This window comes from Ochotona princeps, chromosome 24 (genome assembly GCF_030435755.1).
Source record: "Ochotona princeps isolate mOchPri1 chromosome 24, mOchPri1.hap1, whole genome shotgun sequence".
Lineage (NCBI taxonomy): Eukaryota > Metazoa > Chordata > Mammalia > Lagomorpha > Ochotonidae > Ochotona > Ochotona princeps.
Window position 1 is genome coordinate 36,245,951 of NC_080855.1, and position 128,303 is coordinate 36,374,253.

The following is a 128,303-nucleotide window of genomic DNA, read 5'->3' on the forward strand; positions in this document are numbered from 1 at the left end:
CATTATACACATTTTTTCCTCCTGGCGAGCGATTTTTTTCCTTCTTTTCTTAAGATTTATTTACCTGTTTACTTGAAAGGAAGAGTGACAGGACTCTCATCTGTTAGTTTGCTCCACAGATGGCCACAGTGGCCAGGGATGGGCTACACCAAATCCGGGATCCTGGAGCTCCATCTGGGTCCTACATGCATGTCAGAGGCCTAAGCACTTGGGCTGTCTGTCATGCACTCCTTTCCCAGGCATATTAGCAGGGCTGGATTGGAAGCAGAGCAGCTGGGACTGTGAGCATTTCACTCTGGGGTGTTGTCACAGGGAAGAGTTAACCTGCTGTGCCACAATGAAAGACACAACTTTCATCTCAGTGTCCATTGACTGCTGATTGTTGGTTCCAGGGGGTCAATGGTGTGAGTCTCTGGTTGTTCCTGAGCTTTCTTCTGCTTCAGCAGAAAGGAGACAGTGCCCTTAGTAGTTCATGTGGGAGTAGGAGTCGAAGATAGCAAACAGAGCCTAGCAGCAGTGTCCCAGTGTACCTGGCTTTCACAAATTGACCTGTCTGTTTAGTTAGGTTTTGACTTGTATTATCGCTGCAGAGTCAAGATGGCTGACAGTGTTAGACTGATGTAACAGAGGGTCCTAAAAGCTAGGGACAGGAGTAGTCTGAAGTTAACCCGAGAGGAAAAGAACCATGGGGAACACTGTGGGAGACTCCCCAGCCCTGCCAGGACTGAGAAAAGTGACACACGGCAGCAAAACACACAGGAAATACTGGGATCAGCAACCTGAGAAGGACAAAGAGGGAGCCCTGAGATGCAGAGACTCGAGTGAAATCGGGCGAGCAAAATTCAGGGAGCGAACCTTGGTGGGTCGCTAACACAGGGAAGTGCCCGCCCTTAGCAGGAGGAACTCAGGACAAAAGGTGCCTAAAGTGTTGCCTCTGATCTGAGCAAGCTTGGTTTGGGGAAGGCGCGAATCTGGGTAGATGGGCCAGAGAGGGCAACTAGGCACAGAAAAAAAAGAGTCTGATGCTGGCAACTGGAGCTCCCTAGCACTGGGTGGCGCCAGTCCCAGGGGCATGAGAACTCCACAGAACAGACACTCAAAAGCTACCATAAATATCGCCTGGTGTTGAAAACCAACAAGACTGCACACTAAAGAAGTAGGGGGAGGGGAATCCAGGCACCACAAAAAAGAAAAAAAAATCTAGGTCAGCAAGACCTCAGGCCACCCACTACTAGGTGGCAGCAGAGAACATGAGTGTGAAGCTAGCAATACCTTATATCACATAGACATGGGGCGAGGTCACAGGGAAATTAATGAGTCAGAGGAAGGAGCCAGTGCCATCCCAAAAAGTCACCAAAAGGCCTGGCCAATCACAGAGATCGCAGATGAAGAAATTGAAGACGTATCAGATAAGGAGTTCAGAAAAATAATTATGAAGCTCTTCAGAGACAATGAAAAACGATGGGAGGAACTTAAGAAATCCAAAAATCACATAATCACAGAAACAAAATTAGTCAAAAAGGAGGTCATTGACCTTAAGCAGAGTTGAGAGCTTATCCAACGGAATCATTGCAGCAGAAGACAGGACATCTGAATTGGAAGATTCCCAGAATGAAAGCAGGCAGATTATTAACCAACTGGAGATAGAATTGAACAAGGTTAGCAAGGCAATCCAGGAGGTGAATGACAACATCAACATCAAAATTATAGGCCTTCCAGAAGGAGTGGAAAGGGAGACAGGCATACAACCGGTGCTATACAGGAGAACTTCCAAAACACTTGGAAAATGAACTCAGTCCAAATCCAGGAAGGCCAGAGAACGCCCCACAGACTTGACCCCAAGAGATCTTCACCCAGACACGTCGTAATCAAGGCTCCCCTCCAATGAATACAAAGAAAGAATGCTGAAGCTAGCATGAAGCAAAGACAAGCTTACATTTAGAGGCAGGTCCATCAGAATCACTGCTGACTTTTCAGAACAGATGCTCCAAGCAAGAAGGGAATGGAATAAAGGCTTTCAAATCCTGAAACAGAGCAACTGTCAACCAAGAATAATGTACCCAGCAAAGATCTCGTTTGTACTCGAGAATGAAATTAGATACTTCCATAACAAGGAGAAACTAGAAGAATATGCCAGCAAAAAAACAGCTCTACAAAATCTCCTCAGAAATGTGCTACTGCCACAGAAAAGGGAAACAAACCATAAGCAAGAATGGCAAATGGGAAGACCTCCCCAATAAGCCCACACAAGGAAAGACAATTAGATACCAATAACCTGAAAAACACACGCACATGACAGGACAAAATCACAGTCTCTCAATATTAACCCTTAACACAAATGGCCTAAATTCACCAATCAAAAGACATAGACTAACAGATTGGATCAACAAATAGGACCCAACTATCTGCTGCTTACACGAGGTGTATCTAACCAGAAAAGATGCTAAGAAACTGAAAGTGAAGAGATGGAAAAAGATTTTTTTTAATTCATTGATTACATTGTATTAGGTGATACAGTTTTGTTGGAACTGGGAATCACCCCTCCCCTCCCCCCCGCCCTCCCCCCATGTGAAATATTCCACCTTCTTGCATATCCACTGATCAAGTACAGTTGAGATTCCCTCTTTGCAAGCATAAACTAAACATAGAGTCCAACATCTTATAGTCCAGTCTAGTTCCTCAGCTTCCTGGGGAGACCCTGACCGGTCCGAGGGCAGAACCATCAGATTATCAACCCGATCAATTAAAGGCTCCAACATACCCTCAGCAATAATTAACTTCGTTGTGTAACTAAAAGTTACAGTATTGAGTAACCAATATGTTAAAAACAATTGCAATTTCTTAACCATCTTCTGTGATCACCTCATTGTCAATCCAGTTTTAGTTTATACACAACATATAACATAATATACATAAAGTAACATGTTTTACATAACCATGTGCCTCGAACTGTTACAACACATGATATGACGACACATTTGAGTTTCTCACCACAGAAAGCAAAAGTATATGGGACATCCCTGGCTATTTCCCAGGCCCATGTGCTACCGCCTCCCTCCAGGTAAGCCCGCCATGAGGGAATCTCCAGACCCGGGCTAGAGGGCTAGTTCTGCCCCTTGGCCATAAGCTAGAGGTGGGGCGAGTGGGGGAGGGACTGGAACCTTGCTGGCCTGGGGATGGCTGGATGCCCCCCAGGGCTAGGGGCAGCCCTGGGGGAGTGGCCCAGCCAGGCCAGACCAGAGAAGGAGGACCCAGCATGCCAAGACCACCTCCGCAAGGCAGTGAGGGATCCTTGGCTATTTCCCAGGCCCAAGTGCTACCGCCTCCCTCCAGGTAAGCCCGCCATGAGGGAATCTCTGGACCCGTTCTAGAGGGCTAGCTCTGCCCCTTGGCCATAAGCTAGAGGTGGGGCGAGTGGGGGAGAGACCGAAACCTTGCTGGCCTGGGGATGGCTGGCTGCCCCCCAGGGCCAGTGGCTGCCCTGGGGGAGCGGCCCAGCCAGGCCGGACCCGAGGACGAGGACCCAGCATGCCAAGACCACCTCCGCAAGGCAGTGAGGGGGTCCCTGGCTTTGGGCAGCCAGTGCACCAAATGGTGCCAGGCTCTGCCTCCTGGCTGCCTGGCAGCGAGCTACGGAGTTTTTACAATCAGAAAAAGCTGCCCAGGGACACTCTTGAATAAGGCCAGCCTTTGGTAGTTCATAGATAAATTTCTGGTGATTCCCAGCAATAGTAAACATAAACACTAGGGCAAGAGTGGGACTGAGACATGAAGGTTTGAATGAGAGTACCCATAAGAACTATTAGAACCAGATTGAGTTACCAACCAAACCAAGACCCAGAAGCTCGAGTGGCCTAGTAGGGAAATAGTGGGCATCTTCCTCCTAGGTAACTACCCCTCTGATGAACACAAAACCAAGATAGGGGTGGGATTGCTAAACAGAAACGCATATGCCAGTATTTATCTGGGCTGGGTAGGGGGCTGGTCGGGTTGAGTTGGGCTTCAAAATGCATCAATAATTTTCAGAGTTTAATGAGAGGTGGGACAGACTGAACAAGACTGCAATCATGTATTTATGTCAGTCTGATTGCTCCCAAATAATCTCTTTCCACTAGTAGAATTCATCACGTGCTCATGAAGCAGACGATGGCATCATTTTTCCCAAAAGACTTCTGTGTTTCCTTATAATTAAGCATGTGTTGGTTATTCAGAGGCGCATTATTTCATCAGGGTGCTATACTCTGTTGTTGATGTTGTTGTTGTTGTTGTGATTGATGTGGCTGTTATGAACTGATGTCAATCCAGAAAACAGTAATATTATTTCAGCCCCAAACAGCCTGTATCTCATGCAATAAGACATTGTGAAGTAACCAATGAACCAACAATTGATATGAGTCAGATTGCTTATGATCTACATTAAGAAATGTAAAACCTAATAAACTTACAAGACCCTATGATACTTGGAAATGGGGAGGGAGAGCAGAGAAATCTTACACCACCCCAGTAGATGTGAGGAAGACGGGAGAAGGATAACCCAGCAGGATCATAACTGGTAACTCATAGACAGACTCGAGTCAGTATTAGACAATAGCAAAACTACAAAGACATGTTAGGAGCAATCCTAACAACCTCTTAACAGGAGGTCATACGCATAGAGCAGGGGGGGACCCCAGAGTGGAGCAGGGGGACAGGAGGAGGCCTGTATCCCAACCCTGAAGACTCCCGGAGCCTCACCAAGGACTTTCAGTACGACCACCGAGGACTACATCCCTACTGCCAAGGAGACCACAGGGGAAACAGAGTGCCTTCGGAGGCCAGAAACTCTGAGGTCACCCATCCCCATTTGGACCTACAATGTGGGATGGAAGAACCCCATTTCCTGCCTTCCAGGATCCAGGGTCATCAGAACGACAACCAGGATCCCTGGGCGGTCCGCAGAAACAGAAGAACAGTAAACTTCCTTCGTTACTAGGGAGGGGAGCTTTCTCTGGCCCTTGCCTGCTTCCAACTTTGGGTCCCCACCCTCTTTTGTAAGGACCATCAGGATTGCTCCAGAAACCCCTCATAACAAACAAACATATGAACAAACAAACTAGAATAGATAGAGAACAACTAGGAATGCTTAGAAACAGACAGGAAGCGGCCAGCCGGGATGCACTTATAACTCACTGGGTGGGACACAAAGATCAGTTACTCTTCTCTGGGGTGTTGAGGATTTCTCTGCACACCCCTCCCAAAAATGTTCACCTAAACTGTTGACATTGGTCCTGTTAAAGTTATAGAGTTAGACTACCCGAAAAACAACCAGGTTTAGCAAAATCATACCTCAATGCTATAAAATGCTAAATACTAACATTGAAATAGACAAGAGACAGCTGAGTTGCCATCTATAGCCATTTTAAGGTATATGGAACATGGTTGAATATAAACCAAAATTGAAATGTCTATGAGGAAGTCACAGGTTTCGGTCGAGAACCTGCATTTCCCTAGTAACATATTGGTTAATCAATACCACGTCATTTAATGCCATGATGTTGTAAATGGTTGTAAATATTATGTTTGGTTTTTTACTTGATTGGGATGATACTCTGTTGGTTCTACCTTCAGACTAGAGATGGTCTCACCAAGAAGCCATTGAACTTACCAGGACAATAAGATGCTTGATTTTATGATTGGTCAAAACCTCCAATGAAAGAATCTCAACATAATTTGAACTATGGAAAAATGCAGAAGGTGGAGCAATCGCCGTGGAGGGGGGGAGGGTTTGGGGAGGGGTGGGGGGAATTCCAGTGCATAAAAAAAAATGTATCACATAATGCAATGAAATTAATAAATAAATTAATAAAAAAAATTTAAAAAGTATATGGGACATCTTCTAAAGGGAAACAAATGTGAACCCCTCAAAATGGCTTAAAATCTTTATCCTATATTGGCACTAATGTTTAGGGAAAGAAAACAGATTATAAAGATAAAAGGAAGTTTCTTGTAAAAGCCCTCTGTTTGTAGATCGGCTGAACTGCCTTGATCCCTTTCACTGCCCTTTAACAGGCACATGGTAAACAAACTATTTGTACCTTCATGATTGCCATCAGTTCCAAGACATTATTAAGCCATTTCTTAAGGAAAACATTACTTTTCCTAGGGCAAATTCCAGGACAAAGTGAGCACATAACAGGATGTTTGGAGACATTGTGGACTCAATTGTACTATTGTATACTTTCAGCTGTGTGTCATAGCCTTACATCACTAAAGATGTTTTTATCATACCGTGATTGATCAATTTGAGGTGTGATTCCAGTTACAAGAGTCACTTCACATTAGAAGAGAAACAAAAACAATACCTTCAGGAGAATCCTATGAAACATCAGAGAGGTGATTGAGTGTCCATACAATGGGGTGAGGCAGCAATGAGGTGACCAGAGACATTTTGCCGGGCCTTGCCACACAGCCAGAAACTCTTCGCAGCCATGCTAACTGAGGAGCAGTGCTCATCATACACCCATGCCATCTGACTGAAATGCATGGCTCCCCACATACATCCTTGTTTAGTGTGGGTGCTAAACATGCTTGATTTCATCATTCTGGGCTCAATGGGCATTGGATGAGAATTGACCAAACAGGGTTTCCAGGAGATCTGCTAGGACAGCTGATGGCGAATGAAGTTAATGAGCCAGGTGGAGTAGTTTTGGCACTGGAAGACCTCTGCTGCTCCTTCAAGAAGTTACCATTCACCAACACACTGAGTTTCCCTAGATGTCACAAGCACATTGAAACATATGTGCTGCCAGAACAGTTGCTTTCAACGGTAGCTAAAAATGGCTTGGCTGCAAAACTTCTCTCTGGAAGTGGAGTACTTAGAGTATGGAGTGATGATCTACATCCTTGAGTTCATCATAATGGGCTTTGCACGAGAAGTGCCAAAACTGGCTTGCACAATGCATTACAGATTCAGAAACAGATTCAGGAACAGAAACAGATAGAGAAGATGCTGGCGGATGTGTCTGTTTCCTAGCCTCCGGCTCTATCCAGTCATGTGCTTGGGGTTGGGAGGGGCTGTGTGAAGACTGGGGTCCTGAACTGTTACTATGACTAGGCAAACAGGCTCTTCCATGAATGGTCTTACTTGACCCATCATGAGCCTCCTCGAGCTAAGCATTTGCCATCTTTAGAAGCTTTGCCTCTTTTTACTCTTTGCCTTTATACCCAAAATGTTTTTATTGGGATCAGGATGGAAAGGTGTGGAGGTACCTAGATGGATAAAAGGAGTTGCCTGGGCACCCATTTTAGATGGGTTTGGTTCTTGTGTTGATTATCTAATAAATTCCATATTCTCTTAAATAAAAAAAAAGTAATGCTGATGGAATATGAATTTAAGAATTAAGCAGATTAGTTTTGGCATTGGAAGAAGTGTTCTACATGTGGAAGTTGTCTACGTATCACATGCACATTCTGATATTTATTCTGCCAGAGCATTTGCTTTCAATGGTGCTTCAAAATGGCTTGGGCGCTGAACTTCTCTCTGGATTTGGAGTTCCTAGCACATTGAGTGAGTTGTACATTCTTGTTTTGTGTGGGTGTTCAACATGCTTGATTTCATCATACTGGGCAGAATGGGCATTGAATGAGAAGTGTTCATACAGGGTTTCCTGGAGGTCTGCTAGAAAAGCAGTAGAAATGTGCAATAAATGACCCAAGTGGAGTAGTTTTGGCACTGGAATACCTGTGGCAGGACAATGTGACCCTAGAAATTCAGTGAGCACAGGATTACCGTTGATGGGATAATATTTGCATGAGAACAACCGAATGGCTACCTTTTGTATACCTGATTGTATATCATTTGTATAAGAGCAGTTGAGTGGACAGCATGTGTATGAAAACACTTGGTGGAATATACAAGACAAAAGGAGTTCCAAACAAGAGTACAGAAACAGTTCATGGGTTTTGTTGCTAAGCTCAATACCTCCACCCTTATCCTATATGACCCTCAGTGTATAAAGTCCGGTGCCACTAATAAACTTCAGCTTTGACCCTCAGTCAGGGTCCATGCGTGTTTTTATCTGCTCCATGCACCAAGTTCATCGCTGCGGGACAGCGGCAAATACCTGTGCTGCTCCTTCGGGAATTTGTCATTAAGAAGCAAACTCAGTTTCTTAGGTGTCGCATGCACATTCAGGCATATGTGCTGCCAGAACAGATGTTTTCAGTGGTTGCAGAAAATGGCTTGGGCGCTGTACTTCTCTCTGGATGTGAGTTGTTAGCTCATTGAGTCAGGATGTACATCCTTGTTTAGTGTGGGTGCTCAGCATGCTTGATTTCATCATCCTGGGCTCAAGGTGCATTGGCCGAGAAATGACCAGTCTTTCCCAGATATCTGCTAGTAACACTGATGAAATGATAAATTAATGAGTCAAAGGCAAGATTTTTTGCACTGGAAGATTGTGTTGCTCCTTCTGAAACTTGCCATTCAGAAGCACACTCAGTTCCCTAAGTGTCACATGCACATGCAGCCATATGTTCTGCCAGAGTAGTTGTGCTCAATGGTAGCTGAAAATGGTTTGGGCACTGAACTTCTTTTTGGACATGGAGTACTTGGCTCATTGAGTGAGGATTTACATCCTTGCTTATGGTGGTTGCTGAACAGGCTTGATTTCATCACACTGGGCTCAAAGTGCATTGGCCGAGGAGTGACAAAAAGGGTTTCTGAGAGATCTGCTGGTAACACCGATGAAATGTGAAGTTAATGACCCAAGTGGAAGAATTTTGACACTGGAAGACCCATGCTTCTTCTGGAAGTTGCCATTCAGAAGCACATTCAGGGGTTTAAACTTCCAGCAGCTTCCTGGCTGCTGGTGGGCCTCAGGACGGGCCGACTTACTCAGATCCCGACTCCAGCCACCATGTTCACGTGGTGAGCTGTTCCTGGGCCTGCCTGTGTTCAGGCGCTGCTCCCTTCAGGGTGAGTACACTGAGGGGTTAATTCTCATTGACTGGGTAGTTCTGGGGCCCACCCACCACCCTCATTGGGTGGTGAATGAGATTGGGGTGGGGCTTGACCTTGGGTCTGGAGGTTTAAACTTCCAGCAGCTTTCCAGCTGCTGGTGGGCCTCAGGATGGGGTGTCTTGCTCAGATCCCGACTCCAGCCACCATGTGCACATGGTGAGATGTTTCCAGGCTGCCAGTGCACCATTTGGCACCAGGCTCTGTCTGCTGGCCATCTGGCTGGGGAGCTCTGGGATTTTGGTTCTTTCAATCGCTGCTTAGGTAGCTCCAGTTTGATCCCACTGTGTTTCTGGGATCTGAGTCAATCCTAAAGATTCCCAATGACAGTAACTCTTCCTTTGAAGAACATGTTTTTTGTTTTGTTTTGTTTTATTTTTTTGAAGATTTTTTTTATTGTTATTGGAAAACCGGATATACAGAGAGGAGGAGAGACAGAGAGGAAGATCTTCCATCCAATGATTCACTCCCCAAGTGAGCCGCAATGGGCCGGTGCCACCCCGATCCAATGACGGGAACCAGGAACCTCTTCCAGGTCTCCCACGCGGGTGCAGGGTCCCAAAGCTTTGGGCCGTCCTCGACTGCTTTCCCAGGCCACAAGCAGGGAGCTGGATTGGAAGTGGAGCTGCTGGGATTAGAACCGGCGCCCATATGGGACCCCGGGGCTTTCAAGGCGAGGACTTAAACACTCGGCCACACCGCTGGGCCCAAGAACTTGTAATCACTGAACAATGCTGACCACTGAACACCAGTTCATGCAAAAGCTAAGAGTTGGGGCTTGTCTAGCAGGATATCCTATTACCTGACATGATGATGGATTAGCAAACTGGTCACATTAGGCAGGGCTATAACTTTAATTAGCACTCGAGAACCATATCCTGGGTAGATTCTGTGGGGGATGTGTCAGCCACATCCTGTGGAAATTCTAACCCCACTGGTTAGCTCAAGAGTTTGGGTGGTGATGGACTAAGCCAGGTGTGACCAAGGAGCCTGCCACCAATCACAGGTAAAGGAACCCGCAACAGTCTGGACTGGTCAAGGTAGCAGCACCCAAATGTGCATCCTGAATAGGGTGTAGGGTGGGCTGGGCTGCAATGTTCACCAGCTCATACAAGGCCAAATGGAAGGCCAGACTGCTCTGGGCACTGGCCTAAAACCCATTGGCATGTGTGAGAACTGGGTCTGGGAGGGGATCAAGTGGAGAAACTTGGGAAATTTCCCTTGGCAAGTCATAGCTCCCACTGGTGAACATGTGGTCCAGACCTGGGGGTCGGACAAGCTGGGCAAAGTAGCTCCAACATTTGGCTAATATGTAAATTGGTAATGGAACAGGATGTACTGGGCAGGACTGAGCAAACCTTAGCCTACAAGTAAAACTAGAAACCAGGATGGAGCACAAGTCATGCCAAGCTAGGCTCTTGCACCTACTGGTCTACGTGAATCAAGGACGCTAAGCCACAGTGTTTAAGGCAGGGGAAAGGACAAGTGAGGAACTGAGCCAAGCTGAGTCAGAGCAACCACTGGCATGTGCGTGATCTATGGCTGGGAACAGGCCTGTTTGGGGAGCTGAGGGGACACCCTAACTGGGTTGAGGTTCCCACCCAGGGGCGCATGGGCTGGAATAGGGGCTGCGTTCTAACCATTAAACAGTTATAGTCTCCCTTGGCACTAATGTGGACTGGGGCTGGATGCACCAAGCCAGGCCAGACCCCAACACCGTCTGGTGTCCTGGAGGGCCAGGGTAAATGTGGGACGTACTAGGCTAGGTCTCAACCCCTACTGAGCCAGATGTGAGCCGTATGTGGGTATGGACGAGCCATGACTGGGCTGAAACATCCAACAGCAAGAACCAGAATGGGTTGAAAGCCACCCAAGAAAAGCCACTGTTCCTGCTAGGACAGGAGGTGAACTGAGTAGTGCTGGCTTATGGACCCACTGGTTTGCGCACTGGTTCTGGCACTGGGAGGGGTTCTGATGGAGGAGCCTGGGCAACTCCTCTGGCAGGACACAGTCCCTGCAAGTAAGCGCAAGAAGCATGACAGGAAACAGCCCAGAATAGGCCATGGAAAGTTTCCCACTGACATGCACATGGCATGGGTTGGGGCAGAGCAGGCTGAATCAGTTCATGTGCATCTATGTCCCCTCTTAAGTCCATCAGCAATTGCTTCATGCAGCTGGGTGCACCTGTGTTTGGTGTGTAGAAGTTTATAATGGTAATTATTTCCTGCTGTAAGGTTCCCTTCAGCAAAATGAAGTGTCCATCTCTGTCTCTTTTGATGTTTGTCACGTTGACGTCATCTGAGATTAGAACAGCTCCTCCAGCCTTTTTTTTCTTGTCTATTGGCATGAAATATCTTTTTCCATCCCTTCACTTTCAGTTTCTTAGCATCTTTTTTGGTTAGATGTATCTCTTGTAGGCAACATATGGTTGGGTTCTGTTTGTTGATCCATTCCGTCAATCTATGTCTTGTGATTGGTGAATTTAGGGCGTTTGTGTTTAGGGATTATATTGAGAGGTTGTGATTTTGAGCTGCCAGGAGCATGTGCAAGCGTGTAAGTGTGTATTTGTGTCTATTAGTATCTTTGATTGGTTGACTTTCCTCGTATGGATTTTAGTGGGGAGATCTTCCCATTTGCCATCTTTGATTTTGGGTCTCATTTTTTCTTTCTGGATTTAGCACCTTCCTAAGGAGATTTTCTAGAGCTGGCTTCATGCTGGCATATTCTTTGAGTTTCTCTTTACTGTGGAAGAATTTAATTTCATTCTCAAATACAAATGAAATTTTCGCTGGGTACATTATTCTTCATTGGTAGTTGTTTTGTTTCAGGATTCGATCGGTGTTACCCAATTCTCTCCTTGCTTGGAGTGTTTCTTCTGAGAGACTGGCCGTGATTTTTGTTTGCCTTCCTCTGAATGTAATCTTATCTTTTCTTCTTACTTGTCTTAGAATAGTTTCCACTCCGCAACTGGCCGCGATGTCTTGTGCTGAGCTCATCTGAAGCCAGGAGCCAGGAGCTTCTTCTGGGTCATTTATCTGGTGTACTTGGGATATATCCTCAAGTGCTTTTGCATGAGCTGTGTCACATTATAAACATTTAATTATTTGTAAGCTTGTGTAGAATTTTGTAGTTTTGTCCTGTAATTTGCCTTTTGGAACAGGAGCCTAGATGTGAACCAAGATGTGAAGTGAGAAACATCCTGAATCTAAAGTCTACAGTGACCACAGATTGCTGCGATGTATCACTTAGCTCTGGTGACAGCAATTTGATATTTTTGAAGCCAGTGAAGGTAAGAATTGTTACCATGTCAGTTTCCACATGTCTATCAGTGCTCTGTCAGAAGAAGTAGGTAAAATTGCAGTATGTTTCTCATATAACAATTCATATTAATAAGAGAAAAACTAAAAAAAATAATCTTTTAGTTAAATGTCAATTTTTTTAAAGAGATTTATTTATTTTATTACAAAGTCAGATATACAGAGAGGAGGAGAGACAGAGAGGAAGATATTCCGTCTGATGATTTACTCTCCAAGTGAGCCGCAACGGCTGGTGTTGTGCCGATCTGAAGTCGGGAACCAGGAACCTCTTCCAGGTCTCCCACACAGGTGCAGGGTCCCAAGGCATTGGGCCATCCTCCACCACTTTCCCAGGCCACAAGCAGGGAGCTGGATGGGAAGTGGAGCTGCTGGGACCAGAACCAGTGCCCATATGGGATCCCGGGGCATTCAAGGTGAGGACTTTAGCCACTAGGCCATGCCGCTGAGCCCCAGTTAAGTATCAATTTAAAATGTGCTTTTGCCTTAGCTTATAACTAGTTTTGCAACGTTGGATGCATCAGTTAACTTTTCTGTAGTTTAGTTTAATTGTCTATGAGGTAGAGATAATAGCATTACCTGTTTTGTGGGGTCTGTTAAACTGATTAAGGCAAACAGTATGTAGAGTGATACATTTTACTTATGGTGCCTGAGATAGAGTTTGCATGTGTCTCTCTGTCTGTCTCATATTTTCTTCACAGTAGTATAAGCTGCCACCCGTAACACTGGCATCTCATATTCATACACAGGTTCTACTCTCATCTTCTCTGTTTACAATCCAGGTCCCTATTGGCGTGAGAATGCAGCAGAAGACGGTCCTTTCACAGAGAATGAGAGACATCATGCTAAACAAAAGTAAAGGATGTTAGTAGAAGGTTTTGTTTTCCAAGTTTAGCGATACCAGCTACTGCTATACTCCTGGAGTATTCTCCTCAGCCAAAGTCAGAAGTTTTAAGCTCTTACCTCCAATCAGATTGAAATTTTAGGATTTTTTCCCCTAAAATATCTATTCCCAGGTATTTGCTAGCCTACTACATACTTGAATTTCAAGAACATTTTTGCAAGTATATTTCAAAATTAAGCCTCAGCTAATTCAAGTATTTATTAGTGTATCTACATAAGACATTCCTCTCAGATCTTCTGTGACTTTACCACTCCCTTTCCATTGCAGGGTAATGTAACCATTCTCCTGTTGAAAAAAAAAAAAATTTAGAAGACACCCAAAATTTTCTTTCTCTCTTTCCCAAACATTTATTTTATTGAGGACGCATTATCAGGCTTGCAACCATGTTCCAGCTGCCAACGTCTTTGATTTACATTTTTAAAAATAATTTTACTTAGTTGATTAGGGTACAAAGGATATAGGGCTACAGGAAAGCGAGTAAGACCCTTGTTTCCACAATAATACCATCACTTCCCCACCCTCTGCTTCGGGGGTCAGAGGAGAAACAAAGGGAGAACCCTTACCAAGCATCCCACCCATCCCAGGTCCCCGATGTGAGGCACGCTCTGAGGGTCCTTCTTACGCAGTTTTGATAGCGCAACAGTACTGAATTGCTGCCAATCTTGGTGTTCCAAACATGATGAAATCTTTTCAGAATCCACTGGCTGACATAATCTCTTCATGGTTGGGGTACTGAGATCAGCAGTTCAGTTGGGGGAATCTCCAAAGAAACTTCACCCGAGAGTATCTCAGTCCTGATTCTTGTGTGTGCTTGCCAGTGCAGGGTCTGGCGTAGTCCATCGCGCCAATCAGCTTATGCACATGCTGGTCAATTCTTTTTCTTCTTCTTCATTCATTATGCATTTCAATAAATTTCTAATGTTCTCCACTGTGTCCTTCATTTCAAAAGATTTTGCTTGGTTTTGTTTCAGTGTTGCTGTTTCCTGTGTGATGTATTACTTAAATTTATTGAACTCATGTATGTGTTTCTCATTATTGCCAGAAAGCTATAACAATTTATCTGAATTCTGTGTCCCCCTTACCTTGATGTCTTTTTCAGTTCTAAAGTTGGCAAAGGCTTGTGCTTCTTTGCAGGGAACATTAATAATATTCATTTTGCCTCTGTCTCATTTGCTCCTGAGCACCTTTGCCTGCATAGACTTTCTCCCACTCCCAGTTTGAGAAATTTGCAGAATTACACATATGCCAGCTGTCTTACATCTCTGGATTTTTGATGATGCTCGTTTTAGCAGAACATGCTGGACTTCAGTTCTTAGAGCCACCTGGACCTATGTTAGGTGGAACTGGTGGCATGTCAGTTTGGTACTTTTTTCTCCATCTGACCAGTGCAATGTGCTCAGCTAAAAGTGAGTTTGCTCTTGGTTTTGTGCCTATGCAGCTTTCTGTAGGGGTTCCAGGTTCACAGCCTTTGCCTTAGTAAAAACAAAAACAAACAAAAAAACACCTGATGTGGCACTGTTGTGGCTCTTGGTTTGCTGTCCATTAGGTCTAGTTCCACTCAGTTATTTTGAGGGGTGGAATCTGTAGGATTCTATGTGGGAAAGGCTTTTAGGCTTTTTTTTTTCCTGTAGGACCAATTCAATGTACTGAGCTGGAAGTGAATTAATTCCCAATTTAGTGCATGCACACTTGACTTGTCTCTCCAGTCCCACATCTTTTGTGTCGGTACACAAAATGGCATCTGGTGTGGCACTGTTGGATGTAGTCTGTAAAATGCTCAGTTTTCCTTCAACATCCACTCTGTCTCTGCTCATTTTTGAATTACACAAATCAGCAGAACATGCAGTTCGATGCCTGGTTCAGCTCCTGGGTTCCCAGTGTACTCTGCTTGCCACCTGGCTGCAGGTAGAGCTCTGATTACCTCTTGCTGACTGCCACTTAGGTGTCTAGTCATTGCAAAATCACTCTGTTATCTTCACTGCTTTCCAGTGTTTGTGAGAGTCCAGGTGCCCCTCTGCCAAAGGCCAGTTCTTTTCTGTTTCCTGGAATGTGCCCTCTGCTTCATCCTGGCTAATGGTTCTCCATCAGTTTCACCATGTACATTTCAACAACTGAGAAATGCTTGATAATGGATCATACTGGTTTTGGTAAGTTTTTGCCAATGTTAACTGGTATGCATAATTTAATACATTGTGACAGGCAGTTAATGCTTTCATACTTCTGAAAAAATTACTGACATTTTGGCAGATGAAAATAATCAGGTTGAAAATCCCTCAATATCTGTATTAATTTCTTAAACAAGAATTGAATAGTTCTATCTTATCTGAAACCATTGTGTTGATATTACATTTCTGCTTTAGTCTTGTAATGTGATCTCATGTTTGTGTACTTTAAGTGTTAATCACACTTGAATTCAGAGTAAAAACCAATCTTTCATGGCATACCCTCTTTTGATACATGTTACGTGTAAGTTGATCTACCTGCTATTGAGAAGACGGATTATTGAAATATATTTCTGTCTTAGCCGGTAACTAGTTGTGTCTCCTTGGATGCATCAGTTAATGTTTCTGTGGCTAAGTTTAATTACCTATGTAATGTTGATTATTAAAAATCCCTACCTCATGGGGTTCAATTGATGAGTACAGACAGTACATAAATTGAAATTGTATTTATATGTGACTGAAGGTGCTGAAGATGAGCAAGAGAGAGAGGAATGGTGGGAGGGAAGCAAAGAGAGTGATAATGAGAAAGAGGGAGGGAGAGAGGGATGAATGGAGGGAGGGATGAAAGGAGGGAGGGAGGAAGAGAGAAAGAGATTGTTTAAATACCTGCAATCTTAGTTGAGAAATCAAAAATCAATCTAGGACTTGGAACCCTGAGCCTGGAAGTCTGTACTTTTGACCTCAAGCTTCTCCATTTCTTTGCTGATGCCAAATCTTTTTCTCAGTAGCCCTTGATGCTAGTCTGAGTGGAATGTATGGCCCACAACATCAGGAGAATAAGGAGTGGGTGTGTATTTTTGAACCCTAGAGAGATCCGAGGCAGACAGTCCTAAAGAGTGGTTGTTTATGAAAGAAGGAGTACTTTGGTTCTTTTAGGTCAATCCAGGTCATTTTCATTGGGATACATGAACAAAGAGATGCAGGCCTAAGGAGTGTGAGGGAGAGAAGTAACAGGACTTAGCTTGATTAAGTATACATTTTTTAAATGTTCATTTTTGATGATGCTTGCAAGTTGATCAGGGTGGGGAGGAGCAAGGGTTAGGGGAAAGTCGGTGAGACCATTTCTTTCCAAATTTCTTTTTCTTCTTCTTCCTGTATCTGGGAAAATGGGTATGTAGGGATCTCACTATCCAGACTCCCAACCATATCAGGACCCAGCAATGGGGAATAGCTACCCTATATCAACCCAAATTCTCTAATATGGTGCATGTTCCAAGGGTTCTTCTTAAGTGGTTTTGGTAGTAATGAAATGCTGTCAGTCTCTGCTCTAAGGCTGTTGAAATCCTTACAATGTCTGTTGTCTGACCTAGTCAACCTGACAGTCTCCATTCGCCCTTACATCTGCTGTCATCAGTTGGTTGGAATAGTTGTGTGAACTATTGTACCCTCTTCCCTATGCTATGGTACCAGATATCCTGTGAAGGCCCTGATGGGTTGCCATATGCTTGGTGTGTGTCTGGGCCTGCCATTCATTGCTCCATGTTTTCCAGTGAGTAGGGTGCCCTGGACCTCCTGACACAGGCCTTGCTGGACACCCACACTGGAGTTCATGAGCCAGGCACCTACTGTGCAGGTATGCCAAAAGACCCAGATCAGGTGAGCCAGACTCCCTGCCTTAACCCCTTCCCCCAAAACTCATGTACTTGGCACCAACTACTGCACAGCTGGGCCTGAGGCTTCAGGCCAGGAACCTGGGTCCTACAGACTTCCCATCCCCAGGTGCACATGGAATCAGCAGTTGCCTTACCCTCCCACCCCCATTTTTTAGAAAAAAGATATGATAGGCACATTGATGTGGTTAACACAGATTTAACATTAACCATGCCCAGGATGCCTGCCAGCTATTAAATGCTTTCTCACAGCAGTGCAAGACTTACCTAGGTACAATGCAGCCTAGGTTATTGTCCACAATTGGAGAAGTATAACACTTTCAAAAAATGTTTGGGACCAGGGATTCCTTGAAAGCACTGCTTATTTCTGCAGATTTTTTTCCTGAAATCATGTAAAGATAGAATGAAAATAGAGAATCTCTTGATAACAGGTATGATTCATCAGTTAAGAAAGGTTGATGAAAAGAAAAAATTCAGGCTAGACCTGGATCCCACGTTCTCCACAGGAGTGGGAAATTCCAGTGTGTGTGTGTTGGGGGTGGGGGGGAACACAGTAAATGCAGGCCAGGAATGACTCCAGAAGGACTACAAATGGCAAAAGCACTGTCAATGCAGGTAAGCGAGAGGACTGAGACCTGCTGGTTTGAAGTAGGTGGTCAAGAAGACCTTTTTGGTTCAGACTGATGCTCCATCCCACATGAGAGTTCTGAGTTCCACTTGAACAATAGGTCTTTGCTTACTACCACACACTGCCCACATGAAAGCTAGGGCTTGGGGCCTATCTGGCAGGGCTAAATCCCAGTACGTATCAGTGAGTGTCAGAACAGTGGACAAGTCTCATTATGCTGCTCCATGACACCAACCATCACGCAAGAGAACCAGGTCTGTAGACAGATACTATAGGTTGTATGTGAGTCTATCCCTGTGGAGATACAAGGCCCTCAGGTTAGTTTAACAGTTGGTGGTGAGGGGCTGAGCTAGGCGAGACCATGGAATCTGTCAACATTTACAGATACTGGACTTGAGAACAGGCTCAGCAGGTACAGGCTGAAGCACTCACATAAGCACACTAAAACGAGAGAGAGTAGGCCAGGCCAGATTGTTTCATCCACCAGCTCATACAAAGGCTAGGAAGGATGGGGTGGACTGTGCAAGGTGGGGGACTGGAACATGCTGGAAAGTGAGAGATCTGGATTTGAGAGTGAGCCAATTGGGTGTACCTGGGCAACTCTCCCAATGGTACATAGCTCGTGCTGGCAAGCACATGATCCAGGCCTGGGTGTTGGGAAGGCTGGGTAAGGTAGACCTATCTGTCGACAAATGCATGGGCTTGTTTTGGAAGAGGACAGATCTGGCAGAGCCATGCAGAAATTAGCCAATTGACAAGTGCAGAAACCAAGTTGGAGTGCTGATCATACCGGGCTAGTCTACCACACCTTTTTCCAGTTCACAAGAGCCAGGGATGGGAGCAGGCTGAGTAGGCACAGGTTGTAGCACTCACCAGTGAGAGTACAGGTCAGACTGCAACATCCAAAGGCAAAGGGCAAGACAGATGGGGCCTATGCCAAGCTAGAACAGAGCAACCACTGGCTCGTGTGACATCTGTGATTGGACATCTGGGAATAATCCTGGTTGGGGAACTCAGAGGAAACCCTGGCAGGGTTGTGGCTCCCACTGATGAGCATGATGTCTGGAGTGATGGCAGCTATCTGATTTGGATATGGCTGCAGTCTCCCTTGGCATTTCTGTCAATTGGGTCTGGGGTGTGACAGACTGGTCTAGAATCGAACACTCCTTGGAGTTTGTGAGAACCAGAATGGGTGTAGGGTGGGGTTGGCTAAGTCTCTGCCCCTCCAAAGCCACAAGTGTGCTGTATCTGGATATGGACAAGGCTAGGATGGGCTGTAGTATCCAACAGTAACAATAGGAAAGAGTAAGTGCCAGTCAAGAAAGGTCTCTGTTCCTGCTACAATAGAAGGTGGACTAAGCTGGGCTGGGCCATGAACCCTCTGATGTGCATGTGATCTAGCATTGAGACATAATCTGATGGAGAAATTTGGGAAATTTTTCTATCAGGACACAGTCCCTGCAGGTGAGTGCAACAACCAAGAGAAGGAGCAGGCCATATCAGGCCAGGGAATGGTAACCACGGGCAATCATTTAGCTCCGTTACAGGGTGAACCATTCTGGACCAGTTCATATCACCCACTGGCAAATCCAAGAACCAGAATGGGGTGTGAAACAAGTCAGGTCAGACCACAATACCAGGCAGTTCACATTAAGGCCTAGATGGGCGGCTCCCTTGGCTAAGCTAGGCTGTATGCCCCACCAGCATGAGCTGGAACTGGGGGTGGCACTGAGCCAGACAAGGCTACAGCACTCACTGGAAAATGCTGAGGTGCAGTGGGTCATGCTGAAATGGGCTAAAGCTCTCAATCCGCACATGTGACACTTGAGGGGTAGGGAGTGGACACAGTAAGGGAGGACATGCATGGAGCTCCTCCGCTGGATACTACTCCCACTGGTATGCATGAATGCCAGATTGGAGACAGACCAGTCTGGGGACAGCTACAATACCATTTTGCCTCATGTGAACTGGATTGAGGGAAAGCCATGCTAGGTTGACTGTTTTTAATGGTACATGCATAAACCAGAGTGGGTGTGGATTGTCTGTGCTTTGTTGCAGACACTGACCCAGAGAGCAAATTCTGTCTAGTTAAACTGCAGAACCACCTGGAGATTGCAATATCCAAGGGTAGGAGTGATCCCAAAAGGAAACAATGGGTACCTCTCTTCTGGGTTGCCAGTCTGATTGGTGAGGCTGAGAATCAGGACTAGCGGCAGGCATGGCTAGACAGAGAGTTGCACCTGCCATCATGTGTGTGGTCTGGATAGTGGGGCTGGTTGGTTTGAACTAGCATTTAATGCCCGTTGACATGTATGAGAGTTGAATGGGATGTGAGAAAGAATGCACCAGTCTGCTGTACACATTGATAAGCATGTGAACCAGAGCAGGGTAGTGGATCTGGTGTGCGTCATTGCTGTTTGCCCCAACTAGGCTGCAGCTCTCACTGGTTTATGTGTCCATGTGTGTGGTGGGACCAAGCTTAGCTGCGGTACCCATTGGTTTGCGTAGAAAACATTGCTGGAGACAGAACTGATCCAACAATTGCAACCATCAGTGTTTCTTCATAAGGTGATTGGGGTGACAAACTGTACCAGATGTAAGAATCAGGTTTGGGATCACCTCAGACATTTATTTGACTACTAGATTCAGAACCCCAACCATGGAGAGAATCACAAGTTCCATGGTCTGACTGTGGATTGCTTGAGTCAGTGCCAGGCAAACTCAGTGGATTATACTAAATAGTGGACAGCATAGCCAGTTGCAAATAGAGGATATGGTGGTACATTGGAGCCTGCAGAAGATATTCAATACCATAGCAGAGGATGGAGAATGGAGTGCATTGATCAACTACCCCAGCCATGTATTGGCAGTGCATAGTGGTGCAAACAGAGACTTTGAGGTGAACTTTGTCAGCCAGTGAGTTCAGGAGTGATTTCATCATGTTTTGAGTGGCGAGACTGGCAGCAATTCAGACTATTGGACTATCAAAACCACCTGAGTAGTGTCCTCAGAGCCTACCCCCGATCAGGGACCCTGTGATGGCTGGGAGGCTGGGTGTGACCTCTCCCTTCATCTCCTGCTTCCCTCAGAAACAGGAAGGAATAAAAGGAATTAATTAATTAATTAATTATGCCTGGCCCTGTGCCATCTGAGGATCTCAGTAAAGTATTCTATTTGTCACTTCTGCTCTTCCCTCTGTTGTGCCCCCCAAAAAACTGCACATGTATTTGCAAACATATTAACATATAAATATTGAGGGCACCAGGGGGTACCCAAATCCTGCATCTGGACTGGCACATGTTTCATCTGTGCCTTCAGTCCAGGCTCCAATCTCATGGCACACCAAAGAGTAGCCCCACAGCCCAGTCATTGCTCGGGTTCCAGCTCCTGCAGGCAGTGGCAATTTTGCTCCTGACAGCCCTTCCTGTGGGCGGGCCAGTCCTTCTGCTTGCAATGGGACTCATAGTAGCGGGTCATTGGTAGCACCCATAGAAATTTAAACTCCTGGAGCTGTTTCTCAATCACCGTGAAGATCAGATAGTGCCGCTCCTAGTAGTTGAACGAGTTCTCCTCTTCCTCCACCACATTCCTGTTGGCATTGTAGTGCAAAGTTACGCTTAGGATGGGGAACTGCTCTTCTATAGGATCTGTAGCAAACTGCTGAATCAGGAGCCAAAACAAGCTGTGCTGCCTCTACTTGCTGGAGGTCTCCTTGACTTGGGGCAGCCAGCCCCAAGGCATGAGCTTCAGGTTGTGCAGGCAGTTGTCCATGGTCACAGCATTGAATGAACCACCTTGAAGCCAGCACCACCCCAGTGCTACTCCCACAGCATCTTGTGCAGGAGCCTGCCAAATATTGGCCCTGGTTCTTGTCAAAGGTGTGTACAAAGATCTTAGCAGCATATCTCATTTCTATCCACATCTTTTTTTAAATGTGTCTAGATACATATTTCTTTTTTTTTTTACTTCTTTTTTTATTATTATCATTTTATGATACAGTTCCATAGGCCCTGGGATTTTTCTTATCCCCTACCCAACTCCCTCCCCCTCACTGAGTTAATGTATATCATTACTAGAGCAGAGTTCTTCATGCACAATCATATGTACATCATTGCAGGCATGACAATGGCAGAGTCCAACATCCTATTGTCAAGATATAGTAAACAATTTCAGTGGGAGTTCAACTTTGGAAGTAGAGAAGCATACTGCATTGTATCCCAGTCACTGGATATGATAGTCTCCATTGCATAGTTTCTATACATCCCATTAAATGAAAAGTCACAAAACAAAATCAATGACAGAAAAAAAAAAAGAAATTAACAACACCATGAAGCTAAATAACATGTTACTGAATGACTAATGTGTCATTGAAGAAACAAAAATGAAAATCAAGGACCTTCTTGAAGAAAATTATTCCCCTGTATGACATACGAGTATTGAATAATTTAATCAGAAAAAAGTCTTCTGACGAGACAAAATTAACAAAAAAATCTAAATCCATGAGATAAAGTTTCTGCTGATCTTTGTTGGTGAAATGTGTCTGTTGTAAGCAACAAATAGATTGATTTGTTTTTAAATTTACTCTACTAATCTATGACAGTGATTAATGAGTTTAAGACATTTACATTCAGGGTTAATACACATAGGTGATAATTTGATTCTGTCATACTAGCAATGGATTGTTCACTGATTTACTATTCTGTTGATATTTTACTGAGATGTTCTTCACATTTGTATTTGGTTTTGCTGGGTACTATTCTTTTTCTCTGTGAAGAGAAAACCTTAATCGTTTATAGGCGAGGTTTGAAAGAGGCATAGTCTTGTAAGTTTTCTTTACTGTGGAAGAATCCTGGGCTGATAATTTTTTGTTTGTAGAATCTGAACTATGTTGCTCCATTCTCTTCTTGCCTGTAGAGCTACCTATGAGAGGTCTGTGAGTTTACTTGTCAATCCTTTATATGTGAGTTGATTTTTTTTTACATGCACATTTAAGGTTCTTTTCCTTATGTTCAATTAAAGAGAGCTTGATTATCATGTGTCTTGATGAATATCGCTTTTGGTCAACCATGTTGGAGTTCTGTACCCCTTCTGGATATTGTTTCCCAATCCTTCCTCTAGACTTGGGAAATTTTCCCTTAGTATATCATGAAATATATTTGTAAACTCAGCTTCTATTTCTGCACCTTATGCGAATCCCTTACTTTTGTATTTGGTCTTTTAGTCGTGTCTTTCAAATCTTGAACAGGTTTTTTTTTTTTTTTTTTTTTGCCTGATCCAGCTCTGCTTCCGGTTTTGTTGTTGTTGTTGTTGTTTATTTCCCCCTCGTGAAAGGAAATATCTTCTAATTTTGACATTCTTTCTTCTGCCTTCTTCATTCTATATTGGTGGCTCTCCACTGTACCTTTTTTTTTTAAGATTTATTTTTATTACAAAGTCAGATATACAGAGAGGAGGAGAGATAGAGAGGAAGATCTTCCATACAATGATTCACTCCCCAAGTGAGCTGCAACGGGCCGGTGCATGCCGATCCGAAGCCGGGAACCAGGAACCTCTTCCGGGTCTCCCACGTGGGTTCAGGGTCCCAATGCATTGGGCCATCCTCGACTGCTTTCCCAGGCCACAAGCAGGGAGCTGGATTGGAAGTGGAGCTGCCTGGATTAGAACCGGCGCCCATATGGGATCCTGGTGCATTCAAGGTGAGGACTTAAGACGCTAGGCCACACCTCCGGGCCCTCCACTGTACTTTAAATTTGCTCCACACTATTCTTCATTCCTAATAAATCAACTTTCATTTTATTCATTTCCAGTGTGAAATATCCCTTAAATTACTTGAATGCCTGGTTTATGTGCTTCTCGTTGTTGATAGAAAGTTTTATAACAAGTATTTTGAATTGTGTATACCCCATTTTCTTGATGTATTCCTCAGTTAACTCTGAGGTTGGCAGAAACTTTTGCTCCTTGGCAGGGAAATCCTCAGTAACATTCATTGTGCCTCTGTGTCTTCTTTTCTTTTGGTCATTGTACTTCTGCTTTGCAGATTCTTCTCCTTGGGGCAGGGTTCTAAGCTCTTCCATCCACAAGTCTACAGTTCAATTTTACTTATTGTGCTTGGGTTCTTTGTTTGCAGTCACTTGTGCCACTCTCTCCAGCAAGTTCCTGGACTGGACTCTTTTGCTAGATTTCCACCATGGTCTCTGTAGCCCTAGCTCCTGGCTCACCAGTCTCCTTCCCTCCTGGGATACAGTGCTGAGGCTGCAAAATTTGTCTGAACAACGTGCCTTCCACTCCCAGATGGAGCAAGTCCTGGGATTATGAAGATAAGTGGTATCCTATATAAAGAGGTTGTTGGTGATGCTGATCTTGCTAGAACCTGTTGACCATTTGGTCTGAGTGCCACACGGACCTATTTTGACCTGTATAATGCCATAGATGGTATTATTTTGTGGGACCAGTGCAATGCACTGGACTCAGTGATTTCTTGCCAAGTTCAGTGCATGCACAATTCATTGCTGTCCCCTGCATTCTTACAGTCCTTGTCACCCTGCAAGAAATGGCACCTGTTCTGCCACTAGTAGTGTTTTTGATCTGCTGGCTATCAAGTCTGTGGGATACTTCAACCTATCTTGGATGAAACCTATAGGATGTCATGTTGTTGCAGTTCATTGTGTCAGAAATGAGTTCACACACAGCTCAATGCATGAGCAGTACTGTGCATGGCCCATGCCTCCTTAAACAAAATGGTGCCTAATTCTGGTAAGGAAGCTGACTGGGCTGTGAAATATATTCTGTTTCTGCACTGCCCACCTGAGATCTGCTGCTCTGTCCCTTCTCCTAGGCAAATCAAACAGACCAGCTGGACGATTTGGCCTTTAATAGTGTGTTTTAACTGAATAATTTTTAGTGTGATCCAGCTTTAATTCCAGGTTTTTGATTGTTTCCCAATTGTGAAAAAGATAATTCCAAATATAAGATTTCTTGTTCTGAATCCTTCATTTTATTATTGAGAATTTCTAGTGAATCTTTAATTTGCTCTATTGCATCTTTCATCTTCAATAATTCTGCTTGATTTAGTTTCAGTGTTTCTATTTCATGTGTGATATACTCCTTAAATTGTTTGAACTCCTTTATATTCTTTTCCTTGTTGATAAGAAGCTTTGTAATGAGTTTTCTGAATTCTGTTTTCCCCATTTTTCTCAATGTACCTCTCAGTTACCTCTGAGTTTGGCAAATGCTTTGTCCACTTTGTAGGGGAGTCTTCAATAACATTTGTTGTGCCTTTGTTTCATATTTTGTTTTTGGTCATTCTAATTTTGGTTAGCAGATTTTTCTCCTTTTCGGGCAGGATTCTAAGCTGTTTCACTCATTATTCTAAAGTTCAGTTTCACTTATTGCAATTGATTTATGTTTCTTTGTTTCCTGTCACTTGCACCACTCCCTCCAGTGAGTTTCACATCTGGGTTCATGTTAGACTTCCACCATGGTCTCTGTAGCCCTCACTCCAGGCTCACCACTCTACCTTCTATGATTCCCTGTTCATGCTGCACCATTGTCTATACAACCTTTCTCCCACTTCCACTTGGGGTATGTCCCAGGAATAGGGAGTCACACGGTGTCATAAAGAACTAGGCTGTTGTTGGTGCTGGTCTTGTTTGAACATAAGATGTCAAAGCCGGTGTTATTTTTGATGTGGAATCAGTGCAATGCACAGAGATCAATGTATTCCCTCCCAGCTAAATGCATGCACAGCTTAATGTTGTCTTTGCAACTCTCATAGCTTTTCCCATTGTGTACAAAATGTTGCCTGTTGTGCCACACGTGGAGTTCTGCATCTGATGGCTATTAGATCAGGAATCTCTCCAGAAAACTTTTGGGTGGAACTTTGTTGCTGGTGAAGCTCTGGCTGCCTGTGAAGTTCAGATTGCCTTTCACTGACTGCTGCTAGGGTATCTGATCACTATATGAGCACATCATTGTCTCTGTTGCTTTCTCTTGTCATTCGGTCTCCAGGTACCTCTCTACCATCAGTCTGTCTTCTCTTATTTCCTGAAATGTACCCTCGCTGTTTCTTTCTAATATTTCTCCATCTGTTTAAATCTTTTCTTATCCTATTCTGTCATCTTGATTCTCAGACACAGAATTGCATGCACTAGTTTGTTCCTTAGTGACTGCAACATCCAGAGCTGATCTGATCTGAATGGTGTCCATTTTTGCCCGTGACAATGTAAAGAAGAGCAACTGATGTGGAAATAGTTTTTATTTTCTCAAATGATTAGGCCTAGAGATACCATGTAATCCAGGAATGCTATATTTGGTGATATTCTGAAGAGAATGGAAAAGTCTAACTGTAAAATACATGCTCAGGCTCACCTCAATCATTTCAGAAACAGTCAAAAGTTAGGACACTGAAATATTCATAAATTAATGAGTAGGAAAATAAATGATATATACATAATCTGTAACACCATGTAACCATTATTATGATTCATATGCATGACTATTGACATATTATGCCATCTTAGTCCACATGTTGCTTGATCTTCATGTGAACTGTCCAGAATGGGTTGACTTATCAGAACAGAGCACACAGTATTAGTTTCCAGGAGGTGAGAAGGAACGCGAGGAAAGCATTTAGTGGAACAGGATTTTCTCTTGGAGTGATGTGCATATTTGAAATGAGATTGAGAGTTTGGTTGTCCAAAAATATGAGGTTTATAAGTTCCAGTGGTTGTTACTTTTATGATTAATTCAAAATTGTGGTTTTTTTTTTTATTTGAAGTATGGAGTTAGGGGAGTGAGAAAGAGAGAAAGAGAGAGGGAGAGAGAGAGAGTTTATATACCATTTTCCCTTCCCAAATGACCTCAGCATCCAGGACTTTGGCCAAATCCAGAAACCTGAAATTCCATCCAGGTTTCCCATCTGTGTATCATGGACCTAAGCATATGGGTCGTATTTTTCAGGTGTATTACTGGGGTGCTTGTTCAGAAATGTAGCAGTGGGAGTTGAACAGGTGTTTCTGTGGGAAGCCAGTATTATAAATAGTGACTTAATCTCTTACACCAAAATGCCAGCCCCTAAAATGTTTGATTTATGGTGTGTGAATTTCACCTGTATAGATTTTCAAATCTCTGATGCAAATGCTTACAAGTATGAGACATGTCATATTGTGCCTACTAAGTGCAGGGACATCGTGGTGAGTCCTGCAGAATTCGGGTCTGTTTCTGACACTCCCAGTGCTATGTTTTTACTATAAAAACCCAAGATTCAGAGCCTGGCCTGTATTTTGACTGCTTCCTTATTGCCTGTGTATTTCTAAGATTCGTTTCCCTGTGTAATCTTTTCTTTCTCATATTTCTGTGCACTCAGGCTTGGGTATTTTTAATTTTTTAGTTAAAAGGTAGAATTAGAAGGCAAAATAGAGACCTTCCGTTGTCTGCTTCCCTCTCCAAATAGCTGCAACAGCTGGGATTGAGGCAGATGAAGCTCCATCTCCAAAAGCTTCAAATAGTTTACCTACATGGTTGCAAGGGCCTGTAAACTTGAACCATCTTCTGCTGCCTTCCCAGATGCATTAGCAAGGAGATGGATTGGATGTGGAATAGCTGAACTCAAACAGGTACCCCAAAGGAATGCAGGCTCTGTGGGTAGGGGATTACTTTGTCATACATTCTAAACTTTCAGTTACATGGATTTACAGTCACTGTGAATTTTCTGTTGGAACTGTGATTGTTTGCAAGTGGGGCCCTCTCTCCATCTATATACTGAGGTAGTTGATAAGATTTCCTAGGGAGAGGATGCCATGGTCAACACCTTACATGTAGATAGGAATCCACTGTGTTGTACATGCACTGGGTCACTATGGCCTGGCGAAACCCAACACATGCAAGGAAACATCTACCTATAACTTCTGGGCAACTTGAAAGGAAGCAAAAGATGCCATTTGCTTCAAATATGGTCTGCACATGGCTAGGTGGACTGAAACAACACTAGTAAGTCATTGGACAGATCAAGTGTGGTCTTGCAATGCTGAATGCATTCAAAATATGACTGTGGGTGTTGTGAGCTATTGCAGGGACTGAAGCAAAGGAGGGACATTACACAGTGCATGCCCTATCTGGAGGTTGACCAGAGGATGGCCTTCATAAGGCCAGGCTGGGTTGACTAAGTAACGGTGAGGAAAGCATGAAGAGCTCAAAGAGGTAGGCCAAGTGCTGCTGTGAACATATTGCTTCTTAAACAAGCCATACTGATACTACTGCTGAAATTTCCATGGCTTTGTAGTACATGATCATATTAAAAAAGGAAAAAATTAAGAAAAGACATCTAATTTTTCACTGGACTATGCTGAACCTTTTGTCTTTTTGTAAAATACAAATAATAAAGACACTGACTTTAGTAACTGTGATGCTAAGATATCATCTCCATGAGACAGGTCGCAATGAAGAGCTGTCATATGTTATTACTGAAACAGAGAGGGTCAAACCAATATTCACATTGCAGCCAATGAGAGGAAGCGAGACAAATTGGTGGGCTTTGGGAGCAGGGTAAAGTGAAGGTGTGGCCGGCATTAGCAGGAACAGCATTTGCTGACTGGCTGGTCCTGAGGCTTTTCCAGGTTTATGTCAATCATATCTTTCCTCATTCTGTCCTGTGTGTTTTCTATTCCAGGCAAAGCTGTTGCCACAAGTCAGAAGAGCTTCTTTACATTTGTTTTGCTTTCTCACTAGTTTCAATAAACATGGCATTTAGCTCATTGGCTTTCCTCTTTCCCTCCTCAGTAGACACTTGCTTCTTGTCAACAAGATCTGTTTTAATTTGTGCTAGCATGATGATATCATCATTTCCTCTTTCTGTTCTGATATTATCAACCCATTTTGGAGTTTGCTGGAAGCCATTAACATTTGTAATATTGTGAACTACTATACCTGCAAAAGAATCAAGGATGTCACTAGGAATGAGGCTATGAACATGTGCCTGACCCACAGCATTCCACACATTAGCCTGGCTTCTCTATCCTCCAAATACATTGTTTCTGATTTAAAAAAAAAAGAAAGAAAAAACAATGCCAGTTATTGCCTGATATATGATGTCTAAAATGTCATGCATGAATCTGGTGATCAAGAATGTCTTCCCAATGTTCTACTTCCCGAGGACACCAATTTGAATTTCCTCAGCAGAATCCAGAAGTGTCCTCTTGTAGATATGATGGAGCCAGAGGAGCTGATGCTGTCTTGTGCCAGAAGTCTTCCCTTACTGATACCTGCTCCCACCAGCAAACCATGAAGACAAAGCAAGAAAGAAAGAAAGCAAGAAAGAAAGAAAGAAAGAAAGAAAGAAAGAAAGAAAGAAAGAAAGAAAGAAAGAAATAGAGAAATAGAGAAAAAGTGGAGTTCCAACGCAACAGTGGGTGCAAACCCTAGGTAGGAGCAAGGCTGGAGGGCAGCAGCCTCCACTGCTCCCCTGCAGATTCGCCTACTAACACTGAGGGAGGCCCATGACTTGCGGAGGTGGAGGACAGTGTTGAAAAAGCTAAGGCTGCTCTCATGGTGCCCAAGGTGAGTTCCTTTCCCTGCCTCAGCACCCAGCATGGAGCTGAGTGGGGAGAGGCTGAGGGTGTGAAGCGGCATCCTCAGATGTGTCTGGGACCTCTCACACAGAGCTCTTAGCTCCCACAGCTGCCTACTGCCACCATTGCCACAGGCCACAGGCCAGAATGCCCAGTGTACAAGCCTCTGGCGCCACACAGAGCAGCCTGGGTGTTAGCTTGCTACCTCTTTGGCCGACGGCATGCATGTGTCTCTATGGCTTCTTGTTTTAACTGCTTGGGAAAGTCTCTCTTCTATTTGTTTGATTCCACAATGACAAAGTGTGCCAGAGACCATCTCCAGCTGACTTCAGAGCTTGCAAAGGATGCATGGATTAGCTAAAAGACAAGAAGAGGTGGCGACTTGGACTGCTACGACATGATGCTCATATTGGACAACTCAAGAAAGTTCCCTCCATGACTTATACACAAATCATCATGAGCTTTTGCACAACATTCAATTGTTTCATTTTTACTTCATTATAAAAGAACGATTACAAAAATAATCCTAAAAACCATCATTATTGTTTTGCTTCAGGGAAAATATTTTCAGTAAGCTATTACTCATTTAAACCTGCAGCCATCCAGCTGAAGCCAGAGAGTCCACGGTTCGCAGCACATGCAGTTATTTAGTGACAGGTGGTTTGCTTATATCCAAAATCAATTTTCACTAAGCCTAAAGTAATATTACTTAAAATATCAAAAATACTAAATTAAAAAGAAGGCTCATAAATGAAAGGAATTTATAAAGATGTATATCACAAATTCTTTATTAAATTTTTAATCACCTGACCTAGTACTGGTTCAATTGCTTTTTGTTTTTGTTTTGCTTTTTTTGTTGTTGTTGTTAAACGGCAGTGGAAAGGATCAGGGCAACCAAGCCTTGCTATGAATAGAAGGCTTTTATAAGAAACATCTTTTTATCTTTTAAACTGTTTTCTTCCCCTATATATAAGTACAAATATAAGTTTCAACTTTTAAACCATTGTTCTTTGAAGTTTCACATTTGTTTCCCTTTATAAGATGCACCATATGCTTTGTGCTTTCCATGGTGAGAAACCAAAATGTGTCATTTCATGTGTTGTAACAGTTGAAACCTGCAAATAAACAAACTCTTTGTACCTTGATTATTGCCATCTGTTCCAAGATATCATCAAGACATTGCTTGAGGAAAACAATCCTTATATTACGGCAAGCTCCAGGCCAAAGATTGGCACGCAACAGGATGTTGGGGAACATTGTGGCTCAATTGCATTATTGTATGCTTTTAGCTGAGTATCATTGACTTAAGTTGTTAAAGACACTTTTACCATAATCTGATTGATCAGTTTCAGGTGTTATAGCAGTTACAAGAATCATTTCAAATTTGCAGAAAAACAACAACACCAGCCTCAGGAGAATTCAATGAAATATCAGAGGGGTGATTGAGTATCCATACAATGGTGTGAGGCAGCAATGAGGTGACCAGACACATTCTTCCGGGTCTTGCCATGCAACCAAGAACCCCTCATAGCCTTGCTAACTGAAGAGCAATGCTCATTTCACACCCATGTCATCTGACACAATTGCATGACTTCCCGCAAAGGTGGGAACCAGCACATTATCACTACCGCTTATCTCCTAGGGCTGCCATGAGGATTGATTAAGAAAGGTGTGAGATATTTTGTAAGCCATGCAGTGCTGTGGAGAGGCGCAAGAGTTGTCTATTATTAGAGAGACATTGCAGGAGGAGCTAGACATGTGCACTAATAATAAAGTCCTACTTGACTTCTGCTCAATAGCTTCAGAGCAGTGCAAGGAGGACAGAAGGGACATCCTATGCCTTCTCCCAGCCTTTGTGGGCTGGTTTCCATACCAGATTAAGGTATGGAAACCATCCATTAAATATGCCACCTACTGACTAGAAAGTTGGATGGTATGTTTTTCTATCCCTTTAGTCCCAAAGAAGAAATTCAGAGTTATCTTTTTAAAACTCTGGGTGTAGTCTATGCTACCTAAGGTGACATCTACCACAACCTTGATGGCCAAGGTGGTAGAGATCCATGTGGAAATTTGGCCTGTTCTCTTGTGTTTTTACTTCACACCCATTCTTGGGGTACATAATCTTTCTGTAGATAGAGAACCAAAGTGAATGAAATCTAATTACTCTACTGCTGGGCTCTGAGTACACAGAACACAGCCTGAATTAATGTAGCCCAAAGGCAGCAAAGGTTCCATCTGGTCTACACTTCAGGAACTCTGTGGCAACAGAATCCTAGTGGATCACCCACCATGTCCAGTCATGGAGACTAGGCCCTGATAGCTCCTCTTGCTGTGGTAATAATCCACAAAGATGCAATGTTCTCCACAGGGTCACTGAGAATGGTTATAAAGGGTCTAGCAATATTACCTGACTCAACCAACCTGATGACACCCACTGTGCTAGACACTAGAGATATAACAGAGACTGAGAACCAGGGCATGGCTTTGAGCTGCTTGTGATGTGGTAATGAAAGCACAGGTGGAGCTGATGGTGATGCTGGAGGGCAATAAGGACAGTGACAAAAATGAATGTATGGGACTGATGATACCTGGATGAGAGAATGCTTGGTGTGTTAGAGGAGTTTGTGAAGAAAGATGCTACCAGTAGGGTTTCTGTGTGCTTTGGGATTTGAGGGAGGAGTAGCAGAGGGTCTACTCCTATCTATTGGCAGAGGGTCATTCTAGTCAGAGGAAGCTTCAGAAGTAAGATGCCTTGGTGTAAGTTGTTTGTGTGAATTTCAGATTATTTAAATGTGGGAAGCTGTAGAGACAGTGGTAGTTTGAGATTTGCTATCATAGTTGCATTTGTGTTTCTAATGTAACTAGCAAATCAATAGCATTTATTTTTTTTTCAGAATTGATTTAACACAGAATATGAGCCTAAGAGATAACCAAAGGGTGTCTAAGATTCTTTGCCAACTGCCAAATTGGAGCGAGCCCAGATGGCAAGCAGGACAAAAGTAAATCATCTACTCTTGCAGTTCCAGCCACACCTAATTTCTCAATACATAAATATTCCAGTCACCTTGACTGGATCACAGCTTACAGGGCAGGGTAGCTGTGCACACACAGCCCAGCAAAGAGCAGCACACACAGCTGCAGAGAACACTCAGAAGAGAGAGCTGCAGTAGTGAGCGGCAACGGACCTGATGTCAGACTTTTCCTTAGAAACCTGGGTTCTGGTGGCTACAAGCCTGGTGCTCCTGTATCTGTGAGTAGCTGTCCATCTGATTTCTCCTGTAGTCTTGCATCTGGAATGGTAATGAGGCTTGCATTGCATTTGTCTATTTTGATGATAAGAGAGGAAGTTGTCCAAAAGCTGAGTGAGAGCAATAAAAAGGTAATTACTGATTTCTGTGAGATAGCTAATGTATCCAGTTCCCCATCTCTGTTTGTAGGAATGCTTAATGACATCTGTTTCTGAGAAAAGATGCTGATTGACTCTCAGTTTGACCCATGCTGTCTAGTTAGAATTCAATTGAGATAGGTTATAAAAACATGGCTGCCAAGTGCAATGAGATCCTTAGTCAGGGCCTACACTCCAGAGATTCTGAGGAAAGAAGAGGTTTACATTGATTTGGAGTAGCTTTGCCTTCCGAGTCTGCATCAGTGCTGGAGGAGTGTGGAAAATCATTCCCTGTGTGTTTGGTTGGCTTTTTTGTTTCTCCCTTCCGCTGCACAGGCATCCTAGACACCAAGCAATCTAGTGCCTCAGGCTTCAGTGGAGGCTCAGAATCTGTTCTTCTGCTCCTCAGTGCTCCCACCCCAGAACTCCCCTCCTCTCAGCTCTCTCCTATGAATTGAATCCTCAGCCTTGCACTAGGTGAATGGTGATTTTCAGAGAAGGGCATACATGCCAGTAACCCCACAGCTTTCTTTCCCTTTTTCTCATGGTTTCTGTGAAATTGTCATTTAGTATAGACATTTATTTTCCCTCTGATATTCCTCTCCAAGTAAGCCTCAAGAAACCAGAACACCACCAAATCAAATTTATATTTTCTTTTTCATTTTTTAAATTTTCCTTTTAATAGTGTTCATCATTGAGAGGGATCCATGTCCATTTATTAGAGTTCTGCTTAGGGTGAGAGACTGAGGAATGGAGGAATGTGTGTGTGACATATGCTTCAGTGTTGCTTGTTTGTTTGTTTGTTTTGTCCTTAGTCTGCAGTGGAGTGAGCAGCAGGTTTTATTCCTTGATGTCAGACTACCTGAGATGTTAGGAGTGGGGATCAGTCTTTTGATGATGCCTTAGAGAACCACATTTGGGAATTATGTCTCAAGGACGTTATTTCTGTAGTTTTGATACTTTTGAGAAATTGTTGCTTTCTTTACTCCAGTGGAAATTCTGTCCAAGGTCTGATGGTTGACAAGGTCCACCTATTCAATCCACAAACCTAGGAACATGTCGCAATGCTTGGCCAGAATTGTCCAACCCGTTCTGTTTGCCATGCTCAGATGAGTCATTTGATATCCACTACTGGCCTAGAGCAACTTACTGTCATGACCCAGGCATGCATCTGGACATGTTGTCAACCATACAGACATCAACAACTGAAGCAGCCCAGTCCCAACACATGTTCCCCAAAGTTGCACCATATATCCTGTGATTTTCCTTGAGGCCTGCTTCTGAATCTAGTAGTTTCTTTGGGTCCTCTAAGAAACCTCACTTGGAGTAACTCATTCTTGATTCTTGACTTTCAGTGAAGGTCAGGTGTGCTATGTCGCTTATTGCAACCAACACATAGAGCAGTGCATGCAACTGCTTGATCAGTTCCCCCAAAGACCCCAACAAGGACAGCTCCCAGCCCTGGTTTTTGCCATCTTCTGCTGCAGCCTAGCCCTGCTCAGTCCACAACATATCTGGTTGTCATGAACACCTGTGGATGCAGTGGCTTAGCTCAGCCTGCCTCACTTAAAGACCCAGCCCTGACATGCGCCAAATGTCACCACTGTCTTGTCCAGCCTGGCCCACTTTCAGCCCTGGTTCTTGTGCTCACCAGCAATAGATATAGCCTAGCAGGTGAGTGGCCATAGTTCCTAAGCCAGGGATGTTCACAGCACCGAATCATATGCCATCCAGAAGGTTTTGCAGTTCAGCCTAACACAACTCATAAACAGTACAGGCACATGTTAGCTTGTGTAGCAGTCCAACTCTGCCCAGCCCAATTCCAGATGGGCTCACCCACAGTCCCAGTTCTCACACTCTCCAGCTGAGGCAGCAGGTAAGCAAGGGAGGCCCTGAATTTCCCCACTGGACTTGCTCCCAGACCCTGGAATTTTGTGTGCCATCAGGTGCTGTAGTCCAGTCTGAAATGGCCTGCCCCAAATTTCAGCATTCACCAGTAAGTGCTACAACCTGGCTCAGCCTGCTGATCCCCAGCCCAAGATCCCACTGACAGTGTAGCAACCTAGCCCATACTCAGCCTTCACGAGAGCTGGCAGGTATTGCAGTCCAACCCAACTTGGCTTGCACCCTGTCTTGCCACCCACTGTCCCGGCTCACATGTATGCCAATCTGTGCTTCAGCCCATCCTGGTCTAGCCTGTTTCTAGCACCAGATCTTGTGCTCACCAGCAGGATCTGTGCCCAGCAGGGGTGTTTCCCATGTTACCCTGCCAGGCCTGCTCTTAGCAATAGTTCTTTCATATGTTGGCAGGTGTTGCTACACAGACTGGCATGGTTAGACTCAGTCCTGGCTCTCACTAGTGGGTACTTTGGCTTAACCCAACGGACCTGAATCCATTCTGGTTCATAGTAATGGGTACTACAACCGAATGCAGCCTGGTCCACCCCCAAACCAAGCTTTCATGTGACGCAGCAGGTGCTGTAGCCTAGCTCTGCCTGTCCCATACCCATTCTGTCTCTCCTGAGGATCAGTGACTGTTGGAGTGTAGCCCAGTTCAGCCTGCCCAAACCCAGTCAGTACATATTGATGGATGATGGGGCCTTGCCCAGTATGGTCCACCCACAGCCCTGGTTGCCATGTTTACCACTGAGAGTTACAATCCAGATGAGTAGTCCTGAGAGTTACCCTACTAGACCTGGATCTTCTGTGTTAGCTAAGATTGTGGGTGCTTCAATTCAGCCAGGCATGGCCCCTCCATGGTCTCAGCTCCCACAAGCAGGTGTTGTAGCCAGCCCAGCTGGATGACCCATACTCTGTACTGGCTCCTGTGTGTTGCAGCAGGATCTGCAGCCTGGCCCAGCCTGACCTCTCCCCAGACATAGGCAGACACAAATGCTGACAAATGCTGCAGACTTACCTGACCTGGCCTGCCCTGAACCCTGACACTTGTGCTCCCAAGTAGGATCTGCAGTTGAAAAGAAACATTCCCTAACTTCCACTACCAGGCCAGCTCCCAGCTCCAGATCTTATGTGTACCCTACTTGCCATCATCTGCTCTTAGTGGTGGCCCTTACATGTACTGGTAAGTGATGCAGAATGGCTTTTTGTAGCATCTCCCAGTCCCAGCTCCCACAAGAGTCATTTAGATTCCTTTCAGATGATTTATGTGGTCCAGCCTGGCTTGGCCTTTCACTGCCCCCAAGCTGCAGGTGCTGTAGTCCCACAGAGGTAAGCCCATATGTTCCCTATAGAATCTAGCCCCAGATCTGAATTCCTTGCATTCTGCTGTGTTCTGTAGTTGAGCCAGATGCGTAGTAACTCCTGCACTACAAGCAGATGGGCACTGTGACCTAGCCTAGCCAGTCATATTCCCCAGCCACAGCTTTTGGGAGTGCCAGCAGGTGGTGGACAAAGCCATTTAACCCAGCCTGAGTCCCCCATGTGTGTCAGTGCCTTGGCCTTATGCAGAAGTGCCCTACTGTTTTCCCCACTCCTAAACCACTCTATATTTGTTACCTCACCTACCTGCAAGTTCAGTGGTCTGGAGGGTGGAAGACCCCAGAAGTCATTCCTTCCTTGTCAAAATGCACTCAGCAGTTCCTCTTTCCCAGGCCAACCACAATGCTGCCTGCCATATAGAAACTAGAGTGATGCATGCCTGCTGGGAATCCTCTGTATTCTTCACTAATCATGAAAAAAAAAATCAGAAACTTTCCTGGCATGCCGGTATAGGTAATGCAGATTTGGCATTAGCCAGGCCCATATCTCTGCAAGCTACTTGTACTTTTTTCCTCAGTAGTGTAACACTTGCCTAGGTACAAGGCAACCTATGCAATAGCATAGAGTTGGGATCCATTTTCAAGTGTTCCCCTACCTAAACAGTTCTCACACAAAGCATGACTAAAAGCCATCTAGGACATCCAAGAGAGGAATTGGATTTTATGGTAAGATTCCTTGTCTCACAGAGCAGTTGAGGAACAGGATTGAGTATGAGAGAGGCATCATTCATGTCACATTTGATCTCTACTTCTTGTAAACGTCTGTGGGGACTGCTGAATCTTACTGAAGTGAAAATAAAAGCTGCAAATCTTGACACTTGAAATAAGGTTTAGGAATTCTTGTGGTAAATGCTTAACTTTCTGATGATATCAGAGTTTTGCTTTGTTTACATAGTATTATTTTTTTGTTTGCTTGTTTGTTTGTTTTGTTTTTTGCTTCTTTTTTTGACAATAGAAAGCCAAGGATTCCCCAACCTACACTATAATTTTATGTTGTCTAGTGTAAACGTACTATTCTTTTTTTAAGATTCATTTTTATTTATAAGGCAGAGCCAACAGTTTTAAGGAGGTACAGGGCTTCCTAGCACCTGCTTTTTCATTCCCAAATGGTCATAGTGACTGAAGCTGAGCTGTTTTGAAGCCTGGATCCTGGAGCTTCTTGTAGGTCTCCCATACTGATGCAGGTTGCAAGAACTTGAAAATCCTCCACTTTTCCAAGTCACATGCAGAAAGGTGGATCTGAACTAGTGAAGCTTTACATGAACTGCTCCCATATGGGATGCTGGCTCCAGAGGCTCATGATTAAACTTCTACTCAACTGTGCTGTCTCCTGAACTTATGAATGACATAGTGTCACCCTACAGAGCTGGTGGCAGAATAAATTATTTTCTCAATTTCATTTGAGAGTTTCTGTGACAGACGGAAAGATTAGAGATTTATTATATGCATATATTATATACATTTTATGTATAATAAAAAGGTTTATTATACATAAATAATGAAGGATTACAGAGAGAGTGAATTCAATGAGAAAAAGATTTTTCATTTGTTTGTTGATTCAACAAGTAGCCTCAACAACTGATCTGACGCCAGAAGCCAGAACTTTTCTGAGTGTCCTATTTGTGTTGCAGGGGCCCAAGTACTTGGATGACTTTGCTTTACCAAACACATTATATAGAACTGGACTGGAAGTGGAGAAGGCAAGACTTGAACTAATGTTTTAATAGAATGCTGGCACTGGAATATAGTAGAAAAAAATTAATTTATTGGCCATTGTGGCAATAATAAAGCATGTAATGGAGTGGGAATAAGCAAAGTCCTTCAGCCCTGCAGAATTTGGCACCTGGTGTCTTGCTTTCAATACTTGTCCTACTGGAGGGATCCCAATGCCCTATTGTAATAGCTTGGGGTGTCTGGCAACCAAATGTATGTGTGTTCATACAGCTTTTCAGTTTTGTGAAATCCCATAAGATCTACTGAGTTGACCTTTTGGTATCCTATCCTGCCCTAAAGACTAATATCTCAAGAGGCTATTAGATCATAACTCACATCATATAAAACATGTCATATGTATTCCATAATGTATGCACCTATTACTGTGAAGAAGAGTGGAAGACTTGTTGCTAATAGAGTGGCTGTATATGTGAAATCATTTGTAAAAAGTTTATACTTTGGTAACACTTGCTAAATTTCCCACCATGTGGCCATTCATGTGGATTTTGCAGCTTCAGACTTAAAGTAGTTTCCACTTCTTCTGTTCTCTTCCTCTGGTCTGTTATCTCAGTGTCACTGTAGTGAGCATTAACAAGGATCCAGGACCTCAAATATTGGAGTCTATATATGACAGTAAAACCAGGTTACAGGTATGTATGGCCTGAAGTGCATTGGTCTCCATGGTTTTGGTTCAGAAATGGTTGAAAGGCAGAAGAAAGAAAATTGGTGCTTTGTGACTGAACATCTTGAAAAGAGTGAATGTGCCTGGTGTTGTTTACAAGGTATCAGCAGTTGTAATTGTGGTTTTCATGAGAGAAGGCATGACTTGCGTATGAATCCTTGAATGTTAGTTAAGGGAAGATATGCATAGTCACGTATTCCCAAGTTCAGATCAGCTAGATTGTCTTAAGAAAATACTTACATTGGCCCTGGCATGATAGCGTAGAGTTTAAGGTCCTCACCTTGAATGCACCGGGATCCCATATGGGCACCAGCTCTAATCCCAGCAGCTTCACTTCCCGTCCAACTCTCTGCTTGTGGCCTGGGAAAGCAGTCGAGGATGGCACAAAGCCATGGACCTCTGCATCCACATGGGAGACCTGGAGGAGTTTCCTGTTTCCTGGCTTTGGATCAGCACAGTATTGGCTGTTGTGGTCAGTTGGGGAGTGAAGCATTGGAAGACATTCCTCACTGTCTCTCCTCCTCTCTGTATTATCTGCCTTTCCAATAAAATAAATAAATCTATTTACTTTTTTTTACTTTTTAAAATTAATTACATTACATTATGTGACACAGTTTCATAGGCTCTGGGATTCCCCTGTGCCTGTGCCCGTGCATCCCCCCCCATGGTGGATTCTTCCACCTTGTTGCAGTATTACAGTTCAAATTCAGTCAAGATTCTTTCGTTGCAAGCCTATACCAAGCATAGACTCCAGCATCTCATTGTCCATATAAATTCATCGGTTTCTTCGGGAGACCATCTCTGATCTTAAGGTAGAGCTAGCAGAACATCATCCTGATCAATTAAAAGCCCCAACATAACATCAACAACAATTTATACCATTATGGAATTAATTGACATGGTATTGAGTAACCAATATGTTAAAAAAAAATACATGTTCTTAACCACATCCTGTGACTGCTTCATTGACATTTCAATTTTAGTTTGTATACAACCAGCTTCTATGGCAATAAGGTACTATTCAGCTATCTTGTGTCTATTTTCACTTTAGTATTTAGCAGTTTATAGTGTTGGAGCATAATTTTGCTGAACCTGGCAGTTTTAGGGTTATAAAACTGGCTTATAACTCTAACAAGGCATATGCCAACAGTTTAGGTGCATAACAGTTTTAGGACAGGTGTGCAGAGAAAGCTTCAATACCCTAGTGAGGATTAACTAATCATTTGTGTCCTACCTAGTAAGGTATATGTAAATCCACGCAATAAATAAATATTAGAAAAAGAATAGAAAAGAAAATACATTGCTAAAACTGCTCACATTTTTATGGCCAATGAAACCTGCAAACACAACTTTAATTTTGTGGAAATGGGGATACCAATAATTCATTTTGAGTAGTTTTCTCCCTGTTCATATCTTACATATAAGGCAGTACCCCCAAACATGAATTGCAAAAAAAAATTATATGTGTAATATATGTAATATATCATATATGTAATATATGTAACATATTATATATGTATATATAATATATATACATATATAATCTATATTGCATAATATATAATATATAACATATATTATATATATGTAATATCTAATATAGATTATTTGTATAAAATTAAAAATATTATAGATGTATGTGATATATATATGTGTGTGTATATATATATGTGTATATATATATATATATATATATATAAAAAAAAAAATATATATATATATATAAGGTGTGAAGGCAGATTTAAGAAGGACCATGCCCTAAATAGGATATGGGTTATAGAAACAGAATGTAAAGCCTAAAATTGAAAGCAAACTGCCGGAGACCAGCTCCAGCTGAGTCCGGAGCTCGAGAAGGTGCCTGGATGAGGCGCAAAGAGAGAAAGAAAGGAGAGACGGACCACTAGGATTCCTTGATGATTGTGGACCCCGAGAGAAAGCTGTCCGCTTTATTTATACAGAAGCAGTACAAAGTTTTCTTTTAGGGGCATTTTGACATAGCTTCAGGGGGGCACAATTTACAACTTCTTGAGAAATGATTGAGGAAAGATTCCGCATTCCTTGCTTATCTTGATTTGCCAGTCTTCATCCGCTCTCCTCAAGTCTGGGCTCTAACCTTGGCGCCACCTGTGATAACCAGGCCCCTACCTTGAATTATGTATGGGTTAGTAAGTCCGGGGTCTTGGTCTATGGGGATTATGGGCCATTGGCACTAAAGGCCATTAGGTCAGCAAGCTCACATAGTTTGTTAACTGAACAAGTAAAGCAAGATTTATAATGGCGGAAAGAATCGTAATTAGCAATGAGCCAAGTTTACTCCATTTAAGTTTCAGTTCTGCAATGGACAAGTGAGTGTTTCCAAAGACAATTCTACAAATTGTTTCACCTCAAGACAGGGCATTATCCATTCCAACGTTGCAGCCAAGAATTTCTCAGTAGACAACACGTCTTATTCAGTAATATACTCTTACCACAATTCTGATTCTACAACTTATCCATCACTTATTCGGGGAAATACATCAAAAGAGAAAAAAACAAAGATCTGAGACAAAAGGTTTCAAACATTATGTTCCTCTACAACTGCAGGTTCTACAACCTCATAAGTGATCAAACAATAATCAAAAGTATATCTTTATGATGTTAGTGAAATCAGCCTATATTTCCTCTAGTTAGAAATTATGAAAGCAGCTAAAGCAACTACATTTTCTATGCTCTGAAGAGTTGCAAGGACAAGCTAACCCTTAAGGTCACAGTAACTATAATTTTTCACCTTAGCAGGATAGCCTTTAGGGTCCCAGTAACAGCATAGCTTTTAGGGTCACAGTAACAAGATAACTTTTAGGGTCCCAGTAACGGGATAGCTTTTAGGGTCCCAGTAGCTGTATTTTTTGTCATGGCAGTTTTAGCCCATACTCCCATAATTTCCATTAGTTTGTAAAATTCTTATCAAGCCATTTCCCAGAAAGCATGCTAAATGTCTGGGCTAGATTTTATGGCAATGGGTAGGTACACAATAAGGTGTCTGGAAACAGCATGGGCTTGATTGTACTCCTGTGTGCACTTAAAGGCCCACTCACCAGGACATTATCAGTAACATTAACTATTAAGCTCATGTTGGTTGTAAAAGCCATCTCACAGGGCCAGACAATGCCTCAATACAAAATTCTTAGTGGGGTGGTTGAGTGCCCATGCGAAAGGGGGTGAAAACTGTGTCAAGGTGGTCAGAGATGAATCCACTAGGCCCTGCCAAGTAGCTGGAAGCTCCCTGAGCCCTGCCAGTCAGGGAGCTGTTCTCTTCACACCTTTGTGTTATTCACGCCTACTGCACGGACCCCGGCAGCAAACTGCAAGAATAATGACATCAGAGACTCTTAGTGACTCCCATATTTGTTGGAGGCAGTTATGCAACAACTTGTACTCAGAGTAAAGAAAAATTATTTTCCCCAGTTTGGACCCAGAACAGGAATCTTCACTGTGTTTGAGTGAATGAAATAACTTGCGGGCATTCCAGACTGAACTTCTCAGTATCATTGTCATTTGGGGGAGATTTTCAGGGACTCAGTCCAGGATTGGGGCTTTCAAGACTTCAGAGTCTTTATCAAGTCATTACGACTTCTTGGTGGAGTTGTTGTAATGAGGAAGTAGATAACGAGATCTGCTGTTAATCATTTGGCTATGTGTTACCTCCCTAGCTTGTCTATTCTGGTATCTGAGCAGGTGTCAACTACAAAAAAAGCACCTGTGACGTGATTCCTCCTTGACTTTACAGATATGGCACCTCTACACATGGCCTTTTTAAGAAGCTGGGAATTCCTGGGCCAACACCTCTACCTTTCCTGGGGACGCTCATGGATTACCGCAAGGTGAGTGTCATTTGAACTGTTGTTTTTCTTCACATATTTGCATAGACTCTTGTGGTTTATGAAATGAAGTTCTCCACAGGGGACATGTGTTTTTTTTTTTGACATCTTTACATAACTAGGGTAAAAATCTTCAAAACCTACAAGAAGATGGGTAAGACAATTAGCTCCGCATTGTTTCTTTCATATATCTGATGTAAAAGGGGATTTTAAGGCAGAAGCCCCACCCAGTCTCCCACTCACCCCAGGTCCCTGATGTGGGGCATGCTCCGAGGATCTTTCTCAAGTGGTTTTGACAGTTCAACAGTTATGAATTGCTGCCAATCTCGCCACTCCAAGCATGATGAAGTCGTTGAAGAATCCACTGATTGACATAGTCCATCTTAGAGTCTCCATTTGCCCAGTTTTTCACTGCAAACACATAGCTGAGGTGGTGTACTTATTCTGCCCTCTATCTTTTCATGGTTAGGGTTCTGAGTCCAGCAATTCGATTGGAGGGATCCCCAAAGAAACTTTGTCTGAGGTGTTCCCAGACCAGATTCCTGTATGTACTAGCAAGTCCAGGGCCCGGCACAGTCCATTGCCACGATCAGCTGGTGGTTGCAACTGCTGGGTTGGTTCTGTTTTCAGCCCTGTTTTCCACTGAAACCAATGGGTGCTGTCCAGCCTGGTTCTGCCCAGCACTACTCGGCCCTCACACAGACCAGTGTGGCCTGAAGCCTAGTCAGAGCGACCCACAATAAATCCCACAAGGCCCACCCCCTACCCTGGTTTGTCAGTATGTGCAGCAGACCAGTCCAGTCTGTCCCACATCCCATTCGGCAATTGTACATGTCAATGGATTTTGCAGCTTAGTTCCATCTAACCAGCTCAACTATCCAGCCCTCACGGATATTGTTGGCTGTCTCTGTCTAGCCACCCCAGTTCCTATTCTGCTCTATGTGCCCTTCCATTGCGGTGGTAACCCAAGAGGGAGGAGCCCTCTATTTCCCTCCCTGGCCACTCCCACTCCCAGATTATGCACTGTCCAGCTGGTTCTGTGATTTGACTTGACAGAATTAGCCCTCAGTGTCAGCTACTGCTGTGGCTAAGCCCAAATAACCCTCACCCACTCTAATTGTAGATTACATCAGTAGGATCAGTCAGCCAGCCTGGTTTTTCCCTGATTTGGTCCACATGCAGCGCACAGGTGTTGTAGCCCTGCCTAGTCTGGTCTGCTCCCATCCCACCTCATGCTCTCCAGTGGGAGTAGCTGTCCAACAAGGGAACCACCCCTTATTCCCCTGCCGGCTCTGCCCCCTCCCTTCTTGGTTGTCACATGTGCTGTTGGGTGCTGTGGTCACATCCAGCACAGGCAACCTCACCTTGGTTTTCTGTGTTGTGTACTGCTTTTGTTGCAACCAAACCTGGCTCGACCCACACTGTTCTGGCGTCTGGATTAGCCAGTGGATGACACGAACTGATTCAGCCTGATCTGCACCCAACCCTTGCCAAATGTATGCCAGTGGGATAATTTTGATAGCCTGTTCTGGGCTGTTTCTTTTATGTGTCTTGTGCTTACCTGCAGGGTCTGTGTCCCGCCAGAGGAGTTGCCCAGGCTCCTCCATCAGAACCCCTCAGATTTAGTGCACATCAGTGGGTCCACGAGCCAGCACCACTCAGTTCACCTCCTGTCCTAGTAGGAATAGTGGCTTTTCCTGACTGGCCCTCAACCCAATCTGGGTCTTGCTGTTGGATGTTTCAGCCCAGCCATGGATCATCCATACAGCTCCTACATGACTCAATAGTGGCTGAGACCCAGCCTAGTCCATCCCACATCTACCCTGGTCCTCCAGAACACCAGAAGGTGTTGCAGTCTGGCCTGGCCCGTTGCATCCAGTCCACACTTGTGCCAAGAGAGACTGCAACTATATCCTGACCAGAAAGCAGCCTCTCTTCCAGTCCATGCGCCCTTTGGTGGGCACCTCAACCGAGCTAGGGTGTTGCCTTAGCTCCCCAACTGGTCCTGTTCCCAGCCTTAGATGGTTGCTCTGACTCAGCTTGGCGCTGCCCCTCACCTGTCCCGACCCTTGCCTTAGACACTGTGGCTTAATGTCAGTGGCTCACGTAGACCAGTAGGTGCAAGAACCTAGTTCGGTATGTCTTGTGCTCCATCCTGGTTTCTGATTTTACACATGGGCAAAGGTTTGCTCAGTTTTGCCCAGTATGCCCATTCCATTGCCATTTCATACATTGACCAGTTGTTGGAGCGACTTTGCCCAGCTTGTCCGACCTCCAAATATGAACCACGAGTTCACCAGTTGAACTATGACCCACAGGGGGAGTTTCCCAAGTTCCTCCACTAGATCCCCTCCCAGACCTAGTTCTCATACATGCCATTGGGTTTTAGGCCAGTGCCCGGCATAGTCTGGCCTTCCTTTGGCCTTGCATGAGCTGGTGAACATTACAGCCCAGCCACCCCACACCCTATTCAGAATGCACATTTGGGTTCTACTGCCTTGACCAGTCCAGACTTGTCAGTTCTTCAATCTGTGATTGATGACAGGCTCCTTGGTCACACCTGGTTTAGTCCATCACCACTCCATCTCTTGAACTAACCCATGGGGTTAGAATTTCCATATGGTTTGGTCCACACATCCCGCACAGAATCTTCCCCCTGATATGGTTCTTTTTTTTGTTTTGTTTTTAAAGATTTATTATTTTTATTACAAAGTCAGATATACAGAGAGGAGGAGAGACAGAGAGGAAGATCTTCCGTCCTATGATTCACTCCTCAAGTGAGCCGCAATGGGCGGTGCGCGCCGATCCAAAGCCGGGAACCAGGAACCTCCTCCAGGTCTCTGATGTAGCTGCAGTGTTTCAATGCATTGGGCCGTCCTCGACTGCTTTCCCAGGCCACAAGCAGGGAGCTGGATTGGAAGTGGAGCTGCTGGGATTAGAACCGGCGCCCATATGGGATCCCGGCACATTCAAGGCGAGGACTTTAGCCGCTAGGCCACCCCGCCGGGCCCCTGATATGGTTCTCAAGCGTGTTTGTTAATGTCATGGCCCTGCCTAATGTGACCAATCTCCGCTGGGTCCATTCTGTTTCCAGGCCTGTCATCCACTTGAACCAATGGGTATTGTGTTCCAGCTCAATCCTGCCCACTCTTACTCCATCCTCATGCAAACCAGTGGAAGCTACAACCTAGTTGGGGCGTCTCCCCATAACTCCCCACCAGGCCTGCTCTATTCCCCTTCCCTAGTTCCCATGCATGCCAGTATGTACCACAGGCTTGTTCAGTCTGTCCCACATCCCATTAAGCTCTGGTACTTGTCAATGGGCATTGAAGCCTGGTTCAACTCAACTAACCTACTATCCAGCCCACACACATACTGGCAGGTGCCTTTCTGTCTAGCCACCCCTGCCCCTGTCCTGGTTTTCATGCTCTCCATTGGGAGTAGCTAACCATGAAGGAGGTGCCCACTATCTGTCTACTAGGCCACTCCAACTTCTGGATTATGCACTCTCCAGGTGGTTTTGGCATTTAACTTAACAGAATTGGCCCTCAGTGGCAGCCTCTGCCATCTGATGTGGCAAAGCCCAACCAACCCTCACCCACTCTAATTTCCTTATTTCTGTTCTTTTCTGTGAGTTGAAGATTGCTTGACCCTACCCAGTCCACCCCCTTCTGGGTGCATCTCAGCCCGCCCACATCCTATTTTAGGATGCACCTTCGGGTGGCAATACCTTGACCTGCCAGATTGCCATCAGTTTCTTTACTCATAAGTGATGATAGGTGCCATGGTCACTCCTAGTTTAGCCCATCGCCACCACAGCTCACGAGATAGCCTGCTCTGGTGCCAGGCTCTGCCTGCTAGTGGCCCAGCAGCAAGCTGTATTTCCGTAGGATTGGGCCCACCATTCCCCCATAGAGTTTATCCCTCGACTAAATTCTCTCGCTCACTAGCTGGTGTCTTAACCCTGCCAAATGTGACCAGTCCACTATTCCACCTCCCAGTCAAGTAATCGTACCTAGCCCTGCCAGACAGGCCCCCATTCACAGCTTTGGTGTGGACTGGTGTGTGGCATTCAATGATGCTTTATGCTAACAACCCATCTCAGGATTCCTAATTTGGCTGGTGAATCAGTCTGGCCCAAATAGATCTTTTGTATATTCCCCTTGAAATCATCAGGTCTCAGTCCCACTCTTGCCCTGAAGTTTCCTGACCATGTTACTGGTAATCACCAAGAATTCATGTCTCACCTATACTAAAGCTGGCCTTACTCATGGGTGTCCCTAAGCAGCTATTCCATATTGTAAGAACCCCAGAGCTTGCTGCTGGACCACTAGCAGGCAGAGCCTGGCACCAGTTGATGCACTGGCCACCCAAATCCAAGGACTCAGTCACTGCCTTTCGGCAGCAGCCTTGGCCTGAGTCCCTGGCATAGGATCCCGCCCGGCATGGGCATCCCGCCACAGCTGCCACACTGTGGGGAATTGCAAGCCATCCCCAGCCCCAAGGTCCGGAATCCTGGAATCCTGACAAGTTTTAATTTACTAACATACTGACAGATTTTTGGATCACTTCCAGGTGATGGAGAAGTTTAGTCTGGGCTCAAAATCCTATTTGCCTCAGTAAAAGAGGGCATTTTGGAGTCTGGTATGGTGGCCATGCAGCTAAAGTCCTTACCTCGAATGCTCCAGGATTCCATACGGGCTCTGGTTCTAATCCCAGCTGCTCTGCTTCCCATCTAACTGTGTTTGTGGCCTGGGAAAGCAGTTGAGCATGGCCCAAAGCTTTGGGACCCTGCACCCACAAAGGAGACCTAGAAGATCTCGTGGATCATGGTTTTGGTTCAGCAAAGATCTGGCCATTGTGGTCACTTGGGGAGTGAATCATCAGACACAAGATTTTCATCTCTGTCTCTCTTCCTATGTATTTTTCTATCTATCTATCTATCTATCTATCTATCTATCTATCTATCTATCTATCTATCATCTATCTATCTAATTGACTTTGCAATAAAAATAAATACATAATTAAATAGGGAATGTTTGTGTTTCATCAACACTCGATGTTCAGCTGTGACTTGATATTTACACTGTGTGAGCGTTATGAAGTGAACATTCAGTTTTCTTTGGCACTTTCTCAGGAACATAAAGCAGAGCTTGGTATTTGGACAATGCAGCATGTGGACACCATGTTGACTCATGAAGCTGTATGCTCAAGATTCCACTTTTTCTGACTGTAGCAGAGGTCATAATAACGTTTGGTCTCTTCTCCATGCAAAGCTTTGAAACTTTAGTTTATTAGGCACATAGCTATTTATGACCAGAATATTGAACGTATTTTATGTATTTATTTGTTAACAAGTAGTTCGGGGAGAGGAGATTCAGCTTTGATGTGCTTGTGTACTCTGCAAATGCCTTCAATATCCATGACTACACTGGGTCAGAAGCTGAGAAGTTCAGCTGAATCCGGGTCTTCTGAGTAGAATGGAGGTACCCTGTTAGTTGAGCCATCCCTCACGCAGCCTAAGATTTGTAACAGTGGAAATTTAAAGTGAGGAGGCAGGCCCAGATATGTGACACAGATACTCAAATATAAGAGAAGTGACTTAGCTACTATGCTGGAACGCACGTCCATATGCAGTTATTATAAGATCCTGGGTCTGGGCACAATTAAGTAGCCTAGTAGTTAAAGACCTTGCCTTGTAGCACAGGAATCCCATATGGGCACTAGTTCTAATATCGGTGGCCCTGCTTCCCTTCAACTCCCTGCTTGTGGCCTGCAAAAGTAGTAGAAGATGGTCCAAATCTTTGGGACCCTGCACCCTTGCAGGAGACCCAGAAGAGGTTCCTGGCTCCTGGCTTCGCACTGGCTCAGCTTAGGTCAATGCAATCACTTAGGGAGTCAATCATTGGATGGAAGTTCTTCCTCTGTGTATATCTGATTTTGTAATAAGAACAAATATATCTTTAAAAAATAGTATGCTGGGTTCTGTGTGTAAAGGTGATATTTGCTCCTCTTGCCCATACTGTGATCCAAAACTGGAAGGTGAGTTCACATGCATTCTTTCACCAATGCATTTTCTTACTCAAAAAAACATACCCAAGAGTGACCTACATTTTTGAGAACAAAAGAGATTAACTGATGTCTTTAGCTTCTTAATTCTGTCAGAAGTCTAGAAATTTCATGAGATCTAGAGAAGCGAGTGGATGGATCCCTGCAAACCTCACAGTTTTCCTCAAGTCTCAGTTTCCTCAAGTGCTTATGGAGGAAAATAATTGCTGGTTTAGGAGATTTATGGAGACCACAAAGGCCCAGGAAAATTCTTCACAGTGACAAGGGTTGCATCATATCTGTAGACAAGGTTAAGCCACCGGGTTTCCACAATATTTAGGGAAACTCAAGTTTGCCTTTGAATTCTGCACTTCAAATGTCTTCTCTCTTTTTCTCCCAGGTACCTGCAAATTTTGAGATTCTGAATAATTAAAGTATAATAGTATTAAGCTACTTGTAACTGCATTTTGTTCAGTTTACTTCAAATGTATCGATATCAAGTTTACTGTTTACAATAATAATCACATATCATTTCATTTCCCTTCACAGGGTATCTGGGATTTAGACATGAAATGTTTTAAAAAATATGGAAATATGTGGGGGTGAGTATTTGGAAAGCTTCCTCATTCTGGTGAGGTACTCACTGTATAAGGGACAACCTTAGTTCAGAGCCTTTTGACATAAGCTTATCCAGGGTAAAGTTGTAAAGGCTTGTTCTACCAAAGACTGCATATACCCCAGGTGTCAGTGTCTGAATTTGGAGTAAATGTTGTAGGTCATCAACGTTTTCAGCTGTTGTTGACCAAGGGACCCCAATCTAAACAGGGCATGGTTGTTTTATATTTTGGTTGCTTTTGGATCAATAATTGAGTATAACACACTTTTCCAGGACATTCTAATAGGCGTTTGTGTCTACGTGATAGCATATCTTCTGTCTGTTGATTCCTTTTATTTATTTTTTGAAGGTTATTTTATTTTTTTATTATGTTTTGGACAATCTTTACACAGTTAATTATGGTAAAAAGATTCAAGGGCAACAGGAAAGTGGGTAAGACTATTATTTCCATATTGTTTCCTTCATGTATCTGAGGTAAAGGGGGTTATTGAGGGAGAGGCCCCACCCAGTTTCCCACCAACCCTAAGTCCTGGTTGTGGGGCATGCTCTGAGATACTTGCTTAAGTGGTTTTGATAGTTCACCAGTCATGAATCACTGCCAGTCTCGCCACGCCAAGCACTATGAGGTAATTGAAGAATCTACTGGTTGACACAGTCCAACATAGAGACTCCGTTTGCCCAGTATTTCGCTGCCAACATATAGCTGAGGTGGTTGATTGATTTGTTCTTTCTTCTTTCTTTTCTTGGTTAGGGTTCTGAGTCTGCCATTTCAATTGGGGAGATCTCCAAAGAAACTTTGTCTGAGGTGTTCCCAGACCAGATTCTTGTTTGTTCTAGCAAGCACAGGGCCCGGCACAGTCCATCACCACAATCAGCTGATGGTTGCAGTTGTTGGGTTGGTTCTGTTTTCACTCCCGACTTGCACTGGAATCAATGTTGCAGTCCAGCCTGGTTCTGCGCAGCACATGCTCAGCTCTCACATAGACCAGTGGGAGCTGCAGCCTAGTTGGAGCGACCCACAATAACCCCACCAGGCCCGCCCCTTACCCTGGTTTGCCAGTATGTGTAGCAGACTAGTCTAGTCTGTCCCACATCCCATTTGGCTCTCTTACATGTCAATATCTATTGAAGCTTAGTTCCCTCTAACCAACTCAACTATCCAGCCCTCACAGATGTTGTTGAGTGCCTCTCTGTCTAGCCACCTCAGCCCCCATCCTATTTTTCATGCCCTCCCATGGGAGTAGTGACCCAAGAGGGGGAACCAACTATTTCCCTCCCCTTTCTCTCTCTGTCCCAGTTTATGCACTCTCCAGGTGGTTCTGTGATTTGACTTGACAGAATTAGTTCCCAGTGCCAGCTTCTGCCAGCTGATGCTGCGGCTAAGCCCAAACAACCCTCACCCACTCTAATTTATGCTTGCACCAGCAGGAATAATCAGCCCAGTCTGGCTTTTCCCTAATCTGGTCCACATGCAGTGCACAGGTGTTGTAGCCCTGCTCAGTTTGGTCTGTCCCCATCCCAGCCCACGTTCTCCAGTGGGAGTAGCTGTCCAGCAAGGGAACCAGCCCCTTAATACCCTTGCTGGCTCTGCCCCCTCCCTTCCTGGTTCTCACACGTGCTGGTTGGGTGCTGCAGTCACATCCAGTACAGGCAAACTCACCCTGGTATTCCGTAATGTGCACTGGTTTTTGTCGCCACCAAAGCTGGCTTGACCCACACTCTATTCTGGTGTTCAGATTTGCCAGTGGATGACATGAACTGATTCAGCCCGGGTCTGCCCCCGACCCATGCCAAGTTTATGCCTGTTGGGAAACTTTTCATTCTTAGGGTGGGGGGATGCCTGAAACTTCTGTAGGGTGGCAGCTACAGGAGGCACCTCTCAGAATTGGAATTCAGACAAGGACCCAGGCCAAAGACATAGCCAAGAGGTGTTGGGCAGGCCTTGGCTTTGGGCGAGCTCTGAGGTTTTTATGATATGGAATAGCTGCTTGGGGACACCCATGAATAGGGTCAGCTTTAGTGTAGGTGAGACAGGATTCCTGGTGCTATTCAGTAACAGGGGCATGAACCTTTTGGGCGACAGTCATAGTTCCCCTTGGCTCTAGTGTGGACTGGGACTGGATGCACCAGGTCAGGCCAGACCCCAACACCGTCTGGTCTCCTGGAGGACCAGTGTAGATGTGGGACAGACTAGGCTAAGTCTTAACCCGTACTGAGCCATTTGTGAGCCGTATGTGGGTATGGACGAGCCATGGCTGGGCTGGGCTGTAACATCCAACAGCATGAACCAAAAGGGGTTGAAAGTCAGCCAAAAAAAAAAAAAAGCCACTGTTTCTGATAGGACAGGATGTGTACTGAGTAGTGCTGGCTCATGGACCCTCTGGTTTGTGAAAAATCTGGCACTGGGAGGGGTTCTGATGGAGGAGCCTGGGCAACTCCTCTGGCAGGACACAGTCCCCACAGGTAAGCGCAAGAAGCATGATAGAAACAGACCAGAATAGGCCATGGAAAGTTTCCCACAGGCATGTTGATTGCTTTTAACAAAGTATCTAAATTCTGTTACCTAAAGATCATATTTAAAATGTGATTTTTGAAAGAATGATTATTGGTCAAGCTGGCATGGTGGTATAGATGGTTATTTCTCCACCTATTAGTCATGGCATTTTATATGAACTCCAGTGTGTGTCCAACTGCTGCACTTCTGATCTGACGCTCTGCTGACTGCTTGGGAAAGCAGTGGAGACTGACTCAAAAACTGGGCCCCTGGCCCACATGGGAAACTAGAAAGAATCTCCTCTTCACATATTTGCTTCAGTTCAATTCTGGCATTTATGTACAATTGGGGAGTGAATCAGAAGATTGAAAATTTTCATTTTTGCATCATTATTTCTCTCTGTGGAACATACCTTCAAAAAATGAATGAGTGAATTGAATTCTTTAGAAAAGAGAGAATAACTGATAGGTACAAATAAATATGTTGTATATATACATCATATCTATGTAATATATATGCATTTATGTATGTATTAGTCTCTGCAAGTGTATGGGTTTTTTTTTTGGTTTTCAAAAATTTAAACCAATAGTTTTAGGAAAGATAAGTATACAAATTGCTTTGCTTTTTTCCCCCTGAATCTAGTGAGTAAACATAGGGTTATTTAAACTATTTGGTCCTCTCTTGGGTTTATATACTTGATGACATAGAGGGCACACTTTTCATTTTCAGCATTCATAAAGAGGTATAACTGATAGGATTGGCACCTATGTGCAAATGGGAGAAGACTTTGCCTCTTCCTATTTTTTTTTTTAAATTTCAGATCTTGTCTCATCAAAATCTTAGAGCTGGTCCAGGAGCTTCTGAGGTGACATGGCATACAAAAGTGTTCTAAGAACATGCAGCACTGGACCTCTTTTCACTCAATCCTAAATTCCCCTTGCAGGATTTAGTATTTGTCAGTCTTAAATGATTCACTTGCCTTAATGTTTTAATTGCATAATACCATTTTTTAAAAATTGAGAGACATACAGAAAGAAGAGCATCTCTGCCATTAGTTGTTTCATGCCACCAATGCCAAAGAATGCTAGGGGTGGTAGGTGGGAGGAGCCAGGAGCATAATCCAGATCTCCCATGAGGGTGACAGGAAGCAATCACCTGTGTGATCACCTTCTGTACCTCAGGATCTTCTTTGACATAATATGGAGTCTGGAGTTGGATCTTCAATTTGCACTCAGCCAATGCAGTATAGGATGTGGTGACTGACTGCCATCGTCACTAGTAGGGAAATGCTCACTCCCTTATTTGACTTCATGCTGTTGTAAATTTTCTATTTTTCTTCCTGTTCTTCATCTTGTTTTATGGATTTCATGTAAAGGTATGTATGGTAGCTGTGTAAGAGAGACTATCATATCCAGACATGAAGACACAATGTAGTATGCATCTCAATTTCAAAATCACAAATGGACTCACAATGAAAGTGTTACATATACCATAACAACAGGATGCTGGACTTTCTGCTCCTATGTATACATACAATATCAGGATACTTAAATTGCAGAATGTTGGACTTGTGACTGTTTATGAAGGACTTCACCATAGTAATATAGTGGAAGGGTAATCTAAGCATTTATGGAACTGTATCATGAAATAACAAAATGGGAAATTAAAAAAATAATGAAATACATAGTATTACAAAAGGGTTTGTTGAAATTGTGTATGATGAACAAACTATGCATAAGTTGAAACTTTACCTCAAATTCAGCTTATCTTTTACTTAGTGAAATTTGAAATTCTCTTATCTTTTAAATTCTTTGAACCTAGATCTAAGAAATGCTCTAAAATTCTTTCAAAATATTTATTGATTATGTTTTCATAATCATAACGGCAAAGAGAAACAGAGAAAGAGATATTTTCCCTTTGGGTTTTGAGTCCCTGTGTGGCTAAATAGCTTGTATGAGACCAAGGAAGGCAGGAGCCAGGAGGCTTATTCAATCTTCAACATGGATGTCAGGATCACAAACACATGGGCCATCTTCTGCTGTTTTCCCAGGCTGCTACTTGTGAGCTGATTTTAATGTTGAGCAGCCTTTCCGGTGATGATTTTCAATTGCTATGCCACCATGGCAGCAATCTAGTATTATTTCTATATGTGTGATTTTCATGGTAAGCTGTTTAGTTTCTAAATTTATTTTACTTTTCTTGAGTGATCTTGCCTTTATGAAGACAAGTGTGTCTTCTGTGGTTGGAATCTTACTGTACATTCTACTCTAACTTGAACCAAAAAGGGATGTTGCTGTGTGTTATACAAAAGGATTATGAGCAACATGACATCAGGATCCAAGTGTGGTTCCTGGGTTTGGCTGTGGCTATTGCATTAGGCTTGCTGTGTTTAATCATTTCTGTTTTCCCATAATAGATTGTATGATGGTCAACAGCCTGTGCTGGTCATCACTGATCCAGAGATGCTGAAAACAGTGCTGCTGAAAGAATGTTACTCCACCTTCACAAACCGACGGGTAGGCATGCTTATTATTCAAGTTTAAGTATTAATTGTTAAGCTTTTATTCTTAAATATTATATAGTACCAAAATTATCAGGGAAGTTTCATGTGTGTTTCATTTTGTTTTTCATTTCATTTCGTAATTAGTGTATTTCTCCAGTGGCAAGTAGAAAACGAACATTATTCAGATCAGATTTCATGTTTCACTTCTCTCTCTCTCTCACTCTGTGTGTGTGTGTGTGTGTGTGTGTGTGTGTAGCTAGCCACATGGAGCAGATATGTAGATTTGTGTAACTAGCAGCACAAACAAGATGAGAAATCTTTCATTACAGAGATTCCCGCTTACTATTTTGTTGGAGCCACAACATGCATCTCATCCATTACTAAGATTCCTTAATAGATTTCTTATAGGAATTTTTACTTTTTTACTTAGATTTTGACTAATGTTCATTTTATTTTTTCAAAGTTGAAAGAAAAAATATTTATTTAAATTTTTAATTTTTGAAACTGTTTTTTGGATAAAGTTTAGTTGGCACTGGAGTCTCTTCCTTTTCCTCCAAGCTCTCTCCCCTCTCCTCTTTTATCCCCTCCAGTCTCACAATGTGTGTCTTCCATGAATTTTCCCAAGTCCATTACGATGCCACTGGAGTGTCTCCCAATCATGTAGGAGACAATGTCCCTCTTCTCACTATTGCTTGTACTGCCCATAAATAGCAAAGATCTAGTTCTGTTGTTCTTCATTAGGGCCCTGGTATACAAGAATTAACTCACAAAAAAAGACTGACAGTCTCATGCATGCCTTTTGTTCATTGTGCTTTTGATATCAAATCTAAAAATTATTTGCCTAGCACTTCTGTTTTTTTTTTCCAATTTTATGGCTATGTTTTATGCCTATAATCTGTTTTGACCTAATATTTATGCCAGGTTTGAGGTTTAGACTAGTGTTAATTTTGGACTATGTGCTACCCAATTGTTTCAACACTCCTTCACTCACTTCCTCAAATTGCTTTATCACCTTTGAAAAACAGTTAGTAGTGATTGTGTGGGTATAGGTTTCATCATCTGTTCTGTTGTACTGATCACTCTGTCTAATCTTCCAATAATGCCATAGTGTCTTGGTAATGGTAGCTCTATAATAATCCTTAACATGTAGAGTGAATTCTCCCATTTTATTTTTCAGAACGCGTGGCTGTTCTTGGTCTCTTGTCATTCCATACAAAGTTAGGATAGTTCATTTTTATCTACAACAAACCACAGATGAACTGTGTTAGAATCTGTGTCCTTAGAGTTGTGAGTCTGTCAATCTATGACCATAGCATGCCTCTCCATTGTGTTAGGTTTCTTGGATTCCTTTCATTAACATATTGCTATCAGTGTATATATATTCTATCTACCTATCATCTCTCTATATGTATATCAGCATCTATATCTATATCTGTATCTGTTAAACTTTATGCTTAAATTGTTTATTTTTATCAGAAGTGACTGAAATTGTATTTGTATGATGTCTTCATAAGTTTTTACATGAAGGTGATTTCTGTACATTGGTCTTGTGTTCTGACTGATGGGAATGGGAAATATTGAGTTTCCCCATTACATTGTGTACTGACTGAGAGTCTTTTCTTCTGTTCTTTTTGTATAACAGCATAATTTTTTTTCTTAATTAAGTTGAAGAAATTTGCTATATTTCTGTATTTAGGTTTCTTATGCATAAGTATTGGAAATGCTCATTTTAAAACAAAGTATAGTTTTACAAGTTGGAAAATGTTTCCTAGAATTTTGAATTGCTAGGCCAGTCTGAGGATGGTCAATATAATTCTCCTTTTCCTTTTCTCTTTGAGGTGTGAGACAAATGGACTTCCATGGAATCTCATATTTCTTCAGAATAGCAAATAAATTTATTTTTTTAAAGCTTTATTTATTTTGTAATTGAAGGGCAGACTTTATAGAGAAAGAAGGTGAGACAGAGAGGGAAGTCTCTCATTTACTGGTTCACTCTATAAATGGCTGCAATGGCCAGAGTAAATTTAATCAAAGCTCAGATCCAGGAGCTTCTTCTGGGTCTCCCATGTAAGTGCAGGTACCAGATGACTTCACCATTCACTGCTGTGTCTCTATGGTATATGCAGGAAGCAGGATCAGAATGCTGATCTAGCATGTAAGGGTTGATATAGGATGTCAGAACTGCAATGAGTGAAGGGTAGCATGCAGTGCCAAATACTGGCCTCATGATAGTTTTGCAGTCTCAGAGGTATTATCTACCTTAAAAAGTGATCATAAAAATTATGTTTTGGTTGCATATAATACATTTTTTTTATTTTACTGTAGGATATTTCAATAAAAGTAGAATCAACTGATCAGGTAGTGAACATGTTTACATGCTAACATGTTTAGACTTTAATTTTGTAAAGGATTCTTAATTTAAACATGCCAGAAGCCTGTTACTGAAAGAGATGGTGGCAGGAGAGAAAGAATGAAACAGAGAGTGAAAGAGAGCAAGAGTGAGACTTGGAGCATGAGTGTCCATCCATTGGTTCACTCCCAAATTTCTGCAATGGCCAGATTTTGGACCATATGAAGGTCAGAGCCAGGAGCCTCTTCTTGGTTTTCCACATGGATGCAGGAACCAGAACACTTTGGTCGTTCTCCTTTGCCTTCCTCTGCCATTAACAGGCATCTGGATTATAAATAGCACAGTAGGTGCAGTTATGGGGTCCCACTGATACTGTTCCTTGTATTTTCTTGTAGTTTTCTTTATGCCAGGGCTTATGAGTTTTTCTCTTTCAGTGTTTCATTCAATAAAAAAATAAGTTGTTGTGAAGTATAGATGTGCCACTCTGTATCAGATGCTGAATCTTATTATGACAGTGTTATGGTGCCTGCCATTCAACATCCTTCTCTATTTCCTCTTGCAGTGCTTCAAAGCCTCCTTTTGGTTCAGAATGTGTTATAAAAATTCTACACATGGGAAAAAATGTTTGGTGTTTGCTTTTCTGTTTAATGTTTATTTGTTTTAATATAGTAACCTTCCATTCCATCCATTGTGCTGTGAATAACAGGATTTCAGTGTTTAGTTCTTTGTTTGATACTATGATTTCATGGTTTGGTGGGGGAATAAATATCTCAAAGCAGAATATCTAAACTTAAATGAAATGTAGTTTTACTTTTTAAGGAAAGTTCTCTTCCTTTATCAGCTGTTGTTCATGTGCATGTTTTTGTGTATAGAGAGTAGGGCAGAGTGGAAAACAAAATTGTTTCAAAGAAACATACAGGCTGTTTTGGCCATCTGGATGTCCACCAGCAATTCGTTTCTGTTGTGCTCTATATTAGAGGATGTTTCTATTTCTGTTTAGTCTCCTGGAATGACAGATTCTCTGATATATGGCAAATTGATTTTTATAGGAAAATGGAAAATAAATGCCTCAGACCACAGCACATCTACTCTCTTATGAGGCTAGGCATTTAGAATAATATTTATGAGCACATAATCTTAGCATACCAAGTGGTAGACTTCTACTAAATAGTTTGAAATGCCTGATGTGTGTGTGATAAACACAACAGTGATGATCTTCAGAACTTATGCTGGACAAAATGTCTTTATTTGAATTTTAGTCTTTTGGACCAATGGGAGTTATGAAAAGCTCCATCACCTATTCTAAGGATGAAGAATGGAAGAGAATAAGAACACTGTTGTCTCCAACCTTCACTAGTGGAAAAATCAAGGAGGTAATAAATTAGTATATGTTAATTACAAACTTAACTGAGTCTGGAAAAAAAATGGAAAGACAATCCTAGTCCATTTGAAGCAGAAAGTTTATTGGCACTAATGTTCCTTAAACTGACCTTTTCTCTTTATAATCTAGAAGAGAATTGCATTCATTAAAAATGTTGATGAACTACCTCTGCTTTGATAATCCAATCTTTTGACTTGAATATTTACTTTTAACTGTGGATGAAGTGGTGTATATAGAGTCATTTTGTCACTCCTGCTTCATTAGAAAACTATTTCCTTATGTGACCTGGATCTCTGCATCTCACTGTGGCTGGTGTTGTGTGTGTGTACTTAGATGCTACCCATCATTGCCCATTATGGAGATGTGTTGGTGAAAAACTTGAGTCAGGAAGCAGAGAAAGGCAAGCCTGTCAATTTGAACAAGTAAGTAAGAATGTATTTGTGGGGTTCTGGGCTGTTTCAGTACATGGCATCGAGTTGAAATTTCCCTTCGGGAATCCCTAGAGTGAACATACGAAAGAGTGTATGTTGTGTTACAACTCCAGGGATTCCACCAGAAAGGATAACATACAACACAAAGGAAGTTGGGGACAGACTGGGTTTTCTTGGAATAGAGCACATAATACAGTTACCAGCTTGGCTGTCACATTGGCTATTTGAGAGACAAAATTCATGCGTAGAAAGAAGGAATATGATTCTGTGGAAGTTTTTTGTCTTGTTTTGTTGTGTTTTGTTTAAGATGGTATGGAATTGGGATTGCGAACTAAGGGAAGAATTTGGTATAAATCGGGAAGCAGGGTCTATGCCAGGAGAGTCCTAGAGTGTGTGTGTGTGTGTGTGTGTGTGTGTGTGTGTGTAGGAAGAACCAAAATGCCTTCATGGAATTGCTGATTATATTAGAAAAATGCTAAATACTGAAGTATATCTTTTACTTCAAATTTCTTGAGTATGTGGAGAGAGAAAGCCCAGAAAAGCCTTTGGGGATGGCAACAAAATAATTTGCTAGCTAAACTTGAATATTTATTTATATTATGTATATTCATTTGGTGTGACAAAAGAACTAGAACGAGATATATTCTGTGTCCTGATCCTAAATATCTGCAACAACTAGGGATTAGCCAAGCTTAAGCCAAGAGCTAGGGATTCAATCTAGTCTCACCTGGGGGTGGAATGACGCAAGTGCCTGACTTAATACTTGGTATCTCCAAGAATGTGCATTTGCTGGAATTTATTAGTGGAGCTGCTATTTGGACAGAGGACTAACATATGGAATATGGCATCAAAATTAGCATCATTTGAAATTTTTGAAAATTTTGCTCTCCCAGTCAGAATGTACTAACTTTGAATTATTAAGTAGTCTGCTTTGTAAACTATGAATTCCTGAAGAAGCAGATAGCATTTCACACAGTTATGAATTCTTCTTGTTAATAAGTTTAATGTAGAGTTATTATATTTAACCACAGTCATCCTTGGATATACCTTTTAAAGGGAATTCTACCCTCAGGGCCACCTCAGATTCTGGAGATGGAAAAGAGGGTGTATTTTAGAGCTTTGTCAATGAATGAAGGGAAGGATTGATTGTTCTGTAATTCAGATCAGAGTGTTGATATTTAGTAATGTGTTAGGAAAAAATCATCTTTGCAGACAGTTTCTAAGGTGAGGGAAGACCTGGATGAACGCCATCTTCATGAGTCCCAGGGAAGAGTGAATTATTCCAGCTATCCTGCTAAAGCTTAGGTCTTACATCTAAATACAGCACAGAGTTCTGTAACCTGTGTGGTTATGGTCTTTAACTCTGAGTGTAGATGCATCTCTAATTTTACTAGAGTCCCTGCTACCCAGGGCAAAGACAACTGTATCTTCCACCCTTGATACGTTTGAATGTGAATGACAGTAGTAATGATCATTCTGATGATCTAGGTGGTAGTTCTATTTTTTAAAATAAAGATGTTTATCTCAATGAGACAGAGAGAGAGAGGTAGAGAGAGAGCTATCTTCCATTTGCTGGTTCACCAGACTAGGTTGTTTGAACGCATGCATGTCCTGCATGTGTGATAGGGAACCAAGCTGTTAAACTACCAGCTTTTGCATTCCGGGATGTCTTAGCATGAAGCTGGATCAGAAGTGTGGTCGGCTGGATTTGAAACAGAATTCTGACTGGTGATATGTGCTTACTAAACCTCAGCCACTGAGCCTCAATGCCTGCCTGCAGATGTGGTCTAGGAATTGTTTGGCTCTCTGCTGTTTTGCTTGACATGTGCTTTCTCAGCACTTCCTGCTACATGTGTGGCTCAAGAATGGCAAGTAGGTGCTGGTTTTAATTGTCCTTGTATCTCTCTCCACAGAATCTTTCAGGCATACAGCATGGATGTGATCACTGCAACATCGTTTGGAGTGAACATTGATTCCCTTAGAAACCCACATGATCCTTTCTTAAAAAATCTCAGGAGGCTATTAAATCGTAATTTCTTTAGTCCTTTACTTTTCTCAGTCAGTAAGTATTGCACCATTTCTTCCTCTTTTTAAAATGTCTTGAGAAGTAATTCAGAAGCAACAATGTACCCATTTTAAATGTACAGTTGTCATCACTGTTGCCAATTCCAGAATATTTTTGTCACTCCAGCAATTCTGTTCCTTCCCTCATCACTCATTGCTCCTGTACCACTAATCTTTTATCTCCAGATAGTGACTATTTCTTGAATTGTGTTCAAATGGAATTGTGTAATACATGTTCCCTTGTGATTGGCTTATTTCAATCATTTTTAGGTTCTCAATGATTTTCTATGTTGATGTGTGTGTGTGTCATAACATCATTTCTATGTAGCAGTAAGTAACACTATTCCATTATGTAACTTTTCATTTTTTTAATCAATGGATTCATTAGTTGTTGGGCATTTGAATTTTTATTGCTTTGGCTTGAAAACTGTGTTCATTCTTTAAAAATTTATGTTAAATTCATGATTTTATATCCATTTCAATCTTTTGAATGTAAGTTCAGTAGTAGAATTTGTGGCAATAGTTCTATTTAGCTATTTCAGTAACTTTCAAGGATTTTCCATAAAACCTGTATAATTTTGCTTTCTCACCTAGAGTATGTAGGGTTCCAACTTTTTCTCTTCCTTGCCAGTGCTTGACTCTTCCATCGTTTTCATCATATAGCTTCTCTAGTGAATAGAATTCATAACCCATTTTGGTTTAAATGTTCATCCTCAAATTGATAATCACATTAACCAACATTTACGATTTTCATGCCTTCTCTCAATAATTGTCTACTCAATTTCTAGTGTCATAATATTTGAATTATTTTTTCTGTGTTTTTGAGTTGCAAGAAATCTTTATGTTTTAGATAAATCTCCTGACAGATAAATTGCTTGTAAGATTTCTCCTGATTTTTATATTTTACCACTCTTGACATTTTCTGTGAATCATTTTTGTTTATTCCAGTTTTATTAATTTCTAACTAATTTTTCTCTTATAATACAATTCCATAGACTCTTGAATTTGTTTTACCCCTCTTCAAATCCTCACTCCTCTAATGTCCCCTATATTATTGCAATAGTATGTTGATTAATAAGCAATCATATGTCACTCATTGTGCTATTTAGACATGCCTTGATCCTGCAGGTATAGAAATGGCAAAGGGTGCAGCATTCTACTTTTTCCTGTTCTGTGGGTATCTTTTAGCTGTATAGATAGTAGCTGTGTAAGTGCAAATGATTAACTTTTGGTGATGTAAAATTTATGTGTTTCCATTTATTGTTTGTGATTTGGGTATCAGTTCTAGAAATCCATTTCCAAGTCTGAAACCATGAACTCAACGCTTATGGCTTTTAGGCTAGAATTGTATAGTATTATATCTGCTGTTGATGCATTTAAGGTTTTAAAGATTTATTTTCATTGATTTGAATGACAGAGTTACAGAGACAGCGAGTGAGGTTGGGTGTAGAGGTGAGAACGAGGGATTGGGAAATTTTCATCTCTGATATGTCTTATTTCCTAAATTGCCTCAAGTACTGGGGACAGGGCAAAGCCAAATCCAGGAGTAGGAGCTCCATGAATGTCTTTAAATGGTGCATGGGCCTGAGAACTTGTGCCATTTTCTGCTGCATTTCCAAGGCACATTAGCAGCAGCCTAGATGGAAATTGTTTCAGCAGGACTTGAACCACAACCCATATGAAATACCTCTGCTGCAGAAAATGACTTAGCTTCTCACAGCACAGTGCCAGTCCTTGAAGGTATCTTTGTACAGAATAATAAATAAAGGTCTGACTCTTTTCTTTTGGTCTGTCACTATCCAATTGTACCAGCACTAAATGTTGAACTGAATAGCCCCATCTCTTATATGGAAATAAGTCATTCACGCTATTCAGTGGAAAAATGGAAATAATGTTTATTTCTGGACTCAACTTCTGTTATTTTAGTATTACAATAGTATATTCCATCATAAACAGACCATCAGTCTGTTTTTAAGTGTATCCTGACATTGTAGGTATGGACAATGGCAGAGAACCATCATCCTATTGTTAAGATATATTTAACAGTTTCATTGGAAGACCATTTGTAAGTTGAAAGTGGAGTTGTATACTGCATTGTATCTTCACTCCTGTGCGTGAAAGTATGTATGACATAGCCATTAAATGTGCCCATAATGAAAAGCCATGGAAAAATCAAGAACAGGAGAAATAGAGATTATTTACTCCATGAAGTTAAATAACATTCTACTGAATGACCAATGTGAAACTGAAGAAATGAAAAAGGAAAAAAAAAAACTTTCTTGAAGAAGCTATGCTACTGTGTGGTCTATGTGTCACTGAATAAATCTGTAGAAAAAAAAAATTAAAAAAATAGCACAACTCATGATTTGTGGCCAAAACAAAGGACATTTATATCATGAGATGCTTACAAAGCAATCAAATTCTCAAATAAGTGACCTGATAATGCATCTCTTTTTTTTCTTTTTTTATTTCCTTAAATTTAGTCATTAATTACATTGTGTTCTAATTTCATAGGAACTGAGATTCTCCCCAAACCTCCCCACATCCTTCCACCATGGTGGGTTCCTCCACCTTGTTGCATCACCACAGTTCGAGTTCAGTTGAGATTCCTTCTTTGTAAGCATACGCCAAGCATAGAGTCCAACATCTTATAGTCCAGGCAAGTCCAACTGCTTCTTGGGGAAACCGTCTATGGTCTGAGGGCAGAGCCAGCAGAGTATCACCCGATCAAATAAAAGCACTAACATACCATCAGCAACAATTAACATTGTTATGGAATTAATTGACATAGTATTGAGCAACCAATATGTTAAAAATAAATGTGATTTCTTAACCACCTTCTGTGACCACCCCATTTACATTTCAATTTTAGTTTATATGCGACATATGACATAACATCCATAACATACCATTTTATGCATAACATCATATCCTCTTAAATTAAGGCAAACATGTGGTATGTAACCTTTTGGGATTGGCTCATTTCCTTTAGCATTATGGTTTTCAGTTGGGCCCATTTGGCCACAAAGAACTGCATTTTGTTTGTTTTTAATAGCTGAGTAGTATTCCATGGAATAGATGAGCCATAGCTTTCTTATGAAATCCTCTGCTGAGGGGCTTTTGGGTTGTTTCCATGTTTTTACAATTACTGATTGTGCTGCTATGAACATAGGGGTGTGTGTTGGTTTCTCATGAAACAAGTGTTCTGGATATATTCCTAGGAGTGCTATTGCTGGATCATATGGTATGTCGATTTTGAGTTGTTTGAATAAACTTCATACTGTTTTCAATAGAGGCTGTACCAGCCTGCAGCACCACCAGCAGTGGAGTAGGGTTCCCTTTTTCCCGTAACCTCACCAACAAGTGTTGTTGGTGCTTTTATTCATGTGGGCCAGTCTTACTGGTATCAGGTGGTACCTCATTGATGTTTTAATTTGGATTTCCCTTATTGCCAGGAAGCATGAGCATTTTTTCATATGTTTGTTTGCCATTTGGGATTGTTCCTTTGTGAAATGTCTGCACCTTTCCAGTGCCCATTTCTTGAGTGGCTTGTTTGTTTTGGTGTTTTGGTTGTTTCATAATTCTTTGTATATTCTGGAGATTAGCCCTCTATCACCTACGTAGAGGGCGAAGATCTTCTCCCATTCTGTGGGTTGCTTTTTTACTTTGTTGATTGTTTCCTTTGCTGTACAGAAGTTTCTTAGTTTGATGAGGTCCCATTTGTTTATTTTGGTCTTGATTTCTATTGCTTTTAGTGTTCTTTTCTTTTTTATTTACTTATTATTATTAATTCATTAATTACATTGTATTATGTGACACAGTTTCATAGGTACTTGGATTCTCTCCACCCTTTCCACCAAATCCTCCCACCATGGTGGATTCCTCCACCTTGTTGCATAACCAGAGTTCAAATTCAGTTGAGATTCCCCCATTGCAAGCATATACCAAACATAGGGTCCAGCATCTTATTGTCCAGTCAAGTTCAACGGCTTCTTGGGTATACCCTCCCTGTTCTGAAGACAGAGCCAGCAGAGTATCATCACAATCAATAAAAGCTCCAACATACCATCAGCAAAAATTTACATCATTACGGAATTAATTGACATAGCAATGAGTAACCAATATGTTAAAAGTAAATGCGAGTTCTTAACCACCTTCTGTGACCACCCCATTTACATTTCAATTTTAGTTTATACACAACATATAACATACATAACATAACGTGTTATACGTAACATCATATCCTCTTAAATTAAGGCAAACATGTGGTATGTAACCTTTTGGGATTGGCTCATTTCCCTTAGCATTATGGTTTCCAGTTGGGCCCATTTGGCCACAAAGAACTGCATTTTATTTTTTTTAATAGCTGAGTAGTATTCCATGGAGTAGATGAACCATAGCTTTCTTATCCAATCCTCTACTGATGGGCATTTTGGCAGCTTCCATGTTTTTGCAATTACTGATTGTGCTGCTGTGAACATAGGAGTGCATGTTGGTTTCTCATAAAACAAGTGTTCTGGATATATTCCTAGGAGTGCTAATGCTGGATCATACGGTATGTCGATTTTGAGTTGTTTGAATGTTCTCCATAAGATTTCCATAGAGGCTGTATCAAACTGCAGCCCCACCAGCAGTGGAGTAGGGTCCCCTTTTCCCCGCAACCTCGCCAGCAAGTGTTGTTGGTGCTTTTATTCATGTGGGCCAGTCTTACTGGTATCAGGTGGTACCTCATTGATGTTTTAATTTGGATTTCCCTTATTGTCAGGGAACTTGAGCATTTTTTCTTATGTTTATTTGCCATTTGGGATTGTTCCTTTGTGAAGTGTCTGCCCATTTCCCGTGCCCATTTCTTGAGCGGCTTGTTTATTTTGGTGTTTTGGCTGTTTTGTCATTCTTTGTATACTCTGGAGATTAGTCCTTTATCACCTATGTCGTGCGCAAAGACCTTCTCCCATTATGTGGGCTGCTTTTTTACTTTGTTAATTTTTTCCTTTGCTGTGCAGAAGCTTCTTAGTGTGATGAGGTCCCATTTGTTTATTCTGGTCTTGATTGCTATTGCTTTTGTAGTCCTTTTTAGGAAGTAGGGACCTACCCCTAGATCTTGCAGAGTATTTCCAACATTTTCTTCCAAAGGTTTGAAGGTTTCTGGATGTAGGTTTAGATCTTTTATCCATTTAGATTTCATCTTAGTGTATGGTGATAGATGTGTGTCTTTTTGTTTCTACAGGCTATTAACCAGTTGTCCCAACAGCATTTATTGAACAGACCTACCCATTTCCCTGGATTGTCATTTGTCCTTTTGTGAAAGATTATTTGGCTGTAAATGTGTCGGTTCCCTTCTGGTGTTTCTATTCTGCTCCATTGATCTTCCTCTCTATCTTTGTGCCAGTACCAGGCTGTTTTGATAACCACTGCCTTATAGTATGTCCAGAGGTCTGGAACTGTGATTCCCCCTGCTAACTTCCTGTTCTTCAGGATGGTTCTTGCTATTCGTGGTTTTTTGTGTTTCCAGATGAACCTTTGCATCATTGTTTCCAGTTCCATGAAGAATGTTTTGGGCATTTTGATTGGAATTGCGTTGAATGTATATATTGCTTTTGGCAGTATAGATATTTTAACGATATTGATTTTACATATCCAAGAGCATGGGATGCTACTCCATCTTTTGAGGTCTTGTTCAATTTCTTTTTTAAGTAGTTTGTAGTTTCCTTCAAATAGGTCTCCCACATTTTTGGTTAGATTAATTTGTAGATACTTCATGCTTTTCTCTGTTATTTTGAATGGTATTTTGCTGGTTAGATATTTTTCCATCTTGGGACTGTTTGCATATACTATGGCTGTTGATTTTTGTTCGTTAATTTTGCACCCTGCCTCTCTACCAAACTCTCACATAAGTTCTAGCAGGCTCTGTATTGAGCCTCTTGGCTCTTCTATATAAAGAATCATGTCATCTGCGTATAGTGAAAGCTTGACTTCTTCGTTTCCTATTTGGATTCCTCTGATTTCTTTCTCTTGTCTTATGGCCTCAGCAAGTATCTCTAGGACTGTTTTGAATAGCAGTGGACATCCCTGTCTTTTTCCAGATCTCAATGGGAAGGGTTCCAGTTTTTCTCTATTTCGTATGATGCTGGCATTGGGTTTTTCATATATTGCTTTGATTATGTTGTGGATTGTTCCTTCTATGCCTACCTTGGTTAGGATTTTTAGCATGAAGTGGTGTTGGAGTTTGTCGAAGGCTTTTTCTGCGTCTATTGATGCTATCATGTGATTCTTGTTTTTCAGTTTTTGGATGTGGTGTATCACATTTATGGATTTCTGAATGTTGAACCATCCCTGCATTCCTGGGATGAATCATACTTGATCCGGATGAATGATCTGTCTGATGATCTTTTGAATTCTATTGGCTAGGATTTTGTTGAGAATCTCAGCATCAACGTTCATCAGAGAGAGAGGACTGTAGTTTTCCTTCTCTATTGGTTCTCTGTCTGGTTTGGGGTTAAGGTAATGTTGGTTTCATAGAATGAGTTTGGGAGGGCTGCTTCCTTTTCTATTGTTTTGAAGAGTTTGTAGAGGATTGGGGTTAGTTCTGTTTGGAATGTTTTGTAAAATTCTGTAGTGAAGCCATCTGGGCGTCGGCTTTTCTCTGTTGGGAGATCTTTAATCACTGATTCAATCTCTGCTTCAGTTATGGGCTTGTTCAGGTCGTTTGTTGCCTCTGGGCTAAGTTTTGGCAGGTTGTATAAATCTAAGAACTTTCCCATTTCTTGGTGGTCTTCTGATTTGTTGGAGTACAGTGCTTTGTAGTAATTTCTAATTATGTTCTTAATGATTGCAGCTTCTGTTGTTATGTTGCCTTTTTCATCTTTGATGCTGTTAATTCTTGCTTTCTCTTATTTTTTCTTTGTCAGTCGTGCCAGCGGGGTGTCTATTTTGTTTATCTTCTCAAAAACCGGCTTTTTGACTCATTGATTTTGTGTATAATTTTTCTATCTGATTAATTTCCTCCCTTGTTTTGATGATTTCTTGTTCCCTGTTGTGTGTGGGGCTCTTCTGCTGTTGTTTTTCAAATTCCTGGAGGTGTGTTTTTGGTTCTTGTATTTGGCGCCTCTCTTGGGTCTTGACATGAGCTCCAATTGCCATGAGTTTGCCCCATAGCATGGCTTTGGCCGTGTCCCACAAGTTTTGGAATGTTGTGTCAGAGATTTCATTGGTTTCCATAAATTTTTTAATTTCATCTTTGATTTCTTCTCTGACCCATTGTTTGTTAAATAGCATATCGTTCAACCTCCAAGAGTTTCTGTATTTCCTTAGGCATTTTAATTGCTGATTTCCAGTTTCAATCCGTGGTGGTCTGAGAGGGTACATGGTATGATTCCTATCTTTTTGAAGTTATTTAGATTTGCTTTGGGTCTTATTATGTGGTCTGTCCTGGAGAAGGTGCCATGTTCTTCTGAAAAAAAAAATGTATAATCTGTGGCCTTAGGATAAAAAGTTCAATAAATGTCTACTAAGTCCAGTTGTTCTATTGTTTGTATGAGCTCTCTTGTTTCTTTGTTGAGTTTTTGTTTTGTTGATCTGTGTATTGTTGTTAGCGGGGTGTTAAGATCACCCACTACTATTGTGTGCATATCTATGTCTCCCCTTAAGTCTATAAGTAATTGCATCACGTAGCTAGGCGTGTTGGAATTTGGTGCGTATATGTTCACGATGGTAATTACTTCTTGATGGATCAATCCTTTTGCCAATATTTAATATTCTTCTCTGTCCTTTTTGATGTCTGTAAGCTTGACATCTATATCATCTGAAATTAGGACAGCTACCCCAGCCTTTTTTCTCATCCACTGGTGTGAAATATCTTTTTCCATCCTTTCACTTTTCATATTCGTATCATCTTTTCTGGTTAGATGTGTGTCTTGCAGGCAACAGATAGTTGGGTCTTGCCTTATGATCCATTCCGGTAATCTGTGCCTTTTGATTGATGAGTTTAGACGATTTGTGTTAAGAGTTAATATTGAGATGTTGCGATTTTGCCCTGCCATACATATGTGTTTTTGTGGGTGTTGGTGTATGTGTAATTACCCCTCCTTGTGTGGACTTTAGTGGGGACATCTTCCTGATTGCCATCTTTGCTTACGGTTGCCCCTGGTTTTTCTGTATTTAGCACGTTTCTAAGGAGATTTTGAAGAGCTGGTTTTGTGCTGGCATATTCTTTGAGTTTCTCTTTGCTATGGAAGTATCTGATTTCGTTCTTGAATATAAATGAGATCTTTGCTGTGTACATTAATCTTGGTTGACAGTTGTTATGTTTCAGGATTTTTAAGATCTTTGTCTATTCTCTCCTTGCTTGTAGGGTCTCTTCAGAGAAGTCAGCAGTGATTCTGATTGGTTTTCCCATCTATGTGATCTTTTCTCTGCTTCATACTTGTCTCAAGACTCTTTCCTTGCCTTCATTGGAGTGGAACTTGAGCACCATGTGTCTGGGTGAGGATGTGTTTGGATCATATCTATTGGGAGTTCTCTGTCCATCCTGGGTTCATGTTCCAAGTGTTTTGGAAGTTTTCCTGTATAATTTTGTTGAGCACTGTTTGCATTCCTGATTCTCTTTCTGCTCCTTCGGGAAGTCCCATAATTATGATATTAGATTTTCTTAAGTTGTCTTTCATCTCCTGTGTGGTCTTATTGGCTTTGTTCAGGCTTATTTCTAGCTGTTTAATGAGCTGGGTACTTTCATTTTGTGTGTCTTCAGTTTCAGAGATCCTCTCTTCTACTGTATTTATTCTGTTAGTTAGGCTCTCAACTTTGTGCTCTAAGTCAAGGATTTTGTTTTTGACTTGCTGCATTTCTGTAACTATGTGTTTCTTGAATTCCTTGAAGTCTTCCCAGTTCTTCTCATTGTCTCTGACAGCTTTTAACATTATTTTTTAAAATTCCTTTTCTGGTAGAGCTTCCATGTCTTCATCTCGCATCTCCGAAATAGATATTGGCTTTTGGTCTTTTTTTAGTGGGGTTCTGGCTCTTTCGTCCGGATCACTGCTTTTTCTGAAGTTTCTTCTCATTGCGTTATTGTTTCTTGTTGATTTCTGGGATGTATTCTCTGATTTGTTTATCCACAGCTTCTGGTCTCTGTGCAGTAGTTTGGAGTAGGTGTGAGTTCGCTGCTTCCTTTTGGTTTACTCTCAGAGAAGAAATTCTTTGAGTTCTATTGGAGACGTTTGGTGAGGGGGGATAGCTTTATCAACCCCTGAATGTCTATAACCCTCTGTAGCTTGGTTTCTCTAAGATCTGTTGGTTAGACCTTTCATCTTGTGTGCGTCTTCAGGGGTAGAGCTTAGTAGCAGCACTTTGTAGCTTCAGGGCTCCTGGTCTCTAGTTCTGGGGCGGATTTGGAAGACCCCTAGCGCCCCTCAGGCCTGTGAGGGAGTATGTGTCAGGCTGTCAGGGGCTCTAGCTATGTGTATCTGAGGCACTGTTTCAGGGTCTGCTGTTGTGGAGCTGACCAACCCTGTCCTGATGTGAAACTCAGATGCTGGTGTGTTGTGGGGTTTGCCCAGAGGGATTCCTCAGAGGAAATGAAGCTGCACTTCCCGCCCTTGTTGCCCTCCTGTGCGGGCCACAGCCATTCAGCAGTGAGAAGCTGTGTTGGTCTCCGGGGCCACAGGCGTACAGCAGTGAGAAGCTGTGCTGGCGAGCAACCCAGATGCTGTTGTTTTGTTGAGGGTTTTGCCTAGAAGGGTCCCTCAGAGGAACTGAAGCAGCACTCCCCGCTGCTGTTGCCCCGCCACTGGTGCCCGCCTCTGTGGAGCCATGGGCATACAGCAGTGAGAAGCTGTGCTGGTGCGCACCCCAGATGTTGTTTTGCTGAGGGGTTGTGCCTAGGGAGTCTCCTGCGCTGCACCACTGGGGGACCCGTAACAGCTATACGCCCTGGCCCCCACACAAGTTGGAGTGTTCAGTTCTCGCACAGCCTCAGACTAGGAGAATTCTGGGGCAGAGAGGGGCACTGAGCTGGGTCAGTCTCAGTATGGTTCTCTCAGGGAGCCAAAATCGCGAAAATTGAGGGGTTTTTCCACCCCTGGTGCACTCCGCTTCTCTGGGTTCCTGGGCGTCCCAGCACCACCAGTGCCAGCACCACAAAGCTGCCCAGCCAGGTGACTCCAGGGGCCGGTGTTGCTCAGAGCGCCAAGCAGTCTCATAGCTTTGGTTGCTGGGTGTTCCGCCAGGAGGGGAGGGGTCGCTGCTGCTGGTGGGGGCCTTCACAAAAAAGGAACCCGTCCCGCTGTCTTTCTCTGCCCTGGGTCCTCTGGGCTTCCCACTGATGTGCCCCTTTCCTGGGATGGCTCACCACATTTTAACCGGGTCTTTGTGTTCCCTGCGTTCCTTCTCTGGATTTCTTCCGAGTTATGTGTTTCTTCTTGGATGCTCGATGTCCAGGGAGCTTCTGGCACTCATTCCTGTGGTTCTTTGGTCCGAAGATCTCTCTCCAGCTGCACCCTGTCTCTCTTTCAGAGCTTCCCTTTCTATGCCCATCCTCCCAGGTCAGCCATCTTTTTTGTCTCCGGCCTATTATTCTTATATTTGATTTTTTGAGGTTGTCTTTCATTTCCTGTATGGACCTGTTGGCTTTCTCCAGATTTGTTTCCAACTGTTTGATGAGCTGCTGCCTTTCATTCTGATTGCCTTTGAATTCTGATATTCTGTCCTGTGATGTATTCATTCTGTTGGTTAGGCTCTCAATTTTGTGCTCTAGATCGAGGATTCCCTTTTTGACTTGAGTTATTTCTGCAGTGACATGATTTTTTAATTCTTGGACTCTTCCCAGCGCTTCTCGCTGTCTTTGATGAATTTTATCACTAATTTCTTCAATTCCTTATCTGGTAATTCCTCTATGTCTTCATCTTGCATTTCTGATATTTATATTTGTCTTTGGTTTTTCTTTTTTTGGGGGGGTGGTGTGCTTGATCTTTCTTCTGAGTCATTACTTTTTCTGGTACTTCTCATTGTGGTATTGTTTCTTGTTGTTTTGGAATTTTAATCTCTGACTTGCTTGTCCACAGCCACTGCCCTCAGTGCTGTAGCCTATAGCAGGTGTGATCCAGCTGCTACTGCTTGGAACGTTGGCATAAGTGTAATTCTTCTTACTCTATTGGTGACAGCAGGTGATGGTGGGGTGGGTGTTGGGTTGATTCATTTGCGCCTGGGTTCATATCTCTGCAATCTGGTTCCATTGCAGTTAGTTGGTTAGGTGTTGTCTTGCATATGCCAGTGGGGATAGGGTGTAGATGAGAGACTTTGCAACCTCAGGCTTCTTATCTTTGCTTTGGGCAGATGTAGAGTGTGCGGTTCCTACCTTACTATACCCTCACAAATGTGCTCCCCTGTTGGGAAGCACACTGCTATGGCCCTGCTTGTCTGTACTTCTTGCCGGATCAGCAGATCTGTTGGGTGGCACCACTGTCTCAGGGGCTCTAGCTGAGCACAGCAGGGGATTTGGAGTCTGTAGTTCACAGCCCCGAGCTGGGTCAGGAGGCTCTGCGGCAAAGCCCTGGTGCCAGGCCCCTTCCCCTGCAACTCCCACTCAAAGACGCTGTGTTTCTGGGAGACACAATATTGTGTCCCCGCTAGTCCACATAGGCAGACTCTGCCGAGCAGCCTCCGGAGCTTGGATCCAGCACAGCAGGGGGTTCTGCCCCAGTCTCTAGCCACCCGCCACTGCTGGGAGACACACTATTGTGTCTCCACTAGTCCACGTTAGCAGACTCTGTGGAGCAGCGTTCTGCCTCTGGAGCTTGAACCGAGCACAGTAGGGGCCTCTGTTCCTGCCTCTAGCCATCCACAGTTGCAGGGGGACACACTATTGTGTCTCCACTAGTTCACATTAGCAGACTCTGCTGAGCAGTGTTCCACCTCTGGTGCTTGAACCGAGCACAGCAGGGGGTTCAGCCCCAGCCTCTAGCTGCCCTTGCTAGATATCCACAGCCCCAAGCTGGCTAGGAAAGCTCTGTGGATCTGATCCCATTGCCCTGCTCCTCCCCCCCGGTGCTTTCTCTCAAAAGTCCTGCCCCGCTGGGGTTGGCAGATTTTTGAGCAAATTCCCACCTCTGGGGTTTGAGCTGAACACAGCAGGCTAATCTGCCTGAGTCTTCAGTTGTTTGTTGCTCCCAGTTCACAACTCCGCCTTGCTCCCATGCGAGGCTTCTCTCCCTGTTGCACTCTCAAAGGAGCGGAGCTGTGGGAGGCACGTGGCCGTGCCCCTGCTGGCCTGCCCTACTGTCCAGGTTGGGAGGCTCTGCCGAGTGTTGTCCAGCCTCTGGGGCTCTGGCTGAGCACAGCAGAAGATTCCACTGGAATCTCTAGCAGCTAGTCCACAGTTCGGAGCTGATTCGGGGATTGCTGCAACCCAGCCCCAGAGCACAGCTCTAATCCCCTCTGCACTCTCTCAAAGTTGCTGACTTGCTGGGAGTCGCATTGCTGGAAAACCCCCTCTGCTTGTCCTCTACCTCAGCACGGGTTGATGGCCCCTATTTTCAGGCCTGTAGCTACCTTTAGGGTCTCCAGCACTCCAGTGGCTTGTGCCCCTGCAGGTGTGGGTACTTTTTTTTTTTTTTAATCTGACTTTGTCTTCCCTGGGTTGGCTGAGACTCTGCCGCCTTCCCCCTGCCTGGGACCACAACTCACCAAGTTTCACACAGTGTGCTTTCCTTTTTGTCGTTTTATGGCTGTTCCTCCACGCTGTGTAGATCTTCTTACTTCAGTGAACTCCAGTGAACTCTTCTCCTCTCCCTGCAATTCTGTGTCTCCTGCTTTGTTTCTTTGCTGGATCAGTCCCCCTCTCTCTCTACTCCACCTTATAACAGCTCTCCGCAGTAGGCCATCTTAGTCCCTGATAATGCATCTCAAGGATTATTAAAACAGAAAAGGTGAACAGGGAGCAGAAAATGATAAAAAAATGATAAAAAAATGAATTGAAACTAAAAAACTACACATTGCAACGAGAATGAGCAGTTTTTATTTTTTTAAAAGTTTTTTGGTGATGTTTATAAGTTAGTTGAAGTAGAAAACGTGTAGGATCAGGGGGAAATGGGTGAAACCATTGTGTCCACATTTTCCTCTCCTTCTTCCTGTATATGGGGAAGGAGAGAGTAAAGGGAGAAGCCACACCCAGCCTCCAAAACACCTCAGTACCAGAGGAATGGGTCATGGCACCCAATGTCATTGCAAAATCCTTGAATTGGAGCATGCCTCAAGGGTTCTGCTCAAGAGGTTTCAACATTGATCTCACAGATGCAAGGATGAGGATATCTTTCCAAGGTTCATTGGTTGGCACAGTCCACCTCTAAGTTGGCTCTGATATGTGCTGTCATGCTTAATTGGGGTAGTTGTCCAGTTTGTTCTGACGTCTTTGCTATGGTACTAGGTGTCCTCTGTAGGCTCCAATGGCCTGGCATATCCTCCATGTGCTTCTGGATGTGCTGTCCACTGCTCTGTCAAAGCCACTGAGGAGGCCTAATTGGGACACATGCACCTCCATTGACAGACTGCTGATACTGCCACTCTCTCCATGGTTGGAATTATGAGTCTAGCAGTTTTGCTCTGGGATCCTGGAAGCACTCTTGTCCCCTGTGGTTTCAGACCCAAATCTTCTGTGTGCACCCACTTACATGGGTACAAATTGTTCTTTCTCCCATATCATCCTATGTTTACACTGATAATTGCAATTACTAGGTCAGATCCACCTTGAGCCCCCTTTATTTTTTAGTCTTATTTAATTATTTATATGCTTTATTTTTATTATTATCATCATTTTATGAAACAGTTCCATCAACCCTGGGATTTCCATTATTCCGTTCTCTAACCCCACCCCATCCACTGAGGTCTCCCATAGCATTGCAACAGCATAGTTCAAACTAGAGTGTCACAAATCCATCATTGTGGGCATGGACAGCATCCCATTGTTAAGACACATTTTCAACAGTTTCACCAGAAGTGCATTCTCGATCCAGAAGTAGAGTTGCATACTGCATGGTATCCTCACATCTGAACATGTTATTCTCCACTACACAGTGTAAATCCCCCAAAGTGAAGGGCCACAAAACAAAATCAACAACAGAAAGAAAAGGAGAAATGAAAAACACCATGACTTCTTGTACAATAAAGCATAAGCATGTTTCATCTACAAAGTCAGAATATCTTCCTCATGGAACACGCAGGAAGAAAGGAAAAACACACTCATGGCAAAGTAGTCACAGATTACCTCTAAAATAATTAAGACTTTCAGCCAGAAAAATTAATCTTTTGAAAACAGAAGTATAACAATAACAAAAAGCCATATTTCACACCTGGTACTAACGGTAAGCATTCATAGTACAAAATTATCTGTTAAAATCAAATTCCTATATATTGAAAGTATTAATATCAAAATACCCATCATAGTTAAAGCAATGTACAAGCTTATTGCAATCTCAAAATACCAAAGACATTTTTTCTCATATCTAGAACATTTTTTAACTATTTTTCAGATTGACATCATTTCATAACAGCCACATCAATCACAGCATGAATAACAACAGCAACAACAAATTGTAGCACCTTGATTAAATAATGTGCCACTAAGTAGGCAGCACATGCTTAACTAAAAGGAAACACAGAAGTCTCTTAGGAACTATGTTGCCATTGCATACTCCATGGGCACTTGATGAACTCCACTAGAGAAAAGAAATTATTTGGAAGCAAACAAACTGACATAAAAACATCAAAACATCTGAGACACAGCCAAAACAGCCAACAGACGCTCAATGGACTATTGGAGTTACCCTTTCCATGTTGGCTTCCTTATATGAGAGAGAATATGTGGTATTTATTCTTTTGTGATTGACTCATTTCGCTGAGCACAATGGTTTCTAGTTGGGACCACCTGGTTTTAAATAGAATAATATCGTTCTTCTTGACAGCTGAATAATATTCCATTGAGTAGATGTACCACAGTTTTTTAACCACTCTTCCTTAGACGCATCTGGTTTGTTTCCATGTCATTGCTATTGTAGATTGTGCTGCTGTAAATATAGGATTACAGATTCCCTTCTCATATGCAGATTTTACTTCTGTTGGGTGTATTCCTAAGAGCGGGATTGCTGGGTCATATGGCAGGTTTATTTGCAATTTTCCAAGCACTCTTCATATGGATTTCCACAATGATTGTACTAGCCTACACTCCCACCAGCAGTGAAGGAGGGTACCTTTCTCCCCACATCCACGCCAACATGTGTTGTTTTTCGAATTCTGAATGTAGGCCAGTCTCACAGGATTTAGGTGGTACCTCAAGGTGGTTTTCATTTGTATCTCTCTGATGGCTAGAGAGCCTGAGCATCTTTTCATATGTCTGTTAGCCATTTGAATCTGTTCTTTTGAGAAACGTCTGTTCATTTCCTTTGCCCATTTTGCTACAGAGTTTGTTTTTTCACTATCCCTGGGTTTCTGAAGCTCTTTGTAGATCCTAGATATTAGTCCCCTGTCACTTGTGTAGAATGCAAAAATTTTTTCCCATTTTGTTGGTTGCTTCTTCACTTTTTTAATTGTTTCCTTTGCTGTACAGAAACTTTTTAGTTTGATATAGTCCCATTTGTTCATTTTGGATTTGATCGCTGTTGCTTTAGGCGTCTTTTCTAAAAAGTCTTTCCCTGTTCCTATATCTTGGAGTGTGCTTCCTATGTTTTCCTTTAGTAGTTTAATGGTTTCTGGGTGTAGGTTTAGGTCCTTGAGCCAATTAGAGCTGATTTTTGTATAGTGCGACAGGTGCGAGTCCTGTTTCTTTATTCTGTAAGCTGCTATCCAGTTGTCCCAACAACTTTTATTGAATAGACCAGGTTTTTTACCTGGATTGTTTTCTGTTTTCTTGTCAAAGATTAATTGACTATACATGTGTAAATTCCTTTCTGGTGTTTCATTCTGTTCCACTCATCTTCTCTGTTTCTGTACCAGTACCAGACTGTTTTGATAACCACTGCTCTATAGTATGTCTTGAGGTCTGGAATTGTGATTCCTCCGGTTTGATTTCTATTTTTCAAGACAGCTTTAGCTATTCGTGGTCTTTTGGGATTCCAGATGAGCTTCCATATCATCTTTTCTATTTCTGAGAAGGATGTTGCTGGGATTTTGATTGGGATTGCGTTGAATCTATATATTGCTTTCGGTAATATGGCCATTTTGATAATGTTGGTCCTGCCAATCCAAGAACATGGTAAGGTTCTCCATTTTTTAAGGTCTTCTTCTATTTCTTTAGTAAAGATTTATAGTTTTCATCATAGAGGTCTTTCACATCTTTAATTAACTTAATTCCTAGGTATTTAAGATTCCTAGGTATTTAAGATTCCTTTCCTCTAGTCTTATGATTTTAAAGCAAATAAAGGTGTTTAAAAAAAAAAAACACCATGAAGTTAAGTAGCATGCTACCGCGTGACTAATGTGTTGCTGAAGAAATAAAAAAAAGGAAATAAAAAACCATTATGAATAAAATGATGCTACTGTATGACTTGACTCAGTAAAGATTAATGAGAAAAATAAAACGTGTTTTGAAGAAATTAAGCTAAAACATCAAAATCCATGAGATCTAGTTTCCGCTGATTTTTGCTGGTGAGATGTATCTCCTGTAGGTCACAAATAGATGGGTTTTGTCTTTTCAATCCAGTCTACTTCTCTATGACATTTGATTGATGAGTTTAAGCCATTTACATTCAAGGTGAATATAAATAGGTGGCAATGTGGTCCTGTCATTTTAGCAATGGGTTCTTCATTGATTTAGTCTATTGTTGTTTTTTACTGCAATGTTCTTCACATTTGTCTTTCATTTTGATGGGGCTATTACTTTTTTTTCTGTCAAGAGAACATCTGTAACTATCCCTTGTAGGGCAGGTTTGGAAGAGGCATATTCATTTAACTTTTATTTATTGTGGAAGAATTTTTATTTCATTTCAAAGACAAAGGACAACTTTGCTGTGAGCATTATCCTCGGCTGACAATTCTTAGCTTTTAGAATTTGTAATATGTTGCAACATTCTCTTCTGACATGTAGAGTTTCCTGTGAGAGATCAGCTGTCAATTTAATTGCCATTCCCCTGTATGTCAATTGATTATTTTCACTAGCATATTTAAGGAACTTTTCCTTATGTTTGATTGAAGAGAGCTTGATTTCCATGTGTCATGGTAAAAATTGCTTTGGTTCAACCCTGTTGGGAGTTCTGTGCCCCTCCAGAATGTTGTTTCCCAATTCTTTCTGCAGATTATGCAGGATTTGTTTTATTATATCTTTAAATATGTTTTTTAAACCCAGCTTCTCTTTCTGTACCTTCTGGGACTCTCATAACAATTATATTTGTCCGTTTAATAGTGTTTCTCAGTTTTTTAATACATTTTTCAGCTTGACCCAGCTCTGCTTGCAGCTTTTTGTTTGCTTCCCCTTGCTGAAAGGAAATATATTCAAATTCTGAAATTTTTTCTTCTGCTTCCTCCATTCCATTTTGGAGATTCTCTACTGGACTTTTAATTTGCTCCACTCTATTCTGAATTTCTGATATATCAGCTTTTATTTGATCCATTCCTGCTATTTCCTGTGTAACATATTCCTTAAACTCCTTGAACTCCTTTAAGTGCTTCTTGTTGTTGATAAGAAGCTTTATAACAAGTGTTTTGAATCCGGTATCCCCCATTTTCTCTATGTCTTCCTCAATGATTCTGAGGTTGGCAAAGATTTTTGCTCCTCTACAGGGGATTCTTCAGTAATATAAATTGTGCTTTTGAGTCATCTTTTGTTTTGGTCATTTTACTTCTGATTATCAGATTCATCTCTATGGGGCAGATTTCCAAGCTCTGTCACCCACAGGTCTGCAACTCAGTTTTACTTATTGTGGTTGGTACATGGTTGTTCTTTTGCAGTCACTTTTACCACTTCCTTCAGCTAGTCTCATATCTGTGCTCTTATGTTAGACTTCTACCATGGTCTGCGTATCTCAGCTCCTGGCTCACCACTCTCTATTTCCTGTAACCCTGCACTATTCTTGCACCATTGTCTGTTGAATGCTTCTCCCAGTTTCAGTTCACATAATTCCCAAGATGATAGCATATGTGCAGCTCACTCTTGTCCCTACAGTGGCAAAGCTTTTGCCACACTGTACCAAATGACAGCTCATGTGAAACTTGTGGAGTTCTTCATCTGCTGGCCATTAGGTCTGGGGGCCACCTGGACCCATTTTGGGTGAAACTTGAAGGATGCCACATTGTTGTAGTTCATTGAGCCACAAACGTGTTCACTTACAACTTAGTTCATGCACAGATCTGTCCCGTAGCCATTACCTCCCTACACAAGAGGACACTCGATTTGGCTTTAGTGGACTTAGTTTATAAAATCCACCCTGTTTCCGCACCACCTATTTGAAATTTGCTGCTCCGTCTCTGCTCCTGGTCAACTCAAACAAACCAGCAGGTTGGGCAATGCTTTGACTGGGTTCATCTCCTGAGTTCTCAAGGAGTCCCATTTCTCACTTGGTTTCTGGTGGATTTCTGGCTCCTGGTGCAGTTCAGATCATCACTTGCTGAATGCTACTCGTGTATTCAGTCACTGTAGCACCACACCATTGTATTCACTGCTTTACTATGTCTATCAGTCTCCAAATGCCCCTCTGATGTTAGTCTGTCCTCTCCTATTTCCTGGTAGGTGTCCTCTCTGCTTGACCCTGGCTAATATTTGTCTATTTAAATGTGTCATAACCTTATTCCACCAGCTTGGTTTTCTCCAGTCCCATTTCTTACACAAAAGAATGGGTGCTGTTGCCCACCCCAACCCTGTCCTCCACATAGTTAGCCCTCATGTACACCATTGGGAACTACAGTCCACTCAGAGTGACCTCCAAAAACTTCCACTGAGCTGGACCCGAGTCCTAGTTTCTGTGTCTGGCAGCATGTGCAATGGATTGGTCCAGTCTGTCTTACCTTCCCTTCAGCTCTTGTACACATAATTGGCCATTGACGCCTAACTCATTTCAGCTGACTCCACCCTCCACCCCACACTCTTGCCAGTGGGTATCAGCACCTGTCTAGTCATGTCTGCCTCTAGTCCTGGTTCTCAGGAAAAACCTATTTTAAAAAGAAGTTGAACAAAGCACTGTTTTACCCAGAGTAACAAAGAAAAGCAAGAGAAAAAACAAGTAAATTTAGAGATGAAAAAAAAAATCCCAATAAACCTGTCAGTTGATCTCTTCTTGCTGTTTCGATTCTTTGATCACTATTTGCTGTTCTTTATTGCTTTAAATGTTTTTTTTTTTAAGATTTATTTATTTTATTACAAAGTCAGATATACAGAGAGGAGGAGAGACAGAGAGGAAGATCTTCCGTCTGATGATTCACTCCCCAAGTGAGCCGCAACGGGCCGGTGCTATGCCGATCCGAAGCTGAGATCCAGGAACCTCTTCCGGGTCTCCCACGCTGGTGCAGGGTCCCAAAGCTTTGGGCCGTCCTCGACTGCTTTCCCAGGCCACAAGCAGGGAGCTGGATGGGAAGTGGAGCTGCCAGGATTAGAACCAGCACCCATATGGGATCCTGGGGCATTCAAGGCGAGGACTTTAGCCGCTAGGCCATGCCGCCTGGCCCTGCTTTAAATGTTTTACAGTCTAGCATGAGCCCCTCACATCGGCATTTGCTAGTTGGTGTTCTACCATGGCTCAGCCTTGCTTTCCTCCTCCCGTTCTGGCCATAATGTGAACTGGTTGGTATTGTGGTCCAACTTGTCCAACCCACACTGCATTGTTGTGCTCAGATTCGCCAGAGGGTCATATGAATTGGCCCATCCTGGCTTGCCCCAGACCTGAGCCATAAACTGGCCTGGTCTTGGCTGCTTCCTACATTGAATCTTGTGTTTATCTGCAGGGACTGTGTACCAACAGAGGAGTTCCCTAAGCTCCTCCCTCAGATACTGTTCCAGTGCCAGGTCTCTCACATACAGGGGGGTACATACCCAGCCAACTTAAAATATGCCCTATCCTAACAGGAACAATGGCCCATCCTGGCCTGCCCTCACACATTGTTGGGTGCTTAGCCCACCAAAGCCTGGTCCACACCCAGGCATGGTTCAAGCATGGCTGTCCTTTATTCACGCTGGTTCTCAAGAGCAACAGTGGGTTCTGAATTGTAATCTAGTCTGTCACACACCATATGTAGTCCACACCCATGCCGAGGTACATTACAGCCATGTGCAGACCAGATTACAGCCCCCACTCAACCTTACACTCACCAGTTATGACATTATTCAGCCTGGGCATCCCCTGAACTCTGCAACCAGGCTTGTTCCCAGGCACAGATGATGTGCATGGCACTGGTTGCTCTGGTCCAGCTTGGTATATCCCCTCCTCTGTCTTGCGCTTTGCCTTCAGATGCTGTAGCCTAGCCTGACTTGGCTGGCCCTACTCACAACTTTTGTAGGCAGTGCTGCATCCAGGCCTTACTCAGTCTATTCCCATCTCTGCCTCATGTAAACTGGTAGGTATGATAGCCAAGCCTGGCATGACCCAAACTACTGCATAGTTTTTGCACTTGTCATTTTGTTAAGGTTTGCTTGGCCCTGCCTGTTCCACAGCCTTTCAAAACCATTCCACACTTGTCATTGGGTGGAGCTACCATGCAAAGCATGCCCATTATCCAGACCTGAGACATGTGCTCACTAGCGAGAACTATGACCCACCAGGGGAGTTTCCAAAGTTCCTCACCTTGTGCAATTCCAGACCTAGGTCCCACACATGCCAGGTGGTATAGATCCATACCTGGCATAGCTTGCCCTTTCATCCCAGCCTTTTCATGAGCTGGTTAATGTTTTGGCCTGGTCTGCCCCATACCCTGTTTTGTGGTGCATATACAGGTGCTGCAACTGGAACCTGCTGTGCCTGTTCCTACCCCCACTATCCATGAGTGCCAGCAGGTTTCATGGTCATGCCTAGTTCAGCCCAGCACTATCCCAAATCTTCGACTAACCAGCAGTACTTGTGATTCCACAGGATTAGGCCCACATATCACCCACAGAATCGACCCCTGGACCTGCTTCTCTATTATGCTGGTGTCATGGGCCAGCCTAATATTACCCTTCCCCTATGATGGCACTGACAGATACTGTGATCTAATCCTGCCAGGAAGGACCCTAGCCCTAGCTTTTGTGTGGGCTGGCCTGTGGTGGTCAGCAGTGTTTCATGCTAACAATCCCAACTCAGTTCTGCCATTTTGCAGTCCATCAGTCAGACCCAGACCTAGCCTCTCCCTCCATATGGTGAGATCTCAAGTACAATGGCCTTGTTGCTGGGAGTTCCTCAGGAATCATTTCTTACTGCAACAAACTCCCTGAGTGGTCCTGCCTTCCCCATATTCCTTTACCCCTTTCCCTAATGAATCCACAATCATTGTGCCCATCAGTGCCTGTGTTCTCCAGCTCAACCTTTGCAAGCGCAGTGAGTGGTGTGCTGGTCCAGAACTCTACCTGCCCACCGAAGTCCCAAGCTCCTGGTACATGTGCTAGCCTATTGCTTTACCCCTTTACCCACCCATAATTCATGCCTATTGAAGTATTCCAGGCCCGGTCAGCCAGCACACCATGGCAGCATGTTGCCCTGTGGCTCTGCCTGTCCCTATCCTCACCTCACCTGGCACCAAGAACATGAGGAATTCTCCAGGTTTGCTTGCCTGCTTATGTGAACTCTAAGGCCCTCATGTGCCCCGCTGTAATATGTCCTCCTCCCCCTACCAAGCCCATATCCTCAGACTCCCATGAGCTGTTACAGACCCCTCAGCATCTCAGCAAAGGAATGTCAGTTTTAAAATTCTTTATCCCCCATTTCCTCAATGTATTCCTCAGTTTACTTCACAGTTGATAAAATTTTTTACTTCTTTTTGTGGGGGAGGCATTATAATATTCATTGTGCCTGTCTCTTCTTTTGCTCTTTGTCATTGCACTTCTGATTAGATTTCTCTTTGGTTGTTTTCTAAGTTGCGTCACCATGGGTCTACAGTTCATTTTAAGGAATGTGTTCAGTACCCTGTTCTTCATTTGCAGTCACTTGTGCCATTCTATCTAGTGAGTTTCAGGCAAGGGCCCTTTCATTGCAAAATGGAGAAAAGGTCATTGATGGTCCATTCTAGCAATGGCCTCTGTATGTGGTTGTGCAATTGCTCAGTGTTTGTTCTGGAAAACTAAAGAAAATGCTGAGGGAATGCTTCCTTGTTGAGAACCCTAAGGACTTTCACTATCCTGATTCAGAGATTGTAATTGTGTCACATAAATTTTGCTTTTCATTATCATTTCTTTCTTTTTTTCTTTCTCCTGTAGCACTCTTTCCTTTCCTTACCCCAGTATGTGAAGCATTGAATATCAGTAGGTACACCAGAGATGTTACAGATTTTTTGAAAAACTTTGTTGAAAAGATTAAAGAAGAACGTCTCAAAGATAACAAAAAGGTAAATCTGATGCTACTTGCATGAGGATGTTCTTTTCTCCCCAGGTTTTGGGGTTTCAACCATATGACCGTTTTGAGATACAGTATTAAGATGATGACTCAGGCCACTCCAGGCAGACCTCTAGACTTGAGTGGGGTCTCCTCAGAGAGCAGCCACAGTGCTGAGCTCCTGATGGACTTTTGACTTAGGGTTATCTTGTCTTTGACCTCTCTTTCAGCACCGAGTGGACTTTCTGCAACTCATGATTAACTCCCAGAATTCCAAGGAAGTTGATTCCTACAAAGGTAACCAAGAATGCATGGGAAGCTCAGAGGGAGAAATGGCTGTGTCAGATGGTAGATTTATTTTCAGAATTCTGAAGAATTTCCATGTTGTCCTGTGTAATTTTTGCTGGAAATCTGAATTTTTCATGAGCTCCTAGGTGCAGTTCATCATTGGACTACATTCTAAATGTCACAATTTTATCTGTAGCCCCTTCTTGTCCCCTTAATTTAACTCACATATACGTAAGAGAAACATCCTTTAGTTTTTATACAGTAAAGTCTTATTATTTAACACTCAGTGTTTTCAAATATTTTAAGTAGAATTCAATGTATTTTCCTTAAGGACAATGCTACCGCATATTATCCAAATGGTGTACTGGTTGCACTGCTCATGTGTGACAGGGAAGCTTTCTCCTGACATCACCTAACTGAATTGGTGATAAGGATAGTGTAATAAAGAGAGGATAGCAGTGCATGGGATAGGCTGGGATAAAGTGAACTCAAGGAAATATTTTTTCCTGACTCTGTGTGAATAACATTCATCTGTTGACATTGATTTTCTTCTTTATTTTTTTTTCTTTTTAAAAATGTCTATTGGAAATGCTAATCAGATTTACAGAGTAAAGGAAAGACAGAAAAGACCTGAACCACTGATTCACTCTCTAAGGACCATAATGGCAAGAGTTTAGCCAATCCTAAACCGAGAGTCAGGGGCTTTTTCATACTCTCCCTTGCCATTGCATAACCCTTACCTTTGATCCTACTCTGTTGCTTTCCCAGGCTGTAAGCAGGGAGCTAGATGGGAAGTAGAAGAGCTGGGATAAGTCCTGGTACCCATATGTGATGTTGGCAATGGGAGGTGAAGCATTAGCCAATTGAGCCAACCTGCTGGGTACTTACACGTTTTTATCCTACAAGAATTTTGAAACGTTTGAGATCTTTTTGTTCCTTTAAGTATTTATTTATTTAAAATAAGAATTAAAGTGGGAACCAGAGAGTGAGTATTCCTCCATCACTGGTTGATTCCACACATGGCTGCCATGGCTGGGGCTGGGCAGGGATAATCCAGGAACCTGGAAATCTCCTGTGCATGTTCAGGGGCACAAGTGGTGTAGCCAGATATTTATTCCTTTCCAGAATCACTACCACAATGCTGAATTGGAATCAGGAACCTGGATGTGAATCCAGCAGTCAAATGTAATGCTGTCTCTGTAGGCAGTAGCTTAACTTGATGTACAATAACATCTGTTCATATATGGCTTTTTTCATCTACTATAGGGTGATTCACAATGACCTACTTTGCTTAAAATGTTTTTCTTCTCTTGTTAGCTCTGACTGATACAGAACTGGTAGCCCAGTCAATTGCTTTTCTTTTTGCTGGCTATGAGACCACTAGCAATACTCTTTCTTTCATCATGTATTTATTGGCCACTCACCCTGATGTTCAGCAGAAACTGCAGCAGGAGGTTGATGCAGCTTTTTCCAAAAAGGTGAGTGAATGAGTGGTGCTTGGGATGGGTGCACTGTGGGGCAGGAGTAGTGTCTTGATAGAATGCCTCCAGAGCACTGTTCAGGGCACTGCTTGCAAAGTATGCAGTGAAGATACTTCATTTAGCAGTAAAGGAATAATCTAAAGAGAAAAACTCATGGGGAAAAAGGGCTGAAGGTGCTACTCACAGAACTACAACAACTTTGTAAATCAGTGTTTGTCCTATGTGCAAGTTACAAGAATCCACAATAGCACCTAGAAGGAGTCTTTGTTACTCAAGTCTATGGCTTCATTTGGCTAGATTTTGTCTTGTAGAGCTGTTGCATGAGTGAAGCTGTCCAGGGCTGGCCAGGGCTGGCCTAGGGCAGCAGACTGTGTTCTGTTTCCTGCCATTCTCATCCTCCATTCACACCACCAGTGTTAAAGAGGACATGAGATGATCCAGGGTGTTTGCTGTCGATTGTGAAGGAGCCTGGAATCTAGCGTGGCATGGCTGTTTGATGGCCAGATAAACATAGCCTTAAGCTATTCATGAGGGACTGTTTTAGAAATAATATGTGGAGTGAAAGTGTTTTCTTTTCTCTGTAGAACCTCACTTGACCTGAATTTATTGTCATATAAATATGTATATTAAAAAATAATGGGGGTCTAGTAGGACAATTTAGAAAAACTATTTCTTTCTTTCTTTATTTTGAAAGACAAATGCAGAGAAAGGAAAAAAGAGAAGGAGGGATAGAGAGATATTTCATTTTCTTGCCACTCTTTTATGTCCATAATGCCAAGTGTGGCATAAAGATGAAGGCAAGAGTCAGAGTTGCTTATGGTCTCCCTTAATGGTGACCGGGACAGAAAGTCCTGGAATGTACTATGTTGCCATTTCCAGATCATTATCTGTGAGACGGATGAAAATGGAATAGATACCTCCTGACCCTCATGAGGGATGGTGTCATTGCAAGTGGTGGCTTCACCTGCCACATGCCAATGCTGGCCTTTCCTGATATTTTATATGGGGTCAAACCAGTTTCTAACCAGAATTTTTGAGGAGAAAATTCTGAGGCAGGTTAAGGGATTCTTTGCTTTTAATGTTCCAGTTTGTTGGCAGTATTGTAGCCTCTCTTTGAGAGGTGACTGCGACTTTGCATGTTTTCTTTAAGCACAGTGTTCTACTCTGTCTTTTCATCTGCTTTTTAAAAATGATTTGTCATTTTTGCATTTTTTTTGAAAGTCAGATATACAGAGAGGAGCAGAGACAGAGGGGAAGATCTTTCATCTGATGCTTGATTCTCCAAGTGGCTGCCACAGCCTTAAATGAGCCAATCTGAAGCCAGGAACTTCTTTTGGGTCTCCCATGTGGGTGCAGAGTCCCAAGGCCTTGGGCTGTCCTCAACTGCTGTCCCAGGCCACAAGCAGGGAGCTGGATGGGAAGTGGGGCTGCCCTATTTAGATCCAGCACCCATAGAGGACCCCGGCACATGCAAGGCGAGTTCTTTAGCCATTAGGCAACCACACCATGCCCAATGTTTATCTCTTTCATACACATGAGGCGGCATGAGTGTTGTAAGGCCATGCTTATGTTTTCTGGGCCTGGTTAGGGGTTTGTCCTCAAAATCTCCTTGTTCACAACTACGTTCCACATCGGAATGCACTGTTCATTGAACAGGATGGAGGACACATCTGTTTTAATTTCAAATCTCATTTTGTCAAAATGTGTTTCTTTCTACCCAGACACTTGTCACATATGATGCTGTCATGCAGATGGAATATCTGGACATGGTGGTGAATGAATCATTCAGATTATACCCAGTTGGAAGCAGATTTGAGAGGATATGCAAGAAAGACATTGAAATAAATGAGATATTCATTCCCAAAGGGACAATTGTGGCAATTCCGATGTATGTCCTCCACCGGAATCCGAAGTACTGGCAAGAGCCTTGTGAATTCCGCCCTGAAAGGTACAGGATCCCTGGAAAGGGGAACCTATGTTGAAACAATCTGGCTCAAGCATATGTGGTAAATCTGTGTGAAGACAAGGAGCTCATGAGAACAGAATAATTTGTGTCCATTATTTTAAAAGCTTTTCTTATGGAAAAATAATGATTGTTTTCAAAATTGTCCAAAGTGGTAACTGGAGAAAGGGTACTATTGTCATCCTTGAATCCAAACTGTTGTTGCATCTGGTGAGCTTAAATTACACAGGAGGCTCTGAAAATGCTATGTAATTTTCTATTAGGGACTTTTGATACAATTTTGGTAATATTTGCATTTAGCTGTAATTTATTAACTGTAGTTTATTTTAAGTGTACAGGCTTTAAAAAATTCTTCCAGTTTTCCTATGCTAATTACTTTGGCTGTGAAATGTCACAGTACTTATAGAAAAGCTTTCCACCTTGAATCTGGTGGCCTCTTCCTGTAAACCAATTGTAAAACCACAGGCTGTGCTAATGAGAAGTCCTCATCATGGGTGGACAGAAGATTCAGTCAAGTCAGGAGAGTCTGGGTACCCTGATCCTGGTTCTACTTGCTATCTTCTGGCAGCCCACACGCTTACTTAGTAGTGAGTGAATCCTTCTTTCAGTGTGAAGTCACTGGCTCTCAAAGCTGTTTGCTATTCTGGGAATAGTAATATAGGCCAGGCTTTTGGACATTGTACACTTTGGAAGTGGTTGCTCAGCTACCATTGTTGCTTTGGCAAGGAAAAATGAACACTGGCTGGCAAGGCAGAAGTCTTGGAATGAAGACATTTTTATCACCAACAGATGGACTTTCTGTTGACAGAAATTTTGTTGTGGGCATTTTGACCCTACTGATGGCACAGAGTGCTCATGTGGTAATTATAAGTCAAGTAAATTAGTGTTCACATAACCCTTTATTTTCAAAGCCATAAATTCTTTGTGTCCTGAGGCCAGGACTTCTACTTTCTGTAGCTTCATTCATGTTCAGTGATAAGTCCATAGGGTTCTCTTCAATTGCTTTAGTCATCAACCTTTTTTTCTTTTTTTTTTCAGATTTTTAAAAATTTATTTATATATTAGTCACCAACCTTTAAGTGTCAGTGGTTTGGCCAAACAATGAGAACATTGGGTGTTATCAATGTTGAAGCTGGAGAATGTTTGAAATATTCCCATATGTAACAGAGAAATACAAGTCTATGGGGGCACTTCTACTGCAAGTGCATGGGCCTAATACTTGTACAAATACCCAGCACCTATGTCAGCTCTCTCATACACTACATTGCTCTGATGATATGCTATTGCGACTAAAATATTTACTGCCCTCCCTCTGTTGATAAGATATTTTGAGCAAAGCAACCTATAGTGCTCCAGTGCATTGGCATAGAAGCTGAAGTCTTTGCCTTGCACGCACCGGGATTTCATGTGAGTGCTGGTTAATGTCTGGATTCCCCGATTCCTATCTGGCTCCTTGCTAATGTCCAGGGAGGCAATCAAGGATGGACCAGGGCGTTGTGAACCTGCACTCGTGTGGAAAACTTAAAGGAGCCCTCTGGTTCCTGTCTTTGAATTGGCTCAGCTTCATCAATCGTGGCCACTTTGGGAGTGAAAGAGCAGATGGGGATCTTCCTCTCTGTCACTCCTCCTATATGTATATCTGACTTCCCAATAAAAATGATAGGTTAATCTTTAAAAAGAAAAAAAAATCTAGAAATCTAAGAATATTGTACAAAACTGTAGCTCTATTTTAAAATCAAAGAACAATATTCCATGGTCATTTTCCCAATATAAACATTATCTTCTCAATACCATCAAATATCAGGAATTGTATGAATAAATGATAGCTTTATATTCAAATAATTTATGGCCTGATTGAAGAGATATATATCACTGATGTCATTAAAGTATGGTAACATCAGATGTCATGTAAGTATCTCACTTAAACAATTATGGCAAGAGAGAAGGAGTATGCTGGTGGGGAGTAATGCCAAAGAGTATTTTATGGAGAATTTGGAAAGAAACTAAGTATATAGATAAAGAGTGAAGTGAAAGGTGAAAGAGAATGAGGAGGAAGCAGGTGGGAAGGAGGCTGGAGAAGAGAGGAATTGGGGGTAGTTTTGTTTAGATGCTAAAAGGCATCATCTTCTTCCTTAGTTAACATATGTTCATTTGGTTGTCAGTTGAAGCAGGAACCTGCTTTTCCTTTCACCATCCTTACTTTCCATATGTGTTCCAAAATGTGAGCTCATCACCACCTTTAATGTAATTGTAAGGTGCAAAGGTAAGTGTCTTTTTAAACAGCACTCACATTATCTCACCAACAAGACAGAAAAGTCCTGTGTGGTGAGGGTAATTGCTAACTGGAACAGCTGTCCAATTTAGAACTCTTAAAGCTCAATAACAGTAAGATTTGAATGGCCAAGCCATAATCATTTCAAAGGTCCAATTGATAACTCAAACTAAGTGATTCTTGTGGTCCTACGCATCACTAATGTGTGCTCATTTCTGCTGTGGAATCAGGTTCAATAAGAAAAACAAGGACAAAATCAATCCTTATGCATACCTTCCCTTTGGAGCTGGTCCTCGAAGTTGCATTGGCATGAGGTTTGCTCTCATAAATGTAAAACTTGCTCTCGTCAGATTAATACAGAACTTCTCCTTCAAGCCTTGTGAGGAAACTCAGGTTAGTGTACTTCATGTAGTGAGAATCCTTTTCTGGCAACTTTCTAAAAAAACTGAATGTTGTTGTGTTCGAATAGAATATTTTGTCATTACATCATTAGGTTTGGTTCGGTTATTCCTACATCTCTGAATGCTTCCCAAAATCTATACTCTTGAGTGTCACTTTTGTCCTTGAATAAAACTTCAATAATGTGTTTTAGGGGGCTCATCCCACTGACAGCATGCAAAAAACATGTTTAAAGAATGATTTGACTTTGATTTGGAACTTACTTGAAACAATATTACCAAGAGATCTCTGCATTTCTCTAATGGACATGATCACTTGTTATGTTCATAGTAAACAATGATCTTTTGACTTCATGTCCATTAATGTGATAATTTATAGAACAGAATCAGTGAGAATCAATAGCTCATTATATTTGATCATCAGCATCACACGTATGGGGGTTTTTTCAGAACTCCAACGTGACGATCAAGATAGATGAGAACTAATCTGTGACTTTGCCTATGCCTTAGAAGACAAATTAATTGTTATATTTGATGTTCTGAAGTACATACTTTTGTAACCCTCAGGTGAATATTATCATTTTTACAATTTCTTTTGATTTAGTGCTTTTAATTCCTCTCCCAGGATGTTTCAGTTTATAGCCCTCTTGATTCTATCTTCAAATGCAAACTGTTAATGCCATGAAAATGCAGTAACAGAGGTTTGAACTGCCATGTGATTGTGTGGAATGCTTGCTAAAAATCCCAGTTCCAGTGGTTGTCAGGAGCTGTCCAATGTGCATCTTTTTCCATCTTTCTCTGGATTTGGTCCTGTGACAAACTGTGGCAGAGTATCATTACAGAGTATGGGCACATTAATTCCTACCAAGGAAGGCCCTAGGAAACTTATGTCTAGAGTTTAAGTTGCATTTAATATTCATCTTCTTGACCTTAGTATGTTTTCTGCAGAGGAACCTAGGAGGGTAGAATTGGTCACCAACTGAAATTCAGTGTGTAAGTTTATAAGTGTGTGAAGAAATGAAGTCATCACTTGGGAAAGCAGGTCTCTGCCACACGTGCTATGGGATACCTCCTCCTTGGCAGGCTTCCAGTCATCTTCATACTGCTCTTCCTCATGTCTGTGAGGAGTTGATGTAGCTTGTCTTTACTGAGATGAGACCGACTGCATGCTTTCCCACACTAAATGAATGGATCCCTGAGAATGACATTAACAGGATTCATGAAAGCTCTTCAGAACTTCAGAATTCCCGCATTTACAATTAATAGTACAGTTGGAAAATAAGAGGGAATGTTAGAAACAAAAAGCACATATTTTCTTTTGCATCATTAAATGCAATTGACTTTTCCATAAGGTCAGAATTATTTATACACTTGAAATATGTTATCCACTCAAGAGTAATTTGCATTTCAACATAGAAAAATTAACTTCATGAGACTTTTCTAAATGTGTCAACCATATGGTCAGGAACGATGTTAGCATTTTTCAGTATCATTATTCTTGTAGCTTTTCTGTTTTGCTTCTGTTATTGATTGTGTTTAATTTTCTGTTCCTCTGTATGTTTACTTCATTGTTGCAGATGCCCCTTAAATTAGCCACACAAGAACTCCTCAAGCCTGAGAAGCCCATTATTCTAAAGATTGTGTCAAGAAATTGAACTGTACATTGTGCTTGATTATCTGTGGAGTTCATCTTTGCTGTTCATGAAAGATGTTCATAAACCACCAGAGACCTCAATGCATTTTCATAATAATGGTTGGAAATAATGTTGTAACTAACCTGTGGCACACAAGGAAGCATTGCAGGGAATGGGCACATACAACCATCTGTATGTGCAGAGTACTCTCTTTTGTGTAATAGAGAGGAACTGACTAAATCAGTGCCAGATATGTAGATTCAAACACTCTGGTTCTTGTTGATCATCCCTCTTCCTCTTCTCTTAGTCTTCTCATCACTTGCTTAGCTGGATCACACAATATAACATTCTTAGTAGTTTACCAATAATACTAAAAACAAAGATTTGAATAAATGAGGTCACCCTAGTAGTGACATTTGTATTTTTTCTTGCTTGTATTTACTAGAATATCCATTAAATATGCCAATTTCGATAAAATTTTTTCTTCTAATACATTCTGGCTATTTAAATGGCAATCTATGGTACCGAATCAGTGAGAACCAATGGCTGACATTTTACATGCACATGAACACACTGTGTGATGCCACTTCAGGAATTCCAGATTGATTCTTAAGGTATATTACAGGGAGAGGATATTTAAACACTGTTCTTGGGCCCGGCGGCGTGGCCTAGTGGCTAAAGTCCTCGCCTTGAAAGCCCCGGGATCCCATATGGGCGCCGGTTCTAATCCCGGCAGCTCCACTTCCCATCCAGCTCCCTGCTTGTGGCCTGGGAAAGCAGTCGAGGACGGCCCAATGCATTGGGACCCTGCACCCGCGTGGGAGACCCGGAAAAGGTTCCGGGTTCCCGGCATCGGATCGGCGCGCATCGGCCCGTTGCGGCTCACTTGGGGAGTGAATCATCGGACGGAGGATCTTCCTCTCTGTCTCTCCTCCTCTGTGTATATCTGGCTGTAATAAAATGAATAAATCTTTAAAAAAAAAAAAAAAAAAAAAAAAAAAAAAAAAAAAAAAACACTGTTCATCATTTTCCAGATCATATAAGGAACTCAACAGCAAACCCCAAGTACCTTGATCAAAAACTAAGAAATTAATAGAATAGAGAATATGAGTAGATTGTCAATATTTCAAGTCACCAGGCAATGCAAGTCAAAACTACAATGGAAAGTAACCTCCTGCCAGTTATAATGGCTATTTTCAACAAAACCTATAAAAATTATGTGAAGTTGTGGAGAAGATTTAGAAGAGGTAGTGTTTTTCAAGATTGGACAACAGGTCCCAAAATGGCTAAATGGAAGGTATAATTGTGAATGCTCCACATCACATTCTGCTGGGTGACTGCAGTTCATACTAACAGGTTTTTTGTTTGTTTTCAATAAAGAGCTAGAAGAGATTAAAGGCCCCAAGTGTAAAGCAGTGGTGTACAATGTCAGTGCTAATTAATCTGACTTGATCAATACATGCTGTATAGATGAACTGAGACATCATAGTGTGGCTCATTATTATGTATCATTGATGTGTGCAAATCAAATCATTTCTTCCTAGAGTGCTCAACAAGTTTCATAAAGAATGTGGTAAGTTCAATGTTCCAGATCAAATACCTGGAGTTCACTGCTCAGAGTGACTAGCTGGATTCTGGAGAGAAATTTCTGAGTTTCAGTCATTCCCATTATCAGCCTCAGAGATGTTGCCCTGCGAGTTGTGAAGAAGAGAATTTTATGGCAACACTCTTGACTACTTGTATTTCTGGACTGAAGAACTACCCTGACATCTTCTCCCCCCAATTGTCCCTTTCCTTTCCCGATCTCTGTGCCATGTGCAGAGTTATGGGTTATCCCTTAAATGCATTTTGATGATTTTTCTCTTTCTGTGGACTCAGTGTCTGATCAGACAGAGAAATGTAGTGAGGGACTCTTCTGGTTTCATAGGACACGTACTTCTACCGTACAGACTCTTGTCATTGGGAAAGCAGAAGGAAGGTCAGTGTCACCTACCCTAGTCATTCTCTCCTGAGTCAGATCATAAAACGCTCCTGCTTGAGTGTACCCCTCTGTGTTTTGAAAAATGAAGCATTGCTGTTCCCAATGACCAGGGACACAGAGGTGACTATGGTTAAATAAATTCTGCTTGTTACATCCTCTTGTATTTCCTGTGTTTTTCTCCTGTGAATTTGTCTTTTCATAGAGAAACTTCAGATGTGAACTTGTTAGTGAACCAATTCTGAATATAAAGTCCATCATTACTTTAAACTGGAAAAATGAGACTCACTCTGGTGGTAACATTTGGGAACTGTGGTGAAGCCAGTGAAAGTAAGAATTGTTGCTGCATTGTTCTCACATCTCTGTGATGTATAGTTAGAAGAAGGTAAAATTCCCATGTGCTCTTTTTATTTTAAGTCAAATTAGTAAGAGAAAATCTTTAAACATGTGCTTTGACTTAGGTGCACATTTGGTATATACTGTACTTTTTTGTGTTCCCTGTTCTAGAGACAGGCATTATGTTTCTTTTGGTGTACTGTTGGATCCTAAGGAATTGAATACATTTTTTTTTCCTCTCAGGGCATGCACAACAATGATTCTGTGTTTGCAGACACCCAAATGCAAACTGGAAATCCAATGATAAAACAGCACAGAAATGTACTTTGTGTCCCTTGTACAAGTGATTTGTTGCTTGTTATCAGTCCTAAAGAAATGCTTTGAGGCTTTTCCCTGTGTCTCTTTTTCATGGCTTTCTGTACAGAATTTCTTGGCCTAAGGAATTCCTGCATCCATTTTGGGCATTGTTTTAAATTTTGTTTAATTTGAAATGAAGAGAGTGAGAGTGAGAGTGAGTGAAAAACCCCAGACCCCCTCCACTCTGCCGTCCCCTGTTCATCTGAGCAAGATCCCAGGCTGACTCTTCTAGCTCCCATGTTAGTCCACAGGTCACCCAAGGCTGCCTAGGAGATTTAGGGGTGAAACCAAACTGCCCCCAGGCACTGTATGGCCAGAAGCAAATCCTCCATTTACTGCTAAGGTACCATTTGTTCTCTGCAGGCTCCAGTGTAAGGCATATCCTCCATATGCATCTGAATTTGCTGTCCACCGCTCCTTCTAAGCCACTGAAGAGGCCCAGATCTGACACATGCATTCCATGTTCAGACCATGGAACCTGCAATTTACTCCATGCTTGGAGGTTTTTAGCCAGCACTTCAGCTGGGAGGATTCCAAAAGAAACTTTATCTGAGGTAATCCCAGACCCAGTTGCCAATACAGGGTCTGGCACAGTCTGTCATCCAAATCAACCTATGCACAAAGCGTTAATGCCAATGGCTGGGTCAGTTGTCTCAAATCCTGTCTTCTGAGCAAATTAATGTGTGTTGCAGCTTAGCCACATCCTTTCACCACACACATTTAGCGTTCATGCAAACCAATGGGAGCTGCAGCCTAGTCAGAGTGAGGTAGAATAACCCCTATCAGGCCCAGCTTTGTATAGCTTCGCACCTGTTTTGGCCTTTGGCTTTGGGTTTGGGTGCAGTAAGTCTTGCCTGCAACCAGTCCTAACACTTGCTGGCAGGTGCTGCAATCTGGCCCTGCTCAGTATGCTCCCATCCCTGGCTCATGTAAAGCAGTAGGTGTGACACCTTAGCACAGCATGAGTCACATTCCAGCCTGGTTTCTGCACTCACCAGTGGGCTAAGGTTTGCTCAGCCAGCCTATTCCACCCACATCCAAAACCAACCCACAAACTTGCCAGTGGATGGAACTATCTTGCCTAGGCTGCCCAACCCAGACCTGGACCACCTGTTCACCAGTGGATGCTTTGAGCTACCATTTAGCCTGCTCCTAGACATCTCACACATTCCAGAGTGTATTAGGCCCTCGCCTAGACATCTGGCCGCCTACCCTCACCATAGCCTTGTATGAGCTAGAGATGTTATATCCCAGTCTGCTCTACATCCTCTTTTATTGTGTTCATGTGGGTGCTGCAGTCTGGACCTGCTCAGCCTGAGCCTATTCACAGAGCCCCAGTGTTGGCAGGTTCCATGGTCATGCCTATCTCAATCCCTCACCTCCCAAACTCTTAAACTAGCCAGTGGGACTTGTAATTCCACAAGGTTAGACCCATATATTCCCTAAAGAATCTACCCCTGAACCTGATTATCTTGCATGCTGGTTTGTGTCATGGGCCAGCCTAATGTGACCTATCACCTGTTCTGACACTCACTGTCAGATCCTGGGATATAGGCCTTGCAGACATGCAACAAGCCCTAGCTGTTTTTTAAATTTATTAATTACATTGTATTAGGTGACACAGTTTTATAGGCACTGGGATTCACCCCACCCGTCCCCTGACCCTCCCCTGTGATGGATTCCTCCACCTTGTTGCATAACCACAATTCAAGTTCAGTTGAGATTCCTTCATTGCAAGCATATACCAAGCATAGAGTCCAGCATCTTACTGTCTAGATAAGTTCAACGGCTTCTTGGGGAGACCTTGTCTGGTCTGAAGGTAGAGCCAACTGAGTAAAATCCTGATCAATTAAAAGCTCCAACATAACATCAGCAATAATTTTTAACGTTATGGAATTAATTCACATAGTATTGAGTAACCAATAAGTTAAAAATAAATGCAAGTTCTTAACCACATCCTGTGACTACTTCATTGACATTTCAATCTTAGTTTAAATACAACTGGGTTCTATACATCTTAAAATAGCTATAGATTATTGTTCAGCTGTCTTGTGTCTGTTTTCATTATAATATTTAGCCTTCTATAGCATTGAGGCATAATTTTGCTGAACTTGGTTTATTTTTCAAATATTCCAGACTGGTTAATAACTCCAACGAGACATTTTCAACAATTTAGGTGCAAACAATTATAGGTGGGGTATGCAGAGAAATCCTCAATATCCTAGTGAGGAGTAACTAATATTTCATGTCTTCCTCACACCTAGTAGGATGATGGAAGATTACTCCGCTCTCCTGCGCCGTTATGGAATAATATAGGGTATTAAAAAGTATATTAGGCTGTGCAATTCTTTGATATAGATCATAAGCAGTTTGACTTCCCAAAGTCTTATTTCATGTGAGATAGGCAATAGGCTGTTTGACGCAGAGATAATATTACATTTTATAGGTACTATTTTACATACTGACATCATTTCATCTTAAATTAAGGCAAACATGTAGTATCTGACCTTTTGAGATTGACTCATTTCCCTTGGCATTATGGTTTCCAGTTGGCGCCCATTTGACCACAAAGAATTGCATTATGTATTTTTTAAATAGCTGAGTATTATTCCCTGGAGTAAATAAACCACAGCTTTCTTGTCCAGTCTTCTGGAGAAGGTCACTTGGGTAGCTTCCATGTTTTTGCAATTACTGATTGTGCTGCTATGAACATGGGGGTGCATGTTGGTTTCTATGTAACATTTTGGATATATTCCTAGAAGTGCTATTGCTGGATCATATGGTATGCAGATTTTGAGTTGTTTGAGTGCTCTCCATACTGATTTCCATAGAGGCTGTACCAACCTGCAACTCCACCAGAAGTGGAGTAGGGTTCCCTTTTCCCTGCACCATCACCAGCAAGTGTTGTTGGTGGTTTCCCTCTATGTGGGCCAATTTTACTGGCGTTAGGTGGTACCTCATTGATGTCTTAATTTGGATTTCCCTTATTGCCAGGGAACTTGAGCATTTTTTCACGTTTGTTTTCCATTTGGATTTGTTCCTTTGTGAAATGTCTGCCCATTTCCCATGCCCATTACTTGAGCAGCTTGTTTGTTTTGGTATTTTGGTTATTTTGTAGCTCTTTCTATATTCTGGAGATTAGCCCTCTATCACTTAAGTTTTGAGGTGAATATCTTCTCCCATTCTGTGGGTTGCTTTTTTACTTTGTTGATTGTTTCCTTTGCTGTGCAAAAGCTTCTTAGTTTGATGAGGTCACATTTGTTATTTTGGTCTTGATTGCTTTTGCTTTTGGAGTCCTTGTTAGGAAGTAAGGACATACCCCTAGCTTTTAAGGGTATTTCCAAAATTTTCTTCCAAAGGTTTGAAGGTTTCTGGATGCAGGTATACATCTTTTATCCATTTAGATTTGATCTTAGTGTATGGTGAGAGATGTCGGTCTATCTTCTTGTTTCTGCAGGTTATTAACCAGTTGTCCCAACAGCATTTATTGAACAGACCTCCCCATTTGCCTGGATTGTCGTCTGGTTTTTGTCAAAGACTATTTTGTTGTATCTGCGTCGGTTCACATCTGGTGTTTCTATTCTGCTCCATTGGTCTTCCTCTCTATCTTTGTGCCAGTAACAGGCTGTTTTGATAACCACTTCCCTATAGTATGCCCAGAGGTCTGGAACTGTGATTCCCCATGTTAGCTTCCTGTTCTTCAGGATGGTTCTAGCTATTCGTGTTTTTTTGTGTTTCCAGATGAGCCTTTGAATCATTGTTTCCAGTTCCATGAAGAATGTTTTTGGTACTTTGATTGGGATTGCATTGAATGTATATATTGCTTTAGGCAGTATACATATTTTAATGATATTGATTTTGCCTATCCAGGAGCATGGGATGTTACTCCATCTTTTGAGGTCTTGTTCAATTTCTTTTTTAAGTATTTTGTAGTTTTCTTCAAAAAGGTCTCCTACATTTTTGCTTAGATTGATTCCTAGATATTTCATACTTTTCTCTGTTATTTTGAATGGTATTTTGCTGGTTAGATCTTTTTCCAACTTGGGGCTGTTTGCATACACTATGGCTGTTGATTTTTGTTAATTAATTTTGTACATTGCCACTCTACCAAACACTCGTATAAGATCTCTAGTCTCTGTGTTAAGGCTCTGGACTTTTCTATGTAAAGAATCATGTCATCTGCGTATAATGAAAGCTTGACTTTTTCGTTTCCCATTTGGATTCCTTTGATTTCTTTGTCTTGTCTATGGCCTCAGCAAGTACCTCTAGGACTATGTTGAATAGCAGTGGAGAAAATGGACATCTTTGTCTTGTTCTAAATCTCAGTGGGAAGGGATCAAGTGTTTCTCCATTCCGTATGATGCTGGCATTGGGTTTTTCATATATTGCTTTGATTATGTTGTGGCTTGTTCCTTCTATGCCTACCTTGGTTATGGTTTTTAGCAGAAAGTTGTGTTGGATTTTGTTGAAAGCTTTTTCTGCATCTATTGATACTATCGTGTGATTCTTGATTTTCAGTTTTTGGATGTGGTGTATCACATTTATGGATTTCCGAATGTTGAACCATCTCTGCATTCCAGGAATTAATCCTGCTTGATCCGGGTGAATGATCTGTGTGGTGTTTTTTTGAAATCTATTGGCCAGGATTTTGTTGAGAATCTTAGCATCAATGTTCATCAAAGAGATAGGTCTGTAGTTTTCCTTCTCTGTTGGCTCTGTATCTGGTTTTGGAATAAGGATATATTGGCTTCATAGAATGAGTTTGGAAGGGTTGCTTCCTTTTCTATTGTTTTGAAGAGTTTGTAGAGTATTGGGGTTAGCTCTGTTCGGAATGTTTTGTAGAATTCTATAGCGAAGCCGTCTGGGCCTGGGCTTTTCTTTGTTGGGAGATCTTTAATCACTGATTCAGTTTCTGCCTCAGTTATGAGTTTGTTCAGGTCTTTTGTTACCTCTGAGCTAAGTTTTGGCAGGTTGTGTGAGTCTAACAACTTTTCCATTTCTTGGTGGTCTTCTGATTTGTTGGAGTACAGTGCTTTGTAGTAATTTCTAATTATGTTCTTAACGGTTGCAGTGTCTGTTGTTATGTTGCCTTTTTCATCTTTGATGTTGTTAATTCTGTCTTTCTCTTGTTTTTTCTTTGTCAGTCAGGCGAGTGGGGTGTCTATTTTGATTATGTTCTCAAAAAACCAGCTTTTTGATTTGTTGTTTTTGTGTATAGCCTTTTCATTTCTATTTGATTTATTTCCTCCCTTGTTTTGATGATTTCTTGTTTCCTGTTGGGTGTGTGGCCCTTCTGCTGCTGTTTTTCAAATTCCTTGATGTATGTGTTTAGTTCCTGTATTTGATGCCTTTCTTGGACCTTGACATGAGCTCCAAATGTGATAAGCTTAGCCTGTAGCAATGCTTGGGCCGTGTCCCACAAGTTTTGGAATGTTGTGTCAGAGTTTTCATTGGTTTCCATAAATTTTTTTGATCTCATCTTTATTTTCTTCTCTGACCCATTGTTCGTTAAATAGCATATTGTTCAGCCTCCAAGAGTTTCTGTATATTCTGGGGCATTTTGAATTGTTGATTTCCAGTTTCATTCCATGGTGGTCTGGGAGGGTACATGATATGATTCCTAAGGTCTGTTGGTTAGACCTTGCATCCTGTGTGCGTCTTCAGGGGTAGAGTTTAGTAGCAGCACTTTATAGCTTCAGAGGTCCTTGTCTCTGGTCTTGGTGGATTTGGGAGACCCCAGCACCCCTCAGGCCTGTGAGGGAGTATGCATCAAGCCGTCGGGGGATCTAGCTACGTGCATTGGGGCCACTGTCTCGGAGCCTACAGTTGTGGAGCTGCCCAGCCCTGTCCTGATGTGAAACTCAGGTGCTGGTGTGCTGAGGGTCCTCCCAGCAAGGTCCCGCAGAGAAAGTGAAACTGCACTCCCCACCTTCGCCCGCCGCCCCGGGGCTACAGGCATTTAGCAGTGGGACGCTGCTCTGGCATGAATCCCAGGCGCTGGTGTGCTGAGGGTCTGCCCAGCAAGGTCCCGTGGAAAAAGCGAAGCAGCGCATGTTGGCTGCGCTGCACCACTGGGGGACCTGTAGGAGCTCCACGCCCAGCCCCCACACTAGTTGGAGCCTTCGGTTGTTGCACAGCCTCAGTCTGGGAGAATTCTGGGGAGGAGAGGAGCACCGAGCAGGGTCGAGCTCCATATGGTTCTCTCAGGAATCTGAGGGGCTATTCACCCCAGCCGCCCCCACCTCCCTGGGACCCTGGGTGACTCAGCGCAGCTGGTGCCAGTGCCACAAAGCCTCTAAGCCAGGTGCCGCCTGGGGCCTGTGCTGCTCGGAACGCCAAGCAATCTCACAGCTCTGGTCGCTGGAAATTCCACCAGAAGGGGAGGGGTCCCTGCTGCTGGTGGGGGCGTTCACAAAAGGCAAACCGTCCAGCTGTCTCCATCTGCCCTGGGTCAAATGGGTTTCCCACTGGTGCGCCCCTTTCCCAGCATGACTCCACATTTTGAGTGGGTCGCTGTATTCCCTGCCTTCTTTCTCTGGATTCCTTCTGAGTTATGTGTTTCTTCTTGGATGCTCGAAGTCCAGGGAGCTTCTGGAACCCCTCCATGCAGTTCCTTGGTCCACTGCACCAAGCCCTAGCTTTTGTGTAGGCTGGTGTGTGGTGGTTGACAGTGCTCCATGCTAACAAGCCCAGCTCAGGTCTCCCATGTGTGGTCTGATCCATAAAGGTCTTCTGTCTTCTCCCCTGTATACAGCAATGTCACAGTTGCCTAGCTTACCTATAGGCTCAATGGCCCTGTCATTGAGAGCTCCTCAGGAGTCATTCCTCACCTGCAAGATACTCCCAGAGTGGCCCTCCCTACTACCTATTCCATGCTCCTTTCCCCATTCAATCCACAATCATTGAGACCAGGAGTGTATGAGTGCTCCTGCCCTGTCTTTGGAAGCTGAGTGGCTTGTATGTTCATCTGAGATTCTCCTAACCACCAGGGTCCCAAGCACCACATATCTGGCCTGTTGCCTTACCCCTCCACACACCCAAGATCAAAGTCCATTGGAGTTCTCTAAGCCTGGTTCACCAGCACACCAAGGCAGTATGCTGGGACGCTCTCCTCAGCCAGGACCAAACACATGGAGAAATCACCAGATTCATTCCATCTGCCTAGAGTTAAGGTTCCAGGTCCCCACATGCCCACCAGTGCTATAACTGTATCCCTCTCCTGCCCCAAGCCTTCATCCATAGGCCTCCACGTGCTCCCGACCATTTGATGGCCAGCAATGGTAGTGAGTTGCCACCAAAATGAATTATTTTTATTGATTTGAAGGACAGAGTTACAATGAGGGAAAAGGAGTATGAGTGTAGAGGTGGGGCGAGAGATTCAGAGAGGAATTTTCATCTCTGATTTGGCTTATTTCCCAGACTATCTCACTGGTTCAGGGCAGGCAAGGAAAGGTCAGGGTCAGGATATTTGTAAAGGTCTTCACACGGTGTATGGGCCTGAGAACTTGTTTCATTTTCTGATACCTTCCCAGAGTACATTAGCAGGATGATAGATACGAAACAGAGCAGCTTGTAATTAAAGCAGAACCCATATGGGATGCCTCTGCTGTGGAGTGACTTAATTTCTTGCACCACAGCTCCAGCCCTTGGAGTTAGCTTTGTACAGAATGTTTAACAAAGAACTGACTCTATTCTTTGTGTGTGTGTCTGTCCAATGTGCCAGCAATATTTGCTGAATTGGAGGCCTCATTCCTTAAATGGTTGCAATACTTTCACAAAATTTAATGGATCATGAAAATAAAATTTACTTCTAGACTGACTTTCTGTTATTTTGATCTCTGTCTATACTGAAGGCACTACTGCACTTGCTGTGGTGATATACCTTTCTTTATTTAAAAACTGGGAATTTTGAGAGAATGATGTTCCATCTGCCAATTTGCTCCTCAAATAGCCACAATATTTGGAGTTGAACAAATCTGAAACCAGAAGTCAGGATTCTCCTCTGGACCTCATGAATGGTGCCCAGCCCAAAAATTTAGTCCATTCTCCACTACTTTCACAGGCCATAAGCAGGAGCTAGATGGGAGGTTGAGCAATCTGGATATGAAACAGTGCCCATATGGACTGCCAGTTTCATAGAACAAATCTAGATGTACTCATTTTTCTTCCCTGGTTTGCAAATTTTTTTAAAGAAGTGACACTAGTTCTTTAAATATATTATTGTGTCCATCTTTGAAGGCATCTGGAATTGGGAATCTCATCTATTCCTGTGGTCCTTGCAAAGATGAAGAGAAGACCATTGATGGTCTAGGTTCCAGTGATGGCATCTTTGTGTGAATGTGCCACTGTTCATCCATTAGCTTGGCAGTCAAAACAAGTGTGGAGGGAATGCTTCCTGGTTGAGGACCCTGATGACTTTTACTCCTCTGAATGAGAAACCACAATTGTACCACATGAAATTTGCTTTTCATTTTATTTTCCTATACCACTCTTTCTTTCTTCACTCCAGTATATGAAACAGTGTATATCACTAGGTAAACCAAAGACGGGACAGATTTTTCGAAAATGTCTGTAGAAAAAATTTTTAAAAATTGCCTCAGGAATAAAGAGGTAAATTCAATAGTACATGGGAATGGTCTGCTTTTGGCAAGTTTTGGGAACGGTAACTATGATTGATCTTTTAATCAAACACTTATTTGATTTTATTGGAAAGGTGGATAAACACAGAAAGGTAGAGACATAGAGAAAGATCTTCTGTCTGCTGGTCCGCTTCCCAAATGCCCACAATGTCTAGAGCTGAGCCAATCTAAAGGCAGGAGCCAGGAGCTTCCTCTCAGTCGCCCACGTGAGTGCAGGGTCCCAAGGCTTTGGGATCCACTATTGCTATCCCTGGCACAAGTGGGGAGCTGGAAGGGAAGTAGAGCAGTTAGGGCACAAACTGGTGCCCATATGGGATTTGGGATGAGGATTTAGCCACTAGGTTATTGTGTTGAGCCTGTTAGTTGTAGGTTTAAGGTGAGTGTATTTCTTGAGTGATGAAGAATTTTGGGTTTGTAGAAGTGATATGAAAATGAGTCAGTGACAACATTTCTTTTTGTGTGTGTGTGAATTTTTTAGATAAATTTATTCATTAATTACATTGTGTTGTAATTTCATAGGAACTGGGATTCTCCCCACACTTTCCCACACCCTCCCCCCATGGTGGGTTCCTCCATCTTGTTGCGTAACCATAGTTCAAGTTCAGTTGAGATTCCCTCTTAGCAAGCATATGCCAAGCATAGAGTCCAACATCTTATACTCCAGTCAAGTCCAACTACTTATTGGGGAGACCCTCTCTGGTCTGAGGGCAGAGCCAGCAGAGTATCATCCCGATCAAATAAAAGCACTAACGTATTATCAGCAGCAATTAACATCGGTGTGGAATTAATTGACATAGTATTGAGCAGCCAACATGTTAAAAATAAATGCGAGTTCTTAACCACCTTCTGTGACCATCCCATTCACATTTCCATTTTAGTTTATATACTACATATGACATAATATCCATAACCTAACATGTTATGCGTAACAGTATATCTTCTTAAATTAAGGCGAACATGTAGTATCTAACCCTTTGGGATTGGCTCATTTCCTTTAGCATTATGGTTTCCAGTTGGGCCCATTTGGCTACAAAGGACTGCATTTTGTGTTTTTTAAAAGTTGAGTAGTATTCCATGGAGTAGATGAACCATAGCTTTCTTATCCAATCCTCTGTTGATGGGCATTTTGGTTGCTTCCATGTTTTTGCAATTACTGATTGTGCTGCTGTGAACATATCAGTGCACTTTGGTTTCTCATAAAACAGGTGTTTTGGACATATTCCTAGGAGTGCTATTGCTGGATCATATGGTATGTTGAATTTGAGTTGTTTGAATAGTCTCCATACTGATTTCCACAGAGGCTGTACCAGCCTGCAGCCCCACCAGCAGTGGAATAGGGTTCCCTTTTTCCCCACAACCTCACCAACAAGTGTTGTTGGTGGCGTTAGGTGGTACCTCATTGATGTTTTAATTTGGATTTCCCTTATTGCCAGGGAACTTGAGCATTTTTTCATATGTTTGTTTGTCATTTGAGATTGTTCCTTTCTGAAGTGTATGCCCATTTCCCATGTCCATTTCTTGTGTGGCTTGTTTGTTTTGTTGTTTTGGCTGTTTTGTAGCTCTTTCTATATTCTGGAGATTAGCCCCCTATCACCTATATAGAGCACAAAGATCTTTTCCCATTCTGTGTGCTGCTTTTTCACTTTATTGATTGCTTCCTTTGCTGTACAGAAGCTTTAGTTCAATGAGGTCCCATTTGTTTATTCTGGTCTTGATTTCTTTTTTATTAATTATTTTGCATTATGTGTCAATTTCATAGGCTCTGGAAATCTCCCCACCCCTTCCCACGCCCCTCCCCCCTGGTGGCTTCCTCCATCTTGATGCAGTATTACAGTTCAAATTCAATCAAAATTCTTTCCTTGCAAACGTATACCAAGCATAGAGTCCAGCTACTTATTGTCCAGATGGGTTGAACAGTGTCTTGGGGAGACCATTTCTGGTCCGAAGTTAGAGCTGGTAGAATATCATCCCAGTCAATTAAGAGTCCTAATATAACATCAACAGCAATTTGCAATATTATGGAATTGACATGGTTTTGAGTAACCAGTATGTTAAAAAAAAAAAAAAATAAGTCCTAGCCACAACCTATGATTAGTTCATTGACATTTCAATTTTAGTTTATATACAGGACCGGCTGCTATATACCTTAAAATGGCTATAAGGTACCTTTCAGCTGTCTCATATCTATTTCATTTTAGTATTTAGCCATTTGTTGTGTTGAAGTATAATTTTGCTGATCTTGGCAGATTTTAGGATAATCTAGACTGGCTTGGAACTCAGTTTTTTGTTTTGTTTTTTTTGTGGGGTTGTGCAGGAAAATCCTTAACACCATGGTGAGAAGTAACTAATATTTTTGTCCCACCCAGTGAGGCATGAGCTAATCCATGCCAGCTTTTTCCTGTCAGATTTCAAACTCTACTTTCTGTTGTTTGTTTATTTGTTTTAGGTTTTTTTTTTTTTTTTTTAGTTTGTATGATTGTTTGTTTGCTGTGAGGGGTTTTCGGAGCAATCCCAATGGTCATTGTTAGGGAGGGCGGGGGTCCAGAGGTGGAGCCAGGCTCGGACCAGAGAAAGCTCTCCTCCCTGGTCCCGAAGGACATTTATTGTTCTTCTGTTTCTGCGGACCACTCAGGGCTTCTGGTTGTCTTTCCGATGATGTTGGTTTCTGCGCGGTAGTGTTTGGACTTCTTCCATCCCCTGCGGAAGCTCCTGTTAAGGGTGGGTGACCTCAGAGTACTCGGCCTCCGAGGGCATCCAATTCCCTGTGGCCTCCTTGGCGGTTGGGATATAGTCCTTGTTGCTCGTATTAATAGTTTGTGGTGAAGGTCTGAGAGTCTTCATGGTTGGGATCCAAGCTTGCTCCTTATCGGGTCTTGATTTCTATTGCTTTTGGAGTCCTTTTTAGGAAGTTGGGACCTACCCCTATATCTTGCAGAGTATTTCCTACATTTTCTTCCAAAAGTTTGAAGGTTTCTGGATGTAGGTTTAGATCTTTTATCCATTTAGATTTGATCTTGGTGTAATGTGAGAGATGTGGGTCTATCTTTTTGTTTCTGTAGGCTATCAACCAGTTGTCCCAATAGCATTTATTGAACAGACCTTCCCATTTGCCTCGATTGTCATTTGTCTTTTTGTCAAAGATTACTTGGCTGTATTTGTGTGGGTTTCCATCTGGTGTTTCTATTCTGCTCCATTGATTTTCTTCTCTATCTTTGTGCCAGTTCCAGGCTGTTTTGATAACCACTGCCCTATAGTATGTCCAGAGGTCTGGAACTGTGATTCCCCCTGCCAACTTTCTGTTCTTCAGGATGGTTCTAGCTATTCGTGGTTTTTTGTGTTTCCAGATGAACCTTTGGATCATTGCAGATCTGTGAAGAGTGTTTTGGGCACTTTGATTGGAATTGCGTTGAATGTATATATTGCCTTTGGCAATATGGACATTTTAATGATATTGATTTTACCTATCCAGGAGCATGGGATGTTACTCCATCTTTTGAGGTCTTGTTCAATTTTTTTTTAAGTAGTTTGTAGTTTTCCTCAAATAGGTCTCCTACATTTTTGGTTAGATTTATTCGCAGATATTTCATACTTTTCTCTGTTATTTTGAATGTTATTTTGCTGGTTAGATCTTTTTCCAACTTGGGGCTGTTTGCATACACTATGGCTGTTGATTTTTGTTCATTAATTTTGTACCCTGCCGTCAGTGACAACATTTACAATAAAATGATAGGCATTACAATTAGCATTTTGAGTGATAATTTTGAGATGATGCTTCACGCCAATCCAGACAGACCTCTGGACTTGTGAGGGGTCTTCTCAGAGAGCAGTTGCAGTCCTGAGCTTCTGATGCATTTCTGACAAGTGGTTATCTTGTCTTTAAAATTTTCTTTCACCACCAAGTGAATTTTCTGCAACTGATGATTAAATACCAGAATTGTAAAGTAGTAAATTCCTAAAAAGATAACCATGGATTTCTGTGAGGTCTGTGGTGTGGAACCTCTGAGGGAGGGTTTGTTCCAAAATATGCATGCAATTTTCCAGACAAATGAGCAATTCTTCGAAATTGCAAAAAGATGTGTGTTCAGATATGACAGTGGTAGCCAGAGCAAATTCTCCCAGCCAGTGCCATGACCACAATAATTGTAGCATTTCATACCAGAAAGCAAGTGAGTGGCCAATGGATCACCATTATTGGTAGAACAGTAGCAGATCCCCAGTCACATCAATATCCCTGTGTCAGAGTCTCAGCCCAGAAAGGTTCATTTATACATGGAATCAGTCATTGTATCCAGAGCTATTTTATTAAGTCGGACTACTTGGTGAAGTTGTGCTTACTGGCCTAATCTCCCATAACGTTTCCTTTTTATGCTTGTAGTACACATGCACCCTGTTGGGAATACTTTTAAGAATTTGTGTATTTGCAGTTTCTTCTGAAACCTCTACCTACTAGTTTGATCATGCAAATTAACCCATGTTCATTAACCCAAATTAACCCATGGTCATTGTGCTGGATGTGAAATAACTTCTTACATCTCTGATTTTTGAGAACTAGAACTGATCATTGCTACCGAGTTGTCGCCTTTCTAGATTATTTCTGTGATCAAAATGTGGAAATCAAATTTATTTACAGAGAACCAGAAATGAGTTACTTCCATTGATACCATACCAAGTGATGTCAGTGAACTTTTTTTTAATTTCTCCATGTCGCATTATTTTGTCTCTCTCAAAAACGTCCCCAATCCGGAACCTATTTCTTTAACATAAATATTCTCATCATATTAAGTTTCAACCTACTAGCTTCAAGAAGATAGTTTCGCAAACTATCTGGCAAAATAATTAAGAACCTCATAGTTGGCTTAGATAGTAGAATAGACTGATCCCAGTACAACCATGTAACTATATCTTTGTATACATTTCAATCTAATTTTTCTTTATTCTAGTTGTATTGGAAATTTTTAAATTTTTTTTTTCTTGAAGTAGGACACAGCAAGTGAACCAGTATGCTCTTCTTTTTTTTTTTTTTTTTTTTTTTTAAGATTTTCTTAGTATTGGAAAACCGGATGTACAGAGAGGAGGAGAGACAGAGAGGAAGATCTTCCATCCGATGTTTTACTCTCCAAGTGAGCCGCAATGGGCCGTTGCTGCGCCGATCTGATGCTGGGAACCAGGAACCTCTTCTGGGTCTCCCACGTGGGTGCAGGGTCCCAAAGCTTTGGCTGTCCTCAACTGCTTTCCCAGGCCACAAGCAGGGAGCTGGATGGGAAGTGGAGCAGCTGGGATTAGAACCGGCGCTGATATGGGATCACAGGTCGTTCAAGGTGAGGACTTTAGCCACTAGGCCATACTGCCAGGCCCCAGTATGCACTTCTATCCATTAACTCCTTAAATGTTCACAATGGCTGTGGATGTCCTAAACATATTATAAAAATTTTACATGGTAAACCCGAGCAACCAAGATGGTGGAACAGGATAAGGACACATTTACTCAGATGGGGAAACATTAGCCAGTGTGAAGCAGAGAAGGCACATTCCAGGAAATTGGAGAGAACAGAACAACAGCAGAGGGTTGCCAGTGGACTGGTAGACACAGGATAGCAGTAGACACAATGGTGTAGCATTGCAGTGACTGATAAACCAGAAGCATTAGGTAAGTAGAGATCTGAGTTGCAGTGGCAGTTGGAACTCCACCGGCAACAAGGGTGCTGGATGCGAAGCAGGGCTGCCAGGGTTAGAACCAGCGCCCATATGGGATTCTGGCACTTGCAAGGTGAGGACTTTAACCACTATGCTATCGTACTGGGCCCAAAATACATTTTTTATAAGTCGCTAAATAGTATTCCACGGAGTAGATGTATCATAGTTTCCTAAGTCAGTTTTCTGTTGAAAGGCATTTTATTTGCTTCCATGTTTTTTTTTTTTTATTATTATTATTGATTGTGTTGCTATGAACATAGGGGTGCAAGTTGCTTTCTCATTTAACAGGTTTTAGATATATTCCTAGAAATGATATTCCTGAGTAATATGGTATGCAGATTGTCAGTTGCCTGAGGATTCTCCATACTGATTTCCATATAGGCTGCACCAGCCTGTAATCCTCCAGCAATGGAGTAGGGTTCCTTTTCCCCCATAAGTGTTGTTGGTGGTTTTCTGTATGTTAGACATTCTTATTGGAGTTAGGTGCTACCTCAGTGATGTTTTAAATAGTCAGACACTTTACAAAGGAACAAATTCAAATGGTTATCAGGCATAAGAAAAAGTGCTAAAGCTGCCTGGTAATAAGCCAAATCTGTACTCTTGAGTGTCACTTTTGTCCTTGAATAAACACTCAATGATGTATTTTTTTCTGAGCACTTATCACACTGACAGCATGCAAAAAAAACATGTTTAAAGAATGATTTGACTTTGATTTGGAATTTACTTGAAACAATATTACCAAGTTATCTGTGTATGTCTTAAGGACAGCGCATGACTGGCATTTCAAATTTAAATATAATCACTTGTCATGTTCATAGTAAACAATGATCTTCTGCCTTCATGTCCATTAATGTGAGAATTTATAGAACAGAATCAGTGAGAATCAATAGCTCATTATATTTGATCATCAGCATCACACGTATGGGGGTTTTTTCAGAACTCCAACGTGACGATCAAGATAGATGAGAACTAATCTGTGACTTTGCCTATGCCTTAGAAGACAAATTAATTGTTATATTTGATGTTCTGAAGTACATACTTTTGTAACCCTCAGGTGAATATTATCATTTTTCTTTTGATTTAGTGCTTTTAATTCCTCTCCCAGGATGTTTCAGTTTATAGCCCTCTTGATTCTATCTTCAAATGCAAACTGTTAATGCCATGAAAATGCAGTAACAGAGGTTTGAACTGCCATGTGATTGTGTGGAATGGCTGCTAAAAATCCCAGTTCCAGTGGTTGTCAGGAGCTGTCCAGGGTTCATCTTTTTCCATCTTTCTCTGGATTTGGTCCTGTGAGGAGCTCACCTGACTGTTTCTTTGATTCCTACCACAGAAAGCCCAAAGAAACTTATGTCTAGAGTTTTAGCTGCATTTAACATCAATGTCCCTGATTTCATTATGATTTTTGCAGAGGAACCTAGGAGAGTAGAATTGGTCACCAACTGAAATTCAGTGTGTAAGTTTATAAGTGTATGAAGAGATGGAGTCATCACTTGGGAAAGCAGGTCTCTGCCACACGTGCTATGGGATACCTCCTCCTTGGCAGGCTTCCAGTCATCTTCATACTGCTGTTCCTCACGTTGTAAGGAGTTGATGCAGCTTGTCTTTACTAAGATGAGACCTATTGCTTACTTGCCCACACTGAATGAATAGTTCCTTGAGAATGACGTTAAGAGGATTCATGAAAGCTCTTCAGAACTACCAAGTTTTCCTAATTGCCATTAACAATACATGTGGAAGGCAAGAAGGGATGAGAGAAACAAACAAGCAAACAAAAACACATTTTATTTCGCATAACAAAGTTGGAATTTTTTTCCATAAGACCAGATCTATTTATACACTTAAAATGTGTTGCCCACTCAAGAATTATTTATGTTTCAATGTAGAAAAATTAACTTCATGAGACTTTTCCAAATGTGTTAACCATATTCAGGAATGGTGTTAGCATTTTTCAGTATCATTATTCTTGTAGCTTTTCTGTTTTGCTTCTGTTATTGATAGTGCTTCATTTCCTGTTTCTTTATAAGTTTACTTAATTGTTGCAGATTCCCCTAAATTAACCACACAAGGATTCCTCAAGCCTGAGAAGCCCATTATTCTAAAGGTTGTGTCAAGAGATGATCTTGATTATCCTCTGGACTTCGTCCTTGCTCTTCAGTGTATGCAAAACACCAGAAAGCTCAATGCATTTTCATAATAATGGTTGGAAATAATGTTGCAACTAAACTGTGGCACACAAGGAAGCATTGCAGGGAATGGGCACATAAAACTATCTGTGTGTGCAGAGTACTCTCTTTTGTGTAATAGAGAGGAGCTGACTAAATCAGTGCCAGATATGTAGATTCAAACTCTCTCTTTCTTGTTGATCATCTATCTCCCTCTTCTTTTAGTCTTCTCATCACTTGCTTAGCTGGGTCATACACTGAATATTCTTACTAGTTTTTCAGTAATTCTAAAATAGAAATGAATAAATAAGGTCACCCTAGTAGTGTAATTTGTATTGCAATAGTTTGTATTATTCTCTAGAAAATATCCATTAAATATGCCAATTTCTTTTAAAATTTTTCTTCTAATACATTCTGGCTATTTAAATGGCAATCTAGGGCCAGCACGATAGCGTAGTCCTTGCCTTGCACGTGCCAGGATCCCATATGGGCACTGGTTCTAACCCCAGCAGCCCTGTTTCACATGCAGCACCCTGCATGTGGCCTGGAAAAGCAGTAGAGGATGGCCTAAAGTCTTAGGACTCTGCACCCATGTGGGAAACCTGGAAGAGTTCCTGGCTCCTGGCTTCGGATTAGCTCAGCTCCTGCCATTGCAGTCACTTGGGGAATGAACCATCGGACAGAAGATCTTCCCTCTGTCTCTCCTCCTCTCTGTATATCTGCCTTTCCAATAAAAATAAATAAATATTTTAATAAATATATAAATAAATGGCAATCTATGCAACTGAGTTGGTGAGAATCAACGGCTCACATTTTGCATCCTCTCGAACACAATGTGTGAAGTCTCTTCAGGAAATCCAGACTGATTCTTAAGGTATATTAGAGTTAATTCACTATGAATTTTTCCATTTTGTTTCTTCTGTCAACAAGATCGTATGCCATGATAAAGTGGAATTTATCCCAATGTCACAAGTAGGTGACAACATTCAGAATTCAATACATGCGGTATTCAAAACGGAAACAGTATCAAGAACAAACTCTGTGATGATTTAAATACATGGAAACAGAATTTTTTCAAGATTCAAATTATTCTTAAGATAAAAAAAATTGCAACTAGGTAGCTACAGAAGAAAATTATTTGAAGCAAATGAAGACTAATATGAGAAACCCATAACAGCATCACAGAACTTGAGAAGGGAATAAGGGAAATTGAATGGCCTATGAAACTGTATCATAAAAAGGCAATTATATCAGTGATAAAGAGAAAAGGCAACAAGAACAACAACAACAAAGAATTAGGAAATGGGAATCAAAGTCAAGCAAGAGTGGATCATAATGTCAACATGACAGGAACACCTAAAATGCACTACAATAAGGCCTGCTTTTCTTGTGGCCCAGTGGCACACATCCAACACTGAAGAAACTGTGAGGGTATGAAAGTCATTAGTACACATAACTTGCACAGATGGGTGGCCCAGAGACTGCCATGTAGCTTTGAAGGAAACAGACAAAGCAACAGCAGAGAGGGAAAGAGAGGTAAGGGAGGCAGCTGTGGCAATTAACCGTGACAAATCAAGGCAAAGCAGCATGACATCCTGAAAACGAGGTGGTCTCTCCTGGTCTTTGGCCAGTTTGAGCGAATATCCACTAATGGTACATTTGTCTGTGCTTCCACTCAGTCTCATTGTGATCTCATTTATTTTTTCTGGATGTGTGAGCAACCCTTTCTCCTTATTTTGTTATGTTGCTTTTCTTGTTATATGTTTGTTTACTGATATTGGTTTCTGTAACTCATGTTTGCTGTGCTGTTGCCTGAAGCCTGGTGGTTGCTTCCCAAATTCCTTGTGATCCCTATTTAGTGGGGCTTGTGCTATTGTCCTGTTAACAAGTAACATTTGCCTTCCTGCTTGCCCTGCAAAAAATTTAGTATAATGATGCCCAGAAAAAATAAAGTGCACATTGATTAAAAAAAAAAAAAAGCAAGACTGAAAGACTAGAGCCAGTATTACGCCACTGTATATAAGCCAGTGCAATCTGCAACTCCAGCATTCCATGTCAGAGCGTGGGTTTGAGTCCCAGCTGCCCTGCTTCAGATCACTGTCTGATAATACACACGAGGAAGCAGCAGAAGATAGCCCAACTCCTTAGGCTACTGCCACTCATGTGAGAGACTGGAATGGAGTTTCTAACACCTGAACACCTTTCTTCACCTGGATCAAGCCTGAGAATTGTGGGAATCTGAAAAGTGATCAGTGTTGGATGATCGCTGCCTCTCCTGTCACTCTTCTTTCAAATAAGTAATAAATCTTAAAAAGGGAGGCTGGTCACTGAGGGTCTGCAGCAATAGCCTACTGGCTAACGTCCTCGTCTTGAATGTGCCAGATTCCATGTGGGAGCCAGTTCTAATCCTGGCTGCCATGCTTTCCATCCGCTACCTGCTTGTGGCTTGGAAAAACAATCAAGAATGGCCCAATGCCTTGGGACCCTGCACCCAGAAGACGCTCCTGGCTCCTCACTTGAGATTGGCTCAGCTCTGCTGTTGTGACACTTGAGGAGTGAATTATCAGATGGAAGACATTCCTTTCTTTCTCTCTGCCTGTCTGTATATCTGACTTTGCAATAAAAATAAATAAATCTTCAAAAAAAGCAGGGTTACTGAAAGGACTTGCTTGCCATACACATGAGTTGGAATTGACTTATTACCAGCTGTCAGAGCCCTTGCATCTCCTGCCTAAGTGCAGCCTTATCATCCCATGAGTCTGCATGTGGCAGGTGGCGAGACTGTATGAGTGTGACTATAACTACACCATATATGCTTGTGTTCTTGCATGTAGAAGTCATGTACTTGAACTAGGACTCCTCAGAGAATGGAAAGGAAACCAATACCAATCATAGGCTTATCATATGCCAACTTATCATATGCCAGCACTTTTCTCTGTTTTTTTTTGTAATTTATTTATTTGAAGTAGAGAAGAGAATCTTCATCTACTGTCACTGTAAGAGGGAGTAGGAGGCCTCAACATCCCTACAAGCCCCCAACTTCCAGGTCTGGTTCATGCTGAAGCCAGGAACTTCATCTAGGTTTTCCATATGAGTGGGAGGGGCCCAGGTACTTGGACCATCTTCCAGGAGCATTAGTGTGGAGCCAGATCAGAAGTGGAGCCACCAGGACATGAACCAACAATCCAATGAGTCACAAGTAGCAGCTTAACCAGCTTTGTCACAGCAATTAACTTTAGAACAATCACCAGGCAAGGGTTATTGATACTATTTGGCAGGTGAAGAAACAGAGGAGGAGCTGCCAAATCAAAAAGGGAGACTTAGAGCCAGGGTTTAAGTCCAAGTATGTGTGGCTCTCAAACCTGTGCACCATGTCCTCTGCTTCTCAGCCTCTGTGGCTGAAGTGAATGACCCTCCATGGCTCTGTTCTGTTACAGCTGGAGAATACCTAGACTAACAGAACTGAAATTCCCAGCATGGTAGTAATCCCACCATATGTCTATTGAATGGTATATTTTAAATTATTGGAATTATCAAACTCACCAGAGGTTTTATGTTGGGTCCAACAGCTCAAGCTGAAAAATTCCTGAGCAAGGTGGAAGGAGAAGATTCTTGAATTGAAGCCTAACAGATATTGAAACATACCAGATCATTGAGAAGTGGGATGATGCCAGTTTGAAGCTTCACAGTTCCCACAAGCAGCCACACCCATGCTAGGAGCAAAGTGACCTGTGCTGCAGGATGTGAATGAGTCCACTTCTCTCCTCTGTAAACAGAAAGGAGAAAATCAAATCACTGCAGCTGCAAACATTTTGATAACTAAGCTAGCCTTTCACTTTCCCTAGCTTTTTCTCAGGATGCTTGCTTTCAGTATGATGGAGGCTAACGTGGTAAAGGCTCTTGATGTAGTCAGTTGACCCATTCTCTAGATGCCATATTCCAAAATCATGCTTTGTAAACAGACTTAATGAGCCCACTAAAAGGTATGAAAGAAGTTAAAATTCTAGGCCATGAAATAAAATACTTTCTGGTGTTCCTTGCCTCCTACAACTTAAGAAGCCGGTAGTACCCAAGTCCTGGTGGCTGGAGCCAATCATGATACAAACGTATTTCAAAAAATTCATGGAGTATCTGACATTGTGGCACAGTCGGTAAGCCAAGGCCTGCAATGCTGACACTGGTTAGGATCCCTGCTAATTCACTTCCATCTAACTCCCTGCTAATATGCCTGGGAAAGAGGCAGAAGATGGTCCAAGCCCTTGTCTCCCCGTACTGTGTAGGATACCCAGATGGAGTTCAGGCTACTGGTTTTGGCCTGGTCCAGCCCTGAACATTGAAGTCGTTTGAGTTGTGACCAGTGAATACAAGTTTTGTGTCTCTTTCTCTTTATCTTCTGATAGAGAAATGAATTTTTAAAGTTCATGGAAAATGAAATTGAGATATTTTAATCAAGGAATCAAAATCTATGCGTATAATGGTCTTCAAAAATTTTATGAAAAATGTATTATGAAAAACCTAGGGAGACTCGCAAGATGGCCGACACAGGAGGAAGACTGTGAGAGAGCTCACAGACAGAGAGGGCTAGAACGCGACAAAAGCATAAGTGGAGCAGCATAGAACTACAGGGAGAAGAACGTGAAGTTCCCTGGGCAGTGTGGAGCCAAAAAAATCCACACAACTCGGAAGAGCAACCAGGGAAAAACAAAGCAAAGGACAGGGAAGACGACTTTCCGCTCCTGACCTGCTGAGTCACCTCTGAGTGCAGACGCTGAAAGCCGCCGACCCACCCAAAGACCGACCCACAGATGCTGTGGCCGTGAGGACCTGCGGTGATTGGGACCCGCTGGCATCTGCTCACCCTGGTCACCAGGACTCGCCAGGACCTGCCCCGCTGCGGACACCAGGACCCTGAATCACCGGGACCCGCCGGCATCTGCCCACCCTGGTCACCAAGCCCCGGGACCTGCACCAGCCGCAGCCTCCAGGCTCCATCGCGACCTGCCGAGACCAGCAACGGACGCAGCAGTCGGGAGACGCACCCGCGGCCAGTATTCCCACCAGAGGAAGAGGCAGACTGCAAGAACCTGAGGTTTGAGTGAGTTCGGTGGGGACAGTGGTGGGTTGGAGGCTTCGGGAGTTGGCCCCCCATTGGCACGGACAGAGCCTGAACACAATTGGTGCTCGTCTCCCCGCCCCTCCCCCCCCAGACTCCAGCGTCTAGAGACACAGGACGAGTGCCTTGAAACTGCCAAAACTGTGTATGGGAGAAAGGCAAAAGGCACACTGGATACTCCCCTGTGCCTTTGAGGTCTGGCACTCAGCTGGGCGGTGCTATCCCACAGGAACCCAAGCACGCCTCTGGGATGGGGAGTTCCCTGCTAGCGCTGGGGTGGTCGGTCCCCTGCAAGTGATGGGGTGGTCGGGCCTGCGCAGGAGGCGCTTCCAGAGAGCACCTGGAACACCCCACGCCCTATAGTCCCTTGCTCCGAGCCCTGTGATCCAGTGCACAGGGGGCGCGCACAGAGAATGCCTTCACTCCCCCACGCCCTGAGGTAGCATACCTGTAGGGGACGAGCTGAGAGTGCGCTTTGAATCCTCTGGGCCCTGGAAGTGGCTCCCTGAGGTCCAGTGTTCTGGAGACGCACCAAAAGTGCCTTGAAAATTCCCACACCCTGCTACTCCACGCCTGCAGACTCCGATCTCTACAGGATAGTGCTTGGAGACCCCTCAGCACACTGGTGCCTAGGTCTCTCAAAAAAGAAACACTAACACAATGGGAAGAAATACCAGAAAAGGTAATGATCCAGATGAGAGTGCCAACACCCTAACAATAAAGGATCGAAAGCCAATGTCTATTTCGGAGATGCGAGATGAAGACATAGAAGATCTACCAGACAAGGAATTCAAAAAAATAATGTTAAAATATGTCAGAGACAATGAGAAGAATTGGGAGGACTTCAAGGAATTCAAGAACCACATAGCCTCAGAAATACAACAAATGAAAAGTCAAATCCTTGACTTAGAGCACAAAATTGAGAGCCTAACCAACAGAACAAATACAGCAGAAGAGAGGATCTCTGAAACGGAAGACACACAAAATGAACACACCCAGTTCATTAAACAGCTGGAGACAAGTCTGAACAAAGCCAATAAGACCATACAAGAAATGAAAGACAACCTCAGAAAATCAAATATTAGGCTTATTGGCCTTCCTGAAGGAGCGGAAAAAGAATCAGGAATGCAAATGGTGCTCGACGAAATTATACAGGAAAACTTTCAAAACACTTGGAACATGAATCCAGCTCAAATCCAGGACGGTCAGAGGACTCCCAGCAGATATGACCCAAAGCGATCTTCACCCAGGCACATGGTGCTCAAGTTCCACTCCAACGAAGACAAAGAAAGAATCCTGAGACAAGTACGAAGCAGAGAAAAGATCACATACCGGGGAAAACCAATCAGGATCACTGCTGACTTTTCTGAAGTGACCTTACAAGCAAGAAGAGAATGGACAAAGATCTTCCAAATCCTGAATCAGAACAACTGTCAACCAAGACTATTGTACCCAGCAAAGATCTCATTCGTATTTGAGAACGAAATCAAATACTTCCATAGCACAGAGAAATTAGAAGAATATGCCAGCACAAAACCAGTTCTACAGAATCTCCTTAGAAATGCACTAATTCCAGAAATAAAGGAGGTGAATCATAAGCAAAGATGGCAAACAGGAAGATCTCCCCACTAAAGTCCACACAAGGAAGGGCAATAACACAGATATCAACACCCACAAAAACAAGTATGGCAGGGCAAAATCACAACCTCTCAATTTTAACTCTCAACACAAATGGCCTGAACTCACCAATCAAAAGGCATAGATTAACAGAATGGATTATCAAACAGCACCCAACTATCTGTTGCCTACAAGAGACACATCTAACCAGAAGAGATTCGAAGAAGCTGAAAGTGAAAGGTTGGAAACATATTTCATGCCAATGGACGAGAAAAAAAGGCTGGGGTAGCTGTCTTAATTTCAGATGATGTGGACTTCAATCTGACACACATCAAAAAGGACAGGGAAGGACATTATATATTGGTGAAGGGACTGATCCATCAGGAAGTAATTACCATTATGAACATATATGCACCAAATTCAAACACACCTAGCTACGTGAAGCAATTACTCACGGACTTAAGGGGAGACATAGATATGCACACAATAATAGTGGGTGATCTTAACACCCCACTAACAACTATAGACAGATCAACAAAACAAAAACTTAACAAAGAAACAACAGAACTCATACAAACAATAGAAGAACTGGACTTGGTAGACATTTATAGAATTTTTTACCCTAAGGCCACAGATTATACATTTTTTTCAGCAGTGCATGGCACCTTCTCCAGGATCGACCACATGATAGGACACAAAGCAAACCTAAATAACTTCAAAAAGATAGGAATCATACCATGTACCCTCTCAGACCATCACGGAATGAAGCTGGAAATCAGCAATTCAAAATGCCCCAGGAAATACAGAAACTCTTGGAGGCTGAACAATATGCTACTAAACGAACAATGGATCAGAGAAGAAATTAAAGATGAGATCAAAAACTTATGGAAACCTTTGGACCAGAAATGGTCTCCCCAACAAACTGATCAACCCATCTGGACAATGAGTAGCTGGACTCTATGCTGGGTATATGTTTGCAAGGAAAGAATCTTGATGGAATTTGAACTGTAATACTGCATCAAGGTGGAGGAATCCACCAGGGGGGAGGGGTGTGGGGAGGGGTGGGGGGATTCCCAGAGCATATGAAACTGTCACATAATGCATAATAATTAATAAAAAAAATTAAAAAAAAAAGAACTTATGGAAACCAATGAAAACTCTGACACAACATTCCAAAATTTGTGGGACACTGCCAAAGCAGTGCTACGGGGTAAACTCATCGCAATTGGAGCTCATGTCAAGGCCCAAGAGAGGTGCCAAATACAGGAACTAAACACATACCTCCAGGAACTGGAAAAACAATAGCAGAAGAGCCCCACACACAATAGGAAACAAGAAATCATCAAAACAAGGGAGGAAATCAACCAGATAGAAATAAAAAAAAGATACACAAAATCAATGAATCAAAAAGCTGGTTTTTTGAGAAGATACACAAGATAGACACCCCACTGGCCCGACTGACAAAGAAAAAACAAGAGAAGGCAAGAATTAACAGCATCAAAGATGAAAAAGGCAACATAACAACAGACACCGCATCCATTAAGGCCATAATTAGAAATTACTACAAAGCACTGTACTCCAACAAATCAGAAGATCACCAAGAAATGGAAAAGTGCTTAGACTTCTACCACTTGCCAAAACTTAGCCCAGAGGCAACAAACGACCTGAACAAACCCATAACTGAAGTAGAGATTGAATCAGTGATTAAAGACCTCCCAACAAGGAAAAGCCCAGGCCCAGACGGCTTCACTCCAGAATTCTACAAAACATTCCGAACAGAGCTGACCCCAATCCTCTACAAACTCTTCAAAACAAGAGAAAAAGAGGCAACCCTTCCAAACTCATTCTATGAAGCCAACATTACCTTAATCCCAAAACCAGACAGAGAACTAACAGAGAAGGAAAACTACAGACCTATCTCTTTGATGAACATTGATGCTAAGATTCTCAACAAAATCCTAGCCAACAGAATTCAAAAACACATCAGACAGATCATTCATCCAGATCAAGTAGGATTCATCCCTGGAATGCAGGGATGGTTCAACATTCGAAAATCTATAAATGTGATACACCACATCCAAAAACTGAAAAACAAGAATCACATGATAGTATCAATAGATGCAGAAAAAGCTTTCGACAAAATCCAACACCACTTCCTACTAAAAACCCTAACCAAGGTAGGCATAGATGGAAAAATCCACAACATAATTAAAGCCATATATGAAAAACCCAACGCCAGCATCATACTGAATGGAGAAAAGCTGGAACCCTTCCCACTGAGATCTGGAACAAGACAGGGATGTCCACTTTCTCCACTACTATTCAACATAGTCCTAGAGGTACTCGCTGAGGCCATAAGACAAGAAAAAGAAATCAGAGGAATCCAAATGGGAAACGAAGAAGTTAAACTCTCACTATACGCAGATGATATGATTCTTTATGTAGAAGAGCCAAGAGACTCAATACAGAGACTGCTAGAACTTGTATAAGAGTTTGGTAGAGTGGCAGGGTACAAAATTAATGAACAAAAATCAACAGCCATAGTGTATGCGAACAGCCCCAAGATGGAAAAAGACTTAACCAGCAAGATACCATTCAAAATAACAGAGAAAAGTATGAAATATCTGGGAATAAATCTAACCAAAAATGTAGAAGACTTATTTGAAAAAAACTACAAACTACTTAAAAAAGAAATTGAACAAGACCTCAAAAGATGGAGTAGCATCCCATGCTCCTGGAGAGGTAAAATCAATATCATTAAAATGTCTATACTGCCAAAAGCAATATATACATTCAACGCAATCCCAATCAAATTGCCCAAAACATTCTTCATGGAACTGGAAACAATGATTCAAAGGCTCATCTGGAAGCACAAAAAACCACGGATAGCTAGAACTATCCTGAAGAACAGGAAGTTAGCAGGGGGAATCACAGTCCCAGACCTCTGGACATACTATAGGGCAGTGGTTATCAAAACAGCATGGTACTGGCACAAAGATAGAGAGGAAGATCAATGGAGCAGAATAGAAACGCCAGAAGGAAACCCACACAGATACAGCCAAATAATCTTTGACAAAAAGACAAACGACAATCCAGGCAAATGGGAAGGTCTGTTCAATAAATGCTGTTGGGACAACTGGTTGATAGCCTGCAGAAACAAAAAAATAGATCCACATCTCTCACCATACACTAAGATCAGATCTAAATGGATAACAGATCTAAACCTACATCCAGAAACCTTCAAACTTTTGGAAGAAAATGTTGCAAATACACTGCAACACTTAGGGGTAGGCCCTCACTTCCTAAAAAAGACTCCAGATGCAGTAGAAATCAAGACCAAAATAAACAATTGGGACCTCATCAAACTAAGAAGCTTCTGTACAGCTAGAGAAACAATCAACAAAGTAAAAAGGCAACCCACAGAATGGGAGAAGATCTTCGCACACGACATAGGTGATAGAGGGCTAATCTCCAGAATTTACAGAGCTACAAAACAACCAAAATGTCAAAACAAACAAGCCACTCAAGAAATGCGCACAGGAAATGGGCAAACACTTCACAAAGGAACAAACCCAAATGGCAAATAAACATATGAAAAAATGCTCACGTTCCCTGGCAATAAGGGAAATCCAAATTAAAACATCAATGAGGTACCACCTAACGCCAGTAAGACTGGCCCACATGGATAAAAGCACCAACGACACTTGTTGGCGAGGTTGCGGGGGAAAGGGAACCCTACTCCACTGCTGGTGGGGCTGCAGGCTGGTACAGCCTCTGTGGAAATCAGTATGGAGAATATTCAAACAACTCAAATTCAACATACCGTATGATCCAGCAATAGCACTCCTAGGAATATATCCAGAACACTTGTTCTATGAGAAACCAACATGCACTCCTATGTTCATAGCACCACAATCAGTAATTGCAAAAACATGGAAGCAACCAAAATGCCCATCAACAGAGGATTGGATAAGAAAGCTATGGTTCATCTACTCCATGGAATACTACTCAGCTATTAAAAAAAACAAAATGCAGTTCTTTGTGGCCAAATGGGCCCAACTGGAAACCATAATGCTAAGGGAAATGAGCCAATCCCAAAAGGTTAAATACCACATGTTTGCCTTAATTTAAGATGATATGATGCTATGTATAACATGTTATGTTTTGAATGTTATATGTTGTGTATAAACTAAAATTGAAGTATAGGTGAGGTGGTCTCAGAAGGTGGCTGGGAACTCGCATTTACTTTTAACATATTGGTTACTCATTACTATGTCAATTAATTCCATAATGATGTAAATTTTTGCTGATGGTATGTTGGAGCTTTCAATTGACTGGGATGATACTCTGCTGGCTCTGTCTTCAGACCAGAGAGGGTATACCTAAGAAGCCGTTGAACTTGACGGGACAACAAGATGCTGGGCTCTATGTTTGGTATACGCTTGCAATGGGGAAATCTCAACTGAACTTGAGCTGTGGTTATACAACAAGGTGGAGGAGTCCACCATGGTGGGAGGGCTTGGGGAGGGATGGGGAGAACCCAAGTATCTATGTAACTGTGTCACATAATACAATGTAATTACTGAAGTTAAATAATAAATAATTAAAAAAAAACCTATATTCAAGCTTAATTTACAAAATAGGGAATGGAGATTTGTAGGATGACAATTGATTGGAGATCATTTGTATTAAAAACAACTGATTGGATAACCTTTATCTGGGAATAATGGATTGGACATACAAAACAAGAGATCCTTTCAGACAAGGGTTCTGTAGACATGTTTATTAACAAACTTCACTTATTGACCATCAAAAAAAAAAAAAAAAAAAAAAAAAAAAAAAAGAAAACCTGTGAGTCAATCTCAAATTTTTTGCAAAACATGAATTTAACTTTTTAAAGATTTATTTTTAATTAGAAAGTCAGATATATAGAGAGGAGTAAAAACAGAGACAAAGATCTTCTGTCCGGAGAGGTAAGGAAAGATGGCAGACCGTGAAGAGCTGGTATAAGGTGGAGTACAGAGAGAGAAGGACTGATCCAGGAGAAGAACAAACCAGGAGACACAGAATTGCAGGGAGAGGAGTGGGAAGGTCACTGGACTTCACTGAAGTAAGAAGATCCACACAGCTTGGAGGAACAGCCAGAAAAAGAAAAAACAGGAAAGGCAACACGTTACGTGAAACTTGGTGAGTTGCGACCCGAGGCACGGGGAAGGCCGGCGGAGTCTCAGCCGATACAGGCAAGACAAAGTCAGCTAGAAAAATAAGTACCCATACCAGCGGGAGCCACAGACCACTGGAGTGCTGGAGACCTTAGAGGTGGCTGCAGGATTGAACATAAGGCCATCAACTCGTGCAGAGGTAGAGGACAAGCAGGAGGTTCCCAGCAGCGTGCCTCCCAACAGGACAGCACCTTTGAGAAAGTGCAGAGGCGACTGGAGCCCCACTCCAGGGCGGGGCCACAGAACTTCCAAACCCAGCTCAGGGCTATGAGACTCAGGCGCAACTCCCTGTTGTGCTCAGCAAAAGCCCCAGAGGTGGGGAGCCACTCGACAGATGTTGCCAACTTAGGCAGAGGTGCAGGCAAGCAGAGACACAGCAGCGCACCTCCCAACAGGGGAACACCTTTGTGAAAGGGTAACAGGAAGAGGAACCGGACACTGAGGCCAGGCTGCAGAACTTCCCTACCCAGCCCGGGGCTGTGGATTCCGAGCAGCAAGTGGCTGGAGACTCAGGCGGAATTCCCCGCTGTGCTCAGCTCCAGTCCCAGAGGCAGGCGCCATTCAGAAGAGTCTGCTGACCTGGGTGGAGGCATAGGCAAGCAAGGCATAGCAGTGTGTTTCCCCACAAGGGAGCACATTTGTGAGAGTGTATTAGGGAGTGGAACTGCACGCTCTACATCTACCCAGAGCAAAGTCAAGAAGCCCAACTTTACAAAGTCTCTTATCTATACTCTATCCCCATGGGCACATGCAAGACAACACCTAACCAACTAGCTGCAATGGAACCAGATTGCAAACACATAAACCCAGTGGCAAACGAAACAACCCAACCCCCACCACACCATCGCCTGCTGTCCCCAATAGAGCAAGAAGAATTACGCTTCTGCCAACGTTCCATGCAGCAGTAGCTGGATTACACACGCTTTAGGCTACAGCACTGAAGGCAGCAGCTGTGGACAAGCAAGTCAGAGGCTAAAATCTCAAAATGATAAGAAATAACAACACAATGAGAAGAACTATCAGAAAAAGTAATGACTCAGAAGAAAGATCAAGCACTCCCTCCCAATACAACCAAAAACTAATCTCAATCTCTGAGATGCAACATGAAAACATGGAGGAATTACCAGATAAGGAATTTAAGAAAATAATGATAAAATTCATCAGAGATAGCAAGAAGCATTGGGAAGAGTCCAAGGAATTAAAAAACCATGTCACTGCAGAAATAACTCAAGTCAAAAAGGGAATCCTTGATCTAGAGCACAAAATTGAGAGCCTAACCAACAGAATAAACACAGCAGAGAGCAGAATATCAGAAATGGAAGACAATCAGAATGAAAGGCAGCAGCTCATCAAACAGTTGGAGGCAAACCTGAACAAAGCCAACAGGTCCATACAGGAAATGAAAGACAACCTCAAAAAGTCAAATATTAGAATAATGGGCCTTCCCGAAGGAGTGGAAAAAGAGATAGGCTTGCAACGGGAGCTCAATGAGATAATACAGGAGAACTTCACTGGAAATATAAGTCCAGCACAAATCCAGGAAGGACAAAGAACCCCCAGAAGATTCAACCCAAAGAGATCATCACCCAGACATGTGGTCCTCAAGCTCCCCTCAAGCTAATACAAGGAAACTATTCTAAGACAAGTAAGAAGAAAGGATAAGATTTCTTTCAGAGGAAGGCAAATCAGAATCATGGCCGACCTCTCTGTAGGAACACTCCAAGCAAGGAGAGAATGGGGTAAAACATTTCAAATTCTGAAACAAAACAACTGCCAACCAAGAATAATGTACCCAGTGAAGCTTTCATTTGAGAATGAAATTAAATTCTTCAACAGTAAAGAGAAACTCGAGCCATACGCCAGCACGAAACCAGCTCTAGAAAATCTCCTTAGGAAGACGATAAACCCAGAAAAAATGGGAAGGTCTCCCCACTAAAATCCATACAAGGAAAGTCAACAAATCAGAGATACTAACAGACGCAAAAGCCCACTTGCACGCATACACACGCTCATGGCAGCTCAAAATCACAACCTCTTAATATTATCCCTAAACACAAATGGCCTAAATTCATCAATCAAAAGACACAGACTAGCATAATGGATCAACAAACAGAACCCAAGCATATGTCACCTACAAGAGAAACATCTAACCAAAAAAGATGCTAAGAAACTGAAAGGGAAGGGATGGAAAAAGATATTTCACGCCAATAGATGAGAAAAAAAAAGGCTGGAGGAGCTGTTCTAATCTCAGATGACTTAGACTTCAACGTGACAAACATCAAAAGAGACAGAGATAGACACTTCATATTGCTGAAGGAAACCTTCCAGCAAGAAATGATTGCCACTATACACATCTACGCATCAAACACAGGTGCTCCCAGCTACGTGAAGCAATTGCTGATGAACTTAAGAGGGGACATAGACACACACACAATAATCGTTGGAGACCTCAACACCTCTTTAACACCAATAGGCACTTTAACAAAACAGAAACTTAACAGAGAAACAATAGAACTCACACAGACTATAGAATTAATGGACTTGGTAGACATTTAAAGAATCCTCCACCCCACGGACACAGATATACATTTTTTTCAGCAGTGCATGGCACCTTTTCCAGAATTGACCACATGATAGGGCAAAAAGCAAGCCTCACTAACTTCAAAAAACTCAGAATCATACCATGCAACTTCTCAGACCACAAAGGAGTAAAACTGGAAATCAATAAATCAAAATGCTACAGGAAGTACGTAAATACTTGGAGGCTGAACATTATGGTACTAAAGGAACAATGGGTCAGAGAAGAAATAAAGGACGAGATAAAAAAAATCATGCAAACCAACGAAAACTCAAATACAACATTCCAAAACGTATGGGACACCGCCAAGCAGTGTTGCATGGTAAATTCATAGCAACCGGCGCCTAAGAAAGATACCAATTACAAGAGTTAAACACGCTCCTCCAGATACTAGAGGAACAGCAACAAAATGACTCTACAACCAAAAGGAAACAAGAAATCATCAAAACAAGGGAGAAGATAAACCAAACTGAAATTAAAAAAAAAACTATTGACAAAATCAATGACTCAAAAAGCTGTTTTTTTTTTTTTTTTGAGAAAATAACCAAAATAGACACCCCGCTGGCTCAACTGACAAAGGAAAAACAAGACAAAACAAGAATTAATAGCATTAAGGACGAAAAAGGCAACATAGCAACTGACACTGCAACCATTAAGAACATAATTAGAAATTACTACAAACAACTGTACTCCAACAAATCAGAAAACCACCAGGAAATGGAAAGGTTCTTAGACTCCCACCACTTACCAAGACTTAGCCTAGAGGAAACAAAAGACCTGAACAAACCTATAACTGAGGCAGAGATCGAATCAGTGATTAAAGATCTCCCAACAAAGAAAAGCTCAGGTCCAGACAGTTTCACTATAGAATTCTACAAAACATTCCAAGGAGAGCTGACCCCAATCCTCCACAAACTCTTCAAAACAACAGAAAAGGAAGCAACCCTTCCAAACTTATTCCATGAAGCTAACATATCCTTAATCCCAAAACCAGATGGAAAACCAACAAAGAAAAAAACTACAGACCTATCTCTTTGATGAACATTGATGCTAAGATTCTCAACAAAATCATAGCCAATAGAATCGAAAAAAAACACATCAGACACATCATTCATCCGGACCAAATAGGATTCATCCCTGGAATGCAGGGATGGTTCAACAGTCAGAAACAAATAAATGTAATACACCACATCCAAAAACTGAACAACAAAAATCAAATAATACTATCAATTGATGCAGAAAAAGCCTTCGACAAAATCCAACACCACTTCATGTTAAAAACCCTAACCAGGGTAGGTATCGAAGGAATAATACACAACATAATCAAAGCAATATATGAAAAACCCAACGTCAGCATTACACTGAATGGAGAAAAAATGGAATCTTTCCCACTGAGTTCTGGAACAGGACAAGGATGTCTGCTGTCACCACTGCTATTCAAAATAGTCCCAGAGGTACTTGCTGAGGCCATAAGACAAGGCAAAGAAATCAAAGGAATCCAAATTGGAAATGAAGAAGTCAAGCTTTCACTATATGCAGATGACATGATCCCATACATAGAAGAACCAAGAGACTCAATACAGAGACTTCTTGAACATAAGTGAGAGTTTGGTAGAGTGGCAGGATACAAAATTAATGAACGAAAATCAACAGCCATAGTGTATGCAAATAGCCACAAGATGGAAAAAGATCTAACCAGCAAGATACCATTCAAAATAAAAGAGAAAAGTATCAAGTATCTAGGAATAAACCTCACCAAAAATGTAGGAGACCTTTTTGAAGAAAATGACAAAATACTTTAAAAAGAAATTGAACATGATCTCAAAAGATGGAGTAACATTCCATGCTCCTGGATAGGTAAAATCAAAATTGTCAAGATATCCATACTACCAAAAGCAACATACACATTCAACGCAATCCCAGTAAAAGTACCCAAAACATTCTTCATGGAACTGGAAACAATGATCCAAAGGTTCATCTGGAAACACAAAAAACCATGAATAGCTAGAACCATCCTGAAAAATAGGAAGTTAACAGGGGGGATCACAGTCTCGGACCTCTGGACATACTATAGAACGGTGGTTATCAAAACAGCCTGGAACTGGCCCAGAGATAGTGAGGAGGATCAATGGAACAGAATAGAAACAGCAGATGGGAACCCACGCAGCTACAGCCAAATAGTCTTTGACAAAAAGACAGATGACAATCCAAGCAAATGGGAAGGTCTGTTCAATAAATGCTGTTGGGACAACTGGTTGATAGCCTGCAGAAATTGGAAGATAGACCCATATCTCTCACCATACACTAAGATCAAATCTAAATGGATAAAAGACCTCAACCTACATCCAGAAACTTTCAAACGTTTGGAAGAAAATGTAGGAAACACCCTGTAAGAGCTAGATGTAGGCCCTGACTTTCTAAATAGAACACCAAATCAATAGCATCAAGACCAAAATAAACAAATAGGACCTCATCAAACTTAGAAGCCTCTGTACAGCAAGGGAAGCAATCAACAAAGTAAAAAAGCAACCCACAGAATGGAAGAAGATCTTTGCACACTATATAGGTGATGGGGGCTAATCTCCAGAATATACAAAGATCTCCAGAGAAGCCAAAACACCAAAAGAAACAAAACACTCAAGAAAATAGGCATGGGAAATGGGCAGACATTTCACAAAGAAACAAACCCAAATGGTTCAGGCATGATCGAGAGTAAGGGAAACCTGGTCAGGCTTTGCACAAGGTCGGTTGGCTAGTGCTGAGACAGAATAAGTTGGTCATCCATTTCTGTGAAGCTTCACAGTGAATTTCCTGGTGAATGGAGACTCTGAGGTAGACTATGTCTGAAAATAAACCTTGCAAGGATTTCCTCATTCTTGGATCTGTGAGATAAACAGCATGTCAGAATTATACAGGCACTTGAGCAGAACCCTCAAAATATGCTCCATATCAAGGACCCTGGGATGACCTTGAGTGTTCCCCATCACTGGGGCAGTTGGGAGGCTAGATGCGGTATCTCCCTTCGTCTCTTCCCTTCTCCCAGATAGAAGAAGAAAAAAAGAAGGTGTAAAAACAATGGTCTTACCACCTTCGCCTAATCCTCGACCCTTTCCTGATCAACAATGTAAGTATCATCAAAAATAAAATTAAATTTAAAAAGTTCGGACTGGGGAGTCTGTCTGGCAGGACACAGTTCAAATTCCCTATTATGGCGGGTGGGGGGCGCTCATGGTAGGCTGGGCTATGGCACTAACTAGCACACAAAAAATCAGGTCTGTCTGCAGTTCATGTGAGGAATTTATGGATCAGTTGGCTACCAATTTTCTCAAGGGCTATGGGTGGTGATTGGCCAAGCTAGGTATGATCACAGAACTAACCCACACTTAAGGGTTGGGAATAGGCTAGGCTGGTCCACACTGCAGCACCCACAGATGATCCAAGAATAGAGTGTAGGATGGACAGGAACACAACATTCACTAGCAAACACAAAGGACGAGATGAAGAGGGGCAGACTATTCTGTTTAGTGGCTTAGAATCTGATGACATGCATGAGGTCTGGGAAAGGACCTGGTGGGGGATCAGGGGCACTCTATCCTGGATTGAAACACATACTGGTGAGCACATACCTGCACTTGTTGAAAGGTATGTGGGCTGACTTAGGTGGTGAACTTAGCAGGGCCTGGCTAAGCCATAGCACATTGGAAGGTGCCTGAGCCAGGATGTGGTGTGGGCCAGGTTGCACTAGGCTACCACACTCTCCAGTTTGACTGGGAGCCAGGGATGAGGGCAGGCTGGGCAGACATATGCTGCAGTACCCACTACCAGGAGTTGAGGATGTTAGTGGGGTGGGCAGGCCGGGCTTCAGAATCCAATGACAATGATGAGAACAAATCTTGGTATGCATAAGATTTGTGGCTGGGAGCAGGTCTGGCAGAGGAGATGAGGGGTCTCCAAGCTAGGCTGCAGTTCCCACTGGTCCTTGCAAGAGCTAGGAATAGGGGTGAATGAGGCTGAACCACAGCTACAAAATCCCTCGTCATGTGTGTAGGTTGGGTCTGGG

At 42.3% G+C, this 128,303-nt stretch overlaps 1 protein-coding gene and 2 pseudogenes across 1 annotated transcript; 1 reads left to right on the forward strand and 2 right to left on the reverse strand.

Moving 5' to 3' along the window:
- Positions 1-21,042: 21,042 nt before the first annotated feature.
- On the reverse strand, positions 21,043-21,586 carry LOC131483179 (zinc finger MYND domain-containing protein 19-like; annotated as a pseudogene).
- A 6,655-nt stretch (positions 21,587-28,241) lies between these two features.
- LOC131483234 (ras-related protein Rab-6A-like) lies at positions 28,242-30,331 on the reverse strand (annotated as a pseudogene).
- Positions 30,332-32,428: 2,097 nt separating this feature from the next.
- On the forward strand, positions 32,429-90,565 carry LOC131483204 (cytochrome P450 3A6-like). The gene is made up of 13 exons (XM_058680638.1): positions 32,429-32,490; positions 42,065-42,158; positions 48,753-48,805; positions 53,730-53,829; positions 57,426-57,539; positions 57,881-57,969; positions 59,892-60,040; positions 82,394-82,521; positions 82,739-82,805; positions 84,114-84,274; positions 85,999-86,225; positions 88,743-88,905; positions 90,488-90,565. The coding sequence occupies exons 1-13, from the start codon at positions 32,429-32,431 to the stop codon at positions 90,563-90,565; spliced, it is 1,485 nt and encodes a 494-aa protein (XP_058536621.1).
- The last annotated feature ends 37,738 nt before the right edge of the window (positions 90,566-128,303 follow it).

Excerpts from the sequence above, each read along its gene's own strand:
- LOC131483204 (XM_058680638.1), top strand. The coding sequence starts at position 32,429 with ATGTCAGACTTTTCCTTAGAAACCTGGGTTCTGGTGGCTACAAGCCTG. Across the intron at positions 32,491-42,064 it reads AGCCTGGTGCTCCTGTATCT|ATATGGCACCTCTACACATG; the intron begins GTGAGTAGCTGT and ends TTGACTTTACAG. Across the intron at positions 84,275-85,998 it reads ATGCAGCTTTTTCCAAAAAG|ACACTTGTCACATATGATGC; the intron begins GTGAGTGAATGA and ends CTTTCTACCCAG.